Raw genomic sequence first — 144,179 nt, 5'->3', positions numbered from 1 at the left:
ATGAGAAATTTAACAGGTGTTCCTAATAATCCTTTAGATGAGGGTATTGTCTCAAAATAAAGTATACTGCTTTTCCCACTGTTTTGTTAAAAATACCTGCAAAAGTAGTCAGTGGCCTATGTTCTACTGTGTAGAGGATTAGTTGACCTGAATGACATAATAACTTGATATTCTTACCCTTTGCACTCAGCATTGGAACAGATATTATAGCAGTCAAGAAGACAGATTGTTCATATAGTTTTTTTCCCGTACGACAGCTCACATTGCATGTACAAACCATTTTGCATTCAGTAATTTAATTATATTACTTACCTATGACTGGATTTTTTATTCTAATATAACTTTGCAGCAGTGGAGTATTGTTTTTACTTCACTGGTTAGTGTGGCTTTATGAACTTCCTGTGTCACTTTACTTGGACTGAGAAAATGCATTTCATGACAAGATTAAGAAGTGTTATGACCATCCTGTATCACTTTACTTTGGGTGAGAAAATGTGGTTCATGCCAATAAAAAGAATCATGACCATAATCATATAAACCAGACAGGGTTTTCACCTAGCTGTACATGCCCTTATCTTGGTCATTAGCGACAATGAGGATGTTATGTTCTGCTCTTGCCCATGATGGCATTCCAGTCATTAGAAAAAAAAAAAAAGTAATTGGGAAAAGTGAAATATCTGACAGCAAATCATGCTTAGCTATATTACAAAAAAAGACTTAAACTAAGCATTTGCAAAAAATAAAAACTAAACTATACTAGCAAACCCACTTTAAAAACTAATTAAAACTAATCTGAATTTGAAAACAAAAAGTAAAAACGAAATAAAAATAAAAACTAATAAAAAATGCAAAACTATAATAACCTTGCTTCAGACCACCAACATCACCCCCATGATATAGGCATTATATAGTGCTATGGTGAATTACGTACTCTATATCTCAGGAATTACGTTCCCTGGGAACTATTGTAAAAAACGTGATTATGTTCTATGCCAACTTATCTAGTTGCCATTACGTTGGTCAAGAACGTTATATATTTAGAAAAATAAATTGATGTGTATGGTTATAATCCAATGGTTTTGTAGAATTTCACCTATCTAAATAAGGCAATTTATGTAGACCATCCCCACTCAATATCCCCACTCAAGCCAAATCAGTAGTTTTCCAAAGAATAATACAATACGAAAACCTACATAGAGAGCACCACGTGTGGCCATTCAAAATGTGGTTTGATATATAACGTTCTTGACCGACGTAATGGCACTAAATATGTTGGCATAGAACGTAATCGTGGTTTTTACAATAGTTCCCAGGGAATGTAATTCTTGAGATATATGGTAGGCCAAAAGAGGCAGAATGATGAGTGTAGACAACATGTAGACCATATCTCCAAAGGGAAGCTCTACAGGGGGTTGAGCTGTTTCATCCATTCTGACATTTGCAAAGATCCCCTGAAAACAGGGTTGAAGTGACTTCTGCAGTGCTTTCACTACACCAACCAGGTGACGAGATGCATTCAGCATATGGATGAGGTGGCTGTTGAGTGAGAGTACACAAGGGAGAGACGGACTGACAGGACCACTTTCTCCCCTTGTATGAGGTCTGTTGCTTTATGAAATGGGGCTAAAATTTCCACAAGCGCTTTCAGCTGACTCCATTCTCTGGCTGATAAGCACAGGCCTTTATGTCCTTGGGCTTCCAGAAGAGAATTTAGGTTTTGGGGATCCAGGTCAGTGACTGCCTCCACAAGGCGGAAAGTTGTGTTCCATCATATGGATACAGCAGAGGGGATGCTGCAATTTGCTCCATACATACCTCAAATGCTTCCTTCAATCGTAGAATGGAGTAAACTGCAGAATTTTCCTTTGCCATCGCACTGTTCAGAATGCGCAAAACACTGTAGCCGCTACAGCCGGCAGCTGCTCTGGATGGATTCCATATCATCCTGGTATTCCTCACTTATTTCCTCCCACAAGCTGCTGTTTTCCAGGTCATCTTCACCATAATCTTCATTGTCAGTTTTAGCAGAGGGGAAACAAACTGTGAAGACTTTCTTCATATTTGAGGCAGATGATGAAATATAATTTATGTTTTATATTTAAGTTGTCACATATCTCCTCAAATTTCTCACGTATTCCCTCTCCAGTGTGTGACCCAGTGAAACGTTTGCAACTTAAGAGAACTGTCTGCTGTCTTTCTCCATTTCCATGAAGTGGGCCGTTACCGTTACAACCGGTTCATCTACTGCATCCTGACCCACATTCTCCTTCCTGACTGCCTGGACTCCTAGAATCACCTTCACTCCATCTCCCCTGCCTGCACTCTGTCCATACTCTCCACATACACTTGCTGTTCACTAATAAATCACCCTTCAACGGTCTCTACTTGTCCTTGTCTGCTTTTGGGTTCCGCCCTGGCCCTGACAGTACGATCTGGCCAGACATGAACCAGCGGGCTTGGACGCCGTTCGGCAGGCCGTTTCCTCCCAGGGCGCTATGCTGGGCCAGCACAGCAGTGCCCTTCAGGAGATAATGTCCGGACTGCAGTCTCTTTCGGTCAGCGTGTCTGCCATCCAGGACCAGCTTCGTTCCCTGGCCGTACTGTCCGCTCCTGCTCCAGCGCCCACAGTTTCGGCACCTCCACCCTTACCTGACCCAGAACCGCGGGTTCCTACGCCAGAGAGGTACGGTGGGAACCCGGGACACTGCCGTTCCTTTTTACTGCAATGTGATCTCGTGTCACGGCTGAAATGAGGAAGGTATTCGACCACCCGGTACGGGGTAAGGACGCGTCCAGACGACTGCTCACTTTACACCAGGGCGCACGCAGCGTCCCAGCAAATCCGGACCCTGGCGGAGGAGAGTGGCTGGGACGGGGAATCGCTGCAAGCTATTTTTCATAACGGGCTGTGTGAACAACTTAAGGATGACCTGATTTCTTAACCTGAGCTCACAGGGCTGGACGAGACCATATCCCTCGCCATCCGAGTGGCCAACCGGGGTCGAGAGCGGAGGAGAGAGACGGCGGGCTGCCCATTCTACCCAGTCGACGACACATACTCTGTTCAACCCGACCAGCCGTTCGCCCGAGGCACAAACAGGGAGACGCAACCGTCTGACCTGGAACCCATGCAAGTCGGGCGGTACCACCTAGACGAGGAGGAACAACGTCGGAGGAGGGACAGCAACAGCTGCCTCTACTGTGGTCGTCAAGGGTCACTACCTTGCCGCCTGTCCCCAGCGTCCAGCAAACCGGAGGGCTCGCTAGCCGTAGGGAGGAGACCAGCGAGCCCCCCAACAACCACTGACCTCCCTCGTTTCTGTCCCCGCCCTCAATTGCACGCCACTCTCACGGTTTCAGGTCAGTCCGTTCAGTGCCAAGCACTTATCGATTCCGGTGCAGATGACAGCTTTCTGGATGCTGCGCTAGTGGCGCAGCTGGGTATATCCACTATACCATTGCAGGAGACCATAGAAGCGGCCACTCTGGACGGCAGGTAGCTAGCGGGCGTCACCCACCGGACCTGCCCTGTCCGTCTGCTACTGTCAGGTAACCATTCAGAGGAGATCAGTTTATTCGTCATCGACTCACCCCGTATCCCTTTGGTTTTGGGCCACCATCGACTGGGGGACGAACCAGATCACAACCTGGAGTGCGCCGTGTTGTGCCCGTCTCCAGTCCGCATGTCCCCCGTCTGCACGCGGACTGGGGAACACCACCCCACCTCCCGACCTGTCCCTCGTTCCTACCGAGGGAAGTGTTCAGCAAGCAACGAGCGCTCTCCCTGCCTCCTCATAGGCCCTATGACTGCGCGATCGAGCTGTTGCCAGGCGTCACCTATCCCAGCGGACGGCTCTACAGCCTCTCCAAACTAGAACGCCAGGCGATGGAGACGTACATCAGGACTCCCTGGCTGCTGGGATCATCCGTCCTTCTTCCTCTCCCCTGGGTGCCGGTTTCTTCTTTGTGGGCAAGAAGGATGGATCACTCCGGCCCTGTATAGATTATCGCGGCTTAAACAACATCACGGTGAGGAATAAATACCTGCTGCCCCTTATTGACACAGCCTTCGACGCACTCCAGGGCTCCACCGTGTTCACTAAGCTCGATCTCCGCAACGCCTATCACATGGTTAGGGTAAGAGAGGGTGACGAATGGCTGACGGGGTTCAACACCCCCCGTGGCCACTTTGAGTATTTGGTTATGCTGTTCGGGCTCACCAACGCCCCCGCTGTCTTCCAATGCCTGGTTAATGATGTGCTGAACACGTACAGCACTTCCGACAGGTCCTCCGCCGATTGCTGGAGAACCGGTTATACTGCAAGGCGGAGAAATGCGAGTTCCACGCCAACACAGTCTCCTTTTTGGGCTATGTCATCACCAAGGGGCAGGTGACAATGGACCCAAAAAAGGTCAGTGCGGTGCTTGAATGGGCGAGGCCAGACACCAGGAAACAGCTACAGAGGTTCCTGGGGTTCGCCAATTTCTACAGGCGTTTTATCCGTGATTTCAGTAGTTGCTTCTCCGTTAACCGCTCTCACCTCCAGTGCCAGAGCGTTCACATGGACCCCAGAGGCGGAGGGGGCTTTCCAGGACCTCAAGAGGCGGTTCATGTCCGCTCCCATTCTCTCCCAGCCGGACCCGTCCCGGCAGTTCGTGGTGGAGGTGGATGCGTCGGACGTGGGTGTGGGAGCGGTCCTGTCCCAACGGTCTGCAGAGGATGCCATCCTTGCGCCTTTCTCTCCCGCCGTTTGTCCCCCGCTGAGGCCAATTACGACGTCGGTAATCGGGAATTCCTCGCAGTCTAGATTGCCTTGGAGGAGTGGCGGCACTGGCTGGAGGGGGCGGAGCTGCCTTTTGTGGTATGGACAGACCACAAGAACCTGGAATACATCAGGACTGCCAAGCGCCTCAATCCCCGACAGGCCACGTGGGCTCTGTTTTTTGGGCGATTTAACTTCTCTCTCACCTACAGACCGGATTCCCGCAAAGCCAAGCATGACGTGTTGTCACGCACGTTCCCAAAGGGGCCCGATACAGAAACTCCACCGGACACCATCGTGCCTAGGACATGCGTCGTCGGAGCAGTGCTGTGGAGAGTCGAGGAGGACGTCAAGGCTGCCCTTCGGTCTGACCCAGGCCCAGGTAACGCCCTGCGACCAGCGGTGCTACAATGGGCACACGCCTCCGCACGTGCCACCCCGGCACAGCTCGTACTATGGCTGTCCTCAGGAGGCGGTTCTGGTGGCCTGCTATGGGAAAGGACACCAAGACCTACGTGTCAGCCTGCCCCATCTGTTCCCAGAACAAAGGTACCACTCAACCCAGTGCAGGTCTCCTGTGTCCCTTGCCCATTCCACGTCGGCCCTGGTCCCACCTGGCCTTGGATTTCATCACCAGTCTGCCCCCCTCCGATGGGAACACGGTCATCCTGACAGTGGTGAACCGTTTCAGTAAATTCTCACGTTTCCTTCCTCTGCCTAAGCTCCACTCTGCCAAGGAAACGGCTGCTCTCCTTGTCAGGGACGTGTTCCGGCTCCATGGGCTTCCCTGCGACATCGTGTCAGACCGGGGCCCACAGTTCACCTCAGCGGTGTGGAAAGCCTTCTGTGCTGCCATCGGTGCTACGGTCAGCCTCTCCTCTGGCTTCCATCCCCAGACCAACGGGCAGGCCGAACGAGTCAACCAGAAGGTGGAGACCACTCTGCGGTGCCTGGTCTCGTCCAACCCCTCCTCCTGGGCGTCCTAACTCCCCTGGGCAAAATACGCCCATAACACGTTGCCCACCTCGGCCACAGGTATGTCTCCCTTCCAGTGCCTCTATGGTTACCAACCACCTTTTTTTCCGTCTCAGGAGAAGGACCTGTCTGTACCTGTCCAGGCACACATCCGCGGTTGCCACCGGACCTGGCACCGCGCTCGAGTCGCCCTGCTTCGTGCCTCTGGTCAATACCAGCGCCAGGCCAAACGCCGCCGCACCCTGCCTACGCCGTTGGGGACAAAGTGTGGTTGGCCACGAAGAACCTGCCGCTATGGGCCGAGTCTGTCCCCCAAGTTCATCGGACCGTTTGTCATTGACAAAGTCATCAACCCTGTGGTGGTCCGGTTGAAGCTGCCCCGGACCCTCCGTGTCCACCTGGCTTTCCACGTCTCCTGTGTCAAGCCTGTCTTCCTCAGCCCCCTTCTTCCTCCTCCTACTCGTCCGCCCCCTCCTTGGGTCGTCGACGGGCCTCCGGCCTACACTGTGTGCCGGATCATGGCCTCCCGGGGTCGGGGGCGTGGCTTCCAGTTTCTTGTCGACTGGGAGGGTTTTGGTCCTGAGGAGCGGTGCTGGGTCCCCCGACGCCATGTCCTGGATCCTGCTCTGCTCCGCGACTTCTTCCATCGCCATCCCGGCGCTCCGGGTGGTCCGCCTGGGGGCGTCCGTCGGGGGGGGGGGGGTTGCTGTCACGGTCCCTCCCCCGTGATTGTGTGTGTATGGATGCATGTTCCCCTTTCTGACTGTGCCTCTGTTTTGGTCGTCCTGGCAACCTATTAGGGGGCGTGGCGTCAACTCCGGGGTGATGCTGGTGCCAGCTGTTTCCACTTGATGATCACGCACCTGTTCCCTATTCCACCACTCACCGGCAGCATTTAAGCGGCGCTTTGACGTCTCGTCCCTGCCTGATCGTTAGTCGTATCTCGTATGTCTTGCTCAGTCTGTTCTCCGTTCCGTCACAGGATTCCGTATCTCTGTTCACCTGCCTGGATTCTGCCTTGATAACCGGTTAATCTACTGCATCCTGACCCATATTCTCCTTCCTGACTGCCTGGACTCCTGGAATCACCTTCACTCCATCTCCCCTGCCTGCATTCTGTCCATACTCTCCACATACACTTGCTGTTCACTAATAAATCACCCTTCATGGTCTCTACAGTCCTTGTCTGCTTTTGGGTTCCGCCCTGGCCCTGACATACAGAGGACAAGTCACATTCGAAATCAAAGCACAAATACCAAACAGTACAGGCTATGTTCAAAAGGAAAGGCAAAACCCAAACAGAACAAAAACAGAACCAAACACATATAGCTTGTTGGGGTTAAAGTTCACACTCACCACAATGACATCACTGCTGCTATAGGAAATAGTTTGCTAGTGCCAATTTGAATTCAGACAATTTCGCCAGCTGTTTCGTTGGTGTACAGTTTAAAAAATGTATGCTACCGTGACAGATTATTGAATGCTGTTTTAAGTGTTTTGGAGTGGTTTTCCGCTTGCAATGCAGTTTTGCGATAGTGGGATAAAATGTTTCCATTCATGAATTTGGACAATGCTAATAATGTTAAATACAGACTGGGACAGACCTGAATAATGGATTGTTTGAAAAAATTACTCAATGGGCCTTCGGAAGTATCTTTTGGTAAGTAAACTTTGAGTAAAATATGAATTTTGGACAAACTATTCCTTTAAGGCCCAGCAATAATTGTCATTGCAGTAATCCCCAGCTAACTTGGGATTGTCAATGTTGAGATATGTGTCCTCTAAGGCACATCCAATACAATTCTAGTTTTTATCATGCTGCTCGCTCAACCAGGAAATCTGGAAGTATTGTAATCCATATGTGCCGGAGGGAACATAGATGCGAGCCCAGGGTTGCCCATCTGCCTTAAGGAGGTTTACTAGTGTGCGAAGAGACAATGTAACCATACTCAATTACTAACCCCAAAACCCAGACGATGCTGACCAACTGCACTGCCTAAGCATTATATGAACCACCAAAAATTCTATGAAAGATTTCTAAAATGCTTGGAGGATTGATTAGTGTATATTGTCATTGTTGGTACATTCAGATTTCCATTTTGAGCTGCACATTGCACAGAAGTCCAGCAGTGTCCTAGGTTAATCTATGTTTTAAAGAGAAAACCTATTAACTCCTAGAACAGTTACAATGCAGGTAAGGAATCATAGACAGCTGTCTGCTACCTATCAAATGTATCGAATTTACCTCTCAAATTAAAATGGCCACCAATGGGGTGCTTTACACTCTCAATGTTCACTGGGATTGTGATCAGGCGCTACTATAATCAGTCATCTGCCTTCCCATTAGAGTGGTTAATGAAGGAAGTTGCAGCAGTAAGGGAAAGTGGCCCCACAGTTATACAGTACATGCACAGCCCCCTTCCCTAAATCCCTGGGTAGCAGTCAGCACTTAAGAGCAGGCGTCCCATCACAACTTAGTGGTCACTCGCAAGAGTTCTGAAAGAAGTCCTTTCTTTCACCCTCTTTCCTGCAGCTGCCACTTTCACTAAACACCTCAGATTGCAAGGGGTTCCTGCAGGTCCAGAAATGAAACAAAGACATCAATTATGTTGGCCTGGTTCTGAAGTGTTTTTACCACCGCATCACCCCAGCTCCCTCCCCTCCTCTTGCTAGTTCTCTCTCTCTCTCCGATCCTTCTCATTTCTTTTTTGCTGGCTAGGGCTTTACATATGGTGGTCGCCATCTGTTTTCTATTGCTGGAGCTAAGAAGCCCAGTATGTAGTCCTTGGAAATTGTCCAATAAGACCCTGTGAGGGAGTCACAACAGCCTAGATACACTGAGAATAGAGGAGCTCTGCAAGTACGGGTGGAAAAGTGGCAGCAAAGGGGCCCGGAGGGTTCCACCACATGGTCAGATGCTATAACCCTGTCACAGACACACTGTAATAATCATTAACACAGTGGACTAGGGTGGAATAGATGCATGGGGCCTATGGGGGACAGTCCCCATATCATTTATACACAGTGACCTAGAGTGGAATAAATGTGCATTTGGCTCCCATATGATTTAAACACAGTGGCTAGGGTGGAATCGATGTTCATGGGGCCTATGGGGGACAGTCCACATATCATTTTTCTCAGAGTAAACTAGGGTGGAATAGATGCATGGTGCACTCATATGATTTAAATCCCATCAACATTCTGTTGTTGATACCTAGCCCTACATCAAAAGAGGCAGTACACATATATTTCACAGACTTAACAGTAACTCTGTAGAGGGTGAAAAGTTAAGGGCTACAAGTGTTTCATGGCAGGAACATGTTTTCCCGTTGCCCACTGCAGTTCTTTTCGTTACTTTTCTCGCTGCAAGGGGTTGACTGCTGCTGTTGTTGTTGTTTGTTTTAAATGGACATATAGAACAGACCGGTTGCCATGAACATGGTATGTGTGTGTGGGACTCCCATAGTGCCATGCTTTTGTGGGCGATGACGTTTGACAGCTGGAACGAGACAAAAGGCCTTTTAACACTGCATTATTCTTTTCCCTGGGACTCCAGGGTCAGATCTTAGCTTTCTCTCCCTTGGGTGCGTACCTTAGCCACGGAGGCCCCATATCCCCACCCCTGGGGAATTGTATTACTGCTGCCTGATTTCCCAATTAAAATATATGAGTTAATATTTAATACAAGTTTATGAGTTAAAATATATGAGTTAATATTTAATACAAGTTTCATGTACCATGAAGAATAAAGGCTTATTTGTATTGCTTTTCTTCCCTCTGAGTGGCAGACATATCTACATTCCATTTTTATGTTTTGTTACTTAAGCTAGGAGTTCAAATCCTTAGCAAATGAACCAGCTAGATCCAACGTTACACCCAGGGTTGCCAGATATCACTGACAATATAAAGGCCAATTAACCCATGGACTCCACATAAAAACCTCACAAACACAATTTCTTCTATACAAGCTAATATGGAAACCTCCACTTCTGGCAAAACTGACAGTCACATATTGGTCGATCATACAAATGCGTTATTGAATAACAAAACAAAAATGAATGTTTATCCCTTCAGTGACAACTAAATATTATCCAGAAAAAATAATAATATAATTGTATTTTGCTTGCGATAATTTTTTCAACCTTAAGATTAACTTCTTGAGGGCCCCTCTAATTGGCTGCCATCGCACCCATTTAAGCTCTGCCTCTGGTGCACACAAGTGTTTTTTAACCCTGGGCTAAGGTTTAACCACAGGCTTACGATTCACAGTTGTATTCCTGAGCACAGGGCAACCAGACAAATTTGACCTGTGACCATTTTACATTTTATCTCTGACAAGATCAGAATGTTTTGTTCTCTCTGGAATGCATCTAATGTTACATGTACATTACTGTAATGTTTTTCACTCTTATGATTCAATAAATTACTTTCTGACATTGTTTGCCCAATGTGTGCACCCTGTCCGGACATATTTAGAAACTATGCAAACGAGAGAAAACGTAGACGTGAAAATATGACAATAAGCAGGTGATTGTGACAGGTTTGACTGTTTGTCTTTTGACATCTCTGGAAAACTCATAATTTTTCTTAAATCTGCATCTCTACATGTATGGCAGCCATTCCATTCCAGTGTCTGTTAAATTCCAACACAGGCACACCTCATTATACTTAATGAGGTACTGATTCAAAATACATTTGAGATACTACTTGCACTATTTTTGCCATTCAGCTGGTCCTATTGCAAGAGGATAGTGATGACCACAGTAGAGGTTTTTATACTTTTCCTTGTTAAATTTGATTTGGTTCAGGTAATCACCTAATCAGTACCTCATTAAGTAAAATGCCTGTGTTGGAATTTAACAAACACTGGAATGGAATGGCTGCCATTACATGTAGAGATGCTGATTTAAGAAACATTAGGAGTGGTCTCTTAATTTTTTCGAGAGCTGTACATCCTTATCTAAAACTGATTTACTGAGCCATGACTCAAACAAAACAATCACATCAGCGTTGGTATTACTTGACCAGATACAAACCGTATAAATTTTTCCAATTAAGTTGCATACAAGTTCTGGTGGTATGAGAGGAATAATATCTGTGTAAATATACAAACCCGATTCCAACAAAGTTGGGACACTGTACAAATTGTGAGTAAAAAAGGAATGGAATAATTCACAAATCTCATGAACTTATATTTAATTCACAATAGAATATAGATAACATGTCAAATGTTGAAAGTAAGACATTTTGTAATGTCATGCCAAATATTGGCTCATTTTGGATTTCATGAGAGCTACACATTACAAAAAAGTTGGGACAGGTAGCAATAAGAGGCTGGAAAAGTTAAATGTAGGTCTTTCAGGGAAGACCTTGCATTTTCCAACATGACAATGCCAGACCACATACTGCATCAATTAAAATGTCATGGCTGCATAGAAGAAGGATCTGGGTACTGAAATGGTCAACCTGCAGTCCAGATCTTTCACCCATAGAAAACATTTGGCGCATCATAAAGAGGAAGGTGCGACAAAGAAGACCTAAGACAGTTGAACAACTAGAAGCCTGTATTGGACAAGAATGGGACAACATTCCTATTCATAAACTTGAGCAACTTGTCTCCTCTGTCCCCAGACATTTGCAGTCTGTTGTAACGACCACCCCTGCCACCCCCTCTGTCTACCGTTCATCCTCCCCGAAGTACTAGTTATGTTTCGTTGTTATTGCTCTTATTACATTCAGTCCTGTCCTGTGTTATAGTCAAGCTACAAGTCCTCTACCTATCTCTGTGCTATCAGCACCAGAGCACTGTGAACAGGTGTTTCCAGTTGCCTTGTTAGTATGGTATTTAGCCAGTGTTGTTCAAGGACTGTTTGTGGATTATTGTTTCATGGGCCGTTTCTAAGCTTGACGAGTCTTTGTTTTGGACTATTTTCCATTAAATTATTATTGTTGATTGCACTTGCCTCTGCTTCCTACCTAAGAAATGTTACAGAATAATCCACCCATATGGAGGCAGCTCAACAAGAGGATTTTTCTGGGGCTCTTGAAGAAAGAGACAGGGTGTTGCGTCAACACCACGACAAGCTGGCTAACCTAGAGGTAGCCATGGATGAGGTTTTGCATAGGCTACGACGCATGGACACTACCGGTGCTACCGGCTCACTCAGTTCTCCTTCCCAGTCTCCTGTCGTTGTGCCTACTGGTAGTCACAGCGGAGCCAGCCCTACCCGAACGATATGATGGGCACCCTGAGCGTTGTAGGAGCTTCCTCCTACAATGCGATCTGTACTTTACGCACTGCGCCAGCTCCCGTCTCTCAGATAGAGCCAGGGTTGCTACTGTAGTCTCAGTGTTGACAGGCAAGGCTCTAGAGTGGGCTACCGCTCTATGGGAAGGTGAAGGACCCGAACTCGACAACTATCGGGACTTTGTGGAGCTCTTCAAGGCGGTTTTCGATCATTCAGCGGTGGGCAGAGAGCGAGGCGACCGTCTCCTTCATATTCGTCAGGGAAGCAGGACGGCGGCGGAATACGCACTAGAGTTCCGCACTCTATCATCAGCCAGCGGCTGGAACGACACCGCCCTGCTTTCGCTGTTCCGAGATGGACTACGAGACGAGGTTAAAGTGGAGTTGGCGTGTAGGGACGACGAGGCCACTCTGGACCAGCTTATCGCAATGGCCACCCGTTTGGATCGTCTGTTACGTGCTCGTCGGAAACCTGCAGGCCGCACTCCTCTAACCCCAGTCACCCCCCCCTTCAACGAGCCCATGGAGATGGACTCAACCCGCCTGTCACCAGGAGAGAGGAGACGCCGCCTGACTATGGGTCTGTGCCTTTACTGCGGGGAAAGCGGACACCTGGTCTCTCAATGCCATCATCTACGCGGTCCTCAGCGCTCTCAGAAGGCTTCTCCTTCCTCGCCCCCAAAGGTAGGACTCACTCTCTCTGGTCTCACGTTATCCAAAAACGTCCTCACCTTTAACGTTGCCCTGATTGACTACCCCGCCTTGAGTCCTATAGCGGCCTTAATAGATTCGGGGGCAGCAGGGAATTTTATTGATGAAGGCCTGGTGCGCTCGTGGAGCATGCCAGTGGAAGCTTTGTCTGTCCCTATCCCGGTATTGACTGTGGATGGTAGGCCCATCGGCAGCGGTAAGATCACAGAGCGCACCACACCATTGACTATTAGACTGGGTGACCATCACACAGAACGGCTCCGGTTGTATATTATTCCATCTCCTACCCATCCTGTTGTGCTGGGTATGCCCTGGTTGGTGAAACATAACCCCACCATCTCCTGGCAAGATAGATGTGTGTCGCAATGGTCACCCGCCTGTGCTTCTAGATGCCTTTCTGTGCCCATGTCTATACAGTCCACTTCCATTGAGAGTCCTGATGAAGCGGTGGTCTTATCGGAAGTTGTACCACCGGAATACACTGACCTGCAGGAGGTGTTCAGTAAGAAGAAGGCCTCACATCTGCCTCCGCACCGCACCTGGGACTGTGCCATTGACCTCCTCCAGGACGCCGAGTATCCACGGAGCCATGTCTACCCCCTTTCCATAGCAGAAACCGAGGTCATGGAAAAGTATGTAGCCGAATCCCTAGCACAGGGATACATAAGGCCCTCCACCTCACCAGTCTCTTCCAGCTTTTTCTTCGTCAAGAAGAAGGATGGGGGGCTCCGTCCTTGTGTAGATTACCGCGCTCTTAACAACATCACGGTAAAGTACAACTATCCGTTACCTCTCATACAATCTTCCATCGAAAGATTACACGGTGCCAAGTACTTCACTAAGCTAGATCTACGCAGTGCGTACAATCTGATCAGGATCAGAAAGGGGGATGAGTGGAAAACAGCCTTCAGCACCAATTCGGGTCATTATGAATACATGGTGATGCCCTATGGTCTGTCAAATGCTCCCTCTGTGTTCCAAGCTTTTGTCAACGATATATTCAGGGATTTACTCTGCTCATGTGTTCTAGTGTACATCGATGATATACTCATCTACTCACCCTCATATGACTCCCACGTGCAGCAAGTACGAGAGGTGCTGAAACGGCTGTTGCGCCATCATCTGTATGTGAAAGCGGAGAAGTGCCTCTTCCACGAAACATCTGTGGCCTTTCTGGGCTACCAACTGACAGACACCGGGCTGGACATGGCTGTTGACAAAACGGAGGCGGTAAGAACCTGGCCGGTACCCACTACTAATAAAAGGGTTACAACGATTTCTGGGTTTTGCTAATACTACCGCGCTTCATCAGAGCATTCAGCACACGGTGGCTAATCCTTCTCACCAGTCTGTTAAAGGGGAACTCGCCGCGCATTGAAGTGGAATGACAGGGCAAGGGCGGCCTTCACCGCTCTGAAGGATCGCTTTGCCCACTGCCCCGGATTACTCAAACACCCGGACCCAGATCTTCCTTTCATCGTGGAGGCGGATGCCTCCGAAGTAGGACTCGGGGCCGTCCTCTCACAGAGACAAGGCACGCCACCCAAGTTGTTCCCTTGTGCCTTCTATTCCAGGAAACTCAACCAAGCGGAACAAAACTATGATGTGGGAGACAGAGAATTTGCTAGCGATCGTGGATGCTTCTCAACACTGGAGGCACTGGCTGGAAGGGGCCCGATGTCCGTTCCAGGTGTGGACAGATCATCGCAACCTGGCCTATCTGAAGGAGGCCCGGCGGTTGAATCCCAGACAGGCTAGATGGGCTCTTTTCTTAACCCGCTTCGATTTCAGTCACATACCGACCAGGCACAAAAAATGGGAAGGCTGATGCGCTGTCGCGCATGCACGACGGAGAGGAGAGGCACGTTGTGGAGACGCCAGTGATACCCCCCTCGCGCATCGTCGCACCCATCCAGTGGGAGGTGGATACGGAAATACAACAGGAACAGGTGAGACACCCCCCACCTCCTAACTGCCCTCCGGGGTTGTCTCTATGTTCCAGAGACCTACAGAGATCAGCTTTTGGTCTGGGCACACACGTCTCCTGCCACAGGCCACCCAGGCATTACGCGCACCTTGGGCACGCTACAGGCAAAATATTGGTGGCCCCAGATGCCCCAGGACGTCCGCCAGTACGTCTCTTCCTGTTCGGTGTGCACCCAAAGCACTACACCAAGACACCTACCCTACGGTAAGCTGCAGCCCTTACCTATCCCACAGAGACCCTGGTCCCACCTGTCTGTGGACTTCATTACTGACCTCCCCGTATCTAAGGGTTCGACAGTCATCCTGGTAATTGTAGACCGCTTTTCTAAGGCCTGTAGACTGGTTCCGTTTCCTAAATTGCCCACAGCCATGCAAACAGCGGAAGCATTGTTCACATATGTGTTCCGTATCTACGGATTGCCCCGAAGAGATTGTGACAGACAGAGGTCCTCAATTTACGTCACGTGTATGGAAATCTTTCATGGGAAAGCTGGGGGTAGCTGTCAATCTAACATCTGGTTATCACCCACAGTCAAACGGCCAATCGGAACGGACCAACCAGGAAATAGGGCGATTCCTGAGGTCATACTGCAGCTCTTGTCCAGGCGATTGGGCAGATGTATTACCCTGGGCTGAAATCGCCCAGAACTCGCTTCGCCACTCCTCCACTGCCCTGACACCTTTCCAGTGCGTTCTTGGTTACCAACCAGCATTGGCACCCTGGCACCGCAGTTCTGAGCAGGTCCCGGCTGTCGATGAGTGGTTTAGGCGCGCTGAAGCTTTATGGAACGCTGCCCACACACGCCTCCAGCGTGCTGTCCGACGCTTCAAATCACATGCAGACCGTCGCCGGGGCGACGCCCCTATCTTCCAGCCTGGTGACAGGGTGTGGATTTCCACCAGGGACATGAAACTGCACACCCCATGCAGAAAGTTGTCTCCCCGTTACGTTGGGCCGTTCCCCATCCTGCGGCAGGTGAATGACGTTTCATTTGCTGTACAGCTCCCGGCACACCTGAAACTCTCTCCCGTTTTCCATGTTTCCCTGCTCAGGCCGGCGGTAAGGGGTCCTCTTGATGCAACAGGGGGAGGCGCAGACCCCCCTGCTCCTTTGGATGTCGACGGTGAGGCTGCTTATGCTGTGCGTGATCTGCTGGACTCCCGGAGGCGTGCGGGGCGCCTGCAGTATCTCGTCGATTGGGAGGGGTTCGGGCCAGAGGAGAGGAGTTGGGTGCCCGCCTGCGACGTCTTGGATCCTTCCTTGTGCCACGACTTTCACCGTCGCCGTCCCGACCGTCCTGGCCCTCGCCAGCGTGGTCGTCCTCGCACTCTGCCCTCCTCCGCGGCTGGAGCCGCTCCTTGGAGAGGGGGTGATGTAACGACCACCCCTGCCACCCCCTCTGTCTACCGTTCATCCTCCCCGAAGTACTAGTTATGTTTCGTTGTTATTGCTCTTATTACATTCAGTCCTGTCCTGTGTTATAGTCAAGCTACAAGTCCTCTACCTATCTCTGTGCTATCAGCACCAGAGCACTGTGAACAGGTGTTTCCAGTTGCCTTGTTAGTATGGTATTTAGCCAGTGTTGTTCAAGGACTGTTTGTGGATTGTTTCATGGGCCGTTTCTAAGCTTGACGAGTCTTTGTTTTGGACTATTTTCCATTAAATTATTGTTGATTGCACTTGCCTCTGCTTCCTACCTAAGAAACGTTACATCTGTTATAAAAAGAAGAGGGGATGCCACACAGTGGTAAGCATGGCCTTGTCCCAAATTTTTTGAGATGTGTTGATGCCATGAAATTTAAAATCAACTTATTTTTCCCTTAAAGTGATACATTTTCTCAGTTTAAACATTTGATATGCCAGCTATGTTGTATTCTGAATAAAATATTGAAATTTGAAACTTCCACATCATTGCATTCTGTTTTTATTCACAATTGTACAGTGTCCCAACTTTTTTGGAATCGGGTTTGTAATCTGCTGATGACAGATATTGCAAGTTCTTGTGCTGCTGATGTAATTTATACATCGATGCCGGGTATAATCTCACAAAGGACTGGAGCGTGAGGACTGAGATACCGAGGTGGTGCAGTAAACAGTTTTAGGAACTACCACTTACACACTTTATTGAAGTAATCAACCTATCATCAGGCCTTTAATCTGAATCAGGAGTGTGAGTGTTTGGACAAAAACTAAAACCTGCACCCCTTTGGGTCCCGAGGACCAAGATTGGGAAACACTGTTATATTGCATCTTTGTATTTTTCTTTTCTTTGTAAAGCATATTAAATTGCTTCTATTTATGAATTGTGTTATAGAAATAAACTTGCTTGCTTGCTTCCATTCAAATGTATCAAACTTAACCCAACTATTGATTTAAATTCAGCAGGACTGTTAAAAGTAAGATTTGTAACCTTATTCGGGCCAGGATTTAGCAACACATTTCCAGATAAGAGCAGTATAAGAACAATTAAATGCCTTTGCATGACCTATTTGATGGAAATATCTTTCTTATAATTACAACTCAATAATCTCCATCTCCATGCTCAGGCAACAAGAGCCTGCGATAGGAGGCAGCCGCGACCCCAGGGGAGGCAGCCCACTGGGCTGGAAGCACCGGCCACAGGAGGCAGCCAGGAAGGCCAGGGATAAGATACAGCAACAAAGCTGATCAGCAGTCTACAATGGATCCAGAGCAACATATGCCAGAGAAAACCCAGGATCCAGCCAGCCACCAATGGAACACCAACCGATCCAGAATCAAGACAGGGACAGGTAGTTTGATCCAATTCGTAACATGTACGGCAATACCGTGTCTCAGGTAACTGAGGGAGCAATTTCGTAAGAATCCAAACGTAATTCCGCCTTTAGCTTCATCATGGATGGATCATGAACTGGCTGGCTGCCTGCTGCAGCATGACATTATTATGCTAGACTTCAGCCAACAATCAATACAAGTAGGTATTTAAAGATTAATTACTCCAGCAAACTATTCATAGTATTCATAAAACTATGAATAGATTGTGGCTTCATGTCGAGTAACATATCAGCAAGGAAAAATTTTAATTTACCAGTGCATTGTTCAAGCTCACTCATTAGATTAAGTTTGGCATGTGTAATTACATGTAGCTAGTGAGAGAAAGATGGCAAGAAGTCTAACGCTGATTATGCATTTAAAACACAACACATACATTCTGATTTTAAATTAAATTGTAAACTCATTTTCCACACAAACATTATACTGCTGTAATGTCCCACCTTCCTCACGCCAAAGGCTGTGGGGTCGTACCAGTAGTGTGAGACTTGTGTTAGCTGCAAATGACGTACACTTTATGTAAATGTCCCAGATATCCCAGATAGCCAACAATGTCCACTCGCATGCTATTTTCCACCGTCACTATACCCAAGGTTATAGGTACATGTCGCAAGTGCGGGACAGATGTTTGCCGCCTAAGAAGTCGTTCACATTTCATGCAAGAGCTGGTGTATAGCACAGCATTGGCTATACACCAGCTCTTCAACCATGGCAGGGCTGCTTTTATATCCCTGCTGGTTGCCAAAATCCAGAGGACTGCCGTCCATGGTATAGGCAAGCCCTAGACATGAATAACTCCTCAAATGTCTAGTCAAAAGGTAAGATCTAAGGGAATTCATTTAAAAAATTGAGGGAAGGAATAACAGTTGAGATTTTGAATTATAAGTTTTAAAGAATGGATTAAAAAAACTGATTTGCCTGGCTTTTTTTTAAATTGATTTACCATGACCCTAAAGGCAACCGAAGTGCCATTGTTCTAAAACCCCTCACCACCCACCCATTCTGAGTCTGTGAATAGGAAGAGGATTTTGAAGATGAATGATGATGAAGACCCTGTCAGCTGTTATCGGAGTAGATATGTAAAATCTATTTATTTAATACTTCTTTAAATGTCTGATGGGTACTGCCTGAATCTGTAGTATGGTATGACTCTGAATAAGCAGTTACCGGTGAAGCTAGCTACTCTTTCTAGAAACATAATGAAGTCTAAGCTAGCTAGCTAGCAAACAAATTGAGCATGTAATGTGGAGCTTGGAAAACTGAGGCTACTTCTAAATTAATTAATAGCAGGCTAACTCATCACAATAATGCACATTTCTAATGATGTCTACTATACAGTACACTGTAAGTACTCAACAAGATCATACTATTGGGATCTTTTGGGTGGAAGGTGTGATTGCAGCAATCCACAGCCATGGCAGGGCGATCCACATTTCAGCACATTTATCCAAACAAAAAGGTAACATTTTGAATTACGAATCTTAGAGGAAAACAATGACAGGACATCGTGTCACAAGGAATGGGTTTTACCTGACAACTAAAAAGATGAGGGTGAGGTGTTAATAACATTATCAGCCCTGTGGTGGAGAGGGGCACACTAAAGAGTCTAATGAATTTAAGCCTAATAACTAAATCCAGATTTGTATTTTTCACATTTTTTACTTTCCATTCTTTTAGCAAGCTATTCTTAAAACAGTTCCAGCTGGAGCGCAAGTGTGCCTATTGCCTAATCAGGTTACAGTAATTATGAGCTTAGATCAAATCTTACAAACAAACATTCTGTTTAAATCATTCAGTTTACAAAGTCCTTCCTGGGCATAGAGAGTTGAGCAAGGAACTACAACAGGACCAGGCAGTAACATTGCGCTGTTTTGTGTTCAACCCCACAGATCGTTTTCATGTGAACATCTTTCTGTTTATTTATTTATCCCATCACAGTAGGATTATGATTATAGAGAACTGGCCTTTCTCCTTCCAATTTCCTACAACATACAGCTGCAGCACGATGCCCCATGTGGAATGTAGTTTTTAAACACTCAAATAAACACTTGTGTCATTGGGTTTGCCAAACTATTACAGCCAATTTTATTGCCCAGGTTGTATGTACAGTCACCTCATTATTTTGTCACTGGTGCTGGTGTTGGTGTATGACTGGTGCACTCTTTTCTCGCCGATTTAAAGGGGCTGTTTTTAATGAGTGTAAGTGAAGGTCTGCTGAGTAAATGTCCCTGAAACTTGCCTCTCCATCGCACATTACTTAGAATGTTTTGTATGTGACGTAAGTATTAGCATTCTAAAGTATTTTCAAACAACATTTTGAAGTCACAGTGCTCTCCTTGTGACAAACATGTCAGACAACACTTCAAGATAGGCTTTGACACATACATGACCTCCCTTTTATCACTTCAATTACTTTGCATAACCTATGACCTAATGTCTATTTTTCCCCTTCCACCAAAGCTGCACACATTTAGATACATTAAAGTGTTCCTTGCATAAATGGTAAGAAATAAGTCATTAAGTGACTAGGCTTCATAAAAGGTTATCCTTCAAAGTTATAACTGTCTTGATGCAGTTAAAGGCTGGGATTGTTGTGAAGGACAATTTCATTGGATTATAAACAAGGTTTTTGTTAAAGCCTTTTTAATTACCTCTGAACTCTGAAAATCAGATCACAATGTCAACACAGGCTTAGGTAAAGCCTGATGGCATTTTATTTAGCATTTATGAGGGTTTAATAAAAAGAAACAATTGGTCACCTAAAATATATATTACCGGTTTATTCACAATACTTACTAAGTGCAGTGCCCAGAACTCTCAGGCCATATACACCTTATTAACAGGAGAATATGTCTGCCTCCAAAATCAACAAAATCTTTACTCCCACTTTCGGAGTGAATCAGACTGAGCAAGGCCTCAGGGACTGTTTCTGTCACTAGACACTTTAAGCTAACCAGCAGCCAAACCAGAACCTTTACTCTAGAGAGTACTGCTGGTAGCTCAACACACCAAATTATTGGATTATGACCAAGCAGGCTCTTGCTGTTCTCTTTTCTTTTTGCTTTTTGAGGCAAACGAATGCTCTACCCACAAACAACTTGACTCATATAATAAAGGGTACTTTCACTTCTGAAAAGAAAACAAGGGGGTATAGCCACTGCTTTGCTCTGTCATGATGTCATTGTCCCACTGCTCAGCTTAATTTTACAGTTTTTTTTAAATGACCCGATTGGGGATGCAAGTGACAACCAAGGCCCAAAAACTCCTTGTTATGAAGTAAAAACTCCTTTTACTTCATAATAAATATTATGTATACATATCATACGTGCATACAGTATACTGTACCGTTTACCTACATTTAAGTCATGGAAAAGGGATGTACCAATTCGGAGAAGAAAGGGTGGGAGGCAAGAATGGATCTGTCAATACATTTTCAGGATTGTTGCTTGGAAAGCACCATACAGCACAAGTCTATAACTGTCATGGACTGGAGTGGCAGTTTTTACCTGCATTATGACTTTTTTTATTGAACTACCTAAGTCTTTGTAATCACTAATAAGACATTAAAGAAAATGGTTAATATTGTTAGTGTCTAAATAACAGCAACATGAGAAGCCTATTATATTGCCGGGCTGGAAAGTTGGCCAATTGGTTTGGGCATCTAAGTAGTGTCTGAAAAGTCCCTGGTTCAGATACCCCAACTGACAGGGTGAAAGCTATGCAGGAGAGTCACCCTGATTGCTTCTCCTCCATCCTGTAACAGTCCCAGGTTGTTACTTTAAATACCAATTGGTTCTTAATCAACTTGCTGGTTAAATAACTGTGAAATAAATAACTGAAACATTCTAATGGTAATTGTTAATACAAAAGAAAAGTAAAATGTAATGGCAATGTCCTTTAACTGAATTTCCTAGGAAAAAAGGACATTACATTTTTTGAAAAAGAAAGACATGTCTTGAAGTTAACACCACCAGGATTTGAATGTTGAGGATGTTTTTCTTAGTTGAATACACGTCAACTATAGATTATCAATGACAGTTAATTTCCAGTTGTTTACCTTCCACAGGACTTGGAGTATGGACTATGGTGTCTTCACAATAATCTTACAACAATTTTGACAAAGGACTAAAGCTTACCTATAATAATCAAAGCTCTTAAGATACACTGTACAGTATATCAGAGGACATTGGTTACTGTCTATAGGGAGAGAGCAAAGGCCTTTCAAATGTATTTCGCTTTACTCTTGACAGCACTTCTCAGAAAGATAAGTGACCTTACATCCACCAATGGACCTACCTACCTCAGACTCCCAGGTTTGTATTCCTTACCTTCCCTGAGATTTTGCTTCAGTTAGAATTTTGAATGGTCAACCCAAAGAAAACAAAACTCCCTGCGTTTACTGCCTGGCCCGTTTAATAGCTTCCTCAGTTCGGAGGGTCGACCATCCTCTCTGACAGCATTCCTGTGCCGAGTTCGGGGAGGGAGGCAGGAAGCTGCTCGTTTTTTGTCACTCTGCTCCGCAGCATGGCCATGTTGTTGAAATGGTTAATTTACGAGCGTAGTGCCCCTTGAACCTTGTGTGCTGACATCACTCACCAAGCCCATTTTAAAGCACCTTAGTGTTGCTTACATGACTGGGATGTTTTACTATCAAAACCCACTGTTAGATGAGAAAGAGGCCCTTTGCGGACTGGCATTTTAGTAGTTGCGGTTTTAAGTTTTCAGTGATTTAGGAAGGGAATTAATGATCTTTGAAATGGGCAGAAACTAGTGTTAATGGTAGGGTTTGAGGGCAGGTTAGCATTTGTTCATCATGAATCCTATTCTGCACACCGATCGTCAATAAAGGCATTGTTTTTTAAACAAATACCTACCAATTATAATCATCATCATAATAACATGAATACATCTAATCAATGCAAATAATGTAATAACAATATGAGAAAGTATTATCGATGCACATAATTAAATAAACATTTTAAATGTACATGCATATACTATGAAGACCAGTATAGCATATCTACACTTTAACAGCCTGTCAAAACCAATGGAATGGTTGTCACCCGTATTTTGCCTTCAGCCAATTGATGATAATTTGACAGACTTCACATTTTAAGTTTGATTGGCTGACATCTATTGAAAGTACACTCAGTCTTCATCAATGATATTTAGCCTGAGAGGAATATTCCTGAGGAAAACAGGTAACCTGCTTGCAGTATTGTTAGGCATGACCATTAAAGAGCTATTGCTACCTCAAGGAGTTAGATGTGACACTCAATGAAAACCAGGCAGCTGCAGAACAAGGAAACTTCAAAGACCCACTGCACAAGCATACAAGATATCAACAAACAACACATACAGTAGCTATTTCCCATCATTGAGTTGGTGGGAAAACGTTATCTTAGCCCCTATTTTTCTCAGTAGCACAAACAGCATTCCATGCGAATATGTCACAGACAGAGCTCAGTTTCAGCAAGATGGCATAGGGCCAGAATACAACCTGAATAAACCAATGAAATATCTTGGGCAACAGCACCCCTTGCTGTTCCAAATCAAACACAGTAAAAATGCTGCGTTACCACTTACTGATGCCGTAGCAGCAGTTTGACATACAGGGTTCCCTTTTTGGTTGGTGTTAAGCCAGCCTAATGGTCAAACACACATCAGTTAGGATTTTCAACCTGTTGAAGCCTGCTCACATGGAAAACTCGTGAAAAACATATATGCACATATATGCAGAGGATTTCTCAACATATATTTACATATGTGCCCTAAATATTTTCATGAAATATATAAATTGTGCTTCTCAAAATATCATAATACAATGCATGTCATATATTTTTATGTTGAATATTATGTGTTAAAATAAAGAAATATATGAATATGCAGTACTTTAAGCATTTTTCATCAACACATCATGGAATTAACCTTCAAGACATAATTTTCCAGGGAATCTCCTTGTTATAGTGAGCTTAAAACTAATTATCGTTGGCAATATGGGGAGCAAACCAACATAACCACCAGCCTAGGCCTTATTGGATCACATTAATTACTGTGAAAACAATTATTATCTTTTACAAACAAGAGCCGATTTGTAAATTTTATGTAAATACAGTACGTGTATACACCTCAAAACAGTATCATACAACTACCATTTTGTCACAATACAGTGATAAATGTTTAATAAATACACTATCACTGTCCAGCAGCATGAAGCACCTTTTTAAGTTTCAATATAATGAACCACTTTGTACTTCAAGTTTACTCATGAAAAAAGACTCATTATGTAAACAATATACATACATTTTAACACAGTCTTAGGAATGCCATTCCTTTCTGTAAAAGAAACAACTAGATAACATAATAAACACATGACAGGAAACAATACAAATATGGAAATATACACTCACCTAAAGGAGTATTAGGAACACCATACTAATACTGTGTTTGACCCCCTTTCGCCTTCAGAACTGCCTTAATTCTACGTGGCATTGATTCAAAAAGGTGCTGAAAGCATTCCTTAGAAATGTTGGCCCATATTGATATGATAGCATCTTGTGGTTGATGGAGATTTGTGGGATGCACATCCAGGGCACGAAGCTCCCGTTCCACCACATCCCAAAGATGCTCTATTGGGTTGAGATCTGGTGACTGTGGGGGCCATTTCAGTACAGTGAACTCATTGTCATGTTCAAGAAACCAATTTAAAATGATTCAAGCTTTGTGACATGGTGCATTATCCTGCTGGAAGTAGCCATCAGAGGATGGGTACATGGTGGTCATAAAGGAATGGACATGGTCAGAAACAATGTTCAGGTAGGCCGTGGCATTTAAACTATGCCCAATTGGCACTAAGGGGCCTAAAGTGTGCCAAGAAAACATCCCCCACACGATTACACCACCACCACCAGCCTGCACAGTGGTAACAAGGCATGATGGATCCATGTTCTCATTCTGTTTACACCAAATTTTGACTCTACCATCTGAATGTCTCAACAGAAATCGAGACTCATCAGACCAGGCAACATTCTTCCAGTCTTCAACTGTCCAATTTTGGTGAGCTCGTGATGAGTGGTACCCGGTGGGGTCTTCTGCTGTTGTAGCCCATCCACCTCAAGGTTGTGCGTGTTGTGGCTTCACAAATGCTTTGCTGCATACCTCGGTTGTAACGAGTGGTTATTTCAGTCAAAGTTGCTCTTCTATCAGCTTGAATCAGTCAGCCCATTCTCCTCTGACCTCTAGCATCAACAAAGCATTTTCGCCCAAGGACTGCCGCACACTGGATGTTTTTCCCTTTTCACACCATTCTTTGTAAACCCTAGAAATGATTGTGCGTGAAAATCCCAGTAACTGAACAGATTGTGAAATACTCAGACCGGTCCGTCTGGCACCAACAATTCTGACATTCAGTTTGGAGTTCAGGAGATTGTCTTGACCAGGACCACACCCCTAAATGCATTGAAACAACTGCCATGTGATTGGTTGATTAGATAATTGCATTAATGAGAAATTGAACAGGTGTATCAGTTAGATGTAAATGCTAAATGCATATTACCAACTACAATTTTGTCATTTATGTATTTAAGTCATATTAAAACATATTTGAAAACAGCCAAAATCCAATATGTAAATATATGTATGAAATGTACGACCATACATTAGTAATACATATAACACATAAATTTACACCTCAAATTGCGGTGGCTTAATTTTAACCCTTCTGTTCCTCACTCAAAACCTTCCCTTTTGACTTTTTTGGAAAGGAAAGAAAAAGGTGTGGTGGTCCCTTAATTTTTCCCAGAGCTATATATTATTATACATTTAAAATAAATATAGGCACATATTAAAAATGCAGTGGGGAGAACAAGTATTTCATACACTGCCAATTTTGCAGGTTTTCCTACTTACAAAGCATGTAGAGGTCTGTAATCTTTATCATAGGTACACTTCAGCTGTGAGAGATGGAATATAAAACAAAAATCCAGAAAATCACATTGTATGATTTTTAAGTGATTAATTTTATTGCATGACATAAGTATTTGATCACCTACCAACCAGTTAGAATTCTGGCTCTCACAGACCTGTTAGTTTTTCTTCAAGAAGCCCTCCTGTTCTCCACTCATTAGCTGTATTAACTGCACCTGTTTGAACTCTTTACCTGTATAAAAGACACCTGTCCACACACACAATCAAACAGACTCCAACCTCTCCACAATGACCAAGACCAGAAAGCTGTGTAAGGACATCAGGTATAAAATTGTAGACCTGCACAAGGCTGGGATGTGCTACAGGACAATAGGCAAATAGTCTGGTGAGAAGGCAACAACTGTTGGCGCAATTATTAGAAAATGGAAGAAGTTCAAGATGACGGTCAATCTCCCTCGGTCTGGGGCTCCATGCAAGATCTCACCACGTGGGGCATCAGCGATCATGAGGAAGGTGAGGGATCAGCCCAGAACTACACGGCAGAACCTGGTCAATGACCTGAAGGGAGCTGGGACCACAGTCTCAAAGAAAACCATTAGTAACACACTACGACATCATGGATTAAAATCCTGCAGTGCACGTAAGGTCCCCCTGCTCAAGCCAGCGCATGTCCAGGCCCATCTGAAGTTTGCCAATGACAATCTGGATGATCCAGAGGAGGAATTGGAGAAGGTCATGTGGTCTTGATGAGACAAAAATAGAGCTTTTTGGTCTAAACTCCACTCGCCATGTTTGGAGGAAGAAGAAGGATGAGTACAACCCCAAGAACACCATCCCAACCATGAAGCATGGAGGTGGAAACATCATTCTTTGGGGATGCTTTTCTGCAAAGGGGACAGGACGACTGCACCGTATTGAGGGGAGGATGGATGGGGCCATGTATCGCGAGATCTTGGCCAACAACCTCCTTCCCTCAGTAAGAGCATTGAAGATGGGTCGTGACTGGGTCTTCCAGCATGACAACGACCTGAAACACACAGCCAGGGCAACTAAGGAGTGGCTCCGTAAGAAGTATCTCAAGGTCCTGGTCTCCAGACCTGAAACCAATGGAAAATCTTTGGAGGGAGCTGAAAGTCCGTATTGCCCAGCGACTGCCCCGAAACCTGAAAGATCTGGAGAAGGTCTGTATGGAGGAGTGGGCCAAAATCCCTGCTGCAGTATGTGCAAACCTGGTCAAGAACTACAGGAAACGTATGATCTCTGTAATTGCAAACAAAGGTTTCTATACCAAATATCAAATACTTATGTCATGCAATAAAATGCAAATTAATTACTTAAAAATCATGCAATGTGATTTTTTTTATTTTTGTTTAAGAGTACCTATGATAAGAATTACAGACTTATACATGCTTTGTAAGTGTGAAAACCTGAAAATCGGCAGTGTATTAAATACTTGTTCTCCACACTGTATATGTTTTTGAAATATATATCAATATATAATACTTACGTGTGGGTGTGCTGTTTTCTTTTCCAACCCCGGCTCCACGATTGTTTTATAGTTTATTTATCTTCCTCATAAAATATCTCAGTTCCTGAGGAGGGAGCGTCAGCGATATCTGAGGTATGTCTGTAGAACTGCCAATTTTTGGCTGTGCTGGTGATGACAAAAGTTTGTTCTTTAGCAATAAATACATTTTGACATGGAAGCGCAGCCTATCCAACCTTGAAGCACATTGCTCAAATGGGCATTGAACGAACAAACAGTGCTTTTTGTATCCTTAAGTCCAGGCATAACTGCCTCCATGTCTATGCATTTTTTGCAAAATGACTATTGCATTTTAAAGAATCTTCTGGTAGTCACGCATTGCATGAAAGGTAAAAACCCAGTTGTGTGAGCTACAAACAAATGTGAAACAGCAAATTTAATGGAATCTAGGATGGAATCTTATATTTTGTCTGTGATTTTCACCTGTATTGTGAGAATTTATCACAAGAATGTACTACCAGCTGTTATTACTAAATTGATTGGGTTACAAACCTATTGATACATTAAGTGGATCAAAATACTTATAGTGCTGTTTATAAGTATTTGGACAGAGACACATTTTGTTGTTTTGCCTCTGTAGTCCAGCACCTTGGATATGAATAGAAACAATGACTAAGTGGTTAATGTGAGGGTATTTACATACATTTACATCCATAAACTGAGTTGTGTAGGAATTATGGGCCTTTTTATGCAGTCCCCACATATTAAGGGTCAAATAGTATGAACATAATTTTTAAGTTATCATATCATGTACTTGGTTGCAAATCCTTACCATTCAATGACTGCCTGATGTCTCATAGAGATCATCAGACTGGTGATGCTCTGCCAATATTCAGCAATCTTCAGTTCCTGTTTGCTTCATTGCAGTTTCCTTCAGGCTTGTCTTCAGCAAGTGAACTGCATGCTCCTTTGGATTCAGGTTGGGTGATTGACTTGGCCATTATAACTTCTGGTCAGCGAATGTCCTGTTGTATGAATGTCCTATTTCATCTCTGTATTTTTAGGGAAATCAGGTCTAAGCTTTCAGGGAGTGATTATATGTTAGTACATACTTAAAAAATATGAGGTCAGCACTGCGTGATGTGTGTTGAGGCCAAGAAGTGATGCCAACCAAAACATTTTGTCTATCCCTTGCCAATCGTGTGGTACCAGCCATTCACCAACACGTGCCCGGGGCTGGCTGCATCCAGACAGCTCAATCTCATGTTGACTGTAAGAGCTTTTTCTGTGGATGCATGTATTTGGTGTAATTGAAGGGTTTTAAAGGTTTCCATGTTTGGTGTTGGCCATGCTGTTCATGTTATGAAAAGGATTCCTCAAAGGAATCTGTGACCATTTGACCCCAGGCCCAGCAGTGCCCCTTGTCTCCACAATGGTAATGTTGTTGTTAGCTGACGATCTGCTATGTTTATTATCAAAGGAGTCTCTGATATGTCACAGTTTCCCCACCTAGGCATGACCTGCCCTCAGCCAGGAAACACTGAACAAATGCAGGATATGAATGTGTTTGTGTGTGAATGTGTGTGTTTATGTCTACCAACGCAGTCGTGTGTATGCCACACCAGTAGACATGGCCTCTTGTGAATGACTCATATGTTCTCCCTCTTAATTGCCACTGCCCTTCTCTTGTTTGCCTTACCAGACAGCAATCTGTCACCCTTCACAGCAGTAGCCAAACAACATCTCTCTCATCCAGTTAGGCAGGACCACGTCATGTGTATGGACAGCAACCTCAGCCACTCTCAACCCACATCCTATTAAATCACTGCTGGCCCCTCAGTCCATTACTTTGCAAGCTTAGTGTGCCAATCTACAGGGGGCTTCCATGCATGTTTGTTTTTTAAATGTTTTACAGTGGTTTCTTTAGGACCCTAACAAGGCCAGAAGGCTGAATGTAATGGTAACCGTAACCCGCGCCAGTCCCTCCTGAGGGCTATTTAAACTACTTACAAAGACCAAAGAGTGCCTGCTCAATGGAGCTTCTCCTTCACACGTTGGCACAGACTATGTTTTGATTGCACCTCACTCCGTCCTTTAGACAAATAGGCAGACATCAGATTACTTTGGTGGCTCTCTGGCCTAATGAGGCAGACCAAACAAGAGGCCATAATAACAAACGAAAAACAAAGATGTCAGGGTCTCCAGAAAAAGGACCAGATTGTAAATGTTCATCACAGTGTCTGTATTTAAAAGTAACAGGGTTGCTGAGAAGATGGACAAGAGACGTTAAAACTTTGAAATTTAAACCTTGATTCCATAGCATTTTTCCCTTTTGTTTGTGTGTTTGCCAAGGTTGAACTCACTCCATGAGTGAATAAAATACTTAAATGTGTACTGTAAGCAACAACCAGCTTCTTCGTGAATGCAGTCTTCAGTATCCTTACCTGAGCTTCTCCTAGTAAATATTCACATAAGACTGCATGTTAGTGCACCAGTAAGAGTGCCAAGGCAACTACTTTTCAGCAGTTCTATTGTATGTATAAGGTGTTAGTTGCCTTCTCTGTGACCTGTTTTATTGAAATAAACCTTCCTCATTCTCTTCTCTGAGCTGGCCTGTGTGGTGACTCATTCTGTAGTGGAAGACTGCTTCAGCATTTTAGTCCAAATCTCTCAGGTTCTTAAGGGTTTTAGATGATGCTATCATTTTACAATACACTGTCAAAACATGGTATGCTGCCAGTTTATGACAACACACAGTTATGATATATCTAGCCATTGTAAGTTATTCACATGCAGCTGCTCTTGAAAGGACAGCTAGACCCAGAGTTGGGTAATCGGTTTTTGCAACTGCTTAAAACACTTCCAATGTCAGTTCTACACAGTGTAACCTTAAGGAGCTCCAAGGAAGTGTTGCCATAACCCCTTTAGTCTGTCATAGATGTTGTTTCAGTGTAATTGTCCTCTGTATTATGCTCAAGAAATAAATCTCTGACAGTGTATCCGCCCCCACCCTCCTCACTTAGTTTCACCTACTTCTGAGAGGGTTTATTTTTCTAAGGATAAGCACCAAACACATGGACACGAATTGGTCTTTGGTTTATTGTTTCATCAACGTGTGCGTCAGCTGAATATAGTTCAGTGATGCATATTTGCCGACTATTCAAACTGTCATGAAACTCTTGCCACCACAAGATACAGACAGAAGCAAAAGAGTGGTAGATTTGTCTGCAATTATAGAATTAAATGGTGCCTATCTTTCCCGGATGTTTAAGATTAAGGCATATTGCTGACTCCACTCAAAAGATGGCATTTGATACATTTTGACATATAACAGAATCTGACTAATGTAGATTTTGTGTTTATTCATATATAACACACTGAATTAGCTTCCGTACAAATGTAATAATTGTTACAAAGCTGCTTCCCAGATTTGTTTTATTTCTATAATTTCAGTGGGTAGTTTCAATGGGACAAAACAGTTGTTTATTTTTGTGTACTAGATCATGTAATTGTGTGTTGAACTTCCATAAAAAGTTGGTGTGCTTAAGATCCCATAGTACACCTATAAGACATAATTCAACTTAATGCCATATTGCACAAATGACAAACACTGAGGGTGGACTGCACGAGTTACATTAATTTAGGAGTAAAGGTAAGTAACTCCCCTCTTAAAAAAAACAACACTTGACCCCTCTGGTGTCAAAATCTACTTGCCTGTATCCTTCCTGTCTTTTCTTGCCAAGACACCCAGTTTTCTTCTTACCTCCTCGACCCTAACCAGTCAGAAAGCTCCTCAAACTGCTCAAGCTAACTCTGTTCCCATTCTCCTTGATCTATCCTCTGTCTTCAACACTGTGAACCACATACTTTCTCCCCTCCTATGATGGAGCAGCCAACATGTCCGGTTAGTACTCTGGTGCTCAGGCACTGATAGAGAAAAATCTGCCTCTGGCCCTTTCTGTGCACTGCGGAGCACATTGTGTAAATCTGCTCATGCAGAAGGCCTTCTCATCCAAAGATACACTAATAGCCACTTTCTTGCAGTGTAACTGCCTATGTTTTCACACAACCACTAATAGTAGTAAACGTGTGGTATATTGTGTCACTTTGGTGATTTATGGGCAGGGCTTCCAGATTGATTTGACAGAGGAGGGGACTTCCGGTGTGACGTATGGACTTCCTGTATGACGCATGCATGTCTGGTGACTTTGTAATTTATGATTACATTGATGTGTCCATGTTTGATGTTTTACAATGACTGGTGAGCACCCTGGAAGAGTGTTATAACAGATGGGATATGTGTGATGTTTAACAATGGGGTCTTAGGGTCCCGGAATGTTAAATTCCCAGGCAATAAATAAGTTTCCCAGGCAGCAAGTAAGCGTAACAAATCAGTGTTTTTAACAAATGGGGCGCCAGGGTTCAGCAGTGCCATAACCCCCTGGCTTTTTAGGTTCTACAACAGATGTCCTACAACCAGTGGGTGGGAACCTTCCATGTTTTACAATGTGCGTGTAGCATGGTGTTTTTCCGCAAGCACAGAACTACGTGTGGGAGACATGCTTTTTTGTGTAAGAAATAAAGAAGGGGGTCAGACTTACAATTTCGGAGAGTTTCAGCCCATTTTTCATTTTAACAAGAGCTGGGCCTTATGATCAGATCTGCCCGTAGTATTGGTCCCTAAATAACCACTAATACAAACTATAGTATATGCAAGGTTTGTAGTCCAACAAAGCACTACAATAAATTAACATCAAATGAGCAAAGCTATTATTTTGAAGGAATAGTCATGGCCTGGGCCGACCACACATTATTACTAGGTTGATTGTATCAAGGTTGGGTTTAAAATGTTGTTCAAAATAAAAACAATGATTTTGGTACATGTGTATGTATGAGCAGTGTAATAGAAATTGTTGTTTTAAGTCAGTATTAACTTTGAAGTTGCATTATATGGCAAAACGTTACAAAGTTACCCGGAATGTAGTGTATTAATTTGCATGAGCAACGGTGAATCGTTGACAAGGTCAAAATATGTTAGTTCAGGTAATTACATTTTTTGTAAAGGTGTCTGTTGAAATTGCAAAACAAAGAACGGGGATCAAAGCAAGATTTTTTCTACACACAACAACCAGCGTTTATATGTAAGAGGATGAGTATGTCGTTAATAGATACAATTATATGACGTGATGTCACGGCTGAGCTGCGATAACTAACGAGAACAGCGTTTCTACCGGACAGGAAGTATCAATATACGTATGATCTCTGTAATTGCAAACAAAGGTTTCTGTACCAAATATTAAGTTCTGCTTTTCTGATGTATCAAATACTTATGTCATGCAATTATTTGATACACTGCCGATTTTGCAGGTTTTCCCACTTAGAAAGCATGTAGAAGTCTGTAATTTTCATCATAATCACATTGTATGATTTTTAAGTAATTAATTTGCATTGTATTGCATGACATAAGTATTTGATACATCAGAAAAGCAGAACTTAATATTTGGTACAGAAACCTTTGTTTGCAATTACATAGATCATACGTTTCCTGTAGTTCTTCACCAGGTTTGCACACACTGCAGCAGGGATTTTGGCCCACTGCTCCATACAGACCTTCTCCAGATCTTTCAGGTTTCGGGGCTGTCGCTGGGCAATACAGACTTTCAGCTCCCTCCAAAGATTTTCTATTGGGTTCAGGTCTGGAGACTGGCTAGGCCACTCCAGGACCTTGAGATGCTTCTTACGGAGCCACTCCTTAGTTGCCCTGGCTGTGTGTTTGGGGTCGTTGTCATGCTGGAAGACCCAGTCACGACCCATCTTCAAAGCTCTTACTGAGGGAAGGAGGTTGTTGGCCAAGATCTCGCGATACATGGCCCCATCCATCCTCCCCTCAATACGGTGCAGTCGTCCTGTCTCCTTTGCAGAAAAGCATCCCCAAAGAATGATGTTTCCACCTCCATGCTTCACGGTTGGGATGGTGTTCTTGGGGTTGTACTCATCCTTCTTCGTCCTCCAAACACGGCAAGTGGGGTTTAGACCAAAAAGCTCTATTTTTGTCTCATCAAGACCACATGACCTTCTCCAATTCCTCCTCTGGATCATCCAGATTGTCATTGGCAAACTTCAGATGGGCCTGGACATGCGCTGGCTTGAGCAGGGGGACCTTGCGTGCACTGCAGGGTTTTAATCCACGATGGCGTAGTGTGTTACTAATGGTTTTCTTTGAGAATGTGGTCCCAGCTCCCTTCAGGTCATTGACCAGGTTCTGCCGTGTAGTTCTGGGCTGATCCCTCACCTTCCCCATGATCGCTGATGCCCCACGAGGTGAGATCTTGCATGGAGCCACTGACCGAGGGAGATTGACCGTCATCTTGAACTTCTTCCATTTTCTAATAATTGCGCCAACAGTTGTTGCCTTCTCACCAGACTATTTGCCTATTGTCCTGTAGCCCATCCCAGCCTTGTGCAGGTCTACAATTTTATCCCTGATGTCCATACACAGCTTTCTGATCTTGGTCATTGTGGAGAGGTTGGAGTCTGTTTGATTGTGTGTGTGGACAGGTGTCTTTTATACAGGTAAAGAGTTCAAACAGGTGCAGTTAATACAGGTAATGAGTGGAGAACAGGAGGGCTTCTTAAAGAAAAACTAACAGGTCTGTGAGAGCCAGAATTCTAACTGGTTGGTAGGTGATCAAATACTTGTGTCATTCAATAAAATGCAAAATAATTATAAAAAAAATGGGATTTTCTGGATTTCTGTTTTAGATTCTGTCTCTCACAGTTGAAGTGTACCTATGATAAAAATTACAGACCTCTACATGCTTTGTAAGTAGGAAAACCTGCAAAATCTGTTGTGTATCAAATACTTGTTTTCCCCACTGTATGCTGAGGCCCTGGTTAGTGGTCGTGAGTTACATAGGAGAGCTGGTTTAGCGTTACATGATTGTGTGGCATTCACCGATATTGTTCAGTTTGAAGAAATGACACGTTGTAAAATTGTTGTCTTACATCCAACACGGGATGGTCAGCGAGGACACCCACCCTAGAACCGTCTTTATGTAGTTACACGATAACCATTTCTATGGCATCATGAATCTGAAGGGTTTTCTGGGTGTGTCATATGTTTGTGATTGGGGTTATACAGGTTTTAACACCCGTGGCGATCATGGCTGTAAACATAGCTGTGGTGTCTGTCTTCATGAAGATTGTCATACCCAACCCTGTAACACAAAGCAGTGCCCGGACTGTAAGCGGATATGTTATTCCGACTTTTGTTATAGACAGCATAAACACTTGAAGCACAACGAAAGTGTGGGTGGGTGGGTTAGCAGGTGTGACCAGAAGAAATACTGTCTCGATTGCGGGCGTCAATACAAATGTTAGTATTACCAACCATAAAGCGCACATGTGCACGGTTAACATGTGTCCCAATTGTAACGAGGATCTGGTGGTTGAAATGAATCATCAGTGTTTCATAAAACACTCCAATCCCGAGGACCCCAGTGAGTGCTACATATTTTATGATTTTGAGACAATTGCCAATCCGGTGAACGGTGTAAACACAGCAAATTTTGTGTGCGTAATAAGCTTTGATAACGAGACGTGGTATTCAGCCGGAGACAGTTGTGTCGCTGCTTTTTTCCAATAGTTTAGGCAACCGAAATATATTACATATATACACATTTATAGCACATAACTCTAAAGGTTTCGATGGTTACATCTTGATGCAGTACCTTGCCAACAATGGTATTGGCACAACACTTACTGCTAATGGCAAGCTCATGATTTTTACAGACAGCATATTCAATCAGAGATATATTGATAGTGATTGCTTCCTACCGATAAAGCTGTCAGCCTTGCCATGTGCTAAGGGTTTTAAGGATTTGAAAAAAGGCTACTTTCCTTACAAGTTTAACATCAAGGAGAATGAGAACAATGCTGGCCCCCATCCGGAACCGCACTACTACGGTGTGAATACTATGATGGCAAAAAAAAAAGATGTATAGTCTTTTTTGTACAGATTCCACAATCTCAAAATCATTGCAAATAATATAGCCTTAATCCAATGAAACATCAAGATTATCTTTACTACTGCCATCTACATAGTAAGTAAACACAGAGTTATGTAAGGGTGTCTGCTGTAAATTGAGCCTAGGGGTGAACACCATCCAGTGGTGTTGGCCACAGAATAGAAGGGTTGAGGACCACAATGCTTGATTGTTACATTTTGAGAGGCAAACAGTGCAGTGTCATACCTTGTGAGACGAGAGGCAGATACATGCTGTGTTAGTGAGGTAGATAGAATGGTGTCCACAGAATGTGGTAAGTGGACAACCCAGCACTATCGATGAAGAGCCATTCAATACTCTAGCGGCCGCTGCAACTGCACGTAGAGGAGGAGGAGGTAGTCCACAAGCCACAGCATCCAGCTGTGAGGAGTAATAAGCCACTGGCCTTCGTTGTCCTCCATGATCCTGTAGTACAAACCCGATTCCAAAAAAGTTGGGACACTATACAAATTGTGAGTAAAAAAGGAATGGAATAATTTACAAATCTCATAAACTTATATTTAATTCACAATAGAATATAGATAACATATCGAATGTTGAAAGTGAGACATTTTGTAATGTCATGCCAAATATTTGCTCATTTTGGATTTCATGAGAGCTACACATTCCAAAGAAATTGGGACAGGTGGCAATAAGAGGCCGGAAAAGTTAAATGTACAGATAAGGAACAGCTGGAGGACCAATTTGCAACTTATTATGTCAATTGGCAACATGATTGGGTATAAAAAGAGCCTCTCAGAGTGGCAGTGTCTCTCAGAAGTCAAGATGGGCAGAGGATCATCAATTCCCCCAATGCTGCGGCGGAAAATAGTGAAGCAATATCAGAAAGGAGTTTCTTAGAGAAAAATTTCAAAGAGTTTACAGTGCATAATATCATCCAAAGATTCAGAGAATCTGGAACAATCTCTGTGCATAAGGGTCAAGGCCAGAAAACTATACTGGATGCCCGTGATCTTCGGGCCCTCAGACGGCACTGCATTTTCCAACATGACAATGCCAGACCACATACTGCATCAATTACAATGTCATGGCTGCATAGAAGAAGGATCCGGGTATTGAAATGGCCAGCCTGCAGTCTAGATCTTTCACCCATAGAAAACATTTGGCACATCATAAAGAGGAAGGTGCGACAAAGAAGACCTAAGACAGTTGAGCAACTAGAAGCCTGTATTGGACAAGAATGGGACAACATTCCTATTCATAAACTTGAGCAACTTGTCTCCTCAGTCCCCAGACGTTTGCAGTCTGTTATAGAAAGAAGAGGGGATGTCACACAGTGTTAAACATGGCCTTGTCCCAACTATTTTGAGATGTGTTGATGCCATGAAATTTAAAATCAACTTATTTTCCCCTTAAAGTGATACATTTTCTCAGTTTAAACATTTGATATGTCATCTATGTTGTATTTTGAATAAAATATAGAACTTTGAAACTTCCACAACATTGCAATCTGTTTTTATTCACAATTGTACACTGTCCCAACTTTTTTGGAATCATTTTTTTGGATTTCAATAGGATGTTTTACACATGAATGTGTCTATCACATTTAGGTCTTCTCCATGAACAGCCTTGAGGAAGGATGAAGCCAAACAATGGTGGCCTGCCACCCATCTATAGGAGTAGGGAAAGGTTGGGACATAAGTTGATATTTTCCACCAGTATACTGTAGTATACTGTACTGTAGTCTCAGTTTGAACATTCTGGAGATGCTATAATATTCTGATATGTCCAAATGAACCATGTCTGGGGTACATGGTATGGCACACTGTGGTATAAAGAGACATTCCCTAATGATTAAATTGACTGGACAATTAGAAGTAATAAAATGTATTCTGATCGGTCAAGGGACCAGTATGAATGCTAGTCGTTAAATGCCCATTAAATGAGTGCCTCGAATGCCATCTACACCAATTATGGTGACCTTTCTTTCACATTTGTTAGTAGCAAATGTAAACAGTCCTGTGGACGTAAAAATTAAATAGTAGCTCCTGTGTCAAAAAAAATAAATATGGGCTTACCATAATAGTAAAATGTGGTTCTTCCTTTGAAAAAGAAACCAATAAGCATTTTTTTAAAAGCTGTCAATTAGGACCCATTTCCTACCTTGGCCCAACCATCTGCTGAGCACTTCAGTCAATGTTCAATTGGCCTGCTGCTGTGAGGGAGAATGGCTCCCTGTCCCCTTTCACCTTGATGATGAGAACCAAACCTTTCACTATTACCAGAAAATCTGTTAGGACACTCCCTCACAGCCCAATGCCCAGGGACACCACACATAAAACAGACACCCTCTTCCTCAGAAATATTCTGTCTCTGATGATCACAAGTCTTCTCTACCTCGGCCTCTCCCCCGGCCGTAACCGCGCAATTGGTTACCATTAACATTTTGATTACCACTGGCAAACTGATACATCTGTGACAATATTTTCACATAATTCTCCTTACTTTTATTGCTTTGTTTATCTCTATAACGTTTCTCAAAGTGTCGAGTGCATACCAAAATCTCATACCAATTTTTAGCTTCCCAAGCAAGAACACTATATTTAATTGCCTTACCAATGCCAGACCTTCCACAAATGTATGCACCGCCATTGCTACACATTGTTCTATCGTCATTCCTGACCCAATTCAAAGTTGTTTTTAAATCTAATCCTAAAATCATCCACAGACTCCTCAGATTTCTGTTTAACCTCCACTATTTTAAACCAATCAATTTTTTTTTTATAAAATCTACTTTAGCACAGACCACATGGCAGAATGGTTCATGACAAATCACACACCATCTTTGTTTCATCCCTATTTCAACATTCTTAAACTTTTCACTTTCTCTCCTTCTAAACTTTACATTCTCTCTCACACTCCTCTGTCTTTTATTCTCCAAGAATGAAAGCTTGGACATACTCACGTAGAGTGCTACAACTTACTTTTACTTTTCTTTCAATAAAAGGTTTAAATTTCCCTTTTCCAACTCATCTACATCCTCAAAACCATGATAAGGGAAAACATAATCTCCTGCTCACCAACGTATCATATATCGAACCAAATGTGGACCATGATCTCAAAATATATATTAAAAGTGTTAATCATTACTTTCACTACCTATCTATAAATCAGATGAAACATCCTATCTTCTGAATTCTATGAGTTGTCATTTCAAAATATTGTATTTAACAAAATTTAATAGGCCTATGTATGATACCACAACACTATATAACAACACAGTATTAACAATCACGTAACAAAACAATAACTGTTCTCCACTATTCTCTTGGCAGAGACAAACTGAAATGCAGAATTTTCTAGTACACACAGAAATCACCCGGGTTTTAAGAGCAGACAGCAATAATGAACAATAAGGTATTTCTGCAGACCGCAAGTCAGGGGTGTTACTTAATATGGGGGTTCCTGAATTACACCCACTGAATATTAAGTTACTGATGTTCGCCATTGGTCAGTTTGGAGACATCCTGTTTTGATACAGGGTTCGACGCTAGGTGTTATGTACGGGTATGGTTGAGTGTGCTAATGGAGGAAGAAGAGTTAACAAATGTTACAACTTTATCTCAGAGTCGATGTGATTTAATTAAATATATTTTGTCAAGATATAACCCTAGGTTCAAGCGGTTCAAGCATTGATATGGAAAACAAAAGTGTATTTGCTTTGACTACATGTTGAAAAAGCACTCTAGTCTGATTATGCTTGTACCAATTATGTAAAATTAAATGGTATTTTCAAATACCATTTAATTGTATTCTGTTTCAGGATAAAAATGATTTGATAACATACAACTGAAATATATTAATTTAAAGACTGAAGTACTCCTAAAAATTGTTTTAAATGTTTTGGTTACAGTCAAGAATGAGACACTGGTGGTTTAGAAAGCTGCTGAGGGCAGTTATAATACAGACACATACACACACATGCACAGTCATACTCACTATGCCTGCTATGGTCAGTTTTTCTTTGAGCAGCCATTGCTTTGTTATATGTGATACAGTAGAGGGCCATCATTAGGAGGTTGAAGGTTGAGAATGCTGCTTATTGCAGTTACAATATAGTTGATCTGAGCTCTACATGTTACAAAGTGAAACAGGCCTCCCTTTTGCACAAGGGAGAATGACCATTTATGCATTTTTCATAGATTCAACATATTACACAAATGTGAACAGGCTGTGTAAGGTACATTGTGCGGTGGACCTGTGAGCAACAATTTCAGTGTCAGCTAAACTGTTCTGAAGATCATTTGGTTTCTGCTGTGTAGATCTGACCAGTTCTCATACAAATCATTGTAATGGTTTCTCCTTCCTTTGACTTGCACTGTTCAATTTAACAGCAATGATCTAGAAAGTTGAAATTGGTAACTGGAAGTGTTAAATTTTGCAGAAAGGTGGCAAGTTTCAATTTGCATCATGTGAGGTCAGATCAACATCTGTTTACAGAAATATTCATTTTTCTGGGGGTGCCTGGTACACTCCTCTTTTACTGCACACAAGGAGTTGTGGTCTACATTAACCCAAAAAGCATGCACGGAGGCGTACTTCGAAAATCCACCAGAAACAGTAGACCATCCGGGAACTTTTGGCATACTATTTTCAGCATACTATGGCTGGAGACATACTAATCTTCTTGCATACTAATCTGGCATACTATATAGTATGCAAGTATTCGATTTGAGATTCAGAAACGTTCTCTTTTAGATTTGTTCTTCCATTTCTACACTCACCTAAAGGATTATTAGGAACACCTGTTCAATTTCTCATGAATGCAATTATCTAATCAACCATGGCAGTTGCTTCAATGCATTTAGGGGTGTGGTCCTGGTCAAGACAATCTCCTGAACTCCAAACTGAATGTCAGAATGGGAAAGAAAGGTGATTTAAGCAATTTTGAGCGTGGCATGGTTGTTGGTGCCAGACGGGCCGGTCTGAGTATTTCACAATCCGCTCAGTTACTGGGATTTTCATGCACAACCATTTCTAGGGTTTACAAAGAATGGTGTGAAAAGGGAAAAACATCCAGTATGCGTCAGTCCTGTGGGCGAAAATGTCTTGTTGATGCTAGAGGTCAGAGGAGAATGGGCCGACTGATTCAAGCTGATAGAAGAGCAACTTTGACTGAAATAACCACTCGTTACAACCGAGGTATGCAGCAAAGCATTTGTGAAGCCACAACACGCACAACCTTGAGGCGGATGGGCTACAACAACAGAAGACCCCACCGGGTAAACACTCATCTCCACTACAAATAGGAAAAAGAGGCTACAATTTGCACAAGCTCACCACAATTGGACAGTTGAAGACTGAAAGAATGTTGCCTGGTCTGATGAGTCTCGATTTCTGTTGAGACATTCAGATGGTAGAGTCAGAATTTGGCGTAAACAGAATCAGAACATGGATCCATCATGCCTTGTTAACCACTGTGCAGGCTGGTGGTGGTGGTGTAATTGTGTGGGGGATGTTTTCTTGGCACACTTTAGGCCCCTTAGTGCCAATTGGGCATGGTTTAAATGCCACGGCCTACCTGAGCATTGTTTCTGACCATGTCCATCCCTTTATGACCACCATGTACCCATCCTCTGATGGCAACTTCCATCAGGATAATGCACCATGTCACAAAGCTTGAACCATTTCAAATTGGTTTCTTGAACATGACAATGAGTTCACTGTACTGAAATGTCACAGTCACCAGATCTCAACCCAATAGAGCATCTTTGGGATGTGGTGGAACGGGAGCTTCGTGCCCTGGATGTGCATCCCACAAATCTCCATCAACTGCAAGATGCTATCCTATCAATATGGGCCAACATTTCTAAAGAATTCTTTCAGGACCTTGTTGAATCAATGCCACGTAGAATTAAGGCAGTTCTGAAGGCGAAAGGGGGTCAAACACAGTATTAGTATAATGTTCCTAATAATCCTTTAGGTGAGCGTATACTAGTAGTAACTAGTAGTACTAGTTTTGGTTGCATGGTGGCAATGTGCTAGCCAGTTAGCTACAGTACTGTAGTTAGACAAATGTATTGGTTACATTTGAACATTTAACCTGCACTACATAGGATTTTTTCAGTAAAGAAAAACTATTACAACATTTTGCAATTACCCGTCAGAAAGCAGTTCTGCACCAATGCTGAAAGAGAATCAGGTTCCGAATAAAAATATGAACAATGTAATACCTGTACCAAAAAAAGCGCTAACTCAGAGTTTGACTAAGAGAGTTGGTCTAAGTCTTCTTTCGCTTTGCCGTTTTCGTAGTGTATGCTGTAGTAGACAAGAGAGGATCTGACTGTTTGTCGTCCTGGTCTCTAGCTGCCATTATAGTCTCTTACAGTAACCAAACTTCGCTCTTTATGGCATACTTATGCTATAAATAATTTAATCCAGTTCAGCGTTCGCAACATAAGGCGAGGAGGAAAGCCTGCTTTGCAGAAGGCGATTGGCTGTGAAGTACCGACGTGCTCCAAAATTTATAAAAATGACATTCCACTGGCACTTTTGTTTTTTTACTGAATAAATCCTATCTAGTGCAGCTTTAACAAAGTTATGTTGGCACTGGTGTTTAGGGTATCACCCTGATTGGCTGTAGGTGTTAGGGTATCATTGATTGGCTGTTGGTTGAACAAACCATTTTTACAGAATTTATTCTGTTTAAAGAAAAAGTAAAAAACATGAATCCCTTCATCAATGCAATTCTTCTGTTTAATAACTGCTAACCTTCTCAATAGTACTGAATACTAACATTGACTGACAAATTAATAATTACATTTAAGCCAAATAAATGCCCCCCACCCCAGGCCTGGGCCCGGACAATGTTCACAGTTGTCCCCTACCGGTCGGCGTCACTGTTAATTCTGAGGACACTTTAGCCCCCCAAGATCCTCCAAATTCAACCAAAATAGTCTTGTTTGTTTGTACTTTGCTCTTTTCAAAGTTTTTTGTGTTGCTTCTGTTTTTTAAATATTAGACATTTAATTCTAGGTCTGGCGTCACCAGCCCCCCAACATGCTCCAATTTTATTTAGTATGTAAAACAGCAGCACAAATGATCATTTAAACAGAACAAATGATTGAGCCTACTCTGCTGAACTTTGGCGTTGGGTGGGGGGCCAACTTCATGCAGGTCCATTACTATCCCTAGCTTGGGCAACAGCATTTGCATACACTTGGATACGATGATGTAAACTTCATTCACGTGCTATAGGCATAGGATATTTTTTGCTAATTCTCAAATGGACCTCTCATCAGCTCCACTCCACACTTGGCCCTCCATTTTTGCGTTCATGCATGCCATCGTCATTTGCACAATTGTCCTAAAGCTGAGAAAGCAAAGATGTTCTGCTTGGAGTACCCCTGAAGTACCCAAGCTTATTTGACTAGTAAGTCTATGGTGTCATGAGAGTTTTCAAGGATGCCCTGTGGAGAGGTCAAGTACCCCCAGGGATCCTAGTACCCCTGGTTGGGAACTATGCCGTGGTATATTTGAGTTTGTGCATTTTCACACAAAATAATGAATAGACGTGCCCAATGATAAAACATGCATTTGTTTACATCTGATTTCTAGCGGTGACTCATACAAAACATGTCCTAAAATATATGTTTCATTTTCGATGCTATTTATTTCTCCTGAACGATAGCTTACCCCTATTGAATGGACAACTCACTATTTTTTAACAGAGAGAAGGGAAAACATTTGCGATTTCGCCTTAGTTTTAATGTGGCATTTATTTGTATATAGTTTTACTCCACTTCCTTTTTTATGTGTAAAAAAATGTTGTTATAGATATAGAAGTGTATGACAACAAGTGTCTGTGAAACCACTGCAGCATGTGATTTTCTATCAAGCGGAATGTTTGTAGGCAGACTTGTTTTCAGGCCGAGCTGCGTTCGTGGTAGGACATAATCCTTTGACATTGATGGGGGTGGAGGAGGGCTAGTGTCAGTGTTACAAAACGTGATATTTTTTTAAACAACATAATTCCCGCTTCTTAATTACAATAGGTTCTTCATTGCTGTAACTTTTGCCGGGGTCATGTATTGGCGACCGTTGCAGTATGTCGTGAGGAACGTAATAACTGCGTCAGCATCCAGAATGGTAATTATAAACCTTTGCTCACATCTGAATAGCTAGCCTTAGCGTAATATTTAATAACAGAATTATTTACTCCCAAAATGTGTTGCAAAATAAAATCAAGGCCAAACCAGAGTTCGAAAACGACGAACATGTTGAAAGACGCTTTAATTCTATGCTATTATATATTCCAAATAAAATAAAACATTACCTAACGTTAGCCAATCCACGTCAGAAAAACGTGGATTTGACCAGTCACAGTAATATTCATAATAAATTGCATTCAAATTCAGTTTTATTTTTTAAGTACAACATCGTGATAGAAAAACAGTTAAGATACTACTTGAATAATACGCAATACACTAACGGTTTGCTGCAATATTAAATTCTGATTACTTTCATTTTGTAGTGTCACCAAGACAATATTCATCCCCACTAACCGACCATATTAGATATTTTGCCGAACAGGTTTGATTTGACCACAAAATTAGAATAGGATAGTTGGAAATCAGATCAGAATTGGCATACCTGTGTAAACGCAACCAATGGGGTTTTCTCCAATAATTGAGTCTTCTCCTCTATCCCCCACCCCCTGGTCTACTTTTGAAAAAGGCAATAGAAGTGAGTGCACTGAGTGCAGAAGAATTAGCTTGTATAAACTGAGATGGTCCTCCTGTTTTCTGTATGCCTACACTTAACCAACTCAATTATCTACAGGAGATTCCAAAATAAATGTGTAATGATATATAAAGATGAATAATTGTGCAATACTTTCTATTGATTAAACTATAGGTAGTATATTGTTTTTTTTAAATCTTGTGCATGCTTTTTTACTCTGACAATAGTACTAGTACTAGTGACATATTTTGTAATATTCTTCCTCTAGCCTCATAACATATTAACAACTCAACCTCTAATTGGATTCCCGATTCATGGAGGCGTGAAGATGTAGGATGGTCCAAATGAAAGGAACTCCAGTTACAGTCTACAATAGACGCTAAAAGGGGCAATATGTTAGATTTTGCTGTACTACTAGCATAACAACAAGCAATAATGATATCTGCTGTTAATGTTTCAAATAATCTTTTTCTACAAAATTAAGTGTGAATGACATTCCCCATTTTAGCTTAGACAATGGTTCTTCTTTCAGTTTGCATTGACTTGTAATCTCCTTATACAGGTGCTGGTCATACAATTAGAATATAATCAAAAAGTTGATTTATTTCAGTAATTCCATTCAAAAAGTGAAACTTGTATAATGTATACATTCATTCCACACAGACGGACATATTTCAAGTGTTTTCTTTTAATTTTGATGATTTTAACTGACAACTATTGATAACACCAAATTCTGTATCTCAGAAAATTTGAATATTGTGAAAAGGTTCAATATTGAAGACACCTGGTGCCACACACTAATCAGCTAATTAACCCAAAACACCTGCAAAGTCCTTTAAATTGTCTCTCAGTCGAGTTCTGTAGGCAACACAATCATGGGGAAAACAGCTGACTTGACAGCTGTCCAAAAGACGACCATTGACACCTTGCACAAGGAGGGGAAGACACAAAAGGTAATATCTGTGTCCAAGCTAGGGCTGTCAACTAATATTCTAAATTCAAATATATATTCGAATAGTTTTTAAAAAACGAATTTCGAAGGTGAAAATTAATATTTGAATTAAAAAAAAAAAATGTGGGGAAAAAACATTTGCGGTAGCAGAGGTTGTCTGGCTGCTTTGCGAGTGGGCGCGTTAGCGCGCCTGACGGTACAGATCCATATGTCCGACACAACTGAAGCGTGGTGTCGCGACGTCATACAGCCATGGTTGATGCTCCACGCCTCTGACCAGCAGCTGATTGGATGAACGCATGATGTGGGTCTGGCTACTCGCGAATTTCAACAGAGTGTCATGGCGGCTCGTTGAGAATACGATCTCGTATTTTACAAAAATAGTTCACTGAAGCGTGTTTCTGAAAACATTTTAAGCGAGAAATAGGCCATACAGTTGCTGAATCTGTCTTCATTTCAGCTCAACAAAGGTTAGTTTGAAAGATATTCGTCTACTTCTACTGGATACTCTACAACTGTGAAACTTCAATTAATGTTAATATTTGTTTCAATCACTGAATGAAGCCTGCTATGTTTGGGACAATAGTCGCAACCTTATATTGCTTGCACAAAACTCTTGATCAGCATTCAAAATGTGTTTATTGTTGTTCATTTTAAACCGTTATTGTGCAGAGAGCGTGAGGGCGAGAGAGAGAGAAAGTGCTTGAGTGAGCAAGCTAGGGTGAGGTCTGCGGTCTTGGTCATCATTTGATTTACTTGTTTTTGTGTAGGTAATACATTGTCAAATATGTTTAAACTTAACTACTTGTACAGGTAGTCTATTTATGTCTCTTTGTATTAATTTGTCCTGTTATTGACAAAATGCGCGTCATTGACAAAATGCGCGTCATTGACCAAATGCCATGCGCAACCAGATGTTCGAATAGTTAGAATATTATGTGTTATTTTAGAGGGAATATTCAAACGTCATTTTTGAGGAATTTTGACAGCCCTAGTCCAAGCACATTAATAGAGAGGCGAAGGTAAGGAAAAAATATGGTAGAAAAAAGTGTACAAGCAATAGGGATAACCACACCCTGGAGAGGATTGTGAAACAAAACCCATTCAAAAATGTGGGGGAGATTCACAAAGAGTGGACTGCAGCTGGAGTCAGTGCTTCAAGAACCACCACGCACAGAAGTATGCCAGACATACAAGACACAGCGTCAGAAGCGTCTCGCCTGGGCTAAAGACAAAAAGGACTGGACTGCTGCTGAGTTATGTTCTCTGATGAATGTAAATTTTGCATTTCCTTTGGAAATCAAGGTCCCAGAGTCTGGAGGAAGAGAGGAGAGACACAGAATCCACATTGTTTGAAGTCCAGTGTAAAGTTTCCACAGTCGGTGATGATTTGGGGTACCATGTCATCTGCTGGTGTTGGTCCACTGTGTTTTCTGAAGTCCAAGGTCAACGCAGTTGTCTACCAGGAAGTTTAGAGCACTTCATGCTTTCTGCTGATGACCAACTTTATGGCGATGCAGATTTCATTTTCCAACAGGACTTGGCACCTGCACACAGTGCCAATGTTACCAGTACCTGGTTTAAGGACCATGGTATCCCTGTTCTTAATTGTCCAGCAAACTCGCCTGACCTTAACCCTATAGAAAATCTATGGGGTATTGTGAAGAGGAAGATGCGATACGCCAGACCCAACAATGCAGAAGAGCTGAAGGCCACTATCAGAGCAACCTGTGCTCTCATAACACCTGAGAAGTGCCACAGACTGATCGACTCCATGCCACGCCACATTGCTGCAGTAATTCAGGCAAAAGGAGCCCCAACTAAGTATTGAGTGCTGTACATGCTCATACTTTTCATGTTCATACTTTTCAGTTGGCCAACATTTCTAATATTCTAATTTTCTGAGATCCTGAATTTATGATTTTCATTAGTTGTCAATTATAATCATCACAATTAAAAGAAATAAACATTTGAAATATATCATTCTGTGTGTAATGAATGAATATAATATATAAAGTTTCACTTTTTGAATGGAATTACTGAAATAAATGATATTTAAATTTTATGATCAGCACCTGTATTTGCTTTAGACACTCATGCTGCATTTCCACTGTTGCTTGGTTTCAGGGCTACACCAGTGATTTATGCTAATGTTGGGTCTAGACTTTCCTGTTTCGACTATACGTTTGGTCCCAAGGACTTAAGGAGGGCTCAGGTGGGGAGGGAGGGGTAAACAATCGACACCATTTGATCTTCTGGTTACGAAAAATAAAAGGAAATATTTGTCTGGTAGTAAAATAAAATAAACATTAACGCCATGCTCAGTTTGTTTATAATACGGCATTTGAACTTGAGTAATAAAACTAATTTCTTCCTCAAACTCCTGCCGCCGGCTCCTTCTCCACCTACAGTTGTGACACTGCTACTGTAAGTCAGTGTATTCATTATTTAGTTGAATAAGTATTTTGACAAAACGATCTACCTTTGGGAGAATTCTGAGGTAATTTTGTGTTAAAGGTTCTGCAGGCTATGTCTTGGTCTCAGCGCTACGTTTTTCTGTTGAGTCAATGGCTTCTTACCATTATTGATTGTTCCAACTCTTTGCTTCCATGTACTGTTGCTTTATTTTATCTGGGATCTGTTTGTTAGATTGGATGAAATCCATTACGAGAAGCCTAAAGACTAAGCAAATGATACACATCGCTATTCGATTAGCGCAACATGTCGTGTTTTCGCAGCACGTAACGAGTCATCCTGCAAACCCTGCGCTAAGTCCTAAAGTCCAAGGCTTGGCACCAACTGAGAGCCGGGTTACTCGGACATGTAATAGGAGCTGACTGGCGCTGGCCAGTGTCAAAGGAAACAGAAAACTTTCTGGACTTCAGGGTAAAACACCAGTGTTTGGCACCAGTACTATCGCAGTACTATCCTTCCCAACCTAAACCACCCTGGACTAACTAACACTATACCGGTCTTGTTTGATGAGGTTAAGACAAAACTAGAAAAAGGATTTTACATGATGCCCCTTTAGGTTTTGTGGAACATTTGATACATTGTGATGCAGTATGTACTGTTTGATTGTGACGTATCCTGAACATTTTCTCACATGTTCTTAAAATATACTTTGGTAGATGTGGTGAAACGTCCCTTGACGCAGTGGGTGATTATTTCAAAGGGCACTGGCCGTGCTAACAATATGCCCAAAACAAAACCAGTTTGTTTTTTTCATCTGAAATATCTAGAAACTTACTGAATGCAACCAACAGTTCTAGCCTGAATGCAATCAGGAGTTATTTTAATTGATTGGTGAAAAGACCAGTAAGTGTGGAAAGTAGATATTTGAGCTGCATCCAAAGATCAAAACATCTTGGTTATTTAGTAAGCAGTAACCACTTGCTATACAAACATACTGTACATGTATGACAGTTATATTTTCATGGTAAAGAAGTAGCTCTTGAAATTCAAATGCTTTGGGAGTCAGAAAGGCAAGCATGTGTGATGTAGCTATGATGATATATTATGTTGTTGGTGCCATAACCTGAATGTAATTAGTTCAATTTAAAACACAGTCATGGATTATAATCACGCATCATGTTCAAGTAATCAGTAAAAAGATTGAGATTGATTGACTCTCGGATGTGTTTTTGGAAAAATGCTAATGTCTGGACGAGCACTTCATTTTGGTTTGTGCCACTAATACTGAAATAATAACGTTCAGACCCAAAGCCAGAAAAAAAATTCTACCAAAACATTGCTGCCATGCCTTGTCCATAGACTGCTTAGAGAGTAATGACATCAATGTGTCATTTGGATGAACAGTCTTTACATGCATTGTGACATAAGATCACAGGTAGCTAATTTGAAGAGATCACAACTTTTGATGTCCTAATAACTGTAAATTATAGAAAATAATGTATTATTGTTATTATGCTACTGTACCAGCTGTCTAATTTCACTGTAATATTTGTAGGTAAGCCTAACTGTAACTGACATTGCCTTCATAGGATTTGCCTAATACTACCTTTCTTCTATCATTCTTTTAGGCGTTAGAGCAAGAAAGCTGTCTTGTAAGAACTTTTATTGCTTGCCGGTTGGTAGGTGCATCCTCACCATCTCCCATCCAAACACAATTCCGGACAATTCACAGGACTTTACAAGTATGTGTTTTTTTTCTCACTATTATGGATGTGCTTGTCTTATGTGTACACTAATCTTATATTTGTCATTGTTGATACTTGTAATTAGAAAACTTGGAAGTGCATTATACTCAACTGTGCTTTCAACTGCCAGAAAGAGGCCTCTGCAGTCAAAATATATTTTAGTAAAATTAGTCAGGAGAGCATGTGGACTCAAACCACTGAAAAATATTTGCCTGTGTATAAAATCTCGGGTAACCGAAAAACTTAAAAACTACCGATACCCCATGAGTGCTACTACATAATGCTCAAAGGACAGGGTGCTGTTCTCATGTAACATCAGCTCAATAACCGTTAGTGTGACAAAAAAAGTGACTGCGTGTATTGAGGAAGCTGTGTGGTTGACACGCAAAACTACAGAACTAGAATACTATTAATCAACACACAACATTGAGATTATTGGATGGAAGAGTCCAGAGAAGCTAGTTAGCTAAGCTAGCAAGTTATATGCAATTTGCTTAACTCACCGTTTTCTGCACCCTCAACCGCATTTCGATTCCACAGCCGAACTTTACGTAGTGTTTTGTGGCCACACATTAATTCAGTAAATATATTCAATCTGAATTAGTTGACTTTCATCCACTTGCTAACAGTAGGCCAAGAAGTATATATTGCGTCATTCTGACTGACTGGGCCCGACCACACTACTACCACTTTGATTGAGGAACTTAAACAACAAACACGTGTGAAGGAGCGCGTGTTATTAAAACAACTTAAAACTGTATTATTTTTTTAAATGTCATGGTATATCGTCATATGTAAAAATGTTAGATTGGAATTTATTTCTAAAGCATTTGGAAATAAATTCAGTACTTATAGAGGAATGGATGAAAATAAGAATATTCATGGTTGTACCCTTAAAAACAACCTATGTTCCTTATCCATCGTACCCCCTGTTGTGTATCTTCCTTTATCCTGTCCTAAGACCCATTGTTCTGCATCCACCCCCATCCTGCTAAAGATTTACGTTTACCTCAGCACCTCATAATTCCTTTACCACAGCACAACCAACATTCCTTTTCTTATCTAAACATGGGGACTAAGAATACATCAGTTCAAGAAATGTCCATAACAATCCATCCTCTTGATACCAAATCAACCCTTGTAATCATACCTTAAACAATTTACTCATTAGATTGTAAACTGACCCTGTTGATATCATTACCCTAATGATTAGAGATTGGATCATTTACATGTTTCCAGACCATTACCTGCGTTGTAACTAAACAAAATCACTAAATGGGAAAGGCACAGAGACTGTAGATTATTTTCACAAGTAAAGCTTTATTCAAGATTTGCGAACCTGGAGCAGTTAACAACACTCAGCAGAGTCAAGTCAAAATCTCTCTGTTGAAGGTTGAATTCAGTATATAGCCCAATGTGTCCCCCTCCTTTGCTTGGTTAGTCTTTATGTCTTTGGCTTAGAAAGATAACAATACGTTTACAGCCCTTGAGAAGTTTAACAAAAACTATAGCTATCTGTTTTAGGCACATCCTCTACAAGGAAGCAGAGTCGAAACACATAATGGCCTTGCTAAATGACTGGATTATACTTAGGATAAACAATGATATTAATGTACTATAGAATAAGAAAATATCTACCACAATTACACAGAACTATAACATAGTAAAGCATAGCTTTTATATTAAAATCAATGGTCAAAGGAATGTGATGGTAATTCCATCGATCGACACTTTTAAAGGAGTAAGAAACAGAGACACAATTCTCTAGGGACCATACATAATCAACGCTTACATACATAATCATCCGAGGAGTCTCTAACTCCATACATGAACAATCCATATTTATTACATAGAAAAAGGGGTGTGGTAAGATACTGCCATCTGTCTTGTCACATAAGAGAGTTTACCCAAAGGGCGGGCTGTCCCCCCCCCCACATGGGTAACCTCATCAACTCACAGCACCTGGACAAACAACAGAGACACTAAAGGGTTATACAGATGGGCAGATTTACGATTAACCCTATAATCTGCTGCTGCCGGTCAAGGATGCCCCCTTAGGACAAATACCAAATCCCTCTCAGCATCTCTAACTAGTCACTCATTCATTCTCACATCCAAACAATGGGACTCAGTCCTTTAAACAGTAAGAATGCATCAGGTTTCAGAATTTCCACAACAGGATGTAATTTCAAATGACACATATATATACTGACACCAATCACTGGATACATCCTTCAATTTGTTACTGGTACAAAGTCCTCTCATGCCAATTGCTTGATTCTCTTAAAAGTCCTCTCATGGTTCCAATAAGATGTACTTCCAGAGTCATCACATGATCTGCTCCTCCAAACGTCAGACAGTCAGTTATGGACCATTTCTTGGCAGACCGGTGTAACAGAACGTAAATGTCAGATGCACATTCCAAGGTGTTGTCTTTCATTCCTCAAATGCAGGTTACAATGATACAGCTATAGTTGTCTCCATTCTAGCTGCTTTATCAGCCAGGTCAGGAGAATCTGTGTGCTCTCCTTTGTAAAAGCCAAGATGACCATTATTATCTAAGAACTCTATAGCTGCAGGCCAGGTCGGAAGTGTTGGTGACCTGCACCAAAAAAACTCACTTTTTCCTCTGTGACATGCTCTTCAGACTGTCTGCAGTAAGATACGTCATGCTTTCAACTTAGCCAATATCCTACATGAACTTAAGGTGCAGAGTAATTACCCCACTCAACTAATATTGTTGCTGTTTTATAAAAAGGTCATCTTATCGACTTATCAATTCACTGGGCCTCATTTTTTAAACACCAAAGCCCTCCTGTAGCGTGTGTCGTCTACCCCAGGTTCCTCTCTCCATTACCTGGACAGCAGATGAGATGTACCTGGTAGGGACCCAACCAGCGTGGCATGATGTTGTGCAGTTGGTCTTTCTGCATCCCAGTAAACAATAGTAAACAGTCAGTAAACAATCAGAAATATGTCCATTACATAAGTTTGTTGCATCTTGGTAATGCATTAGAACACAGTCCTACCAAACACTCAAACTTGTATACCTGAATATCCAATGTATTTCTGCTTTCTTTGTCTAAATAAATTAGAACAGTTGTAAACAGTAAGAGTATAGTAGAAACACAAACCTTCTGGTGCTTCTGTTCCACCAGTGTAAAAAATTCCACTATTTCCTATAGTTGGTTTAACAACCAACCAGTAAGAACAGAATAACACTTTCCTATTACTGTTTCAAAGTATCACTCTCAAGTAGTAGTTCATAGTTCATCTAACCAGATCTCAGTTGATATATACTCACATCTGATTGTGTTGTCTCAGAACTACAATCAAATTCACTTTTATTTAACACAAATTATTAAAAACCTGAGTTGAGCGGTCTGTACCTCTCTTTACAATTTAGACTATGTAAAACTTCTTGACTTGGTTTTCTAGAATAGAACTTCATGCAGAATTAATTTCTTAGTTTCAATTAAAATATAGAAAAACTTGTAAGGAATAACCAAAAATGTTCACCCTGCCACTTTTTACCCACTTATTCCATAATGCATGACATTAATATGATTACTTTTAATGAAATAACAAACAAACATACTGAACAGTCACATTCTCATAGTCACTACTCATCCCAACAAATTAGTTATTTCTTAGTTAAACCAAATCAAAATGGTAAGATGTATTCTACTCAACCATATCCATGTTAGATTTAGCATCAAACAAACTTTTTCCAAAAACCCAAATTAGACAAACACGTTTACTAGATACTAAGGGCCTTATAACAGATTTTCTGATATAAGTATTTTTAATATACCTATGCAAACAGAAAAACTAAATTATTCATGTAACTCTAAGTATCAATCCAATTCGTTTTGAACTCGAAGTTCAAGTCTTTTTCATCATAGATAATAATTTCATACATTCCCCCCCGCTTGCTTTCATGACAGAGTCAACGGGAAATGACTCCATGCGCGAATGCTGAACCATTACAGGACGGACATGAAAAAAGAAAATTGGTAGTAGGGTTAATAGTCACAAACTGAATATCCAACAAAAACACATTTGAAAATGATAAAAACCCAACCACAAACCAAATCAAAAACAACAAATGTGCCACACGTTCGCTTGTGTGAGGGATTTATAAACCATATAACCCATAGACAAAGTTATCTTACCCAGTGAAACAATTCCCAAATTATCATAACAAATTAGCATTTCCACAGGCAATGGCCAAACTAAGTTGTGACAACACAAACATTTTGACTCAATTAACCTTCTAAAGTTTAGGGGATTTTACCAACTTTGATGCATGTCTATATTATTCAAAATAGTGGCAGTCAGCCAAAATCGCAACTTTTATGTATATTTCATGCATCGACACCAAGACTGTTCTAGTTATTAACAATGAGGATGACTTCAGATCTCTAACCTCACTACAAGTTGGGTGTAAAACCGTACATTCCAACATGAAAGCTGTTGAGAGGAAAATATATTTGTAGCTTGCACTTAACGTTTGATTAACCCAAAAGTAATTATACTCAAGTTTGGGAAATTACTGAAGGTGAGACCAGTCAGAACACTCAGATGTAACCCTTAGCACATGGCCACTTTGATTTAATGGGAAAAGTTGGTAGAGGCCATCCCAGGGGGGCTGCCCTCCTTCCTGGAGCCCAGGACTTATCCCACTTGTGGTAGTCCATAAAGGCCTTTAAAAATGTTCATGAAACATTCATGAAAGTTTCCACACAAAAATGTGACATGTTCTTCAGACTGTCTGCAGTAAGAGACGTCATGCTTTCAACTAAGCCGATATCCTACTTGAACTAAAGGTGCAGAATTATTACCCCACTCATCTAATATCGTTGCTGTTTTAAAAAAAAAACTTATCTTATCAACACAGTAACAGCAGGGAGAAACAAACTCTCAAGAAAGACCAATTTAACAGAAAACAGATGCATGATATCACCAAAATCAAGGAACAATCAGGGAGTGATCCCCAGGATACTCCCCAGGATACTAAACACTGTCAATCAACCCCATTTGTTCATTTGTCAGTGTGCCATTTCAGTATTTACACTCCAATAACTAGTATCAGGCGTAGGTTTTAAAACACAGGTATTATCCCAGTTAACATTTTAAACACAAACAAAGTGAAACTAAATTATTTAACCAAACCCAATCTAATTTCACGGGCTTTGGCTATTTGGGGAATAAACAGGCTTTGGCCATTCTACCCTCTGTTACCCTCATGACTATATTGTATGCAAATCCAGTCTTCGTGGAAAACAGTGTTTTTTCTCAATGTTAAAGACTATCCCCATGTGGTTCTTCATTCTACTACCCCATACACTCGGGAAGAAACTATTTTAACACATTATAATGAAACCACAAAACCACAAGAATGAGGAAAGCATAATTGTACGAATTTCCAATCTATCCCTCCGATTAAATTTAGGACATTAATTCTCGTATAGAATCCTTAGTTATCAGGTGAATACCTCCACGTGTGCCAGCCACCAACACAACACTAGAAGGCAAGTTTCAATTTCGTGGAGACGGGGCTTAGGCAAAGGCCGAAAAAGTGGGCCAAAGAACCACATTAACACTGCAATGAATGCATTCACCCTAGTGTACACCAAACAAAGCAAAACCTTGCGAATTCAAAAAAAAAAACCAGGTTAACAACAATCTCCATGAACAAGATCAAATATTCAAGGAATACAAAATGCAGCCAGTCGGAACCCTTGTGCACAGGGAATATCAAAAGGGAAAATGCATTTACGAGGTCGACCATAACCAGATATTCACAAATGCCCGGGACTCGATCTTATACAGATCTAACACAATCGGTGCACGCGCATATACAACTTCATTAACTCTACTATTCGCCAAACCACAAGCTGTCCAACAACTTTGGCGATTTACAGGAGCAATGCCTACTCCATCCTCCACACTCTAAAATTGGTGGACATCGGGCTTGACAAAATCTGCGAGGTCCTCTGAGCATATCATGTGGTTGTACCCCACCTCATTGATGTGAAACAGATATAGCCCCTAAGCCATCAGTGCTCTTTCTAGGTGGTTGGAAGTCAACCCGAGGTCTACTCGCCGCTAGGCCACAGAACCGACTACCCCACCTACAACTGTACCTAGATTTGCGGGAAGGCTCTAACCTTGTCTGCAGATTTTTAAATGTGCCCTAACACATATTACCAGAATGTGCCCTTACCTTCTGAGTTAATAATTTAATCCGGGCTCCCTGACTCTCACCCCTTTCACTGCCTGTCCACGGTCGGGGAGGATTTTAGCCTCCAGAGACCCAGTCTCCGGCCGTGCACGGTTGACCTGCTAGGATATGATTTCGAGACACCAGGTTAAGTAACCATGGACGAGCTCCCAAAGTGTGATGGTAATTCCATCCATCGGAACTTTTAAAGGAGTAAATACAGAGACAAAATTATCTTGGTACAGTTGATAGTTTATTTGCAAATAGAGAGACGAGTCAAAAGCTTACAGGATAATCATCTGAGGAGTCTCTAAAGCATTTGGAAATACTATGTAGAGGAATGGGTGGAGATAAGAATCTGCATGGTCGTACCATAAAAACAACCTATGTTCCTTCCTGCCTTCATGCCTGTTAGTCGCATAACGCAAGTCTCCTGCTTCCTGCCTTTAGCCAGCCTTTCTTTTCTTTTTTCTTTTCTTTTAATCTTCTTTAAATCTTTTACATTTGTTTCACTTTTGTTCTATAATTGTTTTAATCATATTTGGACCTCAAAAGAGCATAGTTCTTTTGTATTTTTGAGTGATTTTATTTTTTATGATGGAGGAACTAAGACAGCTGTTGGAGGAACGGATCAACCACTTAGAAGATTTAGTCACCAGAGCGCTCCTCCGGTCGGACTGTGGGTCTTGTCCCGCAGGTGAATCAACAAATGCTAATGCTAACATAGCACAACAGGCTAACCTAAGGCTAGAGAGCTCTAAAGATTTCCCTATACTGGATAGGACGCAGTCAAAACTGGTGAACAGATCAGAGCAATTTCAGAGTGAACGGCTGAATGAGACGATAACAGCTTGAAATATGTGCGAGTGAACGATTCATTGACTCTGTAGCAGCTATTCTAGGGGTTGAGCTTCCAAATGCTAACAGACAGACACAGATTGGTATACAAGTGATTACTTCAAATCTAGACCACTCTGTCACGGACCTGGCTGATACTCTCCCCTGGACATGTGCAAATGCCACTGGATTAACAGCTGAGGCTTTCAAACTAGCCTTCCACAATGTCACATCTTACTGGCAAAACACCGGGGCTAGACTAAAGGCATCAACTCCAGCAAGAAATCAAATAGGAGAGCAACAACCCTCAATCCACCACCTGAACTCACACTGCAAAATAGGTAGGATCCACTGACTCTGAACAAAATGTGTGTAAATGAACCTAGGGGCGCTAACTCCAACACTAGCATTAGGGCTAACCAAAATCCAAGAAATAGCCCTAAAACCACTGATAGTACGAGGGAAAGAAGAATCTTTGCTAACTCCACATTTGATAAGCCAGATACTACCTTGATTGGGGTGACATAACCAAGCATATCAGAATGGCAATGACTGAAAACATAACCATGTTAACAGAAATGTTGCCAGTTATTCTTTCTACACATCCAAGCAACATGCAGATTATTATCCACACTGGGTCTTTTATGATTCTACAAAGAAAAACTGGCTCTGAGATCCTGATATTTTTTTTATATAGACCGCCGATCAAACATCCCAAAGCAATTATTGGCCGATTATGACCGGCGACCGATCAATCGGAGCACCCTTACCCTCCAGTGGTTACAGCAGAAAAAGGTGAAGGTTCTGGAGTGGCCATCGCGGTCTCCTGACCTTAATGTCACTGAGCCTCTCTAGGGAGATCTCAAATGTGTGGTTCATGCAAGACAACCAAAGACTTTGCACCTGGAGGCATTTTGCCAAGACAAATGGGCAGCTATACCACCTGCAAGATTTTGGGGCCTCATAGACAACTATTACAGAAGACTGCACGCTGTCATTGATGCTAAAGGGGGGCAATACACAGTACTAAGCACCAAGGGTATGCAGATTTTTGAACAGGGGTCATTTCATTTTTTTCTCTGTTGCCATGTTTTGTTTTACAATTGTGCCATTCTGTTATAACCTGCAGTTGAATATGAATCCCATAAGAAATAAAATACATGTTTTGCCTGCTCCCTCATGTTTTCTTGAAAAATTTTACGTATATTACCATTTCTCCAAGGGTGTGCAAACATTTGAGCACAATTGTATGAATTACTTGTACATTTTGTCTATCTGGCTGGGAAAGGGGGTTAAATAGCCGATTTTTGGGAAGTATTGCTAAAAATTATGTTGCTATGGTTACTTCGGTTACAATATCTCAAGCTTGGTATGGAATAGCTGGAAGTAGAAGAATATAGAAAATGATTGTACCTTTTGCCTATCTTGCTGGGAAAGTGGGTTAAACGGCAGCTGTTTATGAAATATTGCTAAAAAACGCATTGCTATAGTTACTGCAGTAGTAGTTCTTGAGTTTGGTAAGAGATATTTTCAAGTTTTTTTCTGATTTGAATAGGTGAGAGACATAGGTAGATTTCAGATACACCAACATGGATTTACTTAAAGGACTTTCCATTGGAGCTGTTTTTGAAAAGGAGAAGAAAATCATGTTGCTATCGTTACTCCGGTTGAGTTTGGTTAGAGATATTTTTGTATTTTCTTCTGATTTTAAATAGCTGACAAGCAAAGGAATACATTCTATAATTGTACTTTTTCTCTATCTTGCTGGGGAAGTTGGTTAAATGGCAGTAATTTGGGAAATATTGCTAAAAAGCATGTTGCTATGGTTACTGCGGTTGCACCATCTCAAGTTAGATAATTTATGTAATATCTCATTCGCAATTGGTGGTCCAAATTTCAGATATTTGTAAAAAGTTTCTTAAATCGCTGTAACTTTTGTTCTGAATTACAGTGGTGAGAACAAGTATTTGATACACTGCTGATTTTTGCAGGTTTTTCCACTTACAAAGCATGTCATTTTTATCATAGGTACTCTTCAACTGCGAGTGATGGAATCTAAAACAAAAATCACATTGTATGATTTTTAAGTAATTAATTTGCATTTTATTGCATGACATAAGTATTTTCATGAAAAGCAGAATTTAATATTTGGTACAGAAACCTTTGTTTGCAATTACACAGATCATACGTTTCCTGTAGTTCTTGACCAGGTTTGCACACACTGCAGAAGGGATTTTGGCCCACTCCTACAGACCTTCAGGTTTCAGGGCTGTCGCTGGGCAATACAGACTTTCTGCTCCTTCCAAAGATTTTCTATTGGGTTCAGGCCTGGAGACTGGCTAGGCCACTCCAGGACCTTGAGATGCTTCTTACGGAGCCACTCCTTAGTTGCCCTGGCAGTGTGTTTCAGGTCGTTGTCATGCTGGAAGGCCCAGCCACGACCCATCTTCAATGCTCTTACTGAGGGAAGGAGGTTGTTGGCCAAGATCTCGCGATACATGGCCCCATTCATCCTCCCCTCAATACGGTGCAGTCGTCCTGTACCCTTTGCAGAAAAGCATCCCCAAAGAATGATGTTTCCACCTCCATGCTTCACGGTTGGGATGGTGTTCTTGGGGTTGTACTCATCCTTCTTCTTCCTCCAAACACGGTGGGTGGAGTTTAGACCAAAAAGCTCTATTTTTGTCTCATCAGACCACATGACCTTCTCCCATTCCTCCTCTGGATCATCCAGATGGTCATTAGCAATCTTCAGACGGGCCTGGACATGCGCTGGCTTGAGCAGGGCGACCTTGCGTGCACTGCAGGATTTTAATCCACGACGGCGAAGTGTGTTACTAATGGTTTTCTTTGAGACTGTGGTCCCAGCTCTCTTCAGGTCATTGACCAGGTCCTGCCATGTAGTTCTGGGCTGATCCCTCACCTTCCTCATGATCATTGATGCCCCATGAGGTGAGATCTTGCATGGAGCCCCAGACCGAGGGAGATTGGCCGTCATCTTAACCTTCTTCCATTTTCTAATTGCCTATTGTCCTGTAGCCCATCCCATCCTTGTGCAGGTTTACAATTTTATCCCTGATGTCCTTACATAGCTTTCTGGTCTTGGACATTGTGGAGAGGTCTCTTTTATAGAGGTAACGAGTTCAAACAGGTACAGTTAAGACAGATAATGAGTGGAGAACCGGAGGGCTTCTTAAAGAAAAATTAACTGGTCTGTGAGAGCTGGAACTCTTACTTGTTGGTAGGTGATCAAATACTTGTGTCATGCAATAAAATGCTAATTAATTATTTAAAAATCATACAATGTGATTTTCTGGATTTCTAGATTCTGGATTTTTTTGATTCCGTCTTTCACAGTTGAAGTGTACCTATGATAAAAATAACAGACCTCTACATGCTTTGTAAGTAGGAAAACCTGCAAAATTGTCAGGGTATCAAATACTTGTTCTCCCTACTGTATGTCGAAGATCTAACCGGGGGCTTTTTTTTAAGCCCCAGTAATAAATCCATGTGGGCTGTGTACAGAGTCTAGAAACATAATCCAAGTCAGCTATATAACCGGGTGGACAAGGACAGGGACGTGGGGTGAGAGCAGTGGCAGCCAGAATCGACAGGCAGCAACTTGATCTGCAACAAAACCAGAAGGACTTTGAACCGAGGCAGCAACGAGTCTTTTGGGCCTGGTAGTCCCAAGGTGTTGTCCAAGGGCTCATGTCCACCTATGTTTAAATGGAACAGGACACAAGGAAAGGCCCTACTACCCTGGCACAATAATATTGGGAGTTTTAAAGGATTACATACCAGGGAATATATGGGCAATGCAACATGCATAACAATTCTATGTATACCATTCCGATCACATTACAACAAGGATTTCAGCGACCACCCGGGGCCGACTACTTCCCCTTTGCTTCAAATGACTACCATCAGATATAAAATACTCCCTTGCTCTAACTTAGGCCGGTAACTGGGTTTCTAATTTAATGTGTTAAATGTACATTTTTGATTCCCAAATACCATACACTGGGTTTCGGATTAACACAACAACAGAGTATTGGCCACTTCTCGCCACAAAGCTGGCATCGGCCCATAAATAGCTGATCTTCAAACCTCCTTATTCACCACAATCATGTCTTCTCGTGGCCCAGTCAAACTAGGCTTGCGTAGTATTTCTTTCTTTTTCAGTTATTAGTGCCTTGTAAAGAAAATAATGGGTTTTTTTCCCCTACTAAATATAAATCTAATAAGTCAAGAGGGAAATTGTTAAAACAACCAATATATGAAAAGGCGTGTTCTTGACCTGACTTGCCTTGGCAACTTAAAATATGTAGCTAAATTGATATCACATTTATGTTTATAACATTGCATCATGGGGTCACTGCTAACTCCTAACTCTAACCTACGAACCCAGACTTTTTGTATAGAGAGTAATAGAGAGTAATATGCTAGATATATTTCAGGTACAATGTGTCCTTGATCTGTGAGTATATTCCCTGTTGTCCCTCTCTTCCCAGCGCTTTAATGTGAAAGAAACCCACCAGGCGGCCACGGAAGAGGAGGTGGGCGCCTTTACTAAGCTCATCGAGGCCATGGGTTTCACAGGAACTCTCAAATACAACAAATGGGTAAGTGATTCTAGTTTCACCAACACAAATGTTTACCCACTGCATTTTATTTACAGCATTATTGCCAGACTGCGTCAGCGGAAACAGCCAAGTAGAGCAAATGTCTCTTACTGAGTGAGTGCCTGACTGACTGAGTGACTACTCATTGTGAAATAGCATAGTTGTTAGAGATGCGGTGTCTCATGCAAGCGCCTGGGGTTTGATCCTCGCCGTGAATTAGAACTTTGCATTATATTGCGATGGACAAACTGCACCGGCAATGAACATATTGCTCTCGTTTTTGATTTGCATAGCATAGTTCACATGTTGTAGTGCAGTGGTTCCCAACTACAGTCCTCAAGTACCCCCAACAGTACACATTTTCATTGTATCTTCAGCCAAGCACAGCTGGGTTTTGAATGCAGGAAAATCCCTGGATAATATGCTCTTTGTAATGGCATAGGGCAAATACAAATGTAATTACATTAAAATTACCATTATACCACCTCACCTCTTACTAGTAGTCAATTCCTTGTTTTAGATACAAAGCATACTCTTATTTGTTTTTATGTTTTTGGTTGGAATACTTTTTTATGATTATGGTTGGCAGCAGGGGCGTAGGTTTCATTATACATGAGTCCCCCCCCCCCCCCTCACTTTTTGAAAATTGAATTTGTTTTATCAACATAACTTTTATTATAAGAAAAGCTCAACCTAGAATGTGGCAGTACGGTAAGCAATTTCGTAATTCGAATATGAGACTGGTTTACGTAGTACCGTAGTAGAGGCTACTGTTGCAAATAGCAACTGTGATCTCTGGCTCATGAAAGTTTGGTAACTTAGCTGGTATTACCTCTGGCTAATTACCTCCTGTATGAATGAGGTAGATTTTTTCTAAAAGCGGTAAGTTGTAGTTAGGCTAGCGTTATACAGGTGCTGGTCATATAATTAGAATATCATCAAAAAGTTGATTTATTTCCATAATTCCATTCAAAAAGTGAAACTTGTATATTATATTCATTCATTACACACATACTGATAAATTTCACATTTTTATTTTTTGTAATTGTGATGATTATAACTGACAATTAATGAAAATCCCAAATTCAGTATCTCCGAAAATTAGAATATTACTTAAGACCAATACAAAAAAATATTTTTAGAAATGCTGGCCAACTGAAAAGTATGAACATGAATAGTATGAGCATGTACAGCACTCAATACTTAGTTGGGGCTCCTTTTGCCTGAATTACTGCAGCAATGCGACGTGGCATGGAGTCGATCAGTCTGTGGCACTGCGCAGGTGTTATGAGAGCACAGGTTGCTCTGATAGTGGCCTTCAGCTCTTCTGCATTGTTGGGTCTGGCGTATCGCATCTTCCTCTTCACAATACCCCATAGATTTTCTATAGGGTTTAAGGTCAGGCGAGTTTGCTGGCCAATTAAGAACAGGGATACCTTGGTCCTTAAACCAGGTACTGGTAGCTTTGGCACTGTGTGCAGGTGCCATGTCCTGTTGGAAAATGAAATCTGCATCTCCATAAAGTTGGTCAGCAGCAGGAAGCATGCAGTGCTCTAAAGCGCCCTGGTTGACGGCTGCGTTGACCTTGGAACTCAGAAAACACAGTGGACCAACACCAGCAGATGACATGGCACCCCAAACCATCACTGACTGTGGAAACTTTACACTGGACTTCAAGCAACGTGGATTCTGTGCCTCTCCTCTCTTCCTCCAGACTCTGGGACCTTGATTTCCAAAGGAAATGCAACATTTACTTTCATCAGAGAACATAGCTTTGGACCACTCAGCAGCAGTCCAGTCCTTTTTGTCTTTAGCCCAGACGAGACACTTCTGACGCTGTGTCTTGTTCAAGAGTGGCTTGACACAAGGAATGCAACAGCTGAAACCCATGTCTTGTATACGTCTGTGCGTGGTGGTTCTTGAAGCACTGACTCCAGCTGCAGTCCTCTCTTTGTGAATCTCCCCCACATTTTTGAATGGGTTTTGTTTCACAATCCTCTCCAGGGTGCGGTTATCCCTATTGCTTATACAGTTTTTTTCTACCACATCTTTTCCTTCCCTTCGCCTCTCTATTAATGTGCTTGGACACAGAGCTCTGTGAATAGCCAGCCTCTTTAGCTATTACTTTTTGTGTCTTGCCCTCCTTGTGCAAGGTGTCAATGGTCTTCCCCATGATTGTGTATCCTACAGAACTGGACTGAGAGACCATTTAAAGGCCTTTGCAGGTGTTTTGAGTTAATTAGCTGATTAGAGGGTGGTAACAGGTGTCTTCAATATTGAACCTTTTCACAATATTCAAATTTTCTGAGATTCTGAATTTGGGGTTTTCATTAGTTGTCAGTTATAATCATCAAAAATTTAAATAAACACTTGAAATATATCAGTCTGTTTGGAATGAATGTGTACATTATACAAGTTTCACTTTTTGAATGGAATTACTGAAATAAATCAACTTTTTGATGATTCTAATTATATATAGTTAGAATTAGTATAATTAATATTATTAATAATTATATTAATTCGAATTATATGACCAGCACCATTATATGAAGTTGCAAAATATATATTGGCTTGCTAGGTAACGTTATTTAGCTAGCTAGCAAACAGTCGACATTACACTAGGTTCACCTCACTCACAGCTTGCACTGTATGACACCTGCCAAGATAAGACTGATTTTAGACAAACAGCCTTATTTTTTTGTGGAAGATGGAAAAAGTTTGCGATTTATTAAAATAAAGTATTCTCAGTTGTTCGTAGAACTGTTGATTATTTCAAGTTTAATTACATGGATCCACAGGAACAAGCATCATGAAAAAAGAGTGCAAGTACAAAGACCAACACAGAGTAAGTCATGATAGATTGTTTTGATTATGCATTTCAAGTTTCAAGCTTATTTTCTCTTCCAGCAGTACAGATGATGGAATTAGCATTTGCAGAATGTACTACAAGGAATAGTAGCCAATATGAAGTAGTCTAAAAATGCAAGGTTACACAAATAGCTCCAGGAGGCACAGAAAATCATAGAATTTTGGTTGCCCAGACATCCCAGTCAAAGACTATATCAGGACTTTAGTTAACTATGCTCTTCCCAGTAAGGAATGGAGCTCTCTTCACCTGTAGGATGTAATTAATAATAACCCCCTGCTGTTCAAGAGCTTCCTCCTAGAGAACAGTTTCTTATGCCGGTTTTATGGCACAGGCAAAGGCCTGTTTTTCTTACTGCTAAAAGGAGCCAAGGCCCTGCTCAGCCGACATTCCATTCATCACTGCCCCTGAACACAAGACACTGGCCTTATAAGTTGGTGATAGAGAGACAAGTCTTTCAGTATGTGTAATTGATCAAGCATACAGAATACAAAACCCTTCTAATAAGATAACAAATAAATAAGGATGATAATAAATACATTTTCTATATTATGCAAAGACCAAGTGTGTGGTACAGCTACAGTGGATATAAAAATCTAGACACTCTTGTGAAAATGCCAGGTTTCTGAGATGTAAAAGAATGAGACAAAGAGAAATCATGTCAGAACTTTTTCCACTTTTAATGGGACTTATAATGTGAACAATTCAATTGAAAAACAAACGGAAATCTTTGAGGGGGAAAAATTAAAAATACAAACCTTACAATAACCTGGTTGCATAAGTGTGCACAACCTCTTATACCTGGGGATGTGGCTGTGTTCAGAATTAACCAATTACATTCAAACTCATGTTAAATAGAAGTCACCAGGTTATTGTGAGTTTAAATATTGATTTATTTTCAGTAAACCAGTGTGTAAATGTTCAGTAAACCAGTGTGGTCATGCAAGAAAGTGGTGGAGCTTGGGAGGTGAGGTTGTGAAATTCAAGTAACGTACAGGCGAAATGTACATGTAGATCACATTAAAATACAGAGGTCTGTAGTAGCTCTTTACTAAGAGCACACATCATAGACAATATTTTTAACTAAGTAATATTAAATTAAATGGCTGAAGGCTGTGTTTTACGTGTTCGTTGTAGCATAATCTAGTATGGGCCAACACAAGCAACTTAGATTGATGATGCTGACTGGCTTTTTTTTAGGCAGTTGCGTAATAAATGTTCTTCGCTGCTCAGGAAGGCCAAATCTGAGTATTTTTTTATCAGTAATTACAGAAAACCTAAATGACCCTAAGAAGTTTTAGAAATCTATTAAGTCGATTTCTGCTAATAGCCATGCTAATGAAATGCCATCATGCATTATGACGGACTCGATTGCTGTATATGACAAAACTCAAATGCTCAATTAATTTAACGAACATTTTGTATCATCTGGTAAATTGTTTGATTCCATTACTGTTTCTGATCTACCTTGTATTGCAGAACTGGTGTTATCTGGTCAGATATTCAGTTTTCAGCCATTTTCAGTCCAGGAAATCCTTAAAGCCCTGAAGTGCCTAGATAAAAAAAAAAAACCTGCAGATCCTGATCTTCTTGATCCCTACTTTCTGAAGTTGGCAGCTGATTTTATAGCTGAACCATTGACATATTTGTTCAAACTTACTCTGGAATGTAATGAAATACCAGAGGTATTGAAGTCAGAATTTCTTTTACCATTGCTTAAAGGGTGTGATCCCTCTCTTTTAAACAACTATAGGCTCATTTCAAAGCTGTCACCCTTGGCTAAAATCCTTGAAACCCTTGTTAGTGAACAGTTAAAGGAGTTTTTACAGTGGGGAGAACAAGTTTTTGATATACTGCCGATTTTGCAGGTTTTCCTACTTACAAAGCATGTAGAGGTCTGTAATTGTTATCATAGGTACACTTCAACTGTGAGAGATGGAATCTAAAATCCAGAAAAACACATTGTATGATTTTTAAATAATTAATTAGCATTTTATTGCATGACACAAGTATTTGATCACCTACCAACCAGCAAGAATTCCGGCACTCAAAGACCTGTTAGTTTTTCTTTAAGAAGCCCTCCTCTCGTTGCCTGTATAAAAGACACCTGTCCACACACTCAATCAAACAGACTCCAACCTCTCCACAATGGCGAAGTTTAGAGAGCTGTAAGGACATCAGGGATAAAATTTTAGACCTGCACAATACTGGGATGGGCTACAGGACAATAGGCAAGCAGTTTGGTGAGAAGGCAACAACTGTTGGCACAATTATTAGAAAATGGAAGAAGTTCAAGATGACGGTCAATCTCCCTCGGTCTGGGGCTCCATGCAAGATCTCACCTCATGGGGCATCAATGATCATGAGGAAGGTGAGGGATCAGCCCAGAACTACATGGCAGGACCTGGTCAATGACCTGAAGAGAGCTGGGACCACAGTCTCAAAGAAAACCATTAGTAACACACTACGCCGCCATGGATTAAAATCCTGCAACACACGCAAGGTCCCCCTGCTCAAGCCAGCGCATGTCCAGGCCCTTCTGAAGTTTGCCAATGACCATCTGGATAATCCAGAGGAGGAATGGGAGAAGGTCATATGGTCTGATGAGACAAAAATAGAGCTTTTTGGTCTAAACTCCACCCACCGTGTTTGGAGGAAGAAGAAGGATGAGTACAACCCCAAGAACACCATCCCAACCGTGAAGCATGGAGGTGGAAACATCATTCTTTGGGGATGCTTTTCTGCAAAGGGTACAGGACGACTGCACCGTATTGAGGGGAGGATGAATGGGGCCATGTATCGCGAGATCTTGGCCAACAACCTCCTTCCCTCAGTAAGAGCATTGAAGATGGGTCGTGGCTGGGCCTTCCAGCATGACAACGACCTGAAACACACTGCCAGGGCAACTAAGGAGTGGCTCCGTAAGAAGCATCTCAAGGTCCTGGAGTGGCCTAGCCAGTCTCCAGGCCTGAACCCAATAGAAAATCTTTGGAAGGAGCAGAAAGTCTGTATTGCCCAGCGACAGCCCTGAAACCTGAAGGTCTGTAGGAGTGGGCCAAAATCCCTTCTGCAGTGTGTGCAAACCTGGTCAAGAACTACAGGAAACGTATGATCTCTGTAATTGCAAACAAAGGTTTCTATACCAAATATTAAGTTCTGCTTTTCTGATGGATCACATACTTATGTCATGCAATAAAATGCAATTAATTACTTAAAAATCATACAATGTCATTTCCTGTTTTTTTGGTGCCACAATGCTGAATAAAGCTTGAAAAGTTCAGTTGTCAGGGAAACAAAATTATTGTTTCTTATTATGATTGACTTTTCTTTGTTGACTTGAGCAAACTGTAAAACCTATAAGCTATAAAACCAAAAACATGATACTGTATTTTCTGCTTCAACACCAAAATTATATTTTACAAAAATGATTTAGACCTATAACCAAATACAGGGTTTACACTAACTGGTGACATAAAGAAGGTATTGAAAAACCATGACGGGTTTTCTGGAAAACAGTGATTTTTGCCAAGTGAATAGGCCAAGAGAATGCGGCGTCTTTGTGGGTGTGTCCCAGGAGTCCTTGCATTTAAATGGGTTAATTTCAGTGCCAGTGCATAGGACTTGACTTGTAATTTAAGTAATCGTATTTCCTCAAATCCCTTCTTGGTTTGGACCTATGCACTGGCGTTGATATCAACTCATTATTTCCATCAAAGACGCACCGTTTCTGTAGCCTATACACTTGGAGAAAAGGACCGTGTCATTTTCCAAGAACTCCTCTTGGTTTTTCTATTGGCTAACTGGCAAACATTTGCACTGGTCAAAGATGTAGTGCTCATTGCTGTCTGGGATTGTTGTAATTTAATAATTTAATTCTTAATACTAGTCTATATAATGTGTATACTTTGGTCTAGTATATGATGCAATCTGCATTTATCTCAAGATTTCATCTAGTTAAGTTTTTAAATTGTTCACAAGTTTGCATACCCTTGGAGCATTGGTACTATATGTACAATATGTAAAGAGAACATGAGTGAACAGGCAAAACACATGTATTTTTTATGGAATTCATGGGATAACAGACTGGGCTATTTAATATGTCATTCATCTATTTATTCATTTGGCATTATTCCCACCAGACATTTTGGCCTTTAATATTTTCATGTGCAGGACAATTACACCTGATACCGGCGAAATGCCGACATTTGCCGTCTAACGTAAACCCTGCATTGAATAGAAAAATATTTTGAAAGAACACCATCAATTTTATTTTAAATTGAAATGCTTTGACAGTCAAGTGTAAACAATTAAAAGTAAACAATCCGGATAACATGGTCACAGGCCCTGATTGAAAAAAAGTGAAAAAGTATAAGAATAGAATTATCGCCCTGCAGTATAAAAGATGACATAACTGTGCAATGTTCTGTAAGATTTAAGTGTACACACTTGACAACTTAACACCAACACATTTAAAACAGCCTACATAACACCTCTGTACTGATTTAAAAGGTAGCCTATAAATAGTTGCGTTATTAACTGCTGGCTATAATACCACATGGACTGACTGAAAAGTAGGCCTACTCTACACAAGGCAGCGTTACCGGTAGTAGCGAGGAAGCATGCATGAACAGTAACTTTCGTCTTACATTGCAGACTGCAAAAACAGTTTGAAAGCTTGGTAGGCTGCTGCTGTTTGACTTGACGTTAAAATAACTTGTTTTTGCTGGACTTTGTAAGCGGAACTGGCCAAGAATAGCGAATGTCTCTTATTGAGTGACTGACTGACTGAATGCCCCTTGTTATATAGCGTAGTGGTTAGAGACGCGGACTGCCATGCAGGGGATCGGTGTACGAGCCATGCCATGGTCAAAACAAATTATGCATTAGGATTTGTTCAAGATAGGCAAAACTTCGCTGGCTACAACCTTCAGTATCTATGTTATAGTAAGCCTAAAAAATTATATTGCAACTATTTCTGCTGGATTTTCGAGGAACGCATCCATGCATGCTTTTTGGTTTAATACAACGTAGATCACAACCCCTAGGGCAGTAAAAAGAGATTTCCACAATTCTCTCGTCTTATCACTTGACATAAGTCAGTTATCCTCACCTATATTGATAGTTATTGTATCACTGTCATTCACCAATGAAAGAAAAACTAACATTGTTCCGCTGTGAAATGAAATGACACAAAACAAATTAGGATTTGTTCAGGATGTACAAAAACATTGCTGGCTACAACCTTCAGTAGTTTACAGTTTAATTTTGACAAATGTTGTTGTTCCATGAAATGAAATAGCTTTGGCAGTGTAAATTTCATCTTCATTCTCGCTAGCAGTTGCTCAATTCTTATGACTATTCCAAGTAGTAAGTTAGTAGTGACCCTTTTTAGATTAATTCCAAATAGTCAATTAATTAATTTAACCAATGAATTTAATATATAAAGAGAGTATTACAATTACAGTACAAGTAAAAAATATATAAAGTTCTCTTGAGATTGTAGATGGAGACAGTAGGAAAGGTAAATGCAAACCCTCACTCTGGTTATATCCTAAAACTCAAGTAGTGGAGGTTTGTTAACTGACCTAAGGAAAACAAAACCAGTCCTGTAGAATGGACCCCTTATCATCACTGGGAGTGTTCCTATGACACAGGGGTATCTCAATGATCATGCCAGCTAGGTAATTAAAAGCAACTAATTTGTCTCTGCATTCACTCCTTACTGAAACAACTGTTAACCATAAACATTCCAATGACAGCCTACTACAATAGAAACTAAGTACATAGGTGTACATCTATAATAAATAATGAAGAATCATTGAATGTGTAAATAGACAGAATTTACATTTTTCGGTTCCTTCAGTAGATACTAATAAGCCTTTTACTGGCTAATAAGCTGTTAAAACAGCCAGTGGCAAATGTCATACAGTTCATAAATGCTATTTGTGGTGGATGTGAACTTAATATGAAACGTTAGTCAGTTTAACACAATGCTTAATGGTATTTAGCGAAATATTCAAACTTGCTGTAATTAACAGTAATTTTTAGACTTGAGTCCATTATAAATAAATGAATTAGTAGTTCTGTTCAAATGCCATTTCATTAGAGAAAAAGTATTATTATTTATTATTTAGCTCTGAAAATATTAATGAAACAATGATGGGTTGAACGTCTAGCTTATTGCCACTTTAACAACCGAAATGTCCTTCATGTAAATATGCTATGTTAAGCTCTTGAATTATATTTTTGTTTGGGTCTGCTGTGACATATTTTGCTTTATCAAAGAAATCAAGAGGGAAAAGTAATTTCTTATTTTTTTGTTTTTTATTTTACGTTTTTATTGAAAGAAACAGATGCAGTCTTCAAGAAATATTAGTGCAGAAAAGTAGCATCAATGAAGCAAAAAGTAATGTTCGCTTGGTAAAAGTTTGCAATTAACCTACATAAATGTTTACTTAATCGTTGTAATCGACAGCTGTCAAATAATTGTATTTCAGTTTAATTACTTATGATTACCGTAAAGGAATAGATTAATGTATGTAGACCTGTAAAAAAAAATACATTCTCAGAAATTACAGTTAATCTCTTCAAATTAAAACAATTCTTAAAACTTTTATTGCAACATCGTTTTCCCTGTGTAAATAAAATAAATAACAAACATGGCGAAGTGTAATAAAAAACATTGTATTACTGTCTTTTTTGTGTGTGTTTGTGAGATTGAGTGTGAAATTATGCATTTGAAAACAGAAAAAAAAAGTGACAAAACTGGGGATACAGAATTATGCAAATAATGACTGTCTTCACCACTGACTTGGTTGTCATTAATGACTGGTCTGCACACATAAAAAAACACAGCAACCTAGCAATCCATGAATAGGAATATAGTAGACAATATTCTGCCGATTTGAATGTTATTCTGGCCATATAAAAACAGACACCAGCTTGAATTAAAAGCTGTACACTGTACTGTAAACACATTCATATTTTGCTGCTGTAGTCCTGTTAACCAACAATGAGTTAACCTCAGGGCAACAACCTCTGCCTCAATGTTAGCAAAAGATAGATTGCAGGGAAAACACCCCACTTAACGTCACTGGGGCAGTAGTAGCGAGTCAACAGTTAGGTTCTTCAGGATAGCCAAAGACTTGTCATGGACAACCAATGATGTCAAGAGGGTGCAACAACAACTCGACCTTTTAACATTATGGAGCACATGCTTGTAGAAAAAAATGCCGGAGTTGACTCCTGATATGCTAATTGTGCATTTTGAATTACAGACAAAGATTCTCTGAGTAAATTATATAAACCTTGTATAAAAATGGTAAAACTCTATGATAGGAATAACAATCAGGATGTTGTGTTGTACTTAACCTACATTTTGTTATAAATTCTTATTTTGCAGAAAATCAAGATTGCTGCCCTGCGAATGTACACATGTTGTGTAGAGAGAATCAACTATGATGAATTCTTTGAAAGTAAGTATTTGCCGGTATCAAACTTATGTTGTTTATTCCCCTATGGATTTCATCCCCTGAGACAGGGAGCCTATCTTCCAGACATATCCAAGTCCATACACTACAGACTGGTGGAACAAGAAACAGAGGACAATATTGTGTGCTTGCTAGTCTTGACGCATTTACTTTTGTGCAAATAGTACTTGTGGTGGTAATGGTAGGAACATCTTTAATAAATTGGTATTAATTATTATGCTCTAAGTGCCATAACAATTTAAAAAAAATATATTGTATATGTACTCTCACCCAGTGGCATCGTCTTTTATGAATAGCCCCAGATCTCAAATTGACCCAAAAAAATAATAATAAAGAAATAGCCCCCTGATCTATACATCTGTAATTCCGATCGCTTATTATGACATTGTAGACGTGTAGGCTGCTAGCATGTACTTTGGCATTTTCCTTATGTATATTCAAAACCCTGTACATTCTGTCCCAGGCGGGGTGGGGGATAGGCTAAGCCACAAATGTATTGTGATCCTATTAAGATATATGCAATTATTATATAATCTAAACCGCCACAATATTTAGCATTCAGTGGATGTATTTAGTCCAATCTTAAATGTGTGTGGGCTGGTACTTTCACCAAAAATGTTAGAGGAATGCTGCTGTCTCTGTTGATGAATTGCAAGTTGGGATGCTGCGTAAAATGCTAATGCAATGGTAGCATATGCTAGTGCAAATCATGTAATCCCTATATTTAATAGAAAATAGTACAAAGACAACATACCAATTGCTGTAGTTTTGAAAGTGAAATTTTTTCCCATTTTTGCTTGATATAGAATTTCAGCTGTTAAACAGTTCTGGGTCTTCTTTGTTGTGTTTTTCGTTTCATAATGCTCCAAATGTTTTAATATAATTGTATTTTACAGAACCTAGTATGTAATTAAAGCTGCAAGCAGCATTTCAGGGGGCCAAGTGGGGCACAGGAAGCATCTCACTCTCACTAGAGAAATATTTTTTGCTATTTAAAAATGCACAATGCCACTAGTAGGATGTCCAAACAAAAAGACCATGAAACCAGAATAGGAACCAGGCAACCCTAGTTCAGCCAGCCCATGATTAGAAGAGATTAATATTGTTGTCCCTGGCTCGTTTCAATCCGCGATTTTCTATGTGGCAGACTGTCTTTAACCATTACGGTATTTAAACAGCAGGAATGCAACTTTTACCTCACCCATTACATTTTTGCTGAAATAACATGGGAAACGGAACAATTGTTAATAGAACTAAGTGTACTCTTGTACAATGACTACTGTAGATGGCTAGCTAATAGCTATACAGTCTACCTATAACGAAAACAATGACTCAATCACTCCATGACTGGTTTGTTTCTTTAGAAAACAATAACAGTATAAAAGGGTCACATAATACAATTATTCTCTTAAGTATATGAGAATTATGGTATTACAGAGTGGCTATATATTGTTGTGCGACTGCTGAAAAGTACAGAGTGGATAAACATTTCTGAGAGACAACATTTGGAGAGAATGTGTAGGGAGGGAGGGGAGTTGGGGGTTATGTGTGTGAGGCAGAAAGTGTGTCTTGGTGAGGAGACAGAGGGGATTATGGGTATCAAGTGTTTAAGACAAGCCATGATGTGTTTTTGTGTGTTTGAAGAGAAAATAATGGGTGTATGGGGGCATAGGACTTCAACCCTCTCCTGGGGACCCCCAGCCATTTCAATTATTAGATGTATCCCAGAGCTAGCACACCTGAATCAACATTTTAACTAATTAGCAAGCCCTTACCTGTTGAATCAGGTGAGCTATTTCAGGGCAAAAACTAAACTGTGAGATGTCTAGGGGGTCCCCAGGAGAGGGTTGAAGACCTATGCAGTAGAGGTTTGAGAAAGTGGTGATGGTTTACATTAAGTATTAAACATACATCATGTTCTGATTGACACAAAATTTGCTGTTGAAGTTAAACTTGTAAGGCATTTCGGTGAATATCTTAACATCTGTGACATTTATAGCTGCTATAAAGCCATGACATTGTGTATAGGTGCGAAGTGTCAAAGATGTTTGCCACCTTGCGTTAGCTTCCTAGCATTAGCTACAATACGTTAGCCACATAGCGTAAGCCACTTTGCGTTAGCAACCTAGCATTAGCCACATTGCTTTAGCCACCTAGCTTTTGCCACATAGCATAAGTCAACTTGCGTTCACCCCCTTGTGTTGGCCACATAGCATGAATCACCTTGGGTTTGCCATATAGCATTAGCCACATAGCGTTAGCCACGTAATATTAGCCATATTGCATTAGCCACCTAGTGTTACACACCTGGTATTAGCCATCTTGCTTTAGCCACTTACAGTGAGGGAAGAAAATATTTGATCCCCTGCTGATTTTGCACGTTTACCCACTGACAAAGAAATTATCAGTCTATAATTTTCAATTGTAGGTTTATTTGAACAGTGAGAGACAGAATAACAAAAAAATCCAGAAAAACGCATGTCAGAAATGTTATGAATTGATTTGCATTTTAATGAGTGAAATAAGTAATTGACCCCTCTCAATCAGAAAGATTTCTGGCTCCCAGGTGTCTTTTATACGAGTAACATGCTGAGATAAGGAGCACATTTAAAGGGAGTGCTGCTAATCTCAGCTTGTTACCTGTATAAAAGACACCTGTCCACAGAAGCAATCAATCAGATTCCAAACTCTCCACCATGGCTAAGACCAAAGAGCTGTCCAAGGATGTCAGGGACAAGAAGACCTACACAAGGCTGGAATAGGCTACAAGACCATCGCCAAGCAGCTTGGTGAGAAGGTGACAACAGTTGGTGTGATTATTCGCAAATGGAAGAAACACAAAACAACTGTAAAACTCCTTTGGTCTGGGGCTCCATGCAAGATCTCACCTCATGGAGATGCAGTGATCATGAGAATGGTGAGGAATCAGCCCAGATCTATTCAGGAGGACCTTGTCAATGATCTCAAGGCAGCTGGGACCGTAGTCACCAAGAAAACAATTGGTAACACACTATGTAGTGAAGGACTGAAATCCTGCAGTGCCCGCAAGGTCAAGAAAGCACATTTTACAGGCCCATCTGAAGTTTCCAATGAACATCTGAATGATTCAGAGGAAAACTGGGTGAAAGTGTTGTGGTCAGAGGAGACCAAAATCGAGCTCTTTGGCATCAACTCAACTCGCCATGTTTGGAGGAGGAGGAATGCTGCCTATGTCCCCAAGAACACCATTCCCACTGTCAAACATGGAGATGGAAACATTATGCTTTGGGGGTGTTTTTATGCTAAAAGGGCCAAGACAACTTCACTGCATCAAGGGGACGATGGACGGGGCCATCAAAATCTTGGGTGATGGTACCATCAAATCTTGGGTGAGAACCTCCTTCCCTCAGCCAAGTCATTAAAAATGGGTCGTGGATGGGTAATCCAGCATGACAATGACCCAAAACACACAGCCAAGGCAACAAAGGAGTGGCTCAAGAAGAAGAGCATTAAGGTCCTGGAGTGGCCTAACCAGTCTCCTGACCTTAATCCCATAGAACATCTGTGGAGGGAGCTGAAGGTTTGATTGCCAAACGTCAGCCTTGAAACCTTAATGACTTGGAGAAGATCTGCGAAGAGGAATGGGACAAAATCCCTCCTGAGATGTGTGCAAACCCGATGGCCAACTACAAGAAACGTCTGACCTCTGTGATTGCCAACAATGGTTTTGCCACCAAGTACTAAGTAATGTTTCACAGAGGGGTCAAATACTTATTTCACTTAATTTATAACATTTTTTACCTGCGTTTTTCTGGATTTATTTTGCCACAGACTGTCCAGGAGCTCACTGATACACTGTTCCAGGTCTGAGAGGAGATCCCCCAGGACACAATCCGTTTTTTTGAGCAGTGTACATAACACAACAAATTCCCCTTTAAATTCTTTATCTATGGCAATGCTCAATAACAATTGATAATCATAAAATAGCAAAGTTCATGCATTTTATTCTGATTAATTTTTCATTCAGATGTTATGTTTATTTTGTTCACTTCCCTTTTGCCTTCCCTGTGTCTTTCCATAACTATAAAACATATTTAGAACGCTATTATTTAAATTAATAAAAATATTTATCACGTGAAATCAATTAAAATTTTCAATAGCATGGATGAGAGTTAATAATTGAAATACATGACTTATAAGTAAGCTGTACTGTAACATGGAACACTACTATTAAGAAATAGTAATGCATGTCATAAAACCATACCATGACTTTACAAGGATAGACAAAAGAAGTTGCTGGCTACAACCTTCAATAGCTTCGTTATGGGAAGCCTAAAATTGTTTGTTATATTGCGACTATTTCTGGTGGATTTTCAAATGATGTCTTAGGATTTCTTCAAGATAGACAAACACTTCACTGGCTACATGATTTCCTCGTCTTTTCACTTGACGAAAAAGTCTGTTATCATCTCCTATATTGATACAGTAGTTATTGTATCAAAGTCATTCACAAATGGCTAATAAGCTGTTAAAACGGCCAGTGGCAAAAGCCATACATTTCATATATGCTATTTGTGGTGGAGGTAAACTTAATAAGAAACGTTACTCAGTTTAACACAATATACTTAATGGTGTGATGTTAATGCTTGGCGTGATGTTAATGCGTGACAACATTACATAATGTCAAGATGCTATTCTGACACTTGGCAACTGTTCAGCTCTGTGGTGTAGTGGTTAACGACACAGCCGTTCACGTGGGCAACCCGGGTTCGAATCTCAAGAGGGCAGCCATGATTAACAGTTTATTTGCAGGCCAGCTGAACTAGGCTTGCCTGGTTTCTTGTTTTGGTGTATCTGTATTTCTGGATGCACCATTTGTCTTATTGGTTACACCACTTTTCAAACCCAATTCAAATTTTAACTATGTTCACTTTTGGCTGAATAACTGACTGCATTGCAACTAAGCCACCTGGTTAGCAGCAATTGCTTTCAACTAAAATCTAGCTGCTAACTAAAGTGCATTAATAAATAATAAAGTTCAAGTCAACCCCAATGAACCACTAATACAAATATACTAACAAGTTGTAGTGTTATTATATATTGTAGGTTAGCTAGTATATTACATGTCGTTATACTGTACTTGTACTTGTTCAATGACAAAAAAGTAGAATCCAAAAAAAAAATGATAGGATTTAGGAATAGGAATAATAGAATTTAGCTGGCTAAGTAGTGCGAGATGGTTTGCTAACCTTACCTCTATGTGCTTGCGGAGCTATGATGATGACTTTTTGAAAGCGTAGATGGTTACGTCTTTGGGAATAAAAAGACAACATTTCATGATGACGGTGTTTCCTATTTTAAATTTAAATCGAAACATTTGGATTGGAATTTCCCTTGTCAACGTCTGTGCTCGCACTCCGATGCAGATTTAAAGGAGTGGGAGGGAACACCCGAACTCAAATCAAATCCCAATACGAAAAAACTCACTATCTTTTGACAAACGACTGAAGACAAAAATTGTTACAAAAAGGAAATGTAACAGAGTAAAGAGTACGATTTATTTAAATTAAAATATATATACTTGAGTAAGAGTAAAGAGTACAGCCCTCCAGAAAGTAACTAGAAAAGTACTGTTCCTCTGAAACTCTTTTACTCATTTGCTAACTTGTAAGGCGTAACTACCCACCCCTGAGTTGAGGTATACTAATGGTAAAGCAGTCATTGTTAAGGGATACACAAGTGAGACCCACCCAGTTGCTGGCAGCAGCATAGGCCTCTAACAGACAATAACATAGCTTCACACAAGATGTGCAATAAGGAACTGAATGAGAATCATGGTGCTGGCTACCATCCTCCTTTACCAGTCCCGTGACTTGTGGGAATGGCTGCTTTACCTCAGGATTGCATCATGCAGCTCATGTCTAACCAAACTCCTAGAGCCACTTCAATTCGACACGACTGCCCAAATATGACTGAAGGGATCCATTCATTAGCATCCTGACAGATTTATGTGACAGTTTACAGGCTGTTATGCTGTTTTCTTCAGTGTTTTTTGGTGTTGGAGGTGTAAAGTCAATAGATGTAGTGGTTTTTCTATACCATGCAATTTTGTCTGACTCTCCCCACTACTCTCTCAATCATCAGAATGCTCCCTGCCTGATACGCTCAACTCCTGGTTCCTGGTTGCACAGCTCCATGTCTGGTGAGTACCTCTGTATTGTAGGCCAGGTATACTTAGTTATTATTATGTTTATTTAATAATATACTTCTCTTATATTATATAATATACTGTCATTTTACCTTGTAAGTATGGCTATGGAACAGAACAATATGTGAGGAATTTGGGTTAAGTACATATCAATCAATCAATCAAATTTCTTTATAAAGCCCCTAATTACATCAGCAGTTGTCACAACGTGCTTTTACAAAACACCCAGCCTGAAACTCCAAGGCGCAAACAACAAAAGTGTTGAATTACATAGTGTGGGACAGAACAACAGATGCTTCTCTTTGCCATTTCAGGGATTAGAAAGGGTGACCTTTCATGTACTCGCCCAGTCCTCTTGACCATTTTGCCCCCGACTCTATGGTTGGCACCCTGTTTTCAGAACTTTTAGTTCCAAGGACAAGGCTGGTTTTGGCTTTTCTATGTTCCTTTAGTTTGTCTGTTCTACTTAATTCCATCTTCTATTCCTTTGAACGATTCTGTACTATCTATATATAGTATAGAGAGCAGTGGCTAAGGCTTAATTGTGTTGTTAGGTTTCTGCTTACAAAAAGTTTGTTTGTAGGTCAGTCCTGGGAAAATGTAACAATGTCTAACTTGAAAGAATATCTTATTGGTACTCAAAATTTTATCATTTATCAATGCTAATCTGATGACGGGTCACCATTACTGTGGCATTTAACTTCACAGAAATTACACTGGAACACTTATTTTATCAAAACATTTTCAAAGTATGCATTGGTCAAGTGTCATGGGACTGGTAGCTCAAACTGTGTATTTTCTAACAGAGTTAAGTAGGGGTTAGGCTATTTGATATTACACATGTCAAATAAGGGTCAATTTAAGGTCCTTTTTGATTGACTGTGTATGTTAACGGTGCAAATGTTCTTTCTGCAAATGTTTTCTTTCATTTACTTGTATGAAAATAACACTTGTTTATGCTATTAGTTGAGCAGGCTCTTTCTGAGCTTGAGTCAACATTTACTGCATTGGAGATAGCCATTGTTGTACTTGCACTTAATAAAGAGCATGAAGTATGTTATTTTATGAATCACTACAAAATGTTTTTGATTGATACACTACTTGTCAAAAGTTTGGACACAGTTACTCATTCACTTAAATAGGTATTTAAGTCCCAACTTTTGATTGGTACTCTACATTCTACAGTTTTAACATATAGACAGACAGATACATAGACCGATTAGTCAACCATAGCACATTAGCCTATACTTTATTACGGGAAACACATGGCAGAATTTTGTTTCAGAAATTTTCACCCTGAAACTTGTGCTATACCTTATTAAATTGTTGAAATTCCAGCATACATGTTAGCGGACCTTATGTCAATTCTTTTTTTTTTCTTAAATGCATTGTGTGTATGGATTTCTGTTTAAATTTTTATTAACATGTGCAGTACCTGCAGGGCTCATCTAGAAAAAACACTTCTGTCTTAACATCCTAGTTAAAAGCAATTATAATAATCTTTGTATAATCTAGCTTCACCACCACTTTGCATCTGTATGTTCAAACCCCAGGTAGTTCGGGTTACATGCCTTTAGTTGCCACATGGCTTGGTATTTGATCCAGACCAGGGAAAGAAAGGTATGCATACATGAGCTCATCAGAGCTGAGTGATGAATTGCGCTGCCAAAGCCCTGTTCGTCAAACATGTCCACCACTTCTTTGACTTCCTGTCAAAGCCACTTTCCTGCTGCTAATTCTGGGATGTGGGATGACATAAGCTCCAAGAGCCAGGCCTGGACTCAATCAAACCTTCTGCGCTCAGGAGGCTAAACAATCTGCACGCTATGAAAATGGTGTCATGTCTGGGCATAAACGTGCATGGATCCTGATTCATACACCGTTTAGGTTATTTGGATTTAGACCAAGTTTGTGAAAATATACACAACCGTTCAAAAGTTTGGGGTCACTTAAAAATTCTCTTGTTTTGCTCATAACTGCTCATAACTGCTCATAACTGTTGCTCCTAACTGTTGTGTTTTAAAGAAGTGCTGCTTAAACAAGCAGGCTCAAATCAGAATAGAAAGAGGAGTGGGATGCCCCGTGCACAACTGAGCAAGAGGACAAATTAATTAGTGTTAGAGAAACTGATGCCTCACAGGTCCTCAACTGGCAGCTTCATCAACAATGAAGAGGCAACTCCGGATGCTGTTCTTCATAGGTAGCGTTGCAAAGAAAAAGCCATATCTCAGACTGGCCAATAAAAAGAAAAGATTAAGATGGGACACTCGACAGAGAATGATTGGGAAAAAAGTGTCATGGACAGATGAAAGTTTGTGGTGTTCAGATCACAAAGAACATTTGTGAGATGCAGACCGAATGAAAAGATGCTGGAGGAGTGCTTGAAGCCATCTAAGAAGCATGGTGAAGGCAATGTGATGGTCTTGGGGTGTTTTGGTGGTGGTAAACTGGGAGATTTGTACAGTTTTAAAGTGTGTGTTTAGTTTACTACCGAACATCTGTTTATCTGTACACAGGACGTCATGTTCATTCAAAGCGCAACAGTAATTAGCCAATGGGCTTACACTACTATGATGTGTATTCTGGTTGCAATGTCTATAAAGTAGAGGTACGACCAGAAGTTTCTTTGAGATTGTTAGGTAAGATGACCGAGTATGAAGACCGTGTCTGTAACATCATGAACAATTGACAATCAAATGCTGCAATAAATAATTGAATTACTGTCTCCCTTGATGACCGGGCACGTGATCATTATTTCGACCACTATACGAAACGGCTGATTTCTAACAACAGGGTAAAAGGAATCTTGAAGAAGGAAGGCTATCACTCCATTTTACAACGCCATGCCATACCCTGTGGACGGTGCTTGATTGGAGCAAATTTCCTCCTGAAACAAGACATTGACCTAAAGCACAGTTCCAGTCTATACCAGAACTATTTATGGAAGAAGTAGTCAGGTGGTATTCTGTCTAATGAAGTGGCCAGCACAGTCAGCGGATCTCAACCCTATTGAGCTGTTGTGGGAGCAGTTTGACCTGATGGTGCGTAAGAAGTGCCCATAAAGCCCATCCAACATGTACGAGGTGCTTCAGGAAGCATGGGATGAAATCTCTTCAGATTACCCCAACAAATTGACAACTAGAATACCAAACGTCTATAAGGCTGTCATTTCTGCAAATGGAGGATTCTTGATGAAAAATATGTTGAAGGACACAATTATTATTTCAATTAATACATTTTAACCTTGTCAGTGAATTCCATATTAATTTTTATATTTTTCCTATTCAAACATATTTCCTTTGTTTTTTTGGAAAACAAGGACATTTCTAAATGACCACAAAGTTTTCAACTGTAGTGTAGAACAACCACAGATTTGGTTCAGTAAATTATTTTTGCTATCCATTTCAGAAAGACTATTAGGAAAAGGGTTGAATGTATCTCACAATTAAGGTGGGATACATTTTCAATTGAGTTCCGCATTGCACTTAACTTCTAAATAAATGATTGAATTTGATTTAAATTTGAATTGGCCAAATTCCACAAAAAGCATATTTGAACAAAGGGACTAATATCCTTTTGCCATATTGATTTTATTTTAAAAAGCATATTGGTATCCCATTTATATAGCATTTGGTAAGCACATTTTAGAATGAATTTACTTTCAATAATTTGTGGCCTGGAATTATTCTAACATCTTATTGTACACTGTCTACAATGATTCAAAGGTCACTTGTGTCTTAAAAATATATTTTGCTGAATGCATTCAAATACACTGCAGCTTGGGAAGGAACAATCCTAACATATTGTGTCAAAGAAACAGCTGTTGGGCATGGCTTTGACTTTGAGAAATCAAGGCATGCACATGTCAAACACAAAGCCATGAAAGATCTATGTCTGGCCTTTGTAAATTAATTTAGACTTGTTCATGGGCATTACAGTCTGATGCCTGTGCATCTGTGTATTATGTAAATTACAATATGTCACATATCGATCCAAGAGGGAAAGTGCACACACAAATTCCAGTCGTAAGCTTCTAAAATGTTGAAGACTGGCTTTTGTTTTTAAAGGTTAACCATCTGTAGAAATAATCTAGTGTAAGAAAACACAATGCAAAGGGGCAGCATGTAGGTCTAGGCCTATTACAGAAATGTTTATTTTTAGTTTGGGTTGAGACAGTGTCACACAGGTAGGTGTATGTGGTTCTCATAACCCTACAACATAACAAACTGTGATCCAGAGTTTATTAAAGCCTGCACTATAAGTACCTCAACATACTCTCTTGTCCTCTGGCACTACCTGGTACTCTGGCATTCTCTTCCTATGAAAAATACTTGCGTTAACTCATCTGAAAATATCAAGACTAGCCAATTTTATTGCCCAAATATATTACAATTATATTTAAAAAAACTGGTTGTTTGGATCATGGATGCTGATTGATTAGTAGAATTGAGTTACCCTTAAACCCCACATTCCCCAGGTAAAGCCTGTTAAGATAAATTGTATTAATCAATCCACGCCCACTGTTCTACAGCCCAGCAGGCAATTTAGAAACATTCTCCCTGTGTAAACAATATCCCCTCATGCCACATTTTGTTTGCATTGGACTCCCAGGCAGCTCAGTTGGTAGAGCACTACGCCAGATATGTGGGTTTGATTCCCACAGGGCAAGGGCTGTCCGTCCCTTTCAGGTGTAGTTGTAACTCTTCGTTGTCCCCTGAAGGATGTGTCTGGTGCGGATGAAACAAGAAGGCCGTGAGGGAAAGTACATGTGCCGCTACATCGTCCACTCAATGTGGGAGGACGTGGAGCAGAGGAGCAAGATCATGGGGGTAAGACCATTAAACTTTTCTAAATGTGTGACCATATCTATCAATTTTCTGAAAGTTACATCATGATTTCATCTGTCTGAAATCTGATTATCGCAAATTGCATTTTGTTAAATAGTCTAGATTACAGGAATGAATTGCTTACTGAACATTCCCATTTAAATCATGTTGCCCTAATTCTCCTACTGAGAAGTACAGAGATAGAAATACAATTTCTGTTAAAAGCCTATGGCTTTTAATATAGGCGAAACCAATCCCTCATTATCTGTACCATCAGACTGTACGTTATACTATATTCATGGGATTTCTGGTCATCATGTACTCAATCAATTATTCTGACGATTAATAATGTTATTCAGATGTAAATATATATACATACATGCATACATACAGTTAAGTCCGGAAACAATTTTCATAATTTTGGCTCTGTTCCCTACCGCAATGAATTTGAAATGAATGATTGAAGTGCGGACTTTCAGCTTTAATTTAAGGGGTTGAATAAAAGTATTGTATGAAACGTTCAGGAATTGCAACCATTTTGATACACAGTCCCCTTATTTCAGGGGCTCAAATGTAATTGGACAAATTAACACAATCACAAATAAATGTCAATTTGTGATACTCTGTCAAGAATCCTTTGCAGACAATGTTTGCTTCAAGTCTAGAACACATGGATATCACCAAATGCTGGGTTTCCTCCTTTGCCAGGCTTTTGCTGATGTTTTGCCAGGCCTTTATTGCAGCTGTCTTCACTTGTTATTTGTTAGTGGGTGTAATGATTTGCGGTGTTGCAGGAGCAAGGAACCAGGTGCAGGCAGAGGTAGTCGGTGTGATTCTTTAATACAAGAAACAAACAAACACCGAGCACAACAAAACTCACGAAAGAAAATGGCTTGACTAAAGCAGCAAAACGATTCTACATAAAGGTTCTCAAAGACTTACATTGAACAGCAACACACAACAGCAAACATGACAATAACAATGATCCACACTGTGGGGAGCAGAGGGGAAACATTTAAACACATATAAATGAGTAGATAGGGACCTGGTGTGCATGATGATTGAAGACATGTGACACAGAACAAGTCCGGGATGCGTTCGTGTGATGATAGGACCTGAAGGTGTATGGAACGGTGGCGCTGCAGCTCACCGTACCAAGACAGTGGGTCTTTCTGCCTTAAGTTTGGTCTTCAGCTAGTGAAATGCATGTTCAATCAGGTTGAGATCAGGTGATTGAATATTCCACTTCTTTCCCTTAAAGAATTCCTGGGTTGCACCTTGTGGTGAACCCTCTGTATTTGCTCTTGTGAAATCTTCTCTGTATCTTTGGAAAATGATATGCCTCCCGCCTGGAGAGTGTTCTTCACTTAGCTGAATGTTGTGAAGAGGTTTTTCTTTACAATGGAAAGGATCCTATGACCATCCACCACTCTTCCATGGAAGTCCAGGCCTTTTTGTGTTATGTTGGTCTGAGCCTGTTCCAAGGCTCAAATTTTCGGATTACATAAAAAACTAGTTCTTACGAGACGGAAGCCATCCAGAGATGGCGTGCGCTCCTTTATGGAATGCATCATTTGACCTCTATAACCAACGGAATATAAATAAACTTGTTCAAATGTGATTTAATTATTCACATAATTCTGAAATATATTATCGCACTGAATGAGGCATGAACAGTCAGTATTTATTAAAGTTAAAAAAGGGTGTGGTAAGATACTGCCCAGCTGTCTTAGGCAATACCCAAAGGGCAGGCTGTCCCCCCCACCTTATCCTAAGGAACTAAGGACACTGTAGGTGACCTTTTCAACTCAGAAGGGGGACACACCATCTGGACAAAGAACAGATACACTGATTGCTTAAACAGATTGACGGAGGACCCGATGATCTACTGATACCATTCAATGATGACCATTAACAAATACCAGATCCCCCACTCCCACATTCCTTTCATGGGGACTCAGTACTTTTAACTTGTAACTAATTTATTGATGTATAAGACTAAGTATATATCAGTTCAAGAAATTCCGTAACATTAGGCAAAAGGCCTTTATTCAGAACACAAATGTGGATGTTTTTAAACATTGCTATGCTACAAAAGGGGGGTTATTTTGCAATTCAGTGTTGAATTAGCAATTTGAATAAGCACAGCTTCTGTCATATTTTCTCTACAGTACTAGTTCTCACCCAAAATCTACTTTCAGGTAACCATGTTAACTTGATTTAGGTGTGACATAAATGCTTAATCGTAGTCTGTGTAGTCCGTGAATGGTTTCTCCCTCTTCACAACATGGTAGGCGGTCGTAATTAGTTTTTCAATTTGGATATGCAACACCTCATTCATTCAGAGCAATACATGCTGCAGGGGCTTAGCAAGCCTGTCATGAGCATGTTTTCAATGGTTCGTTCACTTGAAAAACGACCCTGCCTTGTCGGCTTTCATTGGGAAGGCACGACGTGCGGCTGAACATGTGTCCTTTGCCATTGTCGTTTTCACCCAAGGAAACTGTTCTTTCCACAAAAATGTAAAGTGTGTTTGCTTTTCCTTGTACGATGACATGTTTGAGCCCTGCTCTAGCATGCTCTGTGAACTAAGACTGGACAAAACAGACGAGCCATTGAATATTATTGGTCAAAAAGACAACACCGGTATTGTTGCACATGGAAGAGGGAGAAGGAGTGGTACAGACACATTTTAATGTGAGAACATGCAAAAATTTAAGCAGGAAGAGTGACAATGACAACAAGCAAACATTTTCATATGATACTATGAATTTAAATGGCGAAATGGAGCACTGGACCATATGGGCCTGTGTCAATCTTTGTGTACTGACCCGACATTAGTTCTTACTGACCCCGGGTCAGCGGGCCATCATTAATGTTAAACCCTGGGTGAGGGGGTTTCAGAAATAAGTATGTGAGTCAGTCACCTACAGTGGATATAAAAAGTCTACACACCCCTGTTAAAATGCCTGGTTTTTGTGATGTATATGAATGAGACAAAGATAAATCATGTCAGAACTTTTTCCACTTTTAATGTGACCTATAATATGAACAATTAAATTGAAAAACAAACTGAAATCTTCAAAGGGAACAAATAAAAAATAAAAACCTTACAATACCCTGGTTGCCTAAGTGTGCAACTGGGAATGTGGCTTTGTTCAGAATTAACCAATCACATTCAAACTCATGTTAAATAGAAGTCGTTACACACCTGCCATCATTTAAAGTGACTCTGATTAATCACAAATGAAGTTCAGTAGGATTTTCCTGACATTTTCTAAGTTGCATCTCAGAGCAAAAGCCATGGTCCACAGAGAGCTTCCAAAGCATCAGCGGGATCTCATTGTTGAAAGATATCAGTCAGGAGAAGGGTACAAAATAATTTCCAAAGCATTATATATACCATGGAACAGAGTGTAATAAAATCAAAAGGTGCTTCAACAAAGTATTAATTTAAGGGTGTGCACACCTATACCACCAGGTAATTGTGAGTTTTTTATTTGTCCCCCTCATAGATGATGTTTCTTGCTGTGTTGTTTATTCATCACGCACCCAAATTGTAGTTTAACCTGAAAATTACCAGTTGGTCAGTGAGATTGCACAACTCCAGCAGCTGGTTGATGTGTGCAGAAGCTTTTTCTAAAGAGCCCAGAAATAATTATATATGTTCAGCGGAAGTACACAGTCTTGATTGCAAAGAGGCTTGGGATAATATATTAATGTGTTCATACCATTGACACAAAGTGATTTATTAAAGTGATGATTTAAAGACTGCATAGATGTTTCCCAGACCTCAAAAGGGTTTACCTGGTGCCTTGTCCAAAAACTTGAAAGTCTATATCCCTTTTCTTAACAAGTATGATTTGAGAACAAATATTTAAAAAAACAAGGGATTTCCAAAACCTCACCAAGACCTAACTATTGAAACACTCAACAGGATACTCTTGAATTCAATTTGGTTTTATGTGTCTGTATCACTTTAATATTTAAACACTTAATATTAAATGTGTGTGTGTATGTGATTCTAACCTGTCAAAAGAACTGACAGGATGTGTTCATACATAGGCCTGAGTTTTGGACTGATCATCATATGCTCAGATCCACACTCCCTATGGATGTTCAACCGCGCTGCCCAAGGAAAGCTCTAAACATAAAACCCAATAACCAAGTCACCATAGGTAACCTCCAACACCTTGTGGCTGAAAACCTTACTCAAGTATCTGATTGGTCAGTTCTGTGCACTGCTATCCACAGCGCAGCCTCAGATACTCTGGATCTGTCGAGGAAATACCATCAGGACTGATTTGACAACAACTATCTGTCAAAATAAACTGTCAAAGCCAGAATAATCCACCCTGAAAGGTGCCTTTTCTAAGGCAAGAGCTGAAACTCAATGGGCTCTGCGGATCTTGGAAGACACCTGGTGGGCTCAGAAGGCACAAGATATTCAAATTCTTGCAGACTGTAATGACACCCAGAGCTTCTGCTATGAGCCCTAAATGGCCATCAAAGCGCTATTATGGTCCCAGGAAGCAATTATTGGCCCCATCCACTTTACTCAAAGACCGCCAGGAGATCCTTGACCACTGGGCTGAACACTGATAGCCTCCTCAATCATTCCAACCCAGTAGATCATCAAATCCTCAACAAATCTCCAGATCTAATCCCACAGCTCGACTCCACCACAGTTTCTGAAGTCTGTCAAGAAATCAGAGACTTGTAGAAAAAAGTGCTGCAGCTGATGGGATGCCGGCAGAGGTTTTCAAACATGGGGGGTACCTCCTCACATGCCGCCTATACCTCCTGATCTTGAACATCTGGCAGTCAGAGACTCTTCTGCAGGAGTGGAAGGAGGCCAACATTGTGGTCATCTACAAACAAAAGAGTGACAGAGCAGCCTGTGGGAACAGCTGAGGGATCTCCCTCCACACATTGTGGGAAAAGTGCTGGTCAAAATCATGCTCCATAGAATAGTGGAAGTCACCTTGGAAAACGCTTTACCGGAAACGCAGTGTGGTTTCCAGATAGGCCGATTTACCAGTGACATGATCTTTAAATTACGTTAGCTGTAAGAGAAAAGCATATGTTTCTCACTGTGCTGCAGCAATTGCATGATAGAATGCAAGCCAGAGTACTCATGGGAGGTCTCCAATCAGAACCCTTCTAGGTCAAAGTTGTGGTCAAGCAAGGCCGTGTTTTAGTGCCTGTCTTATTCAGTCTTGTGCTCTCAACTATCACCCACCTTTTCAACCATGCCTTGGAACCCATGGACGGAATTCACCTGCAGTACCACATGGATGAAAGGCTTTTTAACATCCAACGACTCCAGGCCTACACCAGGACAAAGTCAAATACATGAACTGCAGTACGCAGATGACTGTGCTGTCTTGGCACATAGCCCTCAGTCCATGCAACATGCCCTAAACACAATCTCTGCCTTATATCAGTCATTCAGCCTATTAATCAACATCCAAAAACGTTATTGCTCAACTCCTAGTACAATCATCCCCCCACCCTCTTTCCACATCAATGGTGTCCCACTCAAAGTAGCGGACAGCTTCACCAATCTTGGCTCTACGTTGTCCTCGGACTGCTCTCTTGACAGTGAGGTAAACAACTGCATATAGGCAAAGCCTCTTTTACCTTTGGGCGTATTTGTGCAATGGTCTTTGAAAATAAAAACATACAGATCAGAAACAAAGTTTCTGTGTATAATGCAGTATATGTGTCTCCACTCTGCTCTATGGGGCAAAGACATGGACTCCATACAAACAGACCAGCTTGGAGGCCTTCCACATACGCTGCCTACAAAAATTATTCAGACTGTCCTGGGAGGACCGAATTCGAGGTACAGAAATCCTCTCCCTTACGAAGTCCTTCTGTATGCAAGCACTGCTGGCCAACCGCCATCCTCGCTGGATAGGGCATGTTATTCACATGCCTGACCACGGCCTACCAAGTCCTATATGACCAGCTAAGGGCGGCAAACCGTGCGGCTAGTGGACAGAAGAGGTATTTTAAGGACTACAACAAAGACCTCCTGAAACGCTGCGACATCAAACCTAACCTCCTTGAACCCTTGGCTCTTGATCGGACAGCCTGGCAGGTCTGCTATGCCGGGTGAGCAGAACAACTTCACGACAACATCCAACAAAGAAGGACTGATAAAAGGGCCCAACATCACCAACGGGCTGCTGGCATTACCCTAACATCTGGCCTCCAATGCCCCACCTGCGGATATGTCTGGCTCATGCATCGGTCTTCACAGCCACATGAATCGGCCCCAGCGACAACAGCGCTAACACCCCCCTTTCCCCTCCCTGGAGAAAGCATCATCATTGGATATGATGGTCCGCTGAGAGTTTCTAACCTAACTGTGCTTCTCCCCTATTGGGAGAAAAATGTCCCAATTTGTGGTTAAATTTGAAAAAATAGACGACAAATTGACACATTTTTCCTGTCCCCATTTAGGAAAAAGCAGATTTTTTTTATTAAGTGTTGGGTTTAGGGCAAAAGTAAAAATTGGGGGTTGGGTTATACTTACAGTTAGGATAAGTTAAAATAAAGACTTGATGAGAGGTTGATTATATCAATCAAGTGTGTGAGAGCTAAGACAAAAACAAAAAAGTGCCCCCTTGGGGTCCCCGGGATATATACATTTATAATAGAAAGGTCAGTTTCCCCATTTTGAAAGACCTGCACAAATAAAGGAGTATGCAAGAGAAGGGAAACACATGCCACCATCCAGATAGCTTTTCCGTGCAGTCAAAAAACATCTTTCCAAAGGGACTATAAATCAAAGGGGAAAAGTTTCAGCATTGGATTTATTATGGAAATCTCTCATTTTCAGGTGTCCGTCAAAGGAAAATGTATTAGGTCATTATCATTTATTTTATTTATTATAATTTTTTGCCCAGCTGAGGAGTGATCCTCTGAGTGGATCAGTCAGGGCCTGTAAAAATATCCACAGCATTCTGTAACCACCACTATTAAATGGATGGAATCAGCAGATAGTGGCATTTGAAAAATGAAGCGTATTTGTGCAGCTTGTGAATAGGCCTACACTATCAGACATAGAAATTCCATGAGGAACACCTGGAGTCAAAGGGTCTCCATGTTGGTGCCACCCCAGCATGGCTTGTTAAGGCCTGTTTTGCATGGAGGATATGGGCACTCGTTGACATGACTTCATCCTCGATCGGCAGCGGGGTAATGAGAACTCTGAACGGTAACGATTGATGATGACTGTAGGAACGTGGCCCTCGCTGTAGGTTTACAGTCGTTTGCCTTCATGTGGCGCTTAACCACTACTGAACCCTGGCCTTGGCACACCCTGCGTGGCACTGCCCCAACCTGGCCTTATTGTCCTGCTCCTCCTCCCAACCAGTCTGAGGGCGCCACCAGGGCAAGGCCATACAGCTCCACTGAGGAGGGTTGCTAGTATGAAGGCACCCCTTGTTAACACGGTGGGCAACACCGTCAGTGTATTGTCCTCTTCATCTGGAGAAAGAACCTGCAGACGACAAGCTGACAGTGCCTCCCCTGTGCCTTCTGGGGTGATTTGTGCATCATATTAAATATCTTTGTTGAACGAGCTATGTTAGCCACAGTGGTCAGAGCAAAATGCTGCTACATGTGGGTGATTATGCACAGGTGCACCGCCTCATGCCACATAAATGTGGGTGGAAGCCCTTAAACTGATTTTGCACAAACAAGATCACTTTCACTCCAAAGAAAAGGCAAAGAAGGCCAGAGGTTGCATGTATGTTGTGTTGGAGAATTGGACAAGAGCAGAGGTGAGGTGACCTGTCTTTTCGGCCCTTGTTCTTGTTGGGGGTTGTAATCCGGTTAACCATGCCTGCTCCAACCTATGTTCAATGCTAGTCTCATTGCGCTAAAAGTGTGAAACTGGGCATGTTTAACAGGTAAAACTAGGCCCTCATCTGTTAAATTCAATAACTTCACCTAAGGGTTTTGCAATCTGCTGAACTTTTATGGAGCCAAATTGAGCTCAAATCTATTGACTGTAAGAAAAGAAAAATGTAACTGCAATATTTCATAGTATGAATGATCTAAAAATGGATAGTAAGTAATGAGTTAAATAAACCATAGTACACACCTTAGACTGTGTGCTGATAGGCCTGATGAGCTGTGAGTTTGCCGTGTTTTTTCTACTCCTGTCACCCTTAACCAGGGTGGAGATTATGTTGGAGTTATAGTGCCGCCATAAGCAGAGCATGTAAAACTTTCATCAGTATCTGTGTCTGTGACCAACAGTGACGTTGATGCAACCTGTGAATAATAGTTTATTATTCTGTTTAAATGTACACATTTATTCAAGCTTATACAATTCTTAAACATCTCTCCACAGATTGCATTGGGAAAGCAGTGCATGGAAAGGCTATGATTTCCACCTTATAATGGTGTTATTCATGGCTAATCGGGTGCGAGAATTCTGTGCCCAGATAAAGCCCCACCTTCACACCAATAGAGGTTCAAAACTTGGTTTTGAGAAAAGATGACTCAAACGAAGGTGGGAAGAAATTGTAATTGTAAGAAGCGAACGTGAAAAAAGCATGACATTTAAGATCGGATGCAAAAAATCTATTTTATTTTGCCACATTTGAATACTTTTTGTTTCATATGATTGAATTTAGTTATTCATACAATATTATTATTTTTTTGTTAACCTTGCTTTTATTTTCTACAAATATTTCCGTTACGTTTTTCTTACGTTTTTCTTTTCTTACGTTTGAGCTCAATTTGGCTCCATTGTCATACAAAATAGACTGTGTGCCTACTACTTATTCCCTAAGAAAAGTCCCTGAGTACTACTAGTGACCTTGGTGTACCCCACAGTTGTGGAGGTCTGTACCTGGATTTACTTCTACATAAACATACAGGTAATTATCTGCAATGACTTATAGTGAGTGCTTACTATATTTGGCTCAGCATGGTAATCGAACTGTCAGTTCTGCTGTTACAAGCACTATGCTCCATACCAAATGAGCGATCCACTCCACCTGCTGGACACAGTGAGGCCCAGAAATGGTCCCCTGTTCTCAGCTTAGTCTGGCACTATACACTGGCTTCAAGCCAAGGACTTTTTCATTTGTATTTTAGAGGGGAAAAAATGTGTGTGCAATGTGAACATTTTAAACATTTTAGGAACTTGAGCAAAACCGCGCTGTTAACCGAAAGATAGGGTCTGTAACCATCTTAGGTGGTTGTTCTGCATCTTGCTAACCCCCCCATCTTTCACCCTTCTAGATCGATGCCATTCACCGCAAGGAAAGCATGAGGGCTATGACAGAGAATTTCTATGCTGCTATTTTTGGGTATGATGAGGTAAGACCCAGCTAGGAACATTATGGTTATCTTTGCGTCAGTTATGCCAGACAATATAAAACAAAACACAAACTGAACATGACTGTGGACAGAAGGGCCCCAGAGACCAAGCCTAGCTTGGGAAGTGGTTCAGGACCTAGAATGTCATGGTTCTTTCCAAGGCCTGGCTTGCGAAACAGTCTTGTGGGAGCCAATGTGTCCGGTTTTGTCTTATCCAGTATTCTGTGCAATTTTTAAGACAACCATGATTCACTTCCTCTTTGTCGTTGCATTTTAAGGGAATCCTGTCGGAAGACAGAGTGCTGGCAGCCGCCTTGTGGAGGAACATGTTCAACCGCCAGTGCGAGGACCCCAGGCAGGTGGAGCTCATGGTGGAGTATGTCCGCAAACAGGTGAGATCAGAAAACCGTGCGTGCCAACAATAATTAGTTGACAAGTTAAATCAGGCGTGTTAGTTCTGGTATATTTGAAATGCATACAATGGCTCAAGATCCATGAGGAGAGGTTTGGAAAACAGCTGCTCTGTTGAGGCCCCCCCAAATATGTGTTGCCTTTTTTTATTGTTTACGATTGTTAATTAATTCAAGCTACACTCTTAAGATTTGTACAACCATGTGGCGGATGGTGGTCCAGTGGTCTAGGCTATCACTAAATCATGGGTTCAAAACACCATACTGCTATTTAAGCAGACTCTTTTTCAGTGTCTCTCCTGTAAAGTATCAAATCAAAACTGTACAGATGATTCCTATAACCAGAATAGTGTGATATAAAACAAGCTCTTGACCAAATTGTTTAAGGGATCTCTGGCCAAATTGTTTTGAAAGCGACTAAAAATGCGATCTTGGTGTGGCCCTATTAACTTGTAAGTTGGTGCTTTGGAATGGTTCCCCAGCTCCCAGCATAGCTCCTCTCTATATTTACTGCTTTCTGTGATTGAAAACATGCCTGCTTGGAGAAACACCTGCAGGCTTCGTCAGCATGGGCCTTTTTCCCTAAGATTCCACAAGGACGGCTCTCTGCTCGCTCTCTCTCGTCAAAAGGTAATGTGCATAGGCAAAACGTGCCACAGCGCGTCATTCGGCTAGCCAGGGCCTGGAACACTCGCCTTTCCCTGACGCATGGTACCTGGCATCTAACAAGCTTAGGTCAGATAGGCTAAAGCTGGCAGATTTATGGTCAGACTAAATCAAGAGCTGGAGCTCTTCCCCAAGCCAGTGGAAAAACGTGAATGAGAAAAACAAATGAAAGTGGCTTTGAGGGACGAGTGACTGTGGGCGCGGTCACTACTGGCACCCTATCCCGCCCCCAATCCTGTAGCATGTTATTGGTTTGTATGTGGTCCAGGGCCATTTTACTGTCCTGCCTGCTCATGTTAAAGATGTCCTCCATCACAGCACTCAGAGACAGGGCTCACCCCCAGGGCCGAGCCACAGGTTCCGGCCAGCTGCATGTGCACATTACAAGCACCACTGAGAATTAATGAGATGGGGTGGGGGGGCATCTTGGGGGAAAAACAAACAAACAACAAATACTGTTTCCCTGAGCTTGTAAGGATTTAAAGAACCTAGTCGAATTCTCGGGTGGGGGGAAATGTTGGGGGCGGCCTGATATTGTGAGACTGGGAGAAAAAGCATTGCAAAGAAAACAGATTTTATAATCAAGGGGCCCAAGAGCTCTTTCATCACAGGTGCAACACGTAAAACCTGTCCATGCTTGATGACACACCAAAGGAGAGGAAATCGCAGGCCCCTGGCCCCAGTGATGAAGTCACATATTGTGGACGCACCCTGCCCCGAAAACACTATCATTACTCAACACTAATTACTCTCATTGAATCGTCCTTCCATGAGCTCAGGCAACTGGTTTAATCAAGACTCAGGGTTGATGTTTCTCTGAGCTCCATCCCTGTGTAGGCTGCTGACTTCTGAAGTGGGACCGGGATCACTCAATACTATAGTTGGCTATAATAACAGCCTGGTAGCTAACTCCAGAGTTCTTCCACAGTTTACAATGGTTGTCGTCAAGCTTTAAAGTAGTCAACTGTCCTGGATTGTGTGTGACAGTATATGATATATGAAGCATCCATTTGTTTCTTTAAAAAGAAATTAATCCATGTTAATTGTACCCTTCTTTCTATGTCCACACAGATGCAGTTCATTGACACTTTGGACGGTGCGGACCTGCTGCTGACAGGGGAGGTGAAGTGGCGCCCCCTCATGGAGGAGAATGCTCAGAGCATCCTGAAGGTGGCTACCCCTACCTACAACGATACTGGGCTCTGAGGTGCCCCCCCCCACCCACCGGCCTTCTTCACCTATTCTAAACACTCCTGTGTACGAGCAGCATTGTACTGTAGGCAGGCTAGCCAATATGGGACAATCCCAAACAACACGACACATCCTTTTCTCTGTCTCTCTGTCCCCCAACACATCATCCCGAACCAGTGTACCATCAGCCAGGAAGGAAAACCATCCACTGTTATGTTTTGAGAATAAGATGATCTGTTCGGGATGTTTAAAATAATGTTAATGATTTTTGTATTTGTCTTTTCTGATGCCATAATATTTAAAAGCGTACTTTGTAGCTTTTAATTCTGAACTGCATCACTGTCTAAGTTTGTCTGGTGCAGCAGTTCTGCTGATGCTCTCAGCGAGTTTCCCCATGGGTCATCACTCTGTGTTACAATGGGGCTTTGTTTGTAACTGAAATAAAATTTTCTCTCAAAGGTCTCAAAGGATTAATTCTCCTTTACCAGGAAACTGAGTTTCCAAAATCTGCAGTGGTAAACTGCATCTTAGTGCAAGAGTTAGAATTTCCTCGTTGCAATATACAAATAATTCCCAAAGGGCCTTATTTGTGTGCTTCTAATTGGCACATTTCAGGGTCGGTGGGGTCAGTAGGGTTGGTGGGGACAATGGTTGCCTTGCACTGTCAATTAAAGTTGGTAGCGGACAAGGGTTGCCCAGTTGATACGGTGCATTTAAACCAATCCACTCAGGTCTTTCCCAGTGACTTCACCAGGGCAACGGTGGTAATGGGTTTCCCTTGACTGGCAGATCTCTGGGTTCACAAGTGGATCTAGAAGACAATCCCCAACATAATGCACTTGTTAAATTCTGAAAGAATATGTAATACTGTTCAGGAGATGGTTTGTTACGTATTGAATAGGAAGTGTTTGACCATATGTTCAGTTGACTATTTGCATCTGTGGGACAGGGAGCTTTGTCCTTTAATTTCCTGTTTGTTTTTTCAGACTGGTTTCCACAGCAGGGGGCGCCCGTCTTCTCACCATTAGGTGAAATTACGCAATCCAGACAGTCCTTCCCTTAGTCTAACAATCACATGGTAGATGTGTGGTACAATACATTTCCTTTGGCAGTTGAAAGACTACTACTATGTTCATTATTTGTAATGTATTTCCAAGCACTGACTTTTGCCAGTAACTAATAAAGCAGAGTACTTATTACTACTGAGTTGTGCCCCACCTAGCATCTTCAAAAGTATGCAGTAACTGTAAGTCACTGTATGAGAGGTTCTGCTAAATGACTAAACTATTAACTACAATTATGAAATGTGTAATTTTATGATGACTGTAAATGACTAATGTCAACAGAATCGTTGTTCACTTAAGCTAGGTATATGTTGTTGACTGCACAGTTGCTCAATCATTGCAATACTTAGTCACTACATTCTCTTATAATCCTGCTGGGTTTACCTCTTAATACTATGTCTATTTGCTCTCCGGTCAGCCATGCACTCGGCTGCTAACACAGAGATATTATATGAAGGTTTATAGCATGGAGGTTTTAGAGCAGTCAGTAGGACAGCAGTAAAGAGAACGTGGTCATCTATGTGGAAAAAATCCTTCACAACAATAACCTGGTGTTGACACACATAGCCTAATCACATGACCAGATGGGATTCAGTGTGCAGTTTCATTCTGTGTGATCAGTTATCCCCTGGTGTTTGCTCACCACACTGTCACTCAGACAGCCGAATCACATGACCAGATGGGATTCAGTGTGCCACTTCATTCTGTTTGATTGTCACGCCTTTCCACAGTCTGATCACTATTTCCTGTTTCTTCTCTCATTGTTCTGCCAAAGCCCCACAGTCAGGCAGTTTAAGGGTTGGTCCATAAACCAAAAGGTCCCTAGTTAGGTTTGTGAATCATTAAACAAACATAAAGGGTTGCACATGTTAAAGACACATTACACACAAAATTGGTTTTCTTACCCTTTAAGCTGTCTATGAACAAGGTTTGAAATGAGTCCATTGTTTAGTTTATCAGTCACTTTTTGCAAATGTTAACACGTTAGCATTTGTGGCACCAATCCCATCCAAGTCCTGGCACCAGTATTATAAAATGTTATCATATCATGTCCAAATCAACTGGAAGTACATAATATAGATTTTGAATGTAAAAAATTTATTAAAAAAATTATGCCGTGTGAAAAATGCTAATATTGGTACCATGACTTGAATTGGCATAACATGTTTACATCATCTGTGTGTGCCTATGCTGGATATTATTCATGGAAAAAAGGCAGGGGAAGGCAAATTACAGCAGCACATATCAGAGGTTTATGAGGTGGCAGTGAATTATAAAGCTGTGTGAGGTGGAACCAGACAACAACTTGTAATACAAATTGTGCTGTGAGTGATTTTTTAATTTTTTCTGATTGCTCTGCACGTAAGACGTGAAACATGAAGTCCCAGAAACTGACCACTGAGAAAATGATTGTGGAGAGAAACGAAGCAGATGACAAAACGGCGTTAACTAGTGATGTTGATAAGCGGGTGGGATAAGCGCTAAGGGAAGGTCTGTTGTCCTGGACCAGGTTGCCTGTAGCGGTTGATACAAATTATTTTCCAGTCATACATGCTTTGTGAGTAATATCTAATGATATTCATTTGTATGTTTTCTTTATAACAGAAACCCAATGATTTGCTGTTTGAGTAACTTTTTTGTCTCTCAATTTGTCACTTAATTAAGATTTGCCCCAATTGCTAATTTGCTAAACTCCTTAACTAACATGGTGAAAAGTCTGCCAGTGTGCTCGAAGCAGCTAACTGAGCCTGGATTGGCATTGACAATACCCTGCCTTGGCCATGAACTTAAGGCTTATATCTCTAGGAGTATAATTATGTCAGGTATAATTACAGGTATAATTATGTCTTAAATAAGACAATTATAAACAACCAGCAAGTTAGTATGATTACTCCTACAGAAGTCTTTCTGTGATCTGAATACTGCTTCGGTAATCTTATCAATGTTTCCTTTTATTTTTCCAGACCTGACCAATAAAATCTGAGCCTCTAATTACCACTGTTTTTTCCATTTGGGTATGAGAAAAGCTGGAGCAAATTTTGCCAGTGAATTGTTGGATAATGCAGTTGGGGGAAAACGTACTCAAAATAGTGCATCTAAATCAGACTTTAAACAGGATATATCATGTTGGCTTAGTCAGAGTTCCCATGTCACTAAACTGTATATGTCCTGAGGCCTGGACCAGACAAGTAGCGTCAGGTAAAAGTTTGACATTTAGCTGTTTGAGAACAATGTTGTCAGACTGCAATTTATTACCTTGAACTGGATGGAGGCCCTGGCACCACACCTGGGAGTGAACTGGTTCAAACACTGACTTGTTTTTTTCCTATTTGTTTTCTTATGAGAATCCTGGAGCAGCGCTGCATCCAGATGCCAGGCGCTCTCCTGTTACTATGTTAAGGGTGTCTTAAGTAATGGGCACAGGATATCTCAACCCTGTTATCATTGCGCTAAGGTTGTGATGATGTATGATCTGATCTCTAGGTGTAAGCGTTCAGCAACATGCCGAATGCAGAAAAAGTGTTCCCCTAAGGAGATGATTTGGCATGTCGATGAAGCTCGGACAGCAATACAGGGTTTCAGACGACATTGATGTCAGGCTTAAACCTGATGTGGCGTTATTAATTAAGAATAGCATACTCCAAAGTAATCAAGGAAAATCTTAGAACGTGTCACTAGCAATAATGTTTAAGTTGTGCTATCAAGTTTGCAGGGGTAGAAATTAAAGGGTCAGATCAAAGTACACTATAAAAGTCTCTGAGCCAGGTTCTTTTCTAGGTTACTTCCTTCTGTGAAGTTGTTCTTATCACCACTGTTGCTCTACATTGCTTACCCTTTGGAGTTTCAGCCTCTTTAAGATCTATCAAGCATTTTGTATACACTGCTAATGGAAGGGATTATTAAAGGTCATTTAGGTATTGTCCCCATAATTTGTTGACGGTTTTCCCGATAACTACAGTTTGGAAGTCTGGTAGTTTGCACAACAATGCGTGAGGCTAGCATGACAAGGACCACAGTAGACCATCCACTTCTCTTGTGCTATATCCATTCATTTAAGAACCTGTTCTATTTCTGCTACTGTGACATTTCTGTTTAAACAGCCAGCCTTTACAGGCAAATTCCCCTGAGGTTGAACATGATCCAGGTGGAGCAGGATGTAAAACTAAAGCAGGCTGAGAGCAGCAAGCTAAGAAGTTTAAGAAGAAACATGCAATGTTTATTTTTAATAAAGTTATCTTGATAACAGTGCTGTTGCACTCTACATGCATGTTTCCTGTACCTCAGGAATTAGCTCTGTTGCCCATCATTTCACATGACCTTGACTTGTCCTGCTACATTTTTTTGTAAGATTGATTCAAGGTAGAATGTTTTCCCTCCATGAGGGATAAATAAAGACCTTGAATTTACATCTAAATATGCAAACCCTCCAGCATGTTGCACTAAATGTTTGGTGGTTTCATTGGGAACAAAAGGATAGTGTTGTCTGAATATAATTTGGGGCTTCCTTGACTTAAATCACTTTTGCTTGCTGGGATGAGCTCGGGTCAGGTCACATTTGTGATAACATTTCATTTTAGTCATTTGTACTTGCCCTCACTGCAGGGTAGTTCCTGTCATTTCCACGTAGAACAGACCAGTTGTTATTTACACATTACTTGAGCAACCCGAAACACCACCCTTCACTTGCAATCCGATCAAATAGTGTATTTGAGTTTCTTCATCCTGAAAAGTCAGAGAAGCTGAGAAAGAAGTTGCCAAAGGTTCCAGATGTCTCTGGGTAGATCAACAGTTCAGGGCTCCAGCTTACAATGTTTGTTTTCACTAGGATAATGGGTGGGGGCGTATTAGTCTTGGTAAGGTATGTATGGATACATTAATAAATAACACAGGCACACTAATAAATAACACAAGCACATGGAGTCAGTTTATTATTACAATTTCCAAATGGCCCAATCTGTCATTCTGGGAATATAAGATACCCACACTAACTCAGCAATATTATCATGATGTGGATAATTCACTGAGATCTGAATGAAGTGAACAGTAGAAAATAAGTTGAGGTTGCATATTTAAAAAGGGGAAAATAGGAAATGTGTTTACTGCTTTGCTGGCCCCGACCGGGGTGGGAGTGATCTGACATGATATTCATCTGTATATATGTGACCTTTTAGTACAGCTACTGTTATTATTGTGAATGTGCATCAAAGCCCTTCCATGTGCAGTACATGATACAAATAGCTGTTCATAAGACTAGCATTTCCTGTTTTATCACAATGAGCTGCATCACAATTACCAGCAGTGTAGCTTCCTCGTTGTCTAAACATATATTACGTAATACTGTTAGTTAGTGTTCAAACATACTCTAGCAGGGTGCAGTTTAACAACTAAGTCTGTATTTAACCAAGAAACATTTGAAAGGTAAGAAGCTAAATAAAGAGCTATTATTTTATTATTCGATAGCTTAGATCAGGAAAGTGATGTAAAATAAGTGTATTGCATGTATCATGGAACACTGTAAAGACAACATTAAGAAGTGTAGGTAAGATGGTACCACCAGGGCATTGCATAGATTAGCACATCCTGCCTCAGGGAGGCTACTAAAGCCAATGGCAATTTTAAAGGAGCTGCAGGAATATGCATTCCCTGCATATTATAACAGTTGCATAACATCCAAAAAGAAACCATGGTAGAACTTTTTGGGTTTAACTCCAAAAGACATCTTTGACCAAAAGACAAAACAGCTTATCACCAAAGTACACAGTACCTACTGTCAAGCATGGTAATGGCTGCATTGCCTCTTCAACATTGTCAGGGACTCTGGTCAGGATGGAGGAGACAATGGCATCAAATATCAAGGTATTTTAGCATACATTCTGCTGCCCTCAAGGAGAAAGCTGAAGTAAAAGAAGAATTTCACCTTTCGACAAAACAATTATCAATAGTTCCACTGTATAAATTCACTGTATCCCACATTTCACCTAATTAGGTGAAATGTGGAGTGGGGCATGACGTTTCAATGTTGGACTTTGTAATTGCTTATAAAATTGTAAATGCAAGATCTCTAGGGTAACATTCATAATTCAACCACAATTGGGCTGGTTGTGTCTAAGACATTGTGTATGACACGTAGGCACATTGGGTGTGTCACAAGTACAGACAGATTGTTGACTTTAGTTACACTTAGGGGGATCATTTCTTTAGTAGTTTATGAAAGATAGTTAAAGGCAATGTCAAACATTTTCCCTACCTGATCCATTCTACAGAAAAATAATTATACAATTATTGTTCTCCACATTTCTTTTTGCTCCACACCTGTGAGAGTTGAAAGTCTGGTTTAGCCTGGTTTGTTAGTTTTGTACGGAAGACAGTCGTGCTAAGATTTATGAACAGTGTGCACTAGGTCAGTTGCAATATCACCCCCCCATTCTTTCTCCTCAATATCATGATATACAATTAAGGGACTGCATCTCATGACCCTTGCATGTACAGTTGTGCTCATAAGTTTGCATACCCTGGCAGAAATTGTGAAATTTTGGCATTGATTTTGAAAATATGACTGATAATGCAAAAAAACTATTTTATTTAAGGACAGTGATCATATGAAGCCATTTATTATCGCATAGTTGTTTGGCTCCATTTTTAATTATAATGATAACAGAAATCACTCAAATGGCCCTGATCAAAAGTTTACATACATACTCTTGAATGTTTGGCCTTGTTACAGACACACAAGGTGACACACACAGGTGAAAATGGCAATTAAAGGTGAATTTCCCACACATGTGGCTTTTTAAATTGCAATTAGTGCCTGTGTATAAATAGTCACTGGGTTTGTTAGCTCTCTCATGGATTCACTGAGCAGGCTAGATACTGGGGAGCAGAAAATAACTGTCAAAAGACCTCCGTAACAATGGAATTTTACAAAGATGGAAAAGGATATCCAAAGCCTTGCAAATGCCAGTAAGTACTGTTCAATCACTTATTAAGCAGTGGAAAATTCTGCGATCTCTTGATACCAAGCCAAGGTCAGGTACACCAAGAAAGATTTCAGCCAAAACTGCCAAAAGAATTGTTCAGTATGCAAAGAAAAACCCACAAGTAACCTCAGGAGAAATACAGGCTGCTCTGGAAAAAGATGGTGTGGTTATTTCAAGGAGCACAATATGACGATACTTGAACAAAACTGAGCTGAATGGTCGGGTTGCCAGAAAGAAGCCTTTACTGCGCCAATGCCACAAAAAAGCCCGGTTACAATATGCCCGACAACACCTTGACATGCCTCACAGCCTCTGGCACACTAATTTGGAATGACGAGACCAAAATAGAGCTTTATGGTCACAACCATAAGCGCTATGTTTGGAGAGGTGTCAACGAGGCCTATAGTGAACAGAATACCATCCCCACATGGTGGTTGCTCACTGATGTTTTGGGAGTGTGTGAGCACTAAAGGCACGGGGAATCTTGTGAAAATGTATGGCAAGATGAATGCAGCATGTATCAGAAAATACTGGCAGACAATTTGCATTCTTCTGTACGAAAGCTGCGCATGGGACACTCTTGGACTTTCCAGCACGAGAATGACCCTAAGCACAAGGCCATGTTGACACTCCAGTGGTTACAGCAGAAAAAGGTGAAGGTTCTGGAATGGCCATAACAGTCTCCTGACCTTAATATAATTGAGCCACTCTGGGGAGATCTCAAACGTGACCAAAGACTTTGCATGACCTGGAGGAATTTTGCCAAGACGAATGAGCAGCTAAAGTGGGGAGAACAAGTATTTGATACACTGCAGGTTTTCCCACTTACAAAGCATGTAGAAGTTTGTCATTTTTATCATAGGTGCCCTTCAACTGTGAGTGACGGAATCTAAAACAAAAATCCAGAAAATCACATTGTATGATTTTTAAGCAATTAATTTGCATTTGATTAAGCAGAACTTAATATTTGGTACAGAAACCTTTGTTTGCAATTACAGAGATCATACGTTTCCTGTAGTTCTTCACCAGGTTTGTACACACTGCAGCAGGGATTTCGGTCCACTCCTCCATACAGATCCTTCAGGTTTCGGGACTGTTGCTGGGCAATACAGACTTTCAGCTCCCTCCAAAGATTTTCTATTGGGTTCAGGTCTGGAGACTGGCTAGGCCACTCCAGGACCTTGAGATGTTTCGTACGGAGCCACTCCTTAGTTGCTCTGGCTGTGTGTTTCGGGTCATAGTCATGCTGGAAGACCCAGTCACGACCCATCTTCAATGCTTTACTGAGGGATGGAGGTTGTTTGCCAAGATCTTGCGATACATGGCCCCATCCATCCTCCCCTCAATATGATGCAGTCGTCCTGTCCCCTTTGCAGAAAAGCATCCCCATAGAATGATATTTCCACCTCCATGTTTTACGGTTGGGATGGTGTTCTTGGGGTTGTACTCATCCTTCTTCTTCCTCCAAACACGGCGAGTGGAATTTAGACCAAAAAGCTCTATTTTTGTCTCATCAGAAATTTATTATTTTTGTCTCATCAGGGCATGTTATTTAGGAAAAAGCCCGCTTGGGAAGACATCAAGGGAGGACAGTATCAAGCCTTTCCATTCACCTTCATATGCCTGGGCCAGACTACACTTAATCGTAGACCATGCTGAAGAAATAAGTCTTTGGTAGACACTTGAGTCTGCATTTCTAATGTTAATTGGCAGATCATGCTGGATCCAGAGTCGGCAACTTGCACAGAGTTAGTGGCACCCTGAACCAAAACAGCTACCACAACATATTGCAGCACCATGCAATACCCAACACCCAAAACTGAACTGGCTGATGTCTATACTTCACAATTTCTAATCTGGCCTTTCTATTGACCAGAGGTTATTTAGCTAGTTTTATAAACATCCATCCATCATCTTCCGCTTATCCGGGGCCGGGTCGCGGGGGCCGCAGTCTAAGCAGAGATGCACAGACTTCCCTCTCCCCAGACACTTCCTCCAGCTCTTCCGAGGGGACACCGAGGCGTTCCCAGGCCAGCCGGGAGACATAGTCCCTCCAGCGTGTCCTAGGTCTTCCCCGGGGTCTCCTCACAGGAAGGCATTCCGGAGGCATCCGAAACAGATGCCCAAGCCACCTCAGCTGACCCCTCTCGATGTGGAGGAGCAGCGGCTCTACTCTGAGCTCCTCCCGGGTGACCGAGCTTCTCACCCTATCTCTAAGGGATCGCCCAGCCACCCTGCGGAGAAAGCTCATTTCGGCCGTATGTATCCGGGATCTTGTCCTTTAGGTCATGACCCAAAGCTCATGACCATAGGTGAGAGTAGGAATGTAGATTGACCGGTAAATCGAGAGCTTCGCCTTGCGGCTCAGCTTTTTCTTCACCTTGCGGCTCAGCTGTTTCTTCAACACGACAGACCAATACATCGACCGCATTACTGCAGAAGCTGCACCGATCCGTCTGTCAATCTCCCGTTCCTTCCTTCCCTCACTCGTGAACAAGACCCCTAGATACTTGGTATCTGACTCCACTTGAGGCAGGCACTCTCCACCAACCTGAAGTGGGCAAGCCACCCTTTTCCGACTGAGGACCATGGCCTCGGATTTGGAGGTACTGATTTTCATCCCCACCGCTTCACACTCGGCTGCAAACCGTCCCAGTGCATGCTGAAGGTCCTGGTTTGAAGGGGCCAACACGACAACATCATCCTCAAAAAGCAGAAACGAAATTGTGTGGTCCCCAAACCTGACACATGTCTATAAAAATAATGAGGAGTCATTGAATATGTAAATAAACATGTAATTGACACTTCTGGTTCCTTCAAGTCAAAAACCAGAATAATGGACACCAAGTATTCAATGTAGGTGAATTAGAATACCCAATTTTGATAATGTCACCAGTAAGTCTGTTTTTCTTCTAAAGACTTCAAACAAGTCAAAAACCCATTTCAAACAGCCCCCTCCAGAATGAAACTTGATGCAGAATTACTTTCTCAGTATTAAGTAAAACATAGCCAAACTTAGTGAACATGCTCCCTGCACATTTTTACCCACTTATTCCATAATGCATGAGATTAATATGATTACTTCTAATCAAATATCAAACAAACAGTAACAATCCCATAGTCACTTATTCATCCCCTCAAATTAGTTATTTCTTAGCTAAACCATTTAAAAATGGTAAGATGTATTCTACTCAACCATAATAATGTAAGATTTTGTATAAAACAAACTTTAAAAAAACCCAATTAGACAAACACTGTGAACGGACACTAAGGGATGCTGATTTCAACAGATGCCAATTTTCTGCTATAACTATGGAAACAGAAAAACTAAATTCTTCATATAACTCTTTAAATACTTATATAATTCGCTTTGAACTCTAAGTTCAACTCTTTTTTATCATAGATAATAATTTCATACAGTCCCCCCCTGCTTTCACGACAGAGTCAACTGGAAATGACTCCAAGCGTGAAAGCAGAACCATTGCAGGACGGACATGAAAAGAAAATCGATAGTTGGGAGGAATCTAACATTCATTCAGTAAAAAGTCGCTAACTGAATATCTAACAAAAACAAATGTGAAAATGATAAAAACATCCCCAAAGAAAATCTAAAAAACAACTGTGCCACACGGTCCCTTGTGTGAAGGAAGTATAACCCATAAAACCTTAAGACAAAGGTGTCTTTCCCAGCGAAACAACTCCCAAATTAGCATATAAAAATGTGCATTTCCACAGGCAACAGCAAAACTAAGTTGAAACAACACATTTATCATGACTCAATGAACCTCCTAAAGTCTAGGGAATCTTCTCAACTTAGATGCATGTCTATGTTATTAAAAATAGTGGCGTTCAGCCAAAATTGCTACTTTCATCCCACACAGCAAAAGGTATTGCAGCTTCCGGAACAGACCAGCGAAGCGGACCCGTATTGGCGTCCACTTGCGCGCAGTGACGGATCCGCAACGAAGGCGGATCGCGTTTGGGACCCGCAAATTGATACATACATACGCCGCGGACCCGTAATGGACTCATAAAATTCCTGGTTCATCTGGCCCGGGTCAGTTTTGGACCTGTTTTCTCATTTTCAAAATCCCGTCTGTTCTTGCTGTAGGATAAAATAGGATAAACTAAACCATAGGATTTCTATCACTAGGCCTAGTCTAGGTTACTACAGCAATAAAGTCCTAATCTTAAATATTTTTAACCTAACAATATTGTCAATAGGCCTAACAGAAAAGGTTCAAGTCAAGACATCAATTTACTGTACAAAAGTAATCACTACTCAATGGAAATATAAAATTGTCATTTACATTTATGGAAAGTTATAAGTTCTTCCTATTCTGTTTTTGTTATGTAGCCTACGTTGGCTAAGCTACTTTACATTCAATTTGTGGTCAAAACCTAATTTAGTGCTTTATAGGCCTAGGTCGGTGCAGACATAAAATATTTTATCCATTAGGCTAAAACTTCAATGAAATGCACAGCTAAAATATCAGAAAATGAATAACTGGTGAACGACAAGAAGTTCAATAAAAATATTGTTTATTGCTTATTTCTCCTATTACTCTGTTTGTGTGGCTTGAGGCGGGACACGTCTCCTCGTTGCGCGATCCGCTGTCAGGTTGAACCACCTGATTGCGTGCTTGGTGACCTCTGCGTCCGTGGCTGACTGTGTCACTGTTTTTCCTCACAGCACCTGTAATCAAACAGACAGATATGTTTATGGTATGTGGCATCCAAAGCCAAGTATGCTTACACAATGCAATATATGAGATAGGTATTAAGGAGATTAAATAAAAAAAGAAACTATAAATTATTATAAAGTTATAAACAGGGTTGTGGTGGTTAAAATAAGAGGTGGGTAAACTATGAATTTGTGATCAGGGTAAGGTTTGCCGCACCTTTCGCTATCGGATGTTTAAAAAAGACATCCAAAATGTTCAAACAATATCAGTGGTATTAAATGGTTATTTGATCAGAGCACAATTGTATGTGGATAAATCAGTGTGGTTGTGTAATGTTTTAAGTTTGGTAGGGTCCTACATAGATTCTATTTGGAGGTAAACTCTTAACAGATGGATAAACTATTTCTGACATTTGAGCGGTGGGTAAAATCCATTTACTTGCGTTTAAAATGCGGATCAGGACAGGCCTGTTCAGGGCTGTTCAATAGAATATTTGCAATAATCATGGACAATCAATAAACCTAATGGCAAGATTCATATTAAGTAAGAAAACTCACCACTCTCTGTCGAGCTGGGCCATTTGACGGTTCCTTTAAAAACATTTCAAATGCCTCCACTGCCTCCAATTGTTCCAGGGGAAACTGGATATTGTCCGGCATCCGGCAAGCTGGTCTTGTTGCTGTTTAATGGTCTCCAGCAGGCTAAGGATGTGGACCTCAGCCGCTGTCGACACACATGAAATATAGCTAAAATGTAGTGTATAAAACATCATGTTTCAGTGTTTATCCTCATTACTCATAATACTGACCTTAGTTATTGACAATAGTTAATGACAACAGTTATGAAAATATGTGATGGTTGTGGGATGTTTTTCCAAAATCTGTGGCACAGAATGCCCCTATGGATTTGTCAGTTAGTGCTCACCATAGCAGGGAATGGTATCGGTCATTCTTCCCCCTCGCCATGTTGGTCTGTAGGCCAGGATTGAAGAGGGCTCTGTTCGCCTCATGTTGAGGGTTGGTGCGGGGGGTGGAGGGAGTTGAGGAGGGACTGCCGTTCCTGGCCCATAATGAGTTGGGTGGTGTGAGAGAGTGAGACATTTTTTTTATTAAATGGTAGTTATCTGTTAACCATGACTTATAATACACTTTGGGGCCTTCCAATTCACTAATATTTCAGAAATCAGTCCCTACCTTGAGTAACTCTCCTCATGTTAAATGCAGATGCAGGGAGTTGAGGTGGTGAAGGGTGTTGCGGTCCGGCACCATGGTCAGGTGCTAAGGGAGAGAGATTGCTATTAAATGGTTGTGATCTGTTAACCAATGGTATACTGTGAGCTACAGGGCCAAACAATGGCCCTAGACAGTTTCCTCCAGGTTGAGGAGTAGTGACTCTGCTGCCTGGTGGAGCTGGAGGAATGGATAAAAGGAGAGGGGGATATCTTTAGCACTAACCAGGTAAACCATATCTATATTATGATTTTGTTATTTTGATGTTAAGAGATTATTCCTTACTTTGCCAGTGTAATTGGTTTGGGCTTGAGGATCCAACTGATACACCAGCCGAGTTGGAAGGTCGTGGCGACCTCAGAGAAGCTAAGTCACAATTTTCTGTCTCTTCTTCACTCTCATCAGAGTTCCCAAAACGATGGCTGTTAAGTAACCATATCATTTTGGTTATTGCAATCCCAAAATTGCCAAATATATATATTTTTTTAATGCTACAGGAAATAACCTTCCTATTACTGTAGAAACATAACAAAAACAAGACCGAACCCACTTACATTGGCTTCCTGACTCGTTTCTCTGGCAGCTCACCCTCCTGCTCTGCCCCAGACTGTAGCTCAGAGGTGTTGCAGCCGGTCTGATATTGATTCATAAGCCTGATGGCGTTTTTGTAGTTGTCTAAAATGGTATATGTTAAAATGAACATGAGTTTCAAATTAGCTGTAGAGCTGCACAGAATATTGATGATGATAATTGTTAGTATCATTATTATTATTATTATTATCTTTATTTAACCAGGTTGGTCTCGTTGAGAACACAATATCTCTTAAGAGAGACCTAGCCAAGAATAGCATCCACAGATATAAATTTAACATTTTAAACAATGCAAGGCAAAGACAATTTCATGTGCATTTTCAGAAAATAGAAATAATAGGTTATTCGAAGCATAAGGAGAAGCAACCATGAAATTATTTTTAAACAAGAATTTTATGAATTGGCATACCAAAAGTTCTGACGACCTTTACGTCATATCTTGGCCAGTTTGGCTCATGCTTCTCCTCGTTAGCAGCTGCCCATTTCACACGTTCAGTGCTCTTAAAGCTGGGCCAGTACACCATCCCGTCATCATACCAGTCAACTGGCACAACAGCAATGTCCTCGCTTGCTTGAAATTCAATTAGATGAAAATCCTTAATGTAGAAAGAAAGAAAAAGGGTATTTATTCATCATCAAAAAAGGAATAACATGGACTAAAGCATGCACAAGTATAGGCCTACAATGTATACAAATAAGCAAGTAAGATGGGCTGAAAGTTAACCTGAATGGTGCCCCAAGGTGGGAAGAAGTATAAGGAAGGAAAAAGTACAGGTCATAATGGTCAAGTAGAACTTCAGCTCAACCGTAGAGTACTGTTGCATTTTTTTGGCAGAATCTGTTGGGGTGTTGTTGCTGAAAAAGACAGACAGCCATGCCCCTCACCTCGTCTGCCAGGTGGACCAGACAGTGGAGATTGTACACAATCTGGTATGTCCCATACAGCTCACCAAAATGGTTTACAAAAGATTTTAGCATTTGTCCGGCATAGACAGCAAGGTAGAGATGTTCAGGGCTTACCAAAATGGATATAGCAGTTCGTCTTAAGGTTGATAAGGAGACAGGCACAGTCTTTTTATTCATTTTTGTTCTAAAAGAGACATTTCAGAAAGACACGTTGATCAGGTGTGTAAAAGTTATCATTTCTAATGTTGTATTTAAATAAAAACATTGTTGAATAGTGGTGTTGTCTGTTTCATTGCTACAAACTAGACTGTTTATTAGACCCCAGATGAAACAAGAAGCTAACGTTAGCTAACACTGCAGTGACTGTCCCTCTGCCTTTGACTCCCTGCATGGAGTATTCCTCCGTATTAACTAGCTAGCTAATGTTACTGTTTTAAAACAATTTTCTAGGTTAGTGGGGGTGCATACCGCTCAAAACCAACATGAAAAACGTAGCTAGCTAGCTAGCTAGTAATGTTCACTCATTACTAGCCGCTCATTTTAAACTGTGTGTAAAATGAGCAGTGATGTTAAATCACCATATTTACTGTGTATTTGCTGAATGGTTTCAAGGTAATGGTCGGTAGCAACCATTAGCAGATAAGCCCGTACTTTACATTCAAACAGGCGCCAATACCCATTAGTTGTCTGAACCGACTTAAACAGTGATTAAAATGCCGAAGCTTGATTTTCATTATAAAGAGGATGGCAGATAGACACTACACATGAGACCAAACTTGCCAAAATGCAAACTTAACAATGCACAGCTAGCTAGAAGCTAAACATGCTAAAATTGTACCTGCTAGCTATCATAGCAGACACGTGCTTCACTGACTGTAATATTGACCCCACTTCATTGACTGAAATACCAGTGCCAATTCATCAGCTATAGGTTTGCATCGCAAACATGAACAAAAACATATAGCTATATATAGGCATTATCAATACTTGCGAAATAATGCAATCGTGCCTAGCAGCATGCTAGCTAACAGCTACATGCTGCTAACATAGCATAAGCTACATATGGATAACAGCGACACATTAAAAGAGACCAAACCAGTCTTTATCACACTACTATAACATATTCTGCCGAAATGACTATCCCATTTTAAATCAAATGGGCTACATGATCATCACTTCTCAGCTAACAATAGCATGTTGCACAAAAGTCCTAATATCAAACAATGTCATTACAATCATTATACATGATGATAAAAAAACACAAAGGCCTATGTTTGCTGTGAATGTCGCAATATATCAATAAATCTATACACTTACTCAGTTCAGCGCAACCGTGTCCCAGGAAAGAAAATCTCCACTGATATGACTCTCTTGTCTCAGCTCTTGGTGTAGCAACTGTAGTTCAACCGTTACAGTAAAGGCAAGTCCACTTCTGCGGATCCGACACGGGTCCAGTGTCGGAAAGCAGAATTTACGGTGCTGCCCTGAGGCGGAGCTGATTCTCTGGGCGGCGCTAAAACTAATATGACAGTCACGCGGGTTTTGCGACATGGACGCGGATCCGCTTAGGAGTGTTCTGCTGTGTGGGATGCCTATGTCATGTGTAGATGTATTGATTGTATGAGTTAGTGAACTGTTATAAGCTGTTGTAACCAATGAAACAAAATATTAATTGTTTGTAATATGAGCTGAAACTGAAGGAGCAAGTAGGAGAATAGGAAACCCTGTTCAAGCGATTGCCGGGGAGAGAAAGATTTAGTATGTCTGTCTTGTGAGAAACAGGTCACAAGTCAGAGACACACACACATAGTCGGACAGACAACACAGAAACCACAAGGGGGGCAAGGGGATACTTGCATTTATCCTTATAAGGAATAGAACTGGAACTGGACCAATAGCACACTTGCTTTGTAACTTAACGACTCTATCTTTTGGGCATAGTGGAAGTATAAAATGATCTGTTGACTGTTGATCCTTAGACATTGTGCGGCGACCCTTGTCTCCAAAAGCTTTTGTAATAAACGGAATATGCGGTATGATAATTGACCTGACTCCTGGTGTTTTATTCTCCTTTCCAACAAACCAACTCGGGGAAGTGTTAGACTTCAACATTTTTGGGGGCTCGTCCGGGATTGGAAAAAGGAGAAGGAATTCGACTCGGTCCAGTTGACCTATACGGGACTCACAGGTTCCAGCACCGGTGCATCATAAAAAAGGTAAGCAGAGCCTGTTATATCTAAATCTGTATATTGGCATATTGACTAAATTGTGAACATGTGAAAAACGTAGTGGGACTGGTTTAAATTCAGGAGGGCGAGGCAATTGGTATTGGTTCTGGGGTTGACTACCCTACGGCACTTCCCGACGGGGACGGTGGAGAGTTGCGAGTTAGAGTCTTGGCAACCAGTCGGGTAAGAGGCCCGAGGACTTAGGGGCACCTCGAAATACTTATTGTGTGTAAAGGTTCACGTTCAGCTGGGTTAGAGGTCCAGGGAGTTTGGAACTCCCCGAATTTTCAAGTCCCAAAAGTGTTGGGTCAGGGACCCGTTAATCATTTGTTAATCATTCTGAGTCTGGGACTCACAGTAACATAAGTCACGGAGAAATGGACGGGGAGTTTGGGAGAGAAGTTGATGACGATGGGTGGGGTCCAGGTACGGGAAAGTGGAAACAATTGGGGATACAGGTGGCAAATGTAATGATGGTTGTAGGCAGGATGGACCCAATTCAGAAAGAAAAAGAAGGGATAGAAGAGAAATTGGTGAGTGAGGCAGGATTAAGGATGGAGGAAAGGAGACCATTACATGTTATTTTGTGGAATAAGGAGAAGGATTGTTCCAAAAATCGAGATAGAGTTAGAGACAAGAAGGAAACAGCAAATTTGGTCAAGAGAGGGAGATATAGAGAAAAGGAGAAGGAATGGGAAAAGCACAGAAAAGAATGGTGTAAATTAGCACTGTGGTGTCAGGGCGTAGACCATTTGAACAAAGAGAAAAAGGGACAGAAAATTAAGGAGGAGAAAAAGGGAGGAGAGATAGAACCCCCAGCATATGAAGATGACTTGGTGCTTGGTACAGAGCGTGCACCATTATATCCAGTGTTACGTTTAGAGAGTGGTATATTGTCTTTAGACACACAGAACAGCAAGCCCGTAATTCAAGTCACAGGAAAGCAAGATAAGAGAAAGTTGAGTAGGAAGGTGGAGTCAGAGAGCGAGACAGACACTGAGGGGGAGGTGAAACCGTTCAAGGCAAGGGCAGAGAGAGAGTACGGGATATACAAGGAGAAGAGCAAGAAGGGGAGACAACTAGGAGAGAATAAACAGGATGAGATTACAGGGGCCATAAAGAGAAGGTCAGGCCGTACTAAAGGTAGGTTAGGTGAGGACTCAAAGTCGGGGTCGGGGTCAGACGATAGTGACACAGTGAGAAGGACCAGAACTAGGCAGAAAAAAGGAAATTCACAAAGAGGACGGGTGGTACTCAAGGGGAAAGCAGTAGGGAAATGGACTGACTCAGACGAAGACCCCGACGCAGACAGTAGTGGAGATTGGAGTAAGGGAGACGCAGAGGTATACCCTCTGCCGCGTTCGCCCCCACCAGAACATAAACTACACCATGACGCAGTAGAATCAATTCAAAGGACTCAAAATAAAATGTATACGCGGTCACAAGCAGGGGAAGCTAGTTGTGCTGGGTTTCAACTGCCTCTCTTTAGAGTGGGAGGCGGTGAACCGTGATATAAACCATTGGGGCTGGGAGACGCACAGGCACTGGTAGATAAATTACCCCCGATGGGAGAGGGAGGTGGACTATGGTTGTCACAATTTGATAAACTCACAGCCGGTCAAATGATGGCACTGGGGGACTGGAGGGCAGTAGCCGCCCGAGCCATGTCTGCCCAGGATATGATTGAGATAGAAAAAGGGGCCGACACTAGGCGGAACCCCGACGACACCCCTTTCGGTCAGGTGGTCGGACGCATAGACGCAGCCTTGAGGGAACGATTCCCCTTGCTGGCTGGGGCCCCGGTACCTAAGTTACCCTGGGAAAAAGATCAACACCCTAGACAGAATCTGGAAGAATGCAAAGAAACATGGGCCAAACACACAGGGCACCACCCGGGGAAGGGAGGTCTGCAGCAGGAGTGGTTTAGAAGGGCGGTCTTGGAGGGACCTCCAGAGAAAATAAAAGAGGCAATGATGGCAAATCCTGACTTGCCGGGTAGTGAATCACACGTATGGGAAAGACACATAGTGCATCATTTACAGCGTTGCTGACGAACTTCCCTACTATATTCCTTGGCGCATTTCCAAATGTGGTTTTGCGGTTGAGAAACCGCCCTTCAACAAAGGTATAGCCGTCCGGAAAAGCATGCGGAAAATCCCCCTAGCCCCGCACTGTACAATGCTGCGCAACCATGATAACCCGGTAAACAGTTACTTGCCTTCGCTGTATAGTATTCAACATGACTTTTAGGATCATCTTAGAGTTTCTGAGGCTGCATCTTATAGTCTAAAAGATTGTTTGACTTAAGTGCAATTTTGCAATCACGTTTCCCACTACAAATGAACCCAACTGATTCTGATCAGATTTTACTTATACAAAACAAAACAGATTTCATCAAACTGACTCTTGCTAAGAGGTACGTAGTGTGGCTTGTCGTACGTCACTGTGACAACTTAGTTTTTTCCCCTTGTAATATGTTCAGTTTTCAACAGCAGGACATGGCTGTCCTCAAGCCTTTGATAATCAATTGTATCTGTGTAGATGTATAGGGTGTTAAAGCCTGCCAGAATATCTGCGGGGAATGGGGCGTACCACGGGTGTACCACCATTCGCCTGGTTGTAAGCCTAATATCTGTTCCAACTTTGCACTACATTTTTTACTAAAATGGGGCTTGTCTTTTAGAAACATTCTATTTTTTAATTTATCATAACCCACCCATACGCCATGTGTTTTTATATAAATGGTTGATCTCCGCCACTAGTTTACCCATGCCATTGTAATAACCGGTGTTGATTTCATATTTCCATGTTTTGTCGTGTTTCGAGTCCTGTAGATCTTCCATGTATGCGGGTATTGGAATTCTATCAGACACTTCCCAATCACCTTTCAAATCTATACCTTTGGCAAATTTTGTGGTATAGTATAGCAAATTGATAGACATGTCTCGACGAGTTACTGTGTTATGTGTTTTTTTTTTGCATTATGTGGAAACCGCCGTCACCCATGCTGATCGCAGTTGCTGTAAATGACTCGGTCTAGCAAATCCTAGTGTTTTTACCCTGTTTGTAGGTCAAGGACTTGCTCCGATGTTATCCAACTGTTGAATTTTTCAGGCCAACCAAGCCATTTCACAAGACAAATTTTCTTTCTTTTCTGTACTTTCTCATACAGAACTGCTTCCACTAAAAGTTTTATCTTTAGCCAAGTTTATTTTCAATAATTCCTGTTCATACCATCGTAATCTTTTTTTTATAAGCAGGATGCATTCCGTTATTGTAAAATATTAATCTGTGTACCCTTTTTCATAACCCTAGGTAAACGCACTTCTGAACTTGGAGAGTCTCACAGTTTTTTCAACTCGGAGCTTGTAACTTTGATAACCACATGATTGTTGTACCATACAGGTTATTGAGAACTTGTCTAACATTTCAAAACCTTACTTTTCGACTTTTTTGGAAATGAAAGAAAAAGGTGCAGTGCTCTCTTAATTTTTAAGCTGTATGTATTTAATATAATTTTATTCAAGTCTTTGGAGTTACATGTCATCCAAGAATTTCTGAAAAGTTACACAAACATTCAGATTTCTACTGATTAGAAAATCTGTAAACATTTTATAAATAGTCTACATCCACAGCTTCATTATGCAGCAATTTTATTACACATACGTTTACATATGTAAACACACATAACAGGTGCCCAATTTTTAAGTCTTTGTTGTCAGCATTTAAAGATGTTAGAAGTTTATACATTAAGTTATTTCGAGCATTTGTTTCAACACCATTTGACACCAATTGTGGCCAATCATCATATGTTTTCCTGACCGTTTCCATATGCTTGTTCATTTTTAAAACGCTTTATTCTGACATTGTCTTGGTTATTAAAAAGTCTACAACCATCAAATCCATACTTGGTAGCTTTGTGCATCAAATGTTTAATCGCTAAAGCCACATAGAATTTGTGTAAACACGACAACTGAAGTTACCCACCCTTAGACAGCAGTCTCCTTGTTGTCGTTGCACCAAGACTCTACAGCATTGCATAGAGCTTCCTCATTAAATGTATCCATGTATTCATCCCTATTCTCATTCAGTCTCTGTGTTATGTTCGGCTCCAACTTGAGTTTGTGCAGAAAGGTCTTAGCTACCACATGAACTTCGGTCAGCGATGCTTGAAACCAGATGCATCCAAAGCCTTCACCAGAACATTTCAGTCGCTGTGTTAAAACTGCATCCACCATGTCATCATAATGGGTCCCAAAAAAATTATCAGGCGGGTCAAGACAAGAATGTCTTCTCTGGCTCAGGTCGTCTACTTCACATCCAATGCATGCTTTGTGGAGAATGGCCGCAACAACGTGTTCCAGGATCATACCCAATGTTGCTTTGATGATCATTAAAAACTGCGGTGCAAGGCTTTTGTCCATTTTGTGATAACTCTTGTCAGCATTTGAAAGGTATGATAGATTAAGAGGTCGTAAGTGAGCGCTGACAAGCCATTCAAGCCAATGGTATAACGGTGGAATCGAGGTATCAGGGTCCGGGGTACCATAGCACGGTTCAGTGTTGTCATCGAAAGTGTCACACAGCCAGTGCTCAGCCTTGGGTTCTTCAAACTCCGGTTGGCTGTATTCTTGGGACATGTTTGGTAAAGTCTGCCGTCTGCTTGATAGTCACAGGCAGTCTGTCGGTTTTTATGCTGTGTTGAGAAATGTGTTAGCTTAAGGCGGGTCTTCAGGGTTGTACGTAGGTCCAACAGTGCGCAGTTGCAGTCACACTCTAACTTGAAATAGCTCTAATCCAACAGAGTCATACTGCTTCATTCTTTCAATGACTTTAAACAACACATCTACCGTATGTGTGCCCAGTTTTGGCCCCAAATAAAAAACTTTTCGAAAGGTGCTCCATAAACTAGCACTAAAGGTCATTTGATCATTCAAACCCTGTTTAAACACATCGCCTTCGGACAGTTAAAATGTGCCTTCTGGTATCTCGGGGTTGTATCCACCAGTTCGCTCGTCTTCCAATTTCCACTCCTGTGCCAACATATCCTGGTGTAGTTGATGAATCCGAGCTAAACTTTGCATCGGTTTCTTCAGGGGTGGCATCTTCATCATGTCATCGCCACACAAATGTATTCTTTTGCCGACTTGCTGTGCAGCTGCTAAGCTGTTAACCTTCACCGGTGATTGAAACCCAATGTTGATCACTGTAGAATCCATCATATTTTGTAAGGTACACATAGGTTTACTCAGCCTAGTCTGAACACTTGGGGTCTATGTGGTTTAAATACACAGACCATGCCAGCCATATATGGCATTGTAAAAACATGAAAGGTACCACCCACTGGTTATAGATCATCTTTTGTACAAACTTGTCGTAACATTGATTTCTTGTGGGATTAAACATTCCAAAACCCTGGCGCCCATAAAACAACAAACATCACAATGCATATCGAAACATCTTATGCCTTGGAAATTTAACATAGCCGAACACTGGCACCCTATTGTGAAACATCGGACTTATCGTAACATCGAATGTCTGGTGAATTTAACATCCCCAGAAACCTGGAGCCCTAATATTAAACATCAAAGCCACCATAAATTACCTCCCCATAGCATATTTCATCCCCCAGACATGCATACGTCATACAGAAAGTTACAACCCCTAACATACATCACACAGGAAGTACCACACCGGAACACACGTCACGCCTACTGTCAATCAATCATCCAAAAGTGACATATGTCCTATATTAACTACATTAGTGGAACTAAACCAGCTGACCAGTTTCCAGATCAGCAGGTGCATCCAACCAAAACGTTTTGGAAGTGTAAGTTCAGTCCAACTACATCATTTCTGTGATGTGAACGAGACAGGATACGGTGGTGTTTCATACTTATGACAGGTAAATATTGATAAAGACCTTCATATGGGATTCATAATGGGAAAGGCCAGACTGGCTCCATTGAAACAGGTGACAATTCCAAGCCTGGAACTGGCAGCTCCAGTCCTAGCAGCTGAAGTTGATTCAGTGCTGAAGTCAGTGCTTTGGACCAACAATACCCCTGTTCTTTGCTACATCACCAATAAGACAAAGAGGTTCCATACATTTGTGGTCAACCGTGTTTTTATTATACAAGAACTTTCAAGAACCTCTCAATGGCAGCATGTGGTCTCTATGTGTAATCCTGCGGATGGCGTGGTATGAATGCAGACCATTTCCTCAAATCCAACAGATGGATAACAGGTCCAGATTTCCTTTGGAAAGATAAAACGCAATGGTGGCTGTTGCATGAAGACCTCGATGACATCAAGTGACCCAGAGGTTAAAATGATAACAGTGAACCCACATTGAAATGAAGGAGAAGCAAAGCCCCACAAGTGTAGTGATGGATTATTTCTCAAAAACAGCAGTTACATGTTTTTTGAAAGTTACAAAATCCTTTGTCAAAAATGAAAGGAATTAATTCAAGATTTCAAGATGAAGAGCTTCAGATCCAAGTCTGGTGGGTAATGTCTCTCCGTCTAGGACATCATTCAAGCTGTGTATGCTATCATTACATTCAGCCAACTTCAAGACTTCCCAGAAGAGATTGCTGTTTTGGAGAAGAGCACCTGTGTAAAGAAAAACAGACCCATCTTCAGGTTTGATCCAACCATGAAGGATGGCTTGTTGAAAGTTGGAGAGCGGCTGAGGAGGGCGGCCAATCCAGAAAATGTCAAGCATCCCGTCATCTCCACTCTATTCATCCGTCTCATACATGAAAGCATTGGACACAGTGGAAGAAATCACATACTATCTTAGTTAAGACAAAAAATAAATTAGAGTATGTAATTTCTGCCAAAAACAAAAGGCCAGAGTAGGGGAATAAAAGAGGGCTGACCTACCAGAAACCTGCATGTTACCACATCATCCACCATTTATATATGTATAATATATATTTTGGACCAATTGAGGAGAAATGTGGCCGCAGCATAAGAAAGAGTTATGGAGTTATTTTCATGTTTGGCCAACAGTGACGTGCACCTTGAAATGGCTTCCTCTCTCTAACACAGACTCTTGCATCAATGTGATACGCAGATTTGTCTGTAGAAGAGGTCAAGTAGTGGAGATGAGGTCAAAAATGGCACAAACTATGTACATAAATCCTTGGCACCCAATTTCGAATGATATATTACGTTACGTTAGGTTACATTACAATGCGCTACCAAAACGTGTAATAAATTATGAATTGGCTAAAACTATTACAATGTATAACATGTTACAAATGCTATTAAAACAAATAATATATTACAAATGCCAGACAAACGTATCATATTTAACGAACGGTACGAAAACGTATCATCGAATTTGCACAAAATGAACAAGCCATGTTTCAAACTGGCAACATTCAGGTCTGAAGGCTGGTGCCTTACCCACACAGGGTTTATGGATATCAGGGGATGATTAATGGCCTTAACCAAGGTCATAATAAATGCATTTTAACAATACAGTTACGTTAATGTTAGTTATTACAGCACTGGGGCTAAGGTTAAGGTTAAGGCTTGGTGTAAGGTTAGAAAACGAAAAAGGGTAGGTAAGGTATCACAGCACTGGGGTTAAAGTTAGGGTTACGGTTTGGGTTAGAAAGAAAATGTAACATATTGATGTTGTAACACAACTACTCGCCTCCTCTAACAGGAAGTTCCTTTTTGGAGCAGTGGGTAGAACACCGGTCTGTGGAGTGGAAGGACCTGGGTTTGAAACACAACGTAAAAAAATAAATCTGGATTATTACCATAACGTTACTTTACCTAACATAATATTACCTAACATAATAAATTACGGACATTATCTGTAGATTAACAATACAACTGCTATTTTAAGTAATATGATACAAAGGTTTATGTCCATACTAACAATATAACAATTTACTTTGTCATTTTAAGGTAAATCTTTTGTATGTGTAGCCTACTTATATGTTCAAACTCTGTAATTCTAGGTACACATTTTGCAAACTCTTTTAATTACATCAAACATAATGTATAGTTGTCTAGCCAGTGGGGGGGGGGGGGGAGTAAAGAATATTAATGATACTTTCGATATTTTGACTAAATGCTGTTAAGTCAACTTTTTTTTATGTAGCGCTTTAAACACAACACAGTTTATCCAAAGTGCTTTACAGAGAAAATGGTAAACAGAAATGAGAAAAACACATCATTACACATGCACTCATATGGCATTCTAACAGCTTAAAGTATTTGTAATTATGTTATCTGACTAGAATGTGAATGTGTTATGTATATAGTAATCTCATGTTCATATCAGTGCCCTGAGGAAGAGCGTGTGAGAGAAAAATACAGTGAGGCATACTGACACTATTGAAACTAGAAAAAGCAGCATATGGAGAAAAGGTTTTGAAAGTACTGGAACATATCCCAGTATGCACTGGGTGGAAAGCAGCATCACGGAGCTAACACACTTAATTAAAAATGTGTGTGTCTTGATATTATGGACATCAGAGTCCCTGGAAGAAACACAGGGAGAACATGCAAGCAACACCCAGAAAGGACCAGGGTTGAAGTTTAACCCAGGTCCTTCTTGCTGTGAGGTGAGGTGCTAACCTGAGCCATCATGTCACTGCAAGCAGTAATACATGGGCCACTCAAGTACCACATTACTATAGTGTTGAAATTAATGATCATGCATGCATTGTCAAACTAGACAGTGGCTGTTGAATTGACCATGCTGGTCAGCCAGGCCAGGGTTCATGGCGGAGCTCTGGCTTAGTGCCAATCCATAAAAATGTAGCAAAGACAACATTTGTATGGATTGGCATCACTAACTAAAATCCATCTAAGACTGTCACTGTCTACATTGAGATGTTCCACATTTTAATTTACATTGTCCCTTATCAGGGATGGCTAATGGCCTAACCACTGCGGTCAGCTCCTTGGACCTGGCTGGCCCAGAGCTATGCAGAACAATAAAAACGTATTGGGGGGAAATGGCTTTGCAATGGACTGACTCACTTCATGCCGTTAAATAAAAGTCTGAAGACAAATGTTGTAACTTGTATTATGGCAATTTTGAAAATGAGTGTTGCTGTGGGCAGAGGCTTAACCCTAAACTGGTGATGAAAAACTGCAACACAGTTGAGTGGTTCTAAAAGAAACATCAAGTGTTTGTTAAAATGCATGAGGGTCATTCTATGGGCTACATGAATGTAACTGTAATGTCACCGAGATGTCAATCCAGCCTCAGCTTTTCATGTAGGCCTACAAACAGTATGTCATATGGATACATATGTATTGTTTGATCTGTAGCTGTTTTGTGGCAGTGGTGGTTGTAAGGAGATTTGAAGACCCAGTATAACCGTCATCCAGTATATATATTAGGGGTGCACGATTCAGAAAATTTCGCGATTCGATTCGATATCGATTTTTAGGCTCACGATTCGATTCAAAATCGATTTTCTATTCAAAAACGATTCTCGATTCAAAAAAACGATTCACAGTATGTATATGCAGTTTAATTTTTCCTAAGTGATTGATTGTAGTAGACATAACATTTTAAAGAAAAGAAACAACAAATTAAATGTAGTTTGATATTACTTTATGTCTTCATGCAAAAATAAAAACTTTTGCAACTAAAAAGTGCAAAGTGCCAAGCTTTGGCCAGCTTTCAAAATACATTTCAAGTTTAAAGCCATCAGTCGGTGAGGTGAAATACATTTAGTTTTAAAGTGCTGTAGGCTACCAGGTTAACTGTTGAAATGTGAACTTGACTGGGCACATTGAACTTCATAAAACTAGGCCCTTTCTTTTTAGAACTCTGGCAATACAGTCTATTCAACAGAACTTTTGTGATGTATCAGAATCACATAATGGGTCAACATTTAGGTGTATGTGTGTGTAACCAAATCATAGTCCACCGCTTGCTGGAATATGTAAATTATTTTGCAGAAACAGAAGCTGGTCTACATGTTCTGGAGTGAGATGCTCCCGCTGTGCAGTTATTATGTCCCCGGCAGTGAGAACCCTCTCTCTGACGCAACGCTAGTACCAGGGATGCATAAATAGCGCTTAGCTAACTTAGCCAGGAGGGGGAAAGACAGTCTCATGGCACCTCCACAGATGAGGGGGTCTTCTGAGAGTGATAGTGGGGAGGTTGTTTCCAGATACTTTTTCATCTCCTCCTCAGCTCTGGTGTTGGAAGATTTAGGAACCACCCCGGCATCACTGAATGTCTTGCCTAACAAGCTCTCTAGTGGAGTTGGAGTACATCTTCTTTTGGGTCCAGGAGAGCCTTCATCTGGGCCACTGGGCACCTCAGCATAATCCTTAGGCCAAAGATAATAAAATAAATCACAATCAATAAATAAGTCTCATATTTAAATTCCAAGTTCAGTGTTAATATTATCCCTTGTATATAATAACAACAAGGTCCCACTACAAGATAAAATGGAATACATCTGAAATATGTGACCCTGGACCACAAAACAAGTCACATGGGTATTTTTGTGGCAATAGCCAACAAAACATTGTATGGGTCAAAATTATCGGTATAAGTGAAATTAAAATCATTTGGATATAAAGTAAAGATAATGATCCATTAAGATATTTAGTACATTTCCTAACTTAAATATTCCAAAAAAATATTTTTGCGAGTGAATGCAGCACAATTCCCAACAAAAATGGAAAACTTAAAGGAAATATTCTTAATTAACATTCATCACACACACACACACACACACACACACACACACATTACACAATGTGTATGGTTGTGCTAATAAAATCTGTATTATAAGCTTAGCTAATTATGTTAAACACATAATTGTGATATAATACAGTTTTACAACATTGTTTTACATATTTTATTGTTAAAGATAGAAATAGTTAGCCTACCTCAAGTGCTACAGCTTCAGCTATAACTTTGGATTGTACGTCATACTGCTCATCTTGGGAGAGAAATGGAAGGGCTTTAAATCTTGGGTCCAAAATTGAAGCTGTGTAGAGCAAATTTTTATCAGCCACAGTCGAGTATCTCTTCAACAGATCTTCGTGAATGGCCTGCTTGATTTCTCGGACCATTTGAGTGTCACCGCTGAAGCTGTTTCTGTGTCGTGGAGTAAACTGTGCATGCATCGGAGCAATCACGGACAAAGTCGGTGTGCTATCCTCACACATGATGTTGGTTGCATCCTTATTGGTTTCAGGGTCACAGCGATTTCTTCAGCATTGGTGACATCCGTTTCGCTCAGGGTACAGATATCTGTTCCACTTTTTCTCACCTCGGGAGAGAGAAGCGCAGCGCAAATGGCTGCTTGTTGCTCGAGGAATCTTTCAATCATATCGAAGGCACTATTCCATCTAGTAGCCACGTCCGTCTTTAACTTGTGAGGTGGCAGTTCGAGTAGCTTCTGCTTCTGCTCAAGGATATGACTCGCGCTGGTGCTGCGGTGAAAAAATCCGGTGATTCTCCTAATCCTCCCCAGCAAACGTGACACAGTCGGCAGTTTCAAAGCTCTCTGAGCGGCGAGGTTTATGGTGTGTGCGAAACACTTAACGTGCTCGAAGTTGCCCATCTGCGCAGCAGCTAGCATGTTGGCAGCATTATCTGTGACAATGACTAGGTCGGAGGTTGTGAGATGCCATTCCTGAGCCACAGTCTGAAACAGCTCATTCATATGTGCTCCTGTGTGGCTCTCATTCATTGCACGAGTTTGCAAAACACGAGTCTCAAGTTGCCAACAATCGGTGATAAAGTGAGCGGTAAATGTGACATAAGATTGAACTGCTCTTGATGTCCAGGCATTGCAGGTTATTGCAACTCGTATTGCTTTCTGCAAGCTGCCCGCGATTTGTTCCTTTGTCTCTGAATATAGTTGAGGTATCGTTTTTTCGGTAAAAAGGCGGCGGGATGGTATAGTATACCTAGGCTCAATTATGTGCTTCATATATCGAAAGCCATCATTGTCTACCATGCTGTAGGGGCGCAAGTCTTTTGCAATGCAATAGGCTATGGATTGCGTTATTTTCTTTGCCCGCTCAGAGTTCGGTGGAAGTTTAGAGCATTGAAAAAGAGTGCGTTGGTTGACGGGCAAATTAGTTATTTTAGGTTGTTGTTCGTCCGCGTCTTTAATGTTAATCTCTGGGTGATGGCGTATCATGTGATTTCTCACATTTGTGGTGTTTCCAAAATACTTAACTTTTGCTTTGCAAAGCCTGCATATAGCATGAGTCTTATCAAGTTCCGTCTTTCCCTCGAGGTTATAAAAGCCGAAATGTGCCCAAACTATCGCCTTCAGTGAGGATGGAGCAGATTGAATAACTCTTTCTGTGAGGTTTGCCATTGTTTGCGCCGACTGACTTTTGCTGCAATTCTTCTTTTGGTTATGAGTGTGTGCAGGCGTCAGTATAAATTCGTCGCAGCGCCATCTATGGGAATGCTGAGCTAAACTCATTTCAGGACAATAGTAACACGAAAAAAAAAAATATATATATATATATATTTATGAATCGATTTTTGGACTTCTATGAATCGATTTAGAATCGGCAAAGCTTGAATCGCGATTCGAATGTGAATCTATTTTTTTGCACACCCCTAATATATATAGTACAAACCCGATTCCAAAAAATTTGGGACACTGTACAAATTGTGAGTAAAAAAGGAATGGAATAATTTACAAATCTCATAAACTTATATTTAATTCTAAATAGAATATAGATAACATATCGAATGTTGAAAGTGAGACATTTTGTAATGTCATGCCAAATATTGGCTCATTTTGGATTTCATGAGAGCTACACATTCCAAAAAAGTTGGGACAGATAGCAATAAGAGGCCGGAAAAGTTAAATATACAGATAAAAAACAGCTGGAGGACCAATTTGCAACTTATTATGTAAATTGGCAACATGATTGGTTTTAAAAAGAGCCTCTCATAGTGGCAGTGTCTCTCAGAAGTCAAGATGGGCAAAGGATCATCAATTCCCCCAATGCTGCGGCGAAAAGTAGTGGAGCAATATCAGAAAGGAGTGACATAACATTGTCGGTGAACACAATCCACTGTGCCATTCACCGTTGCCGGCTAAAACTCTATAGGTCAAAAAAGAAGCCATATCTAAACAGGATCCAGAAGCGCAGGCGTATTCTCTGGGCCAAGGATAATTTAAAATGGACTGTGGCAAAGTGGAAAAGTTATCTATGGTCAGACGAATCAAAATTTGAAGTTCATTTTGGAAAACTGGGACGCCTTGTCATCCGGAATAAAGAGGTCAAGGACAACCCAAGTTGTTATCAGCACTCAGTTCAGAAGCCTGGGGTTGCATGAGTGCATGTGGCATGGGCAGCCTACACATCTGGAAAGGCACCATCAATGCTGACAGTTATATCCAAGTTCTAGAACAACATATGCTCCCATCCAGACGTCGTCTCTTTCAGGGAAGACTTTGAATTTTCCAACATGACAATGCCAGACCACATACTGCATCAATTACAATGTCATGGCTGCATTGGCATCAATTACAATGTCATGGCTGCATTGAAGAAGGATCCGGGTACTGAAATGGCCAGCCTGCAGTCCAGATCTTTCACCAATATAAAATATTTGGCGAATCATAAAGAGGAAGGTGCGACAAAGAAGACCTAAGACAGTTGAGCAACTAGAAGCCTGTATTAGACAAGAATGGGACAACATTCCTATTCAGAAACTTGAGCAACTTGTCTCCTTAGTCCCCAGACGTTTGCAGTCTGTTATAAAAAGAAGAGGGGATGCCACACAGTGGTTAACATGGCCTTGTCCCAACTTTTTTGAGATGTGTTGATGCCATGAAATTTAAAATCAACTTATTTTTCACTTAATGTGATACATTTTCTCAGTTTAAACATTTGATATGTCATCTATGTTGTATTCTGAATAAAATATTGAAATTTGAAACTTCCACATCATTGCATTCCGTTTTTATTCACAATTGTACAGTGTCCCAACTTTTTTGGAATCGGATTTGTACATATATAGTGTGTGTGTGTGTGTGCCTATTGGTATTAACAAAACATTTACATTTTTATTCATGGACCACAATGAAAACAAATAAAACTAAAACATGCTATTCTTTTCTTTCTTTTAAAACAAGTAATCTTTTTCAACAGTTGGAATGTTTTGACGCTTAAAATATTTATATTGGTTGTCTCATCATATTGCTTTGAGCATGACTGGATTAGTCTGACTATCATCCAGGAATCTGGCAATTACAACTGTGCGCGCCTCTCACCCGTCAAGTTTGAAAATACATCTGTTTGAGTGGGTATGCTGCTTCTGGGCTATTCGGTCGGTGCAGTATACTTACACTACACAATTCATGGTAAGTGAATTTAGATTTAATGGTGTAAATTCATAAGAGATACATATAAACACAGTTTTCTAACAACTGTTGTCATCATGTTATTGACCGATTCAATGTGATTGTCTATCTGTATCTAGCTTATAACTAACTGGCCAGGATAGCCTAGCTTGGGTGGAAAAAACGTGGCTAGCTGATGAAAAGTAACTGTCATATTTTTCGGTTGGTCACTCTGCCTGTAATAACTTATGGCAGCTTATTTTTTTTTAAATACGTTTATCCTTAAACTGTCTGTAGAAAAAGAGGTTGCTGCTGTAGCTACTAGCTGGCCAATTCACTCATTTATCTTAGCTAGGCTATCTAGCTAACATAAATATCTAGTGAGTTTTCAAGGGAGTTAACTAGCTGGATGGCTTAATATTCTGTTGTAGTACATGCATGTTCTAATTACATATATTATCATTTTGAAATATAGCTGTAGTTTTGATTTACCTAACTCTATGGATATTATACTATTGGATGTTGGTTATGGACGTGTAAGCATCTTCAAGTTTATGGAAAGCATAGCAGTTTACTTGCTAACGTTTTTATGGAAGACAAATAGCCATTATGAAACGACAGTTCCAAGGTGTTACACTGCTATATTATTGTGCTGGGGGATATGAGGGATGTACTACTAACTTTTCAGGATTACCTGGTTTGGGGGGCCCGTTGCTGTCCCTGTCCTTGTCCACCTGGTCATACTTCTGACCTAGTCTAAAATCAAATAGACTCTGGATTTAGCTCAGAGAAATGTATTTATTATTCCAATTGGACTCTTAATATCTCAGCCGGCACAGCCAGAAGAGGACTGGTCACCCCTCTGAGCCTGGGTCCTCTCTAGGTTTCTTCCTAAAATTCGACCTTAGGGAGTTTTTCCTAGCCACTGAAATTCAACACTACTGTTGTCTGCTCCTTGGGGTTTAAGGCCGGGTGTCTCTGTAAAGCACTTTGTGACAACTGCTGTTGTAAAAAGGGCTTTATAAATACATTTGATTGAAATTTGATTGACAGGGATAGGGACATATTCACAGCTTCTTCACATGAAGATGCCAAAATCCATCCATCCATCATCTTCTGCTTATCCGGGGCCGGGTCGCGGGGGCAGCAGTCTAAGCAGAGATGCCCAGACTTCCCTCTCCCCAGACACTTCCTCCAGCTCTTCCGGGGGGACACAGAGGCGTTCCCAGGCCAGCCGGGAGACATAGTCCCTCCTGCGTGTCCTAGGTCTTCCCCGGGGTCTCCTCCCGGTGGGACAGGACCTGAACACCTTCCCAGGAAGGCGTTCCGGAGGCATCCGAAACAGATGCCCAAGCCACCTCAGCTGACCCCTTTCGATGTGGAGGAGCAGCGGCTCTACTCTGAGCTCCTCCCGGTGACCGAGCTTCTCACCCTATCTCTAAGGGATCGCCCAGCCACCCTGCGGAGAAAGCTCATTTCGCCCGCCTGTATCCGGGATCTTGTCCTTTCGGTCATGACCCAAAGCTCATGACCATAGGTGAGAGTAGGAACGTAGATTGACCAGTAAATCAAGAGCTTCGCCTTGCGTTTTAGCTCTTTCTTCACCACGACAGACCGATACATCGACCGCATTACTGCAGAAGCTGCACCGATCCGTCTGTCAATCTCCCGTTCCATCCATCCCTCACTTGTGAACAAGACCCCTAGATACTTAAACTCCTCCACTTGAGGCAGGCACTCTCCACCAACCTGAAGTGGGCAAGCCACCCTTTTCCGACTGAGGACCATGGACTCGGATTTGGAGGTACTGATTTTCATCCCCACCGCTTCACACTCAGCTGCAAACCGTCCCAGTGCATGCTGAAGATCCTGGTTTGAAGGAGCCAACACGACAACATCATCCGCAAAGAGCAGAGACGAAATCATGTGGTCCCCAAACCTGACACCCTCCGGCCCCTGGCTGCGCCTAGAAATTCTGTCCATAAAAATTACGAACAGAACCGTCGACAAAGGGCAGCCCTGCCGGAGTCCAACATGCACTGGGAACAAGTCTGACTTACTGCCGGCAATGCGGACAGGGACCTGACAGCCCTTAGCAAAGGACCCAGGACCCCATATTCCCGAAGCACTCTCCACAGGATGCGGCGAGGGACACAGTCGAATGCCTTCTCCAAATCCACAAAACACATGTGGATTGGTTGGGCAAACTCCCATGAACCCTCCAACACCCCCGTAGAGGGGAAAGAGCTGGTCCAGTGTTCCACGGCCTGGACGAAAACCACACTGTTGCTCCTGAATCCGAGGTTCTACTATCGGCCGTATTCTCCTCTCCAGAACCCTGGCATAGACTTTCCCGGGGAGGCTGAGAAGTGTGATTCCCCTATAGTTGGAATACACCCTCTGGTCTCCCTTCTTAAAAAGAAGCCTGTTGCACAGGCGTGTCAACCAAGACAGCCCCACAACATCCAGAGACGTGAGGTACTCAGGGCGGATCTCATCCACCCCCGGTGCCTTGCCACCGAGGAGTTTCTTGACCACCTCTGTGACATCAGCCCGGGTGATGGACGAGTCCAACTCTGAGCCCTCATCCTCTGCTTCCTCAATGGAAGACGTGACAGCGGGATTGAGGAGATCCTCGAAGTACTCTTTCCACCGCCCGACGACATCCCCAGTTGAGGTCAACAGCTGCCCACCTCTACTGTAAACAGCGTTGGTAGGGCACTGTTTCCCTCTCCTGAGGCGCCGGATGGTTTGCCAGAATCTCTTCGAGGCCAGCCGATAGTCCTTCTCCATGGCCTCACCGAACTCCTCCCAGGTCCGAGTTTTTGCCTCCACAACCACCCGGGCTGCCGTCCGCATGGCCTGTCGGTACGCATCAGCTGCCTCAGGAGTCCCACAAGCCAACCAGGCCTGATAGGACTCCTTCTTCAGCTTGACGGCATCCCTTACTTCCGGTGTCCACCACCGGGTTCGGGGATGGCCGCCTCGACAGGCATCGGAGACCTTACGGCCACAGCTCAGAGCGGCCACTTCGACAATGGCGGTGGAGAACATGGTCCACTTGGATTCAATATCTCCAGCCTCCCTCAGGATCCAGTCGAAGTTCTGCCGGAGGTGGGAGTTAAAGATCTCTCTGACAGGAGACTCGGCCAGACGTTCCCAGCAGACCCTTACAGTACGCTTGGGCCTGTCGAGTCTGTCCAGCTTCCTCCCCCGCCATCGGATCCAACTCACCACCAGGTGGTGATCAGTTGACAGCTCCGCCCCTCTCTTCACCCGAGTGTCCAAGACATACGGCCGCAGGTCAGATAAGACGACAACAAAGTCGATCATCGACCTGCGGCCTAGGGTGTCCTGGTGCCACGTGCACTGATGGACACCCTTATGCTTGAACATGGTGTTCGTTATGGACAAACTGTGACTAGCACAGAAGTCCAATAACTGAACACCGCTCGGGTTCAGATCAGGGGGGCCGTTCCTCCCAATCACGCCCCTCCAGGTGTCACTGTCGTTGCCCACGTGGGCGTTGAAGTCCCCCAGTAGAACGATAGAGTCCCCAGTTGGAGCACTTTCCAGCACCCCTCCCAGAGACTCCAAGAAGGTCGGGTACTCTGCACTGCCGTTCGGGCCCATAGGCACAAACAACAGTGAGAGACCTATCCCCGACCCCTAGGCGCAGGGAAACGACCCTCTCGTTCACATGGGTAAACTCCAACACATGGCGGCAGAGCTGTGGAGCTATATGCAAACCCACCCCAGCCCGCCTCCTCTCACCATGGGCAACTCCAGAGTGGTGAAGAGTCCATCCTCTCTCAAGGAGTGTGGTTCCAGAGCCCAAGCCATGTGTAGAGGTGATCCCGACTACCTCTAGTCGGAACCTCTCAACCTCACGCACAATCTCAGGCTCCTTCCCCGCCAGCGAGGTGACGTTCCACGTCCCTAGAGCTAGTTTCCGTGTCCAGGGATCGGGTTGTCTAGGCCCCCGCCTTCGACTGCCGCCCGATCCTCTCCGTATCGACCCCTTATGGTCCCTCCTGTGGGTGGTGAGCCTACGGGAATGCGGCCCCACGTCGCTCCTTCGGACTGAGCCCGGCCGGAAAGGCCCGGCCACCAGGCACTCGCGTACGAGCACCAACCCCGGGCCTGGCTCCAGGTTGGGGGCCCGGCTGCACCATACCGGGCGATGTCACGGACCTCAAAATGTTTCTCATCATTAAGGGGTTTTGAACCGCTCTTAGTCTGACCCGTCTCCTAGGACCTGTTTGCCTTGGGAGACCCTACCAGGGGCATATAGCCCCAGACAACATAGCTCCTAGGGTCACTCGGGTACTCAACCCCCTCCACCATGTTAAGGTGGCAGTTGATAGAAAACATCTAAACCTGTTTATTGTCACAAAGCTATGTTGTGCAGTGGCCTCCAAAATGATTGGACCCCTTGGTGAACATAAGCAAAAAAGATTACCAAAATATAATTGTTGTTTATGAGTTTGAATTTTACACTAAAAATAATAATACTAATCTGAGGTAAAATACAATGCAGTGGCATGCTACCTCTATTCCAACAAGCGATTTGGAAATCTTGCTCGACTGAAATCTCTATTCTCGTCTGACTTAGAACCTGGTTCCAATGAAACATCCAATATTGTGTAGCCAACTCCTGATGCTGACAAAAATTTAATGATGAGAGTAAAGGCTTTTCTTATGGCAAGTTGTCCGAATAACTAATTGATATTTTATGTGGCATCTAATTTCAGTTCTGGAGACCTGGCAACCCGAAGAATCAAAAATGTTTGAAATTCCTCAACTGTGATACTTGGAGAATATTTTGACCTGCCAAACAATCCTTACTGTACATGGAGGCAAAACACACAAGTCCTTTTCCAGTTAGGTTCATCACAGCCCCAGTTGATGCAAACATATTAGTGGATGTGTCACGATTCCACCTGGGACCCCCCCATCCCAGTTTTGTGTCTCTGCATCGCCGTTCTACTAGCTGCCATCATCCTGTTTCCCATTTGCACTGCAACGCATCCCCAGACTGTCCCGTTTCCCATGTGCACTGAAACACATCCCCGGACTGTCCCGTTTCCCATGTCTTCGTCCAGGTTGTCAGTTCCCATTACATGAGTCATGTGTATGCTTCACCTATGTTTGAGTGCCTGTTCAGCCTATACCATTTTCATTGTTTCTTGTGTGCCTTTATGTGCTCTAGTCTAACTGTTGTTTGTCAACAAAGACCATGGTTAGTGTTAAGAATTTTACGTGTACCAGAATTTCTGAAGAAGGACGAGGATCCGGTCCAAATGGAAATTTAGCACAAAGATTTATTAATATGAATTGATAAGTCAAAATACATGAAATACACTGCAGTGGTCAAATATTTGCTCAACCCTCGAGCTTCCACAAAATATTCGCCCCGAATAAAGATCAAACATTGGTTTTAATACTCCCGCCACAGGGGCGGTTACTTTTCACTCTCGTGAGTAAAACCCATCCTTGTTGGCTCTTCGTTGGCATGGTGACATGTTGGACGAATCTCTTGGTTTTCGCCATCCAATGAGGAAGGACGTGCTCTCACTCTCGGTCATAGATCAACAGGTTATTTGCATACAGGTGTGAAATCTTAACCAGGTTACAGTAATTTACATTCTATTGTCCTAACCTAGACTAGAACATCAGGGGGCTGGAGACAGAAGGTCTCTTTGTGCTGTATAGGAGGCAGTTTCATTTGTATGTTAATTGTGGGGTTTTAATCCTGTCTCTCTATCTGAGCCAGGTGTAAAGTCTGAGTGAGTGTGGCTGAGTGTAATGTAAACTTTTTATGGTTATTGTATTCAATCATATTTCCCTAACCTGGCTGCAGCATACAATTTAATAAAACCAAAACATAAGAATACATGGTTATTAAATCAGCATTATTTAAACTACATTTATCTCAACATTAGCTTATTACATCCACGTTTGATTCCTGCCTACCCACACTGTGACAATATGGGTATTTTCAGACTTATATCTATTTCAAAGCTTTTTTATGCATAATTTATGAAGGTCAACAACCTTTTGTCTCTGACTTTCATTTATATTACATTTTAGTAATTTAGCAGATGCTCTAGTTTGGGATGTGTGTCACCTTATATTTATACCTTAATCAGGGGCCACAGTGTCTGCAGACTGTCTCAGCCCATAGTTTTATGCTGCTACAATATATTGCCGGGCACTAGGGTCAGTCTGAAACATAGGCTCAGATATCTTTTGGAATTCACAAAATGCTGTCTAATCTTTCTGGTATTCCATTTAACCTTAGGAGGACCTGTGCCCTTGGACCACACCATAAGACTACCTGGCCTGACAACTAATTTCTGTCTTTGTCCAAAGTTTTCCTGGTTGTGTTGCTGATTTATTTGACGTCTGATGATTCCTGCTGTCACTGCCCACAGCCCACCTGGTCGTCCCTGTCTTTGTCCAGCTGGTTTTGCAGCTGATCTGGATTATACCTTAAGACTCTGGACACAGCCCACATGCATTTATTGATCTGCTAGTCATTTCAACATGCAAAAACGTGGATGTGGCCAATAATGATGACATACATTACGGCAAATTCAAACATTATATTTTAGCCTATCAATTTATTTCACCTGAAAAACTAAGGAAAGGCAAAATAAGAAAAACGCTTAATGTCTGAGCTTTGCTGATTTTCCCCTGTTAAAAACTTGTTATTCATGTGTGGCTGCTTTTTTATTTGCAGTCACCTTTTATGTAAATTATATCCTGCTACACAGGCACTCCTCCATAGTCTCTGTATTTACAATTCAAATGAAGTGGCAGTTGAACCACAGGCAAGCCTATTAGATCTTTAACATGTACATTGATAATATCTGAACTAGAGTTAAATCTTACAAGAAAGTGTTAGACACAATAGGTTCATGGGGCATTGATCTCTTCACAGACCTTAAATCTGCTCTGTGACTTGACCTAAAACAAATGAATTTTGTAGACCAAGATGGACACAACAACCTAGAGGCCCTCTGACATTGCTTAACACATTAGCCTATTACATAAATACAATAAATATGTTATGAGAGTATAACAGGTTTAACAATATAAAAGTGATTTGTTTTGTAACCTATATTTGGAGAAGTTGCAACCATTCACCGGTTGTTGTACACAGACCACAACAACAGTAACATAACAAAGGGGAGTTATTCTCATGTTGTCCTTTAATAACTTTATCCCACTCACGGGGAGGGGTGGAATTTAGAGAGCTCTCAGAGTAATCATGTTGGAAAATATGTGTGTAGAGACCTCCCTCGCTGTTACGCGCTATCACAGCGAGACGACGGGATAGGTTTTTTGTTTCATATCACGTGAGCGAGAGGTGGGGCTAGTTTACATTAGACACCACCCAATACGACTAAAGACAGGTAGAGACAGGTGAGCTGGAGGCGGTGTACTTCTGAATGAAATCAACAACGCCTGCAGTCCCTGTCAATGTTTGACAAATAGTGTAGTCAAGTATTTTTCAGTTTAGGACGTTTGAAACTACTTTCTGTTTTTGAAAATATATTATGAAGTTTGCTGTTGTGCTATAGAGTATTTTAGATTACGAGAGTCACAGACATCAGTTACCTTTGTGCTGCGTAGGCACAATGATGAGCTCCGACGATCTCCGGCCGACAAATAATTCTGGTCGCAAACCACTAGGTAAGCTCGCCACAAGGTTGGAAGAAGTGAAGAACCCATGGCGACAAGGGTCGACGCTCGAGCTTAGCCACAATGAGACGGCCAGGCTGGCAACAGACGCTCTACTGGAGTCAGGAGAAAAGGAATACAGACGAGTTCTGACAGTGGAAAGGGAATTAAACTTTCTCTCTTCGCTTGAGATTCGTTATATTACTGAACATGCAGCTAAGAACTGCAGCTCCGACAACAGCGCAAATGGCACTGACCGGGACATTGGAGAGGGGGATACGGTGTCAGAGCTCACCTCGGGGACTTATTTCCCAATGATGTCTGACGAGGAGCCACCAATTCTGGAACTAGGATGGCCAGAAAACCCACATCGATACGGACCCTCAGAAACACAGATCTATTTCCAGAGAGACAAGTCTCACAATGTGAAAGACCTCATTCGGTCATTAATAAATAAAGCAAAAAAGGTAAGTCGTTGATTTAAAAAACAACAACATATATAATCAGAAATAGGCCCACCATTTTTTATTTTAAAGCCTGAATAACCACATAGGGTTGGCTGAATTCGTGTACATAAAGTTACTTGAACAACAGTGCAGTCTTGTCTAAACATGCCCATGTACCCAGGCTGGTCTCAGCCAAATTCTTAAGATCTATTACATTTTTAGATTACAGACCTGCCGCTATAGGGCAGTCACATTCACTCTGAGAGGGGCATTTCTTCCCCCACCCCCACCCCATTTTAATCCTTTCCTTAACTGGTATCTAACCTTAACCCTAACCTTATCACCAGTACTTCAACAACTAATCTTAACCCAAAATCTAATTATGTGGTAACTAGAATATGTTGAATCTAATTCATTGCAAATCACACAGTTTTCTAAATTCGTAAGATATACCTTACAGTAATATTCGTAACTTAGAGGTTTTTGCAAATGTGATACACATCAACATAGGAGCGCATTGTAATGTACCCAAACGTACCTTAACATCCTATAAATTCATCTGTCACATTTTGTATTCTGTGTTATCTATTACCATGGGACCATGTTGATGTAGCCTATGGGTGTTTCCCAATGTCATGTCATGTGGAAAAGCGGTGTTAAATAGTCATATAGCCTAGCCGGTTACTTTAATTTATTTAAAAGCAAATGGGTAGCGATACAAGAGGCCTCAGCATACATTTGTGTAATTATTTTGTTTCTTAGGGTCTATAGTGTGACATACATTAATTGTAGCATGAGTATTGTTTTTCACAATCATTTGAAGTTGAGCTGTGTGTGTTAAGCTGTACAATAGTCTTACAAAGGCACATAAGCCTACAACTAATGTGATATTTTCCTATGAATACGACAGTTTCCAATGAGCACTTTATAAAGCCATTATAAGAGTTCACCCTGTACTTAGCCTTATACACAAGGCTTATGAATGGGATTTTATTATTTTAGTTATTTTTCATACCTGGCTGTTGGTAATGTAAAGTACAGATGTGATAAACAACACAGTATTATATAGAGTGTGGTTCAAATCCTGAGTGCAGATTGGCAGAAAGCCGTGGTAAATGAGACCTTATAAAACAGGTTCTCCGAATCATGAATGCGAATTTGCTGATAGCCATGGTATATGTAAACATTTTTTTTTTAAAAGAGCCGTATTGCTCTTATAAATCTGACATCACGTATACGACAGTGATGTCGTATATGTGGTATACAGTCTATTATATATCAGGAGGTTTGAATTCTGAATGGTGATACGGGGTATATGTTATCAATAAGGCACAAGGGGATGTATGCTTACATATACCACTGGTATCAGCCAGTCAACATTCAGGCTTCAAACCAGTCATTTGTTTTAGGCACAATGCTTTGTGGAATACCTGAACACAGTGCTAAGCCATGCTATATTGGCAATATACCTCAAACCCCAGTGATACCTTATTGCTTTTATTAAACGATTATCAACTCAGTTAGATCAATAAAGAACAGCTCTTAGCCAAAATATATTGGCCAAATAACACACTTCCACGTAACTTATTGCTTAAATATAGGTCAGGAGTAAGCAACAAAATTCAGGCACATGTCGAATCTTGTCATGTAGTCAAAGCCAGAACATGATTGAAAAAAAGCTGATTTTGTTGTTATTTAAGTACTTTCTTTAACACTAGAACTGACAAGCCTTTTAAGACAAACATTATAAGCCAGAGCATATTAATTGGCCCTATTAGCATACACATTCTTCTCTGCACCATCACCAACTAGCCAGAGCATCACTTCATCTACTAGGTCGTCATCAAACTATATAGAGTAGTCTAAAAAATTATGAATTACTGAATTTGTATTTTTTAAATGGTTAATGAATTTGAAAAAATACAGGAATGTGTTTGTATTGAAGGTCTTATAATATGAAAAGAAAACGACTAAAAAAATAATACATAGAACATTTCTTCTAAGAACACAGGCTATAGTATTTTAATTTGTTTATTAGGCCCTACAAATGTACAAAATGAAAATGTTCTACACACTAAATTCTAATGGATTTATTTTTGAATCATTTTTCATTTTTATCTCATTTTGTTGGAAAAATAACAGAATATCGACCAATTTGCGACGATCAAAGGATATCCGCATGCATAGCTGTACATAGGCTTGATAAACACGATAAAATAGAAAAATTAATAAATGAAAGGATGATTTGCTGTAGCCTTCACTGTCACGGTGCCTCCCTGTGATCACGACAGCATCCGGCTGATAGCTCTGCATTCACAGAACACCCCGGACTCTCCACTATTACGTACACCTGTTCCTCATCACACCACCCGCGGCTTCCCATAATTATGCACACCAGATCCTCATACCTGCAGCTTATAACTGCTCTTCACAGCCTTCTCTTCAAGTAAAAACATTGCAATGTATTATTCAATAAAACATTTTGTACATTTGATTAGCAGAGTATTAGCAGAGGATATAAGAATGTGAAATTGAAGGTGCAAAGTGGCATGTGCAACTGAAATGCAGGGATAACAGCAATGAGGTTCCCATGGTCGACATGTACATCTAACAACTGAAAAAGAATGTAAACAACATGTAACCAATTTCAAAGATTGATTTACAGTAGCCTACATGAAAATGTATATATTGTATTGATGAAAAACAGTAGTGCGTAATATGTTTGCTGAATTGATCATTGGTATTTCGTTTTGTGAATAATTATTGAGCCTATTGTATTTGTAGAATCTTACTCTTCAGTAAAATAATAAACAGAGAAAATTCAAAGAGTGGTGATACAGTGTGTTTGCGATTATGTTTTTCTCTCCAAATAAAAACAGTAACGGTGTAATACGTTTGTTGAATTGGTGATTGCTAAAGAATGTCTGGTATTTTTATTATTTAGATTTACATTTTAGATTTACATTTGATGAATTCATCTACACAAGAATACTGAATCTCCATATGTTGAATTGTCAAGTAGCCTTGTATTGTGTTTCAATAATAGCCTAATTCAATTGTTGAATGGTCATGGAAATCTTGTATTTCATTTGTAAGTTCATTCAAATTCAACCGAGACTATCATTCATCTGGGAGTATTGTGCATTCATCCATTGACTTCATGCATTCAGTGAGGGGTGATTAGCGCCTGGGCCCCATTCGGGTAACAATTCTAAGTGCCAGGGGTTATTGGTGATAAAGTTGGAAAACAGGGTAGAAAAAAACAGGTAAATGGTCTTTAAATGGATTTCCGTTTGTTAGTCTAGAATTCTGACCACAGAACAATATAATTCACGCCTATTTAGGAAAATTCATGTTAGGAGGAGCGTGTAGTGTTCAAAATGGCAGTTTTATTTTAATTACCATTACTTTAGTTACCACTTTCCCTTAGGCATTTGGCAGTCCTAATGTTAAAAAAAACGATCTTGCTGCCTAGACCTGATAATAGCCCTGTAAAATTATCAAACTAATACTAACATAACTGTCATTACTTCCATTAATGTTTACCTGTGCGAGCAGGTCATAGCGTTGGTCATGGACCTCTTCACAGATGTTGATCTGCTGTGTGACTTAATGGAGGCCTCGAACAAGCGCAAGGTCCCTGTGTACATTCTACTGGATGAAAAGAACCTCAACTACTTTGTCGACATGTGTGCTGCCCTGGACATCCAGAATTCTCACCTGGGGGTAAGTAATGGAGGAGGGTTGAGGTGTGGTGGTGGGTGCTTGGGTTCACCTTGTTGGCTTACAGAAAGTTCCTGATTGGTGTATGTTGATAGATGGATGGCTGAATAGAATGTATTCAGTATAGTCTGCATTTCCCTTTCTCTTTTCTCTTCCTTTCTCCTGCTCGCTCTCTCTCTCTCTCTGTCTGCCTCTCTCTCAATTCAGTTCAGTTTATTGGCATGGAATGTGTTACTACATACATTGCCAAAGCAAACATCAATATATATTAAAATTATAGGCAAAAACAAACAAAATAAATACATGAAAACAGAACAGTGAACAACAATCACAGTTACAAGTAAATAGGGGCAAGCATGTTTTGCCAATAGGTGATATCATTTTCCTTTCGTTTTGTAATAATTTGATTGGGCCAGATTGTCTGAGTGCTGTCTTGATGTTTTATTGGGTTAGTATTGGTCTGTGAACTTATTTTAAGAATCAGCTGGCTAAAGGGGTTCTTCTCTATAGTTTCTTCCTGGCATTGGAGTGCTTTATAGTGGTAGGAGTGGGGTTGGCTTGTTTTTAAATGATTATAAAATTTGCTGGCTCTTTTTTGTATATTAATCAGAAAAAATGATGCTGTAGGCTGTGATGGTAATTCCATGTATCGACACTCGGAGTAAGGGACACAGAGACAAAGTTCTCTTTGTACATCATAACCGTTTTATTAATTATTATGCACAGAGACTATTATGAGAGACGCGTCAACCGCTTACGCAAACATAATCGTCTGAGGAGCCTCTAACTAATGTAGCTCATTCAACCGTATATATCACATAGGAAAAAGGGGTGTGGTAAGATGCTGCCATCTGTCTAAACACCTTTCCCTTTGTTCTATCAAGTCAAATGCTATCTTCCCCCACCTTATCCTTCCTGCCATAATGTTTACTGTAGTGTTTACCCAAAGGGGCCAACTGGCCTTACTGCCCCCTGTTGTATCTTCTCCTATCCTGTCCTAAAACCCATTGATCTCCATCTGGACAGACAATAGATGCCCCCTATGCAAATACCAGATCCCACACATTCCTATACCTATTTAAACCGTGGGACTCAGTCCTTTACTCAGTCAGAATACATTGTATATAGAAATTTCCACAACAAGGCCCTCTTTTGTTGGTGACAGTAGAACCACATCATCTGCATATAGGAGGCATTTTATTTGTGTCGTTTAGAGTGAGTCCTGGGCTGTTGATTTTCGAGCATTTGGGTCAGTTAATTAATATAGATGTTTAATAGTCTGTCTGCCGCTCCTCTCTCTCTGTCTGCATCTCTCTCTCTCTCTCTGCCTCTTTCTCTTGTGATGGCAATTTAATCGATCAGAACTTTTAAAGGAGTAAGGACTGAAACAAAATTCTCTTGCACAATTAATAGTTTATTAACAATGCTTGTTATTGTTGTTCTTGCTGTCACCTTAAATGGGGGCTGCTACCGTGTAGACACCTTCTTACTGTACTTCTAACTTTGGCAATATGGTTGTAATAACTGTCATGCTAATAAAGTTGAATTGAATTGAACAATAACCAGCATTGTCAGAAATATTCAGCAATAACAAAATGCTCAGAGTGAACAACAAGTACAAATAAGTCATAACAACACTAAGAGCAGAAATGACCGTCATCATCTGAAAGACCTAGCAACAACTAAAATGTTGAGGTGAACAGTAACAATAAAGTGAAAATACATAAATAATGAATAAAATGTAACAGTTCACGGCAGGTCACAGGTTATCCCTTATTTTGTGGCACTCTCTGAGGAAACGTCCAGCTAGGGGGGCTGTGTGTCCCTCCCCCAAGAGCACCTGCATCTTTTCCTCATTGGACAGCATGGTGAATGATGGCACTCTCTGTCTGCCTCTCTCTCTCTCTCTCTGTCTGCCTCTCTATGTGTGTGCATGTGAATGCATTCATTATACGCAGTGTGGAAATCTAAAGAAAACTAAAGATGGGTTGATGCTCTTTACTCATCATTATTAATTATTGTTAATCTAATTTGAGTTAGAGTTACCACTTACCCTGTGAAATTGTCTTTCCAGAACATGAGAATACGCAGTGTGTGTGGAGATACCTATTGCACCAAAAGTGGGAAAAAGTTCACTGGACAGGTCCAGGAAAAGTTTTTAATTATTGACTGTGAGGAAGTCATCGCTGGGTCCTACAGGTAAGAACTTTATTATTGTATCTTTTGGAAATACAGTCCAAGTTATTCATCTATTATTTACACTAAAATGTAAAGCAGTAACTGGGAATTCCAATAATGCATGGCTTACACATCCATGCTCTGGAAATTTACTTGGGCAAACATCATTTTCATTTTAGTCATTAGGTAAATATCCCATTCCTAATTGCTTTGGGCTGTCCCTCCCCTGAGATTTGGTAAGTTGTACTGCCACCTAGTAGCCAATAGATGTCCTTAAACAGTAGATGGAAGACATCCAGTAGGATGTGTCACAATTGTTTGTTGTGTCAGGCAAGGTAGGGTTGCAGTGTTAAAAAAAAAAAAATGAAGGTAAAAAATGAAAGCATTGTCACAGCTCCAACAGGGAACTGTAGAGGCAAAAAAATATGATATGAATCATGAATATGTGGCTTTCTAGGTATAGGTTTGGTCTAAAGATCTTTTGTTACAGGTACTGTAGGAAGGGCAAAAAGAGTTTAACTTGAGGGTGAATGTGCAAACAATGAGGTTGTACACATGTGCCAAACTCTCAGTCAATGCAAATTCGTCAGTTGCAATTCAGTTTATCTATCACAATTACAGTTTGAATAGTTTTTTTTATTAGTCTGCTTGTTAAAATGTGCTAAACCTTTAACTCAGAGACAAGTATGCCCTTTTGACTATCAAGCACATGCTCAAGGCAGTCATTTAAAACAATCTATTTATGACTCCAACAGTCTAAGCTTTGTTTTAGCACCAAACTGACCCCAACAGTCTAAGGTGATCTGTTATAACGCCAAGCTGACTCCAACAGTTTACCATTGTTCAAATACTGAAGAACACAGGGAAGCATTATTTGGTTTTCTGGTACAGTATTCATATTGCATTTAAAGTGACCCTGTAAATATTTGTTTGTTGGTTTACTCTCTGTAAACATGCTTCCCTTAAAAAAGTACAACATATTATAATTTGTTTCATGTTATAATGAATGTGATGGCAATTTCTAAAATCCAAATAGTTCTATGAAAATGGTAGGTAAGACAGGAGAAATCAATTGCGCAATAAACGTTTTTTAATGAAACTTGCAAGGAGAAAGTATGCAGGTTACAAAGTAACAGTGAATAGTTTCTAAATAAAAACATCATTTCGACAGTATTTATTACATAGGAAAAGGGGTGTGGTAAGATGCTGCCATCTGTCTCATGTCAATCAAACACCTTTCCCTTTGTTCTATCACACAAGTCAAATGCTATCTTCCCCCACCTTATCCTTCCTGCCATAATGTTTACTGTAGTGTTTACCCAAAGGGGCCAACTGACCTTACTGCCCCCTGTTGTATCTTCTCCTATCTTGTCCTAAAACCCATTGATCTGCATCTGGACAGACAATAGATGCCCCCTATGCAAATACCAGATCCCACACATTCCTCTACCTATCTTAACAGTGGGACTCAGTCCTTTACTCAGTGAGAATACATTGTATAAAGAAACTTCCACAACATGAATCAGATATAATATCATGCCTTTTGAAAACTGACACACATAGAAACTTTAAAATGCCTCATACATCCTGAAAAAATACTAGATTTTACAGGACGTGCTGATATTGATCTGAAATTGCTTGGTGCATGTCGTCTAAAGCTGATATGTCGGTTTTTAACCAGAATGAGTTACTACTTACAGGATGTACTTAAATGTTTTCTAAGAGGATTTGTGTATAGTGTGCAATGCCATTTTCTACCATTTTGTGCAACTAAGGTAATAAGTTTAACATTACTGGATAGGGATGTATTTATGGCATTTTTAGCCCATTCTGTGTTGTTATATTCGTGTACTTTCCACATTTGTGTGCGCACTGTAAAACTACCCTCCTGCAGTTGACGAACAGTTTTTTGGTCGTGTTTCCCTTCCTGTAGTTTTAGCTGGCTCTCGGCACAGGTCCACAGCAACATGGTGATGCACTTCTCTGGGCAGATCACTGACAGCTTCGACCGAGAATTCCGCTGCCTTTATGCTGACTCTCAGATCATTGACTGCTTCCACAACCCAGATGAAGAGGGTCTTCCATACTACCCATACCCTGTGATGGTACCCAACATGCTAGACCTCTTCACCCAGAGGCCTCGGGACAGGGAGAAGTTTCCGGGTTCGGATAACTCTAGCAGCCAATCCAGCAGCAGCATGTCCAGTGTCAAGGCAGCACCCGGCATGACAAATACAGTTTACAAGGTTAATCAAGGTCCCAAGAAAGAGCCCAGCAACTCTCATATGAGCCCTGAGAGGAGAGGAGGAACTTTATCTCCCACCCCTCATAATCACCCCCCACAAGCCACCAGAGGCTCTCACAATGGGAACAGTAAAACCCTATCTTCTGAACGCCCTTCCTCTACAGAGTGGTCCAAGTCCCGCTCTGCTGAGTTCCTTGGACCAAGTGTCGTGGGAACCACATCTAAGTTTCAGGCTCTCGGTGTGTATGATCACAAGTCAAACCTATTCAACAGTAGCCCCAACACACAGTCTCCAGTGCAGGAGACTCCACTTTCTCCCAAGCAAAGGACTTCCTCTAACCCCTTCCTCACCAAGCTTACTGACCTCTTCCTTCCCCCAACCAAGAAGGACCTCCTTCCCCTAACGGAAAAGGACACCTACAACTATCAGAAGGTTCCTTTTAACAGCACACCCTTTGCAGGGCCAGACCTATCCCAGGCCGAGCCGGAGAATCCTCCGCCACCGCCCCCAGGGATAAATCGACATGAACACAAACGTATGACGTTAGGCCACAGCAAATTGGACCTGGTTAACCACTACAACAAGATGAAGTCCAAGCAAGTGTATAGTAGGTTTGAATTAAAGAATAACCACTGAGAAAAATTGGTTGGTAACTATCTAATGACAAATGCACTTACTGTAACAGGAACTGCTAAATGTAAAATAAAATAGAAAAAATAATAAATGTTAAATGTAACTGCGTCTGTGCTGGGACCGTGGCTAATGTTTTCTACCCACATCGCACATAACCGCATGAGACCTCTGGGAAGCAGCAAAGTTTGTTGTTGTATTTACACCGATCAGCCATAACATTAAGACCACCTGCCTAATATTGTGTAGGTCCCCCTTTTGCCGCAGAACCAGCCCTGACCCGTCGAGGGATGGATTCCACTAGACCTCTGACGATGGGCACCAAGACATTAGCAGCAGATCCTTTAAGTCCTGTAAGTTGCGAGGTGGGGCCTCAATGGATCGGACTTGTTTTTCCAGCACATCCCACAGATGCTCGATTGGATTGAGAGCTGGGGAATTTGGAGGCCAAGTCAACACTTTGAACCTGTTGTTGTGTTCCTTAAACCATTCCTAAACCATTTTTGCTTTGTGGCTCGGTGCATTATCCTGCTGAAAGAGGCCAGTGAATGGCAGGACACAAGGTTTCCCAGCAGAACATTGCCCAAAGCGTTACATTGCCTCCGCCGGCTTGCCTCCTTTCCATAGTGCATACTGGTGCCATGTGTTCTCCAGGAAAGTGACACACACCCCCAGCCATCCACGTCATGTAAAAGGAAACGTGATTCATCAGATCAGACCACCTTCTTCAATTGCTCCATGGTCCAGTTCTGATGCTCACGTGCCCATTGTAGGTGCTTTCGGCAGTGGACAGGGGGTCATCATGGGCATCCTGACTGGTCTGCGGCTACGCAGCCCCATACACAACAAACTGATTTTTTTTTTTATCCCCTGCTGATTTTGCCCTGACAAAATCAGCAGGGGATCAAATAATTTTTCCCCCTCACTGAATATCCCACCCACAGATAGGTGCCATGATAATGAGATTATTACTGTTATTCACTTCACCTGTCAGTGGTCATAATGTTATGACTGATTGGTGTAAGTCTGTTGAAGAGAACTTTGCAGCAAGTGGCTTTTAGGTTTACATTGGTGAGTTCAGTAAAGCAAGCCCCTGAATCAACCTGTCCACACTGGAAGGTGTTGATTGTAATTTTGTATTGGTATGTCGACATATAAGCAGCCAATAATCAACATGAATAGTGGCTATTTATTTTTTTACCTTTGGGTCTCAACTTACTGTTGAGACCCAAAGCATACTCAGTGTGCAATTTAGAATTTGATAATGAGTCAACAGTTATTCTTAGTCACTCGGTTACTCCATGTTAGCTAAACTATTTTAGATTTGTAGGTTAACTTAGTTTAGTCAGCTACCAACACATTGTCAAAACTTCCAGATATGGGGATGTAGGGGATGTCCTCTAAAGTCCCGACTTCCGGGGTAACTCTTTAGATTTTTTTCCTGTAATTCCCACTCTGATATCATATGAACGTCTTATGTCTTTCAAATTTGTGGATAGTAGCTGTAAAATGGCCCAGTGAAAACATTTGTAGAATTGCTCATGTGTTGAACCTAAATGAAAATCTGTCCACTAAAATGTTTTGCCCACAATGTGTCACCGGTTTGTGTTTTCATTTGTATTTTCAGTTTTTATTACATCTTCGTTGTTTTATTAAAAGTCCTCTGTCTCCCTGCACCTGTGTGCTGCCTGCTGCCTTACAGCACCTAACTAAAGGACTAGGTCTGGCCCTGCATTTAATGGCTGTCTACTGTCTTCTAATTTCTCAGAGTTTCTTTGGTTCAGGTTTTAACGATTAGTATTGTAGAAATACCACTGTAAATAGTTTTGCTATATTTTCATTTATGTCATCACTTATTCATTATTACTTTTCGGACTGTTCTGACAATGACTTGCTACTTCTGAACCCTCATTGCATAGTCTTCCATATTAATACATTAACTCAAATGGATCTGTCAAGTGACAAATTTAGCCCAAGACTATTAGATATAAACTATAAAAGTAAATTACTCAAAAGCTCTAAGATAATTTGAATTCATATGAACAACAGCATTATCACAGTCACACTTCCTTCTACTTCAGTTTCTTTCTGGTAGTTTATGTTTGTTTCATCTGATATTCAATTTTCTTACCTTGTTTAAATACGTAATTATGTTGTCTGTGTTATTGTTGTCTGTGTTATTATTTAGCACATGGTTGTGAACATTGTACATTTTCCTTTTATAGGGTAGTTGTTAAACCTAAATGACAGCTTAAGTAACACAATATATGGCTTATTCACTGTAGTATATCTTAAAAAATGTATATATACAGTGGGGAGAACAAGTATTTGATACACTGCCAATTTTCCAGGTTTTCCTACTTTCAAAGCATGTAGAGGTCTGTAATTTTTATCATAGGTACACTTCAACTGTGAGAGACGGACTCTAAAACAGAAATCCAGAAAATCACATTGTATGATTTTTAAATAATTAATTAGCATTTTGTTGCATGACATAAGTATTTTATCACCTACCAACCAGTAAGAATTTGGGCTCTCACAGGCCTTTTAGTTTTTCTTTAAGAAGCCCTCCTGTTCTCCACTCATTACCTGTATTAACTGCCCCTGTTTGAACCCGTTACCTGTATAAAAGACACCTGTCCACACACTCAATCAAACAGACTCCAACCTCTCCACAATGGCCAAGACCAGAGAGCTGTGTAAGGACATCAGGGATAAAATTGTAGACCTGCACAAGGCTGGGATGAACTACAGGACAATAGGCAAGCAGCTTGGTGAGAAGGCAACAACTGTTGGCACAATTATTAGAAAATGGAAGGAG

At 41.3% G+C, this 144,179-nt stretch overlaps 4 protein-coding genes across 8 annotated transcripts; 3 read left to right on the top strand and 1 right to left on the bottom strand.

Moving 5' to 3' along the window:
- The first annotated feature begins 5,800 nt into the window (after positions 1 to 5,800).
- On the top strand, positions 5,801 to 15,768 carry LOC117592903. Its single transcript, XM_034287170.1, has 5 exons — positions 5,801 to 6,407; positions 11,945 to 12,669; positions 14,699 to 14,887; positions 15,215 to 15,658; positions 15,736 to 15,768. The coding sequence occupies exons 1-5, from the start codon at positions 5,801 to 5,803 to the stop codon at positions 15,757 to 15,759; spliced, it is 1,989 nt and encodes a 662-aa protein (XP_034143061.1). The 3' UTR covers positions 15,760 to 15,768.
- Positions 15,769 to 42,799: 27,031 nt separating this feature from the next.
- On the top strand, positions 42,800 to 94,640 carry LOC105008435 (ubiquinol-cytochrome-c reductase complex assembly factor 1). Of its 4 annotated transcripts, none has more exons than XM_010867737.3 (10): positions 42,800 to 42,857; positions 42,967 to 43,060; positions 48,650 to 48,763; positions 60,344 to 60,454; positions 70,723 to 70,795; positions 76,934 to 76,991; positions 81,718 to 81,826; positions 91,094 to 91,171; positions 91,450 to 91,563; positions 93,319 to 94,640. In XM_010867737.3, the coding sequence occupies exons 2-10, from the start codon at positions 42,998 to 43,000 to the stop codon at positions 93,451 to 93,453; spliced, it is 855 nt and encodes a 284-aa protein (XP_010866039.1). In that variant the 5' UTR covers positions 42,800 to 42,857; positions 42,967 to 42,997; the 3' UTR covers positions 93,454 to 94,640. The 4 variants fall into 4 exon arrangements, with proteins under 4 accessions (XP_010866039.1, XP_034143057.1, XP_010866040.1 ...); XM_034287166.1 differs by lacking the exon at positions 42,800 to 42,857 and adding an exon at positions 47,018 to 47,033 and having other exon boundaries at positions 42,864 to 43,060; XM_010867738.4 differs by lacking the exons at positions 42,800 to 42,857; positions 48,650 to 48,763 and having other exon boundaries at positions 42,864 to 43,060.
- Positions 94,641 to 105,081: 10,441 nt separating this feature from the next.
- LOC106023958 lies at positions 105,082 to 107,564 on the bottom strand. Of its 2 annotated transcripts, none has more exons than XM_020045015.3 (7): positions 107,395 to 107,564; positions 106,949 to 107,069; positions 106,680 to 106,816; positions 106,359 to 106,574; positions 106,090 to 106,224; positions 105,723 to 105,888; positions 105,082 to 105,176 (listed from the first exon to the last, which is right to left on the bottom strand). In XM_020045015.3, the coding sequence occupies exons 1-6, from the start codon at positions 107,507 to 107,509 to the stop codon at positions 105,758 to 105,760; spliced, it is 855 nt and encodes a 284-aa protein (XP_019900574.1). In that variant the 5' UTR covers positions 107,510 to 107,564; the 3' UTR covers positions 105,082 to 105,176; positions 105,723 to 105,757. The 2 variants fall into 2 exon arrangements, with proteins under 2 accessions (XP_019900574.1, XP_012987938.1); XM_013132484.4 differs by having other exon boundaries at positions 106,359 to 106,442.
- Positions 107,565 to 131,094: 23,530 nt separating this feature from the next.
- Positions 131,095 to 141,633, top strand: fam83c (family with sequence similarity 83 member C). Its single transcript, XM_010866695.4, has 4 exons — positions 131,095 to 132,602; positions 136,140 to 136,307; positions 138,379 to 138,503; positions 140,416 to 141,633. The coding sequence occupies exons 1-4, from the start codon at positions 132,093 to 132,095 to the stop codon at positions 141,362 to 141,364; spliced, it is 1,752 nt and encodes a 583-aa protein (XP_010864997.2). The 5' UTR covers positions 131,095 to 132,092; the 3' UTR covers positions 141,365 to 141,633.
- Positions 141,634 to 144,179: the final 2,546 nt, after the last annotated feature.

This window comes from Esox lucius, chromosome 17, assembly GCF_011004845.1.
Source record: "Esox lucius isolate fEsoLuc1 chromosome 17, fEsoLuc1.pri, whole genome shotgun sequence".
NCBI lineage: Eukaryota > Metazoa > Chordata > Actinopteri > Esociformes > Esocidae > Esox > Esox lucius.
This window is presented reverse-complemented; position numbering and strand designations above follow the sequence as displayed.

Coding starts and splice junctions, on each gene's coding strand:
- LOC117592903 (XM_034287170.1), top strand. CDS start 5,801: ATGTCTCCCTTCCAGTGCCTCTATGGTTACCAACCACCTTTTTTTCCG. Junction 6,408..11,944: donor CCATCCCGGCGCTCCGGGTG/GTCCGCCTGGGG, acceptor GCCTACTGGTAG/TCACAGCGGAGCCAGCCCTA. Junction 14,888..15,214: donor ACCAAGACACCTACCCTACG/GTAAGCTGCAGC, acceptor TATCACCCACAG/TCAAACGGCCAATCGGAACG.
- LOC106023958 (XM_020045015.3), bottom strand. CDS start 107,509: ATGGTGTACTGGCCCAGCTTTAAGAGCACTGAACGTGTGAAATGGGCA. Junction 107,070..107,394: donor AAAGGTCGTCAGAACTTTTG/GTATGCCAATTC, acceptor ATACCATTTTAG/ACAACTACAAAAACGCCATC. Junction 106,225..106,358: donor CATGAGGAGAGTTACTCAAG/GTAGGGACTGAT, acceptor ATTATGGGCCAG/GAACGGCAGTCCCTCCTCAA.
- LOC105008435 (XM_010867737.3), top strand. CDS start 42,998: ATGTATTGGCGACCGTTGCAGTATGTCGTGAGGAACGTAATAACTGCG. Junction 70,796..76,933: donor CTATGATGAATTCTTTGAAA/GTAAGTATTTGC, acceptor CTCAATCATCAG/AATGCTCCCTGCCTGATACG. Junction 76,992..81,717: donor GTTGCACAGCTCCATGTCTG/GTGAGTACCTCT, acceptor TGTCCCCTGAAG/GATGTGTCTGGTGCGGATGA.
- fam83c (XM_010866695.4), top strand. CDS start 132,093: ATGATGAGCTCCGACGATCTCCGGCCGACAAATAATTCTGGTCGCAAA. Junction 132,603..136,139: donor TAATAAATAAAGCAAAAAAG/GTAAGTCGTTGA, acceptor CTGTGCGAGCAG/GTCATAGCGTTGGTCATGGA. Junction 136,308..138,378: donor TCCAGAATTCTCACCTGGGG/GTAAGTAATGGA, acceptor TTGTCTTTCCAG/AACATGAGAATACGCAGTGT.